This window comes from Antechinus flavipes, chromosome 1 (assembly GCF_016432865.1).
Source record: "Antechinus flavipes isolate AdamAnt ecotype Samford, QLD, Australia chromosome 1, AdamAnt_v2, whole genome shotgun sequence".
Classification (NCBI taxonomy): domain Eukaryota; kingdom Metazoa; phylum Chordata; class Mammalia; order Dasyuromorphia; family Dasyuridae; genus Antechinus; species Antechinus flavipes.
This window is the reverse complement of record NC_067398.1, coordinates 345,499,625-345,643,803: the sequence shown is the minus strand read 5'-3', so window position 1 is coordinate 345,643,803 and position 144,179 is coordinate 345,499,625.

Here is a 144,179-nt window from a genome sequence, read left to right as displayed (position 1 = left end):
GCTTCAAGACATTATGCTCAAAACGCATTTTGCCTAATTTTTGGAAATATATCCTACCTGGGGTCCCCAAGAGATTGTTTCTGTGTTAAACTCCCCTTCCATGGGAAAACCTAGGTTCAGATATCCACAGAAAAATGTAGGTCAGTACTCAGAAAGGCCTTCCAGATCCCCCGGGGTTCTATGCACACTTTTGCACATTCCTTTGGGGATACTACCCTAGGCCTAACCAACTTCCCAAGCAATTGGGCACATAAAGGCCTAAAGTTGGAAGGGATTAGAAAGATCTAGTCCAATACACTCATTTTACTTTTCAGGAAGATGAGGCCCAGAGAGATAACAATGATTTGATCACCAAAGTAGTAAATTAAAGAGTTAGGATTTTAATCCAAGTCTTCTGGCTTTGGCATCCTGAAGTCTCAAAGGGCAAATGAGTCTTACAACAATAAGCAGACCTGAAAGGATTCAAAACATTTATGAAGAACAGAAGCAAAAGGTTTCAGTTCCCAATGTCATTGCCAGACAAAGGAAACAAGGTAACTACATAAGGGGAGAGGCCTTCTCCCTGGGCAAGGATAGAAGGGTCTGCCCCTTTTGAGAACTGTCCCACAAATTTAAGGATGAATAATCGGCATCATCACCTGTCCTGGAATTAACTTGACTGTAGCACTCACAGTACTCCAGCGGGCCTGGCACTAAATAAGCATTATATAAAATGTTTATTTCTCTCCCCTTCCTCTCCATCTCAATTCCCAAACCTGCACTACAGGCCTTGGGCCTGTGGAAGAGTGGCAAACACTCTTGGTAATAGTTGTGAAGAGAAAGCAAAAATGAAATTTTTAAAAAGGCAATCAAAACCTTCTAAAAGAAGGCTCTGGACCCCCCACTGGCCTTTTACTTATATGCCATAAACCAAACTGAGCAGAGATCTTAATGATAAAATTGTATATTACCATAAGGCTTGAAAGTTCACAAAGCACTCTGTGCAATTATCTCATTTGATCTTACCAACAAGTCTTAAGGTAGGAGCTATCATTATTTCCGTTTTTATGAATGAAAAAAAATTGAGCCTCAGAGAACTGAACTCACTTGCTGGTTATTACACGGCAAGTGAGTACCTCAGACAAGATTTCGACTCAAGATTCCCTACTCTTGAGTCCAGCATTATCTCCTACTCAACCTTTCTGGTCCAAACTTAGAATAAGAAAACAATTCTTTTAACAATATGCTTATACATCCCAGTTCAAAGCAAGCTTTTTAGCAGAATCACAAATCACATCCCTGCCATGAGGTGACAGGTTTTAAAGGGAAAATTCAAGGGCTTTATGCAAGAGATGGATTTCAGAAAAGAAAACAAAAATCAAATGTTTGTAAAGTGAATGCTTTTCCTGCTAGCTTCCATTATGATCTGTTTTCTGATTTCTCTTTCCTGAGGTCTCTCCTAATATTTTGACTGATAAGTCCCCTCCCTTCTTCCTTCCCTCTCTCTCTCCCTCCTTCTCATTCTCTCTTCCTCTCCCTTTCCCTCTTTCTCTCTCTCTCTCTCTCTCCCCCTCCTCCTCTTTCTCCCCGCCTCTCCCTCTCTGTTTCCGTCTCTTCCTCGATCTTCCCTCCCTCTTCCCCTCTCTTCCCTCCCTCTTCCCCACCTCATAGTCCAATGACTATGTCTTATAGTCACTGGTCCGATCATTTTGGAGAATAATTTGTAATGCCAAAGAGCTATACAACTGTGCATAATTTTTGACCCAGCAATACCACCACTAGGTCTGTAACCCAAAGAGATGGGGGGAAAGAAAAAGGATTGATGTGTACAAAAACATTTATAGCAACTCTTTTTGTGATGGCAAAGAAGTGAAAATCAAGGGGATGTTCATCAACTGGGAAATGGCTAAATGTGGCTTATAACTATGATGGAGTATAGCTGTGCAATAAGAAATGATGAAGGGGGGTGGTTTCAGAAAAACATGGCAAAACCTATATGAACTGATGCAAAATGAAGGGAGAAGAACTGGGAGAGCATTGTAGACAGTAAGAATAATGCAGTGATGATGATCAACTGTGAAAGACTTGGCTACTCTGATCAATACAATAATCTAAGACAATTCTATAAAAACTGATGATGAAAAAGTGCTAACTCCAGAAAGAGAGCTGATGGACTCAGTGCAAAAGGTGATATCTGAGAGTTATTTAAGATTCAGAGTCTTAGTAAGTACCACTGAGGTATCGCTGCCATAGAATTGTATTTTGGGAAATATGGCTAATATAAAAATGTGTTTTGCATGGCATTACATATATAATTGATATCCTATTACTTGATTTCTCTGTAAGTAGGGGAGGGCATGTGAGGGAGGGAGAGAACTTGAAAATAAAATTTTAAAAAGAATGTTAAAAATAAATAATAGCTTTGGGGTTTTTTAAGGAAAGAAGGGGGGGTACATCTATTGCCTATATTTTGATTTCAACAAAACTATGAATCCATATGACATTCTCATTAGCAAGTTAAAGAGATATGATCTGGACAATATTTTCATCAGAAGGGGCTGAGTTCACAACAGACTGCAGAAGTAATTAGTAGTTCAGTCAAAGAAAAGAAATGAATATTCTTAAAATGATGTCTAGCAGGGATTAATCTTAAACCTAAGTATATTTAGTATATTGTATCAATAATTTGGGTAATGCAATTGAAATTATTGTTACTCTTGTTGAGAGTCTATAAACACCATCAATGAGAGTGAATTATTAAAAGAAAAGAACGGAATCAAAATTTTTTCAACCAGCCAAAGAAATTATTTCACAGCAACAGGATGAATTTAATGGGAGGGACTGCAGCTGCAATTGCATACTTTGGAATGACAAGTAAACTACACAGACATAAGACAGATCTGGTGAGACCTACAACAGAAAAAGACCTGGGGATCATAGTAGACCATGAATTAACTATGGATCAGGCAAGCTATGCTGATAGTAAAAAAGCCAACATGTTGCTGGGGTAAATTAGCATTAGAAGGAAGATGACATGAAAAGGAAATCATCCCCCAACTGTATGCAACTTGGCAGTAATCAGACTCTTATTAAAATGTTATGTCCAGTTTAAGGCCCTATATCTTAAAGGGATATAGAGACTCTGGAAAGGCTCCAAAGAAGAACAAAAATGATTAAAGAGAAAGAAAATAGAACCTATAAGAAAAGGTTAAAGGATTGAAGGTTGTTTAGTCTAGAGAAAAAGTGGCTTTAAGCAACTTAACAGTCTTCAAGTGCTTGAAAGGTTATTATAAGGAAGACACTGAGCAGATGTCTTTATCTCCATAGAGTATAGAATAGGAAATAGATGAAAAATGCAGGAGAGATTTCAATCAGATATAAGGAAGAACTTCCTTATAAGGTGATATCTGAGAGTTATTTAAGATTCAGAGTCTTAGTAAGTACCACTGTGGTATCTCTGCCATAGAATTCCATCATCTCTGTAAGTATTGGTTATATTTCTTTAGGGAGTTAGACTTGAGAAATCCTTGAATTCAGTCCAAATAAGATAATTCATGTAAAGTAATTTACAAATCTTAAAACTCTATTTAAATGATATGTTATTCTGCTCAATGATTCCAGACTTAGAATCAAAACTTCTGCAATGATTGTTCAAGTTTTATTGACTTTGGTATGTTCATTATAAAAAAGTACTTACTATATATCTCATTAGATTCCTTAACTCTTATTTAATTAGGGTAATCCATGGCTATGAATATTCAAATGAAAGATCCTTGAATAGTAGAGAATATTTAATTTATTGATTCATATCATCCTATGTACACTCACCAAGTACCTAATACATTGGTTTGTGTGTGATGCACATAGCATTGGTATTTCAAAAGTGCCAAACGGCAGCTACTGTGCTGCTACAGTGGATACAAAGAGAAAAAAACAATCCCTGCCCTCAAGGAGCTTACATTCTATCAGGGAAAACAATATATAAGTAAATGCAAAACATAGGCCAAGTAAGTACAAAGAAATCGCAGTATTAGATGAAATTAAAATTTTTAAAATACCTTAAAGTATCATAGGAACATATAATTTTGAGTCATAAAAGAGTTTTCTCTAGTTATCCAGATTAAGCCCTTCATTTGACAGAGGAAGTTAAATGACCTGTCAGGGTAACACAGGCACTAAGTGACAGCAGCAGAATTGAAACTCAAGTCTTTTGCCTCCAAAGGCCACTAGAGCTTTTTCTACTATACCGCACTATGTTTGAGCATTCTGAAAGAAAAAACTATAAAAAGCAAACCATTAAGCATGAAAATGTCGCAAGCCCCAGGAGGGATGTCTTCCAACATGCCTTTACCAGGAGTGGGTGGGAAGGGAATTCACCTGCTTTCTCACAACTTTGTATCTTATACTAGTGATCTCATATTCCTGCAATGTAATCGCCCCTGCCCAGCATAGATCCTTCCCCATTCCCCAAGCTTACACTTCTCAGAAGCCTTAGTTTCCCTCAAAGATCATCGCAAATGACATGCTTTTCCTAATTCCCAGAATCATTGTTTTTGCCCTCCTCCAAGATGGCTTTTTGGAAAGGTATAGTTTTAAAAATAATAAAAATAATGTTTTATTTTGTGTAAAAACAACTTTTAATGTTATTTAAGATTTTTTTAGTTTTTTTGTAAATATTTGCCAGTGTTGTATATTCATCAGTAATGGAGATAGCACCCTCCTCCAAGATGGTTTTTCTTTTTGTTTTCATATCCCTACATATGATAGGTGACTAATAAATGCTTGTTAATTAAGCAAGTTGGATTTCAGTAGAACAAGGTACAGTGAAGCACTGGAATTTATTACACAAAACAAAAGTTGGACAATCAGGCTGAATGTCTATACTAAGATTTTTTTAAAATAAATTTTGTGAGCAAATCTATGGGCACAATTGGGCACGAACCATAGTTACCTAAGAACCATGGGTTTACAGAAGTTCAGTAGTGGATGAGTCTCTAAAAAACTAAGCCTTTTCTCCAACCCCTTATTCACATGACTTGTCCAGAATCTCCTCTCTCCCTCCTTCAAGCAAATGGTTTCCAATCATTCATTTCAGTGTTAAAATCTATGGTCTTAATTCCATCTATCTTTTTGATTCTTATGATAAAGGCATATCAATGATCAATGTCAGTTATCTTTAGATCATTGACAGGATTATTGTATTATTATATATATATATCAATAACAGGATATTCAGAAGAAAGTAAAAGACATTAAATGGGTTGCAATAAAATAATGAACCGTACACAAAGAGAAAAACTTTTGGACCAAACAGCTAAAGAATAGATATCCTTTCACTGAAATCATTTACTGATTCTATAAACAGAGAGAGGTATAATTATACAAGTGTTTACTAACAGATCCAAACTTTATATAGCTATAAAAGGTTAGATGTGGGATGGAGAGGAGGAGTAAGAAGAGAGGAAGAGAGCGGAAATTCCCAGGAAAAATTGACACAGTTACATCCAAGACCAACATAGCTACCTATGTAAATACAATAGACAACAGTAGCATTTAGCTAAGCACAAGAAGAAGCCTCAAGATTTAGATGCAGACCACAGATATTACTTCAAATGGTCCCTAAATTAAACAATGAAAACATTTTAACAATATGTGGGTATCCTGTATGGGGAGAGTGTTGACCACTGGCATTTGAGCCTAAATCAAACATCATACCCACTTAGCAACCTCTGTTCCTTTGAGGTTTTCTTTCCCTAAATTTATTGCCTATTTTAGATCCTGGTGGCCATTATATATCAACTGCGATGGCATTTGCTCTCCTATCTTAGTGAATTCAGTGCATAGTTCACAGTCTCTTATGTTCTTTTTTTCCACCTCAATTCCTGACTTTAACATACATGTTCATGTTCCTCCAACACCTTCCAAGCACCTAGATGGTTGATAGAACACCAGATCTTAAGTCAAGAAGACTCATCTCTCTGGGTTCAAATCTGGCCTCAGACTCTTACTAGCTGGGTGACCTTGGCCAGTCACCTAACCCTGTTTGCTTCAGTTTCCTCAACTGTAAAATGATCTGGAAAGGGAAACAGATAACCACTCCAATATCTTTGCCAAGAAAACCCCAAATGGGATCATGAAGAATCAGACACAACAAAAGCAACTGAATAAAAACATTTAACTTCCCAGTTCTTCAATCTATTCAACTCGATTGACCTAGTTTTCCCCTCCACCTTAGCTATACCCAACAATGGTGATACCCTTGCTATATAGAAGAGTTCTACTTTTATGTTCATGAATGCCAAAATTCTGTTATCTTAACATCTTTTATCATTCTAACTTTCCCTAGGCCTAAACGCATTTCTCAACAAGACCTCCAATCCCTCTATTCCTGTACTAGCCAAAAACATTACCCTTGCTTTGGCAACACTCTTCAATCTCAATCTCTTTGTGAGCATCTCTACATTACTCTCTGTTCTTGAACTTCTTGTTTCTTTATCTTACTACCAAACATATCTTTCCCTAACCTTGTATTACTCTCTATTCTCCACCTGGCCACCTTCCTCATTGCTACTGGTGTGCTGCTGAATGGAGCTAAAGGAAATCATATAATTGTACTGGCTGGGTTCACTACAAGTATACATCATCTAATCTCAGCCAGACTGTTGCTACAATGAGGAACTTTTTCTGCTCCTTCTTAATCAATTCTCTATTCTCTTTAACACAGCAGTTGTTAGAAACGGCTTTTCTCAGACTTCTCATAGCATCCCTTTCTCCTCCCTCAACCTCTCACCTATCTAAGTGAGAACCTTGCCTCATACCTTACTGAAAAAAGTATGGCCATTCTCCTGAGCACCTTCTATTTATCTCATATCCCCCTGATATGATCAACAATTATCTTCTTTTATTCTAATCTTGGATGAGGTAATGGCCTTTAACCAAGTCAAGACCAACCCATCTATGTGAATCCTTGATATCATTACCTCCTGTGTTTTCTAGCTTTCCCTCCCCCCCAACATCACCTTTCTTTCCCTCTCTCCTTTTCCCTTCCTCCCTCTCCTTCCCTCCCCGCCCTCTTCCCCTCCCCTCCCCCCCCCCCCCCCCCGCAGATCTCTCTCATCTTCAATTTCTCTTCATCCATGTTTTTTCCCTACTGCCTACAAATATCTTTAAATCTCTCCCATCTTTAAAAATACCCTCACTAGTTCCTACAATTTTATTCTCTATCTCTTCTTACTTTATCAGATAATTTAGAAAAAGCCACCTATACTCAGTGCTTATATTTACTTTTCTCTCATTCTCTTTGAAACTCCCTGCAACCTGTCTTCCAATTTCATCACTCAACTGAAACTGCTATCTAAGGTTACAGATGATCTCATAAGTGCCAAATGGCCTTTTCTCAAACCTAATGCTTCCCTTGACCTTTCTGCAGCACTTAGCACCACTGATCAACTTCATCAGCTAGGTATTCTCTCCTTTCTGTGCTTGGTTGATATCCCTCTATTTTGGTTCTTCTACCTGTCTGGCTACTTCTTCACAATCTTCTTTGCTAGATTTTCATATATGTAATAGCTGTGGTTGTCCCCTAAGGCTCTGAACTGGACTTCTTCCTTCTTCTTCCACTTACTTGGTAACTCCATTAGCTCCCTTGAAGTTCAATTATCATTTCTATGTTAATGACTCTTAGATCTATCTATCTAGCCCTACTCTCTTGAGCTCCAGACCTGAATCACCAACTGCCTATTATACATTTTGAATTAGATATCAAACTCAACATATCTAAAATAGACTTCATTATTTTCTCCCTGCTGCTTTCTTTCTTTCTTTTTTCTTTTTGGGGGCAATTGAGGTTAAATGTCTTGCCCAGGTTCACAGCTAGTAAATGTCTGAGACCAAATTTAAACTCAATAACTCCTTACTAGTGCTTTATCCACTGTGCTGCCTGGTTGCCCTAATTCCATCTCTTTTCTGAACTTTCCCATTACTATCAATTAAAACTTCATCCTTCTAAGAAACCAGGCTCTTAGCAACAATGGAAACCTTGACTACTTAACCTCACTCACAATACGTATCTTTGCAATTGTCAGATCTTATTATTCTTTCTACATTTCTTACACATCCCCTTCTCTCCACTAATTCCACTCACATAGCTATGGCCTTACTTCAGGCTCCCAAGATTTCTTACCCAGTTAACTGTAATAGCTTCCCATTGTTTAGAACTGAGGTCTTTTGGTCAAGTTGTTAAAAGGCTTCCCCTTGTTTAGAACTGAGGTCTATTGGTCAAGTTGTTAAGAGGCAAGTTGCTAAGGATGATGACAAGCAAGAAAGTAGTTAAGTGAAGTCATTGAGACAGTTAAGAGAATTATTTAGAGGTAAGTGACAGCAACAATGATGAAAAGAGAGGAGTTTAAAAGGATTTGATGGACTTAATTTACTAAATATCTGTGAGGGATGACGGTGGGAAAATGGTTTAGGAATCCCCAGAACTATAAAGCAAGAATAATCACATTCATGAGGAATGGTAGCTGGACTGAGGAGGGTTTGACTAGCCTCGAGGCTGGAATCTTTAAAGAGATTTTAAATATATTTCTTCTCAGAAATGGGGAACCAAGGCTGAGGAAAACTGCACATAAAGCCAGACTTTGGGATATATTTGTGGAACTTAAAAAAAAATCTCTTTTTAAAAATAATTTTAAGAAATAGCGCTCTTAATTTGGAACTATACTCAAAAAGTTATCAAACTGTGCATACCCTTTGATCCAGCAGTGTTTCTACTGGGCTTATACCCCAAAGAAATATTAAAGAAGGGAAAGGGACCTGTATGTGCCAAAATGCTTGTGGCAGCCCTGTTTGTAGTGGCTAGAAGCTGGAAAATGAATGGATGACCATCAATTGGAGATTGGTTGAGTAAATTGTGGTATATGAATGTTATGGAATATTATTGTTCTATAAGGAATGACCAGCAGGATGAATACAGAGAAGACTGGCGAGACTTACATGAACTGATGCTGAGTGAAATGAGCAGAACCAGGAGATCATTATACACTTTGACAATGATATTGTATGAGGATATATTCTGATGGAAGTGGATCTCTTCGATAAAGAGAGCTAATTCAGTTTCAGTTGATCAAAAATGGACAGAAGCAGCTATACCCAAAGAAAGAATACTGGGAAATGAATATAAACTGCTTGCATTTTTGTTTTTCTTCCCGGGATATTTATACCTTCTAAATTCAATTCTTCCTGTGCAACAAGAAAACTGTTCAGTTCTGCACACATATATTGTATCTAGGATATACTGTAACCTATTCAACATGTAAAGGACTGCTTGCCATCTGAGGTAGGGGGTGGAGGGAGGTAGGGGAAAAATTGGAACAGAAGTGAATGCAAGGGATAATGCTGTAAAAAATTACCCTGGCATGGGTTCCAGCAATAAAAAGTTATTAAAAAAGAAAGAAAGAAAGAAATAGCACTCTTGGAGAAATGTAATATAAAAACTAAAGATATCAATAAAAAATTTACACAATATGCTAGTTCAATTAAAATATTTTGAAGTCACCAAGTCTCATACTGATTGGCTAAATATGAGGAAAGAAAGTACCATTGTAAGAAGAAAGAAAGAAATGTGAGGCCCAAGTGATTATGATAATGAATAGGCTAGAAAACATTTATTAAATGATATTTGCAATTTGGGAACTGATTCATCCCACTCAGAAGAATACAGTGGTTTTCTACCTACTCCCTTACCCCCACTTAACTCACCTGAGGTTCACCTGATGAGAATCAACTCTATTGAGAGCTGACAGAGTGAGGAATGCTCAATAAGAAACTTATTTTTGGAAACAAAAAGTATTTCAGATCATCTATTTCACTATTTATCTGGTCTAACAATGTTAGTTGCAAAAACTGCAAACCTCAAGGACAAATCCATGCATTCCTGAATATGGCATAAATCACATTAACACAAACCAGAAGATCCAAAGGAAAAAAAGGGGGTGATTCCTTCCATCTCCCATTAATCAGAATAGCCTGACTAACATCTGCTTCCATTTCCACCTTCTTGTTGTCAAAATATGGGGTGAATTAGAAAGCTTGCAACTGAACTGGTCATCTCTGTGGGAGTGCAAAGGAAGAAGGCTCCAAATATAGAGAATGACTGTCCTTCATTAGGCTAATTAGAGGCACTCGCCTGATGGGACTCAGCCAAAAATGGATGGAAGTTAGGAAGGAGGTGATCTAATCCCACTTTAGAATTAGATGCAGAAATGACTTCTTTTTCTTGGATTTTCAGTCGCCAAAATGTTCACAAACCTATAGAGAAGGAGGGCCTCAACCAAAAGGACTACACAGCCGACCACAATTGACAACTTTCCCATTTGGAATCTTCATTTCCTTCTAGCTCAAACATAAAAGTTTAATATGGGTTTTAAGACCACCCAAACATTTCTACTTTTGTCCTTTTCTCTCATTTTACCCTCCTTCATATTCTTCACTGCATCTATGGGCCTTTTTGCAGGTCATTGTTTCTAAGGCTTTTCCTTTCATTTCTGAGACTTCTCTTAGTTGATTAATCTCACACAAGTGGAAGGACATTTTCATTTGATAATTTCCATTCTTGCCATTATTTGTCTCTATATAAAATAATTTCACCTCCTATTCAGCAAATTATCAAAGGTGACAAAAGAAGGGGGGGAAATCAATGCTGGGGGCATTGTGGAAAGACAGATTCAATAACAGACTCTTGGTCGAGCTTTGAAGTGATCCAACAATTCTGGAAAATAATTGTGTCTTAGAGATAATGATCCCTTGGCTGATGAGAAAGCCAACCCAACCAGAGACTTTCAGAAAGCTGGGGAATATTGCTTGAACTTGGCATCTTTACCACCACCATTACGGTCACACGTGTACACTCCTCCCTCCTCAGTCCCCCCCCTTCCGCCCCCACATACACACACAGGCTGTCAAGTTATGGCTTTGTTGCTCTTTTGGGAAAAATCTAAGACTGACTCAAATTAGGAGAGAGAGGGTAGATTTGATTTTTGTTGTTCCTCCTTTATTTTCAAAGAGCACCAATGGGATGATGTCTTGACTTGCATGTGAATCAGATTTAAGTGAGGTGGATTTGTAGAAAGTTATCAGCCTAGCTTTCTCTTCTAGAGTCATCAAAATCCAGTGGCAAGATAAAAGTCAGAATAACTGGCAATGGCTCAGAATTCAGTAGATGACTTTGTTGCCTTCAATGTCTGATGAAGAGTCACAGTGGCTGCTTCTGCCACCTTTGTGGCCTTTGGAACAAAATGTTCTTATCTGCGCATTCCATCAGAAGTCTTGCCATGCCCTCCGTCCCTCCCCCTGTTTTTCTCTCCCCCCTCCTTTCTAAAAGACCGCCTCCCTATTCCATCCAGACTGGGAACAGAATGACTGCTCATTGATCCCACAGTTGACCAGCATGGAAGTTCAGGCCTGCTTCAATTCCACCTTGGGCCAGTTTGCCCCACCTTAGGCAGCCTTCTGTCACCCACTCCCCAGGGTTTGGCACAAACCTGCACTTGGCTTTAGCATAAGCACCATGTCCAGCCCCTTTCCCACTCCTGCTCAGTCTCCCCGCCCCCAATCAGCGTCACTCATTCAGCAACCCCGGGCGGGACGGCCAGTGCGGAACAGCGTCTCCCTTTCACCTTTCCGAACCCAGCGCGGCTGATGCTTTAACAAGGCGGTGACTAGGTGGCCTCCCTCCGCCGCTCCATGGATCCTCCCAGGGAACATCTTTGCCCTTGCGAAGGGACCTGATGGGGGAGAATCTCGGGGGCCCTGCATCCTACAATGCAAATGTTGCTTCCCATATACAAATTTTAAAAACGACAAAAAGCCTGTAGCTTCCAACTGCCTCCTTTCAAGCAGACCCAGCTCCATATTGAAGTGATTTGTGTATTTGCTGCTCCCCCTTCAATGTCCTTTCTGTATTAGCCAGAGCCTCCTTCCTCATTCCAAGTATGGCTTCATTTATATCAGCCCCCATTGGTGCTGGTTGTGCTCTGCCGCCGATGGTTACACAGTGTCCTGCAGCCCCTGAGAAGCTGTCCAACCGTGGGCTTTGGTCAGCTCTAGGGTGTGTGTGTGTGTGTGTGTGTGTGTGTGTGTGTGTGCATGCCCACCCCCCCACACGCATGCTTGCCCACCTATGCCCACGCACTTCATCCGGGCTGGACACGTGCATGATGTTTTATCCAGGAGTTTAAAAAATCGGCCTTGCCTCCACTTCTCCAGTGACTTCCATTGCCATCGTGCAGCAGGATTAGACAGGTCCCGGGCCATTGCTGCCCATGTGGCTTCACTTACAAAGCCCCTGGGCATCGTTCCCCAGGCAGGATCCAACTCCGAAGGCAGGTTTGTCCACCCTTCTCCTGGCGGCTCAGCCTTCTAGCACCCCTGCGGGCAGAGGATCTACTTTGGAGGCAGCCAATTCAACAAGACAGTTCCTCTCAGGCAACAGACTGGGTTTTAAAGGTGCAAACTAAGAATCTACTTAAAGCTTCTGTGTGCTGACACAGGCCGGATTTGGGCTACTTAGGGTTTCCTGACCCAAATACTCCACACCCACCAAACAGTGCTATATAATTTGAATTTTAAAAAATTATTCAACTGAATCCAACAATAGAAATGTTCTCAGACACTTGAAGAATTGCATAAAATCAGTCCCAAGGAAAACATCTTCACAGTTAAAGGTTCTGATAAAGGCCTCATTCCCAAAATATATAGAGAACTGACTCAAATTTATAAGAAATCAAGCCATTCTCCAATTGATAAATGGTCAAAGGATATGAACAGACAATTTTCAGAGGATGAAATTGAAACTATTACCACTCATATGAAAGAGTGTTCCAAATCATTATTGATCAGAGAAATGCAAATTAAGACAACTCTGAGATACCATTACACACCTGTCAGATTGGCTAAGATGACAGGAAAAAATAATGATGAATGTTGAAGGGGATGCGGGAAAACGGGGACACTGATGCATTGTTGGTGGAGTTGTGAATGAATCCAACCATTCTGGAGAGCAATCTGGAATTATGCCCAAAAAGTTATCAAACTGTGCATACCCTTTGATCCAGAAGTGCTACTTCTGGGCTTATACCCCAAAGAGATACTAAAGAAGGGAAAGGGACCTGTATGTGCCAAAATGTTTGTAGCAGCCCTGTTTGTAGTGGCTAGAAACTGGAAAATGAATGGATGCCCATCAATTGAAGAATGGCTGGGTAAGTTGTGGTATATGAATGTTATGGAATATTATTGTTCTGTAAGAAATGACCAGCAGGATGAATACAGAGAGGCTTGGAGAGACTTACATGAACTGATGCTAAGTGAAATGAGCAGAACCAGGAGATCATTATACACTTCGACAACGATATTGTATGAGGATGTATTCCGATGGAAGTGGATTTCTTAGACAAAGAGACCTAACTGAGATTCAATTGATAAATGATGGACAGAAGCAGCTACACCTAAAGAAAGAACACTGGAAAACGAATGTGAACTATCTGCATTTTTGTTTTTCTTCCCGGGTTATTTTTACCTTCTGAATCCAATTCTCCCTGTGCAACAAGAGAACTGTTCAGTTCTGCAAACATATATTGTATCTAGGATATACTGCAACATATCTATCATATATAGGACTGCTTGCCATCTAGGGGAGGGGGTGGAGGGAGGAGAAAAATCAGAACAGAAATGAGTGCAAGGGATAATGTTGTAAAAAAATTACCCTGGCATGGATTCTGTCAATATAAAGTTATTATTAAATAAAATAAAATAAAATATTAAAAAAAATCAGTCCCAAGGAAATATGTCATTTTTTTTTAAATTCCAAATTACTGAATGCTTAAAAGTCCAGTAGAGGATGGAAGTGAAGGAAATGCCAGTTGGTTTTTAAAGAGTCTATTTATTTAACAAGCATTTACTAAGTGCCTACTATGTGTCAAATACAGTGCTGGGATTACAAACACAAAGATTTTTTAAAAACCTTCCCTTTGGGATACCTAGGTAACAGAGTGGATAGAGTACTGCCCTGGAGTCAGGAGATGCTGAGTTCAGATGTGACCTCAGACACTAGCTGAACAAGTCATTTTACTCCAATTGCCTTCATCCCCATCCCCCCCCCCCAAAGACCCTCCCCTAAGTAAGGTTCATTCTACTGAGAGTTAGACAACATACCAGAGTAATATGGAAATATAGTTTTCATGACTTCACATATATAATTGACATCCTATTGCTTGCCTTCTCAAAAGGTAGAAGAGAGGTAGAGGAGAGGATGGGAAGAAGTGAGAGAATTTGGAATGAAAATGTTTAAAAATTTTTTACATATAATTGGGAAATAGTTAATGAAAAAAGTAAAAATGTATTTTAAAATAAGAAGATCAAATCTCTTTCTGGATTCTGGATAGAAGGCAGGAACAACTAAGGAGATTAGCACACTCTTCCTCTGGTGAGGTGGCCTTGCTTTGAAGAATGCCAGAGATTCAGGTGAAAAGGAAATTCTTTCCAAGCACAGGACATGGAAGTAAGAGATAGAATCTCATGCCCACGGAACGAGACAGAGCAGACTTGTTTGGGTGAAACATCAGCTGAATAAAAGACACCAATATGCAATAAGTTTGGAAGATTCCTAATGTTTATGTATGTTGTACCCCTAACATATGATCATGTTATAACATGGTGTCGTAAATTCTATTTTATGAAAATATAATCCCTGAGAGGTAAGTATGGCTTTCCTGTGAAGAGGATTTATGATAGACACAGGGAGAGAAGAGATACTTTGGGGTAGCCTCTCCTGTAGGGCAGCTTGGTCAAGGGACATGAGGAGAAAACTTTTCATTATGTGCAAGGTCTATCTCCCTCAGTAGGCCATGACTCCAGACTTTGGCCAATCCCACCAGTCTTCAGGGAAACTCAGGGCATATTTAAGATTCTGCTCAAACTTCTTGTTAAAAGAGTAAAGTCAAAGTCTCTGACCAGGGAGGGCCAAGACCCATCCCAGACAAGTTGGTCTTGAGAGTACCTTCCTACCTCCAACCCTGCAACTTTAGGGGCCACAGGAAAAAAAGAGCTGGAGGGGAAAGGGAGAAATAGAAGGAAGGGACCAATAGTCAAATTTAGGAAAGGGTTTGTCAAGAAGTGTTTGATTTGTTCTACTTGTCTGAGAACAGGACTAAGACCAAAAAGTAGAAATGACATGGATTTCTGCTTGGGGCAAGAAAAGAACTTTCTCACAATAAAAGTTGTCCAACAGTGAAATATGCTGCCTCAGAAGACAAAGTTCCTCTTCAGGAGATTTGATGACCATTTGGGGATGTTGTGGAGGGAATCCCTGTTCCAATATAGACCATTTATCTCTCTGGAGATTCAAAGCTCTGGACCTTTCAGAGTACTAGCTGTCTGATTTCAACTCCAAGATACAAAATGCCCCTCCCAGGATAAGCTCTTATCATTCTAATCTCAACAGCATGCTGCTAACTCAAACTTTAACTGACACCATCTTCCTCAGCTTCTTTTTCTATCTGTTTGGGGGGCTAGAAGACTGAAGTATAAAGTTTTCTTTGATGGAAGGCAGAAACTGGAATTTGGTTCACTCCATTCTGAATCTGCTGCATTATCTGGCTTCTACTCCATGAAACTAAATACCCCCTTATCCCTTCATGGCCCCCAACCCCCACCCCTACTTTCCTGCCACTTTTTGTGTGTTGTATTCCACAATTAGATTATAAACTCCTTAAGGGCAAGGACTGTCTTTTTTAATTATTATTAATTGTATCCCCCAGGCTGGCACTTAGCCCAATGTCTGGCACATAATTTTCTGTTCAGTTGTCCAACTCTTTGTGATACCATCTAGAGTTTTCTTGGCAAAGTTACTGAAGTGATTTGCCATTTCCATTTCCAGTTCATTTTACAGGTGAGGAAACTGAGACAAATCGGGTTAAGTGACTTTCCCAGAGTCACACAACTAAAAAGTTTCTGAAGCCAGATTTGAACTCAGGAAATGTGTTTTCTGCTACCAGGCCCAGCACTCTATCCACTATACCAACTAGCTGCCTTCATCCATCATCCCACTCAAATGAAAATGAAATTTATGAATCTATTTTTACTATAAAGAAAAGTTATATGAACACCAAAAATGCTGATGTCAATGCTAATTTGTAACCACCAGTGATGGATTGAGAGAAAACATAAAGGAGGATAACAAAAGGTATGTGAGAAGTGTTAAAAAGGAAGAGAAGACCAAGAAAGGAGTAGTAGGAGAAAACATCAATGAGTGGCAAGAAAATAGCATTGGATTAATCAAGGCAGGAGATAAGGATCAAATGAGAAGCTGACATAGGCTGTATGCCTTGTAAAGTCACCAGTTGAAAAAGATTTCTGGATGTATAAGCAGGATGATTGTGGAGCCCCTGAATAATGAGTTTCCTTTAACCAAGGTGATGAGATTTACTACAAATAACTGAAAAACAGCCCCTAAGAAGCCTGATTTACACATTGATACCTATTCAGTTGGGCTTCAGAGGCTTAAGGGCTATGGTTGACAGGCTTAGGTGAAATAGACCCCTTTAACTGAACTGAAAGGAAAAGGCTCGTCATAAAACTATTCATTAAAAATGAGCAAAAGGTAACATTAAAATCCTCTCTCTCTACTGTCTATAAGAATGAAATGTAAAAGAACTCATTTCTTCTTAAGTTGTTCTTTTACAGTGTTTGTTTGTTTTCTTCCTTTGGCTTCCTGATCAGAATAAAGATAAAATGTGAGGGAGATTTTACTCTACTCCACCTAGACCAAAAAATGTATGGTGAGTGTTGGGTAAAGTCTGAGAAAGGAGTAAGTGAATCTCCAATTCCTACTAAGTTCTCTTTCCTGCTTTCTTTTCTGATCAAGAGGAGGAGAAAAGGTGATTTCTCCTCGCCCTTACTGCCTTCTTATTTAGAAGGCAGATCCTTTAGCCCAGACATTTCTTGAAAACCTTGGAAGAATTCCACTGGGAGCAACCAGTTTCTCCCAGTAGTAGAAAATAAGAAAAAAAACATTACTGATCTCAGCCTGAGGATACTACCTGGAGAACTATTCAGAGAGGGACTTGTATCCTCATGAAGGAGGGGCTTGAGACAGCTAGGTATTTTTTTAATCTGAACACATAAACAAAATGAAATGAAAACGAAAGAAATCAGGCTTTTAAAACTAGACAAATCTGGTTATGTTATATGTCTGCAAGTTACACACCTATTTGTAATTTGGATCTCAAAGGTTATAGATCATTTCATATTTAAAAAATTCCTCAAGTTGCAATAAAGCAGTGGGGTCACCCAGCCGTCTCCTTATGCCAGGATTCTTTGTAAGCCATTCTAGCTTCACAGACTTTGGCTGGGTTTGATATAAACAATTGATATAAATAAATCAGATGCACATGTGCATACCAGACATTGCCTCTCCAACACCTGTCACTCCCAAGCAGACTTATCGGTCTGGAAGATTGTAATGTTACCTTTTGCTCATTTTTCATGAATATTTTTATGACAAGTCTTTTCCTTTCAGTGCAGTTAAAGCGTCTGTTTCACCTTTCAATATCAAGCACATAAAAAAGTGATTCTTTCCCAATATTATACACTCTAGGGAGACAGCATGATGTAATAATCTTAGGCTGAGAAGTTTTGAGTATGAGTCTTAGATATACCACTAACAGGCTGACGTGGGCAAGTCCTTTCACTATTCCTCCACTTGGTTTCCTCACTTAGGAAATGGGAAAAAGAATACTTGTTCTGCCTAGTTCACATCATTGATATTAACTTCAAGTGGTCATCATTTCTTTCTGTATTATGAAATACTTAAAGATTTTTCTAAAGAGATACCATTTTGTCTCTGGAGAAAAATGTACTAAGCATGGATAGGCAGCCCTCTGTTTCTGTAACATTATAGTTGAAAGCAGGTGCTGCCAGTATTTGGGTTACAAGTGTGATTTTGAATATTAGGAACTCGTTTTGTAACCAAGGGTTCTTGACAGGAAATAGTTGGCAGCCTGTATGCACTTGACTTGAAACCCTCATATTAAGCATGAGTCTAAAATATCCAAAAATAAAACTGCAACTCTTAGGCCAGCTAGAAAAACAAAACAAAACAAAAAAAAAAAAAAAAAACACCCTTCAAGGCCATTTCTTGAAGTATATCCCATGAAGAAAAAAAGGTAGAAGAGAGGAAAAGAAATCATTTGGCCCGAGAACTTTAGCAAACACAGTTAAGTGTTTTCCATTGTGTAACTGATCTTGAAAAGAATTGCTCAAAGATGAAGAGGGCATCTTATATCATTCTGTCTCCTCAAGGCTATGGAAGCATACCTTAGCCATTTTTCATGACAGACTGAAGTCCAGTATTTATAAAGAATAATTTCACTTTTTGGCTTGAAATTTTGCTATCCCATGGAGCCAAAGGACTTCCCAACCCATTAGATATTTGAAGGCTTTTATAGTGGTTCCAAGCAGAGACCCCCAGCTGAAAAGCTCAGGCAGAGGATGGAATTGAGCCTGGGGCAAAGCAGAGTTCAAAATACTAACTCCCATATTCCTTACTGTAAATCTGTAGCATCTTTTAACCATGTTAATTTCGGGGGGAGGAGGAGAGAGTGTGAGATAGCATACTGGATTTGGTCTCAGAACAAATTGTCCCTCTGACAATTTGTAGTTGTGTGAACATGGGTGAGCCACTCTAAATCTATGATCTAAATCTGATTCTAGCTCTAAATATATGATCCTATGAAATCCAAAGATTCCTTTAAAATACACATGCACACACACATAGTAACTTCACAGTGAAAAAGAAACACACAAACAAAATATCAACAACAAACTACAATTTTTTCCTAATCCTTGTGATCACAAATTTTATCTTAACAAAAAGAAACACACAAACAAAATATCAACAACAAACTACAATTTTTTCCTAATCCTTGTGATCACAAATTTTATCTTAACAGAGTTGTGACCATTGTATGCACACAATTCTCTATTCTCCTTGGTTCACTAAGGTACTATTCCCATCGGAAGGGGACACAGGGTTGTTAGATGTTGGTTGTTACTGTTGCTTTAATTATAAAGCAATTCTGCATTTCCTGAATCTGCCCAGTCTCCCTGCATGGACGCAGCCCTCAAGTTTTTTCTAAGTACATAAATGGTCTTAAAGAATGATTGGACACAAAATCCATACCTTTGCTACCACCCTAGTGATAAGCCTTTGCCAACTTAGCTAGATTGGTGCTCTTACAATAGAAACACAGGGCAGTCCAGCATTGGGGCCACATCTGAAATCTTCCAGGCCTGGTAGGATCCTCACTTCTTCTGGGCCTTAGAGTCACCACTACACTACAAGAAGGAATCAGAGGCAGACCTTGGTGGACTTGTGAACAGCACAAAAAATAATCCTCAAGAATCTCAAATAAACAATTATCTTTTTCCTCCATGATTATTTATGCAAAATGGAAATCTATGAGAGAGGCGGAATGACCTAATTTAAAAAGCACTGAATTTGGAAATAGAAAACCTGGATTCTAGGTACTCTGTCTGCCATTCACTAACTATAATTTGCCAAATCACATACTCCATCACTTTCCTCATTTTCAAAATGAGGGTAAGAATATTTGTAATACCTACCTTATAATACCTGTTAAATGCCTCTCAACTTTCCTATGGAAATTTTTTTGCTTTTGCTTTTTTTGTTTTCCTGAGGCAATTGGGGTTAAGTGATTTGCCCAGGATCACACAGCTAGGAAGTGTTAAGTGTCTGAGGCCGTATTTTAACTCAGGTCCTTCTGACTTTGGGGCTGGTGCTCTATCCACTGTGCCAGCTAGCTGCCCTATGGAAATTTTTTAAGTGCCTACTGTATGCACATCCCTGACATAGGGAACTATGGTATTCCAAAATTAGGAGAGGGGTGGTGGCAAAGTAATAGTTTAAACCAGGGATAATGAAGATGTGTAATGAGGAAAGAGTGAATGGAACAAAAGTGAGAGACTTGCTCTACTTCAGGAGTTTTTAGGATTCATAATAAGATTTCAGATAGTCTGTGGACTTGGATGGGGAAAAAATTTTGCATTTTTATTTTCACAGCCTTGAATTGAAATTCAGCATTTCCTTCCATTTTGAGAATTTTTTTTTCCTGAAAAGGGGTTCATAGCCTTCATCAGATTGCCCAGAGAATTCATGGCATACAAACAACAAGCTAAAGACTTCTGCTTTTGAGGAAAGCACTTGCAAATTATAAAGAACTTTTCAAACATGAACCAAGATAAATCTAAGTAGCCATCATAAGTCTTAAACTGTGGGTCTCCACCTCATATGGGCTCTTGCAACTGAATGTGAGGGTCATGAAGTTATGATTTATTATTAGTAAATGTTTTATTTGTATACTTATTCTATATATGTATATTCCCAGGGTCACATAAAAATTTCTCTGGTGAAAAGGGCTTGTGAATAGAAAAAGTTTAAGAAGCCCTGGATGATCACTGGGTGGTCTAAAATTCTATAATACTGATTATTTGTCCTTCTTAATCACAAGATACTATTCCATTGATAATACTATTTTTTGGTTGTTATTAGCTCTTCTGGTTCACCTAGGTTGTCAGAATTGGGGTATGGAGAGAAAACAAATAAATCTAACTTTCCCCCTAAGGATTAGCATATTGATATCTCACTTTTGTGTTTCAAAAACAACCTCCAGGTGTTTTGGCTTTGAGGGAAGAAGAAGAGAGCACATAGATCAGATTTAAATAAAAAGAAGAGAAGAAAGTCATTTTTCCCAGAGACTGTGGAAATTTTCAGCAATGCTGATTCCTAAGAAAAAAAGCAAAAAGAGGAGCCTTTCAAACCACTGGGGTACTTTGCTCCCAAACAACGGTGGAACTGGAACTCGATGTGGCATTTTGTCAAAAAATACAAAGAAACTTCTGTGAGCAATTCCAAAGGGCCCCTCTCACAGGACTCTTTAAAAATTGCTGAAATTCCATTTATGAGACTCCTAAGTCCCAAGCTGAAACAGGTTATTGCTTTCTGGAGTTGCAACCTGCCTACCCAGCACTCCCCTCCCCAACTTCTGCTTTCCCACTCATCCCTCCAAAAAGAGACTGAGTTGGAAGAAGAAGATGGAGATTTGGATTATACTCCCTTCAGATCCCACTAAACCCAATTTTTCGAACCACTTTACATACGATTTCTCTTGTGATTCAACTCAGGCCTGTAAAATCTCTAAGACACTGGCAAATTTCAAATCATAGGGCCTTCCTTTGGTCTCCTGAGTAGCTAGGGAACATAGGAAAGTCCAAAACCAGAGACACAGCAAGAAAATCACCAATCTATAAGGGAGACTTTGAGGAGACACCCACTGAGGTCCTTTAGCATGAATTAAAGCAATGAGTTAACCAATAAATATTTATTGAATGTTAATTCTGTGCAAGGTGTTATGCTAGGTGCCTAAGAGGATATAAAGAAGAACATATGATCCTTCCCATATGGATTTTACAGTAGAAACAGGTCTATACCCTTATTGGTCCTCAATCTGCTCATCTGTAAAATGAGTATAATAATATCTGTTGTCCTCTCTTCATCATAGGATTCTAGATCTACAGTGAGAAAGAACCTCAGAGACTATTGTGTATAGTCTCCCATTTTACAGATGAAAACACTGGAACCTGAAGAGGTTAAATAGTTTGTCTAAAGTAGACAGGTAGATATATCACAATGGGATTTGAATCCAGGTCCTTTAACTGCGAAGTTGGTATTCATGTCACTGCTTTTTAACTTGTACCATTCTTAATAGGGGAGGCAATAAGAGATGTACAAGCAGGAGATTGGACAGAGCATTGAATGCCAAACTAATAAGTCTAGATTCCCTTTCCCCCCCGAAATTTAATTTATTTCATTTTAGTAATTTAGTTTATTTTTATATTAAGAACAAATAACCCAGATCTAAACCGAATTAGATTCATAAAAATTAAGAATGATTTCTTTTCTTTGCTCAAATTCCCAGCAAAGACCTTTCATGAATGCTAGTGGTGAAAGGGATTGCCCTTGACAAAGATAACATCAGACCCTAGGAGTTGAACTGAAGCCATTTCTGCTTTGTTTGTGCGGTTCTGATAACTCAGGAGCCAGACATTTAATCACTTTCTCTCCAGCTAACTTCACTCTCCCCTGCACTACTCAACCTTTCCCACCAGTTCACATTTCTTCCCTTCCCATGATCATTCCTTGCACCATTAAATTTAGCAATTTTGACCCCATATTCCTTCCTAGGTAATTACTGTTAAACTGTATCTATCACTTTGACTGACTCCATCTTCTGACCTTACATTAGAACTCCTCCTTATTATAAACCAATGAACCATGTTATAGAAAAACCTGACCAGGAACCAACAAGATCAAGAAATTGTTGTTAGGAAAAGTGAATCAAGAAAAAAACAAACAAGCACATTTTGGATCAACAGAGCCAGGAAGACCAGGACTAGTGACAGCAATGATGTTAAACCAAGAACATTAATATTCTGTTACTCTATTGCCTTCCATTCATATATACATTTTTAAAGCACCTTTACATATATAATTTCATTTGATATTCACAGCAATCTTTTAAAACAGGTTGGACTGTTCATCACCTCCATTTTACACATGAGAAAACAGAGACCTGGAGAAATTGGCTGACCCAAGGTCACCATAACTAGTCAGTGACAGCACAGGACTAAATATCCAGGTTCCTCATTCCTGTTTCAGTGTTTGTTCCATAATAGCAGAGATGTGTGAGAGGCAGTATTGTTACTGAATTAGGCATTAGCTGGACTCCATCCAGAAGCCTGTTTACTGCCCAATCATTTTGCTACAGGAAGGATATAATTTTTATTAGAGAAAAGAGCAAGCCCAGACAACAATGACCATATCCAGTCTCAAGGATCTGAATAATGGAGAAGGATGAAGGATGCTTCAGTTCCCACTGGGAGATAGAATGGATAGAGTGACTACAATGTGTTTTCAAAATTATCAAAGGAACTGCAAAACCTTGGAAAGGATATTAAGAAAAAAGACTTGAAAAAAGGATGCTAATTGTTCTGTTAAAGTTTTTATTATACTTTTAGAGAAATCATACTCCATTTTTCCTCACTGCAACTGAAATTCTTTGCTGCCACCCATTTTCACTCATGTTCATCATTAACAAGCATCAAGTTTTAAAGCAGTGATGTCAAATACATCTCTAAAGTGCCCCCAAGAATCAGATGTTATTAAAAAGTATTTAATACATACATATATATATATATATATATACACACACACACATACATATATATGTATTTATAAAATAAAAATATAATGGAAAATCATGTTGTTAAGTCATTTTTTTTTCAGTTATGTCTAACTCTTTGTGACTTCATTTGGGTTTTCTTGGCAAAGATACTGAAGTGATTTGCCATTTCCTTTTCCAGTTCATTTGACAAATGAAGAAATTGAGGCAAATAAGGTTACATGACTTGCACAGGCACATAGTTAGTGTCTTAGACCAGATTTCAACTCTGGAAAACGAGTCTTCTTGATTCCCAACCCAGTGTCTTCTCCACTGTGCTACCTGTTTGCCACAATAGAACACAGATAATGTGAATATGTAGCTTTCTAAGTTAGTATGCAGGCCCTTATGTATGTTTAGTGGTCTTATTTCTATTTGCATTTGATACCACTGTTTTTAGTAACATAAAAGTATTACATTCTTTGGAGATAATTACCCAACCCAAAGAATTTTATAGCCATTTTATAGTCCAGGAAGCTGAAATCTTGCCCCAGAAACATGAATACATCCAGGCAATCCTAAACTTCCCCAAACAAATTAAATGTGAATCAATCTATGGCCCAACTTCAAACCAACTATAGAATTATCAGAATCATCACCCTAGAATGGGGTTAGGATTAGTTCTTCAGCTCCAAATAAATCTGATTTTCTTTAGACTTTCAATATCAGGGAGGTCAGAAGTCAAATACATCATAAGATCATACACTCAGAGCTGGAAGAACTCTTAGAGACTATCTAGTCCCATCTTATCATTCTACAGATAAGGAAATTGAGGTCTTCCTGAGTCCAAGGTCACCTCTCTATCCACTGTATCACATGGTCTCCCCTAGAAACTTCTATCTAGAGGAGACTACTATATTTGGAAATGAAATAGAGACATCAATGAAAGAAAAAAATGTCAATACAACTGTTTTTAAAAGGAAAAACCTTTAAGAATTAAAAAAAAAAAAAAAAAAAGAAAATTGTGAATTCTTTTTTTCATGTCTTGTTAATCTAGATCAGAGGTCCCCAGCCATTGAAATGAAAAGTCCTTTAAAACAGGATTGTCTTATTTTTTTGTACATCCCCAATGTCTGAGGAGGCAGCATGGTATGGTAGATAAGAGTACTGGCCTTGGAATTAGGACAACAAGGCTCTGAAATAAAAGCTATTTCTAAAAGTAAGAAAAACTATTTAAAATGATGTTCTGTTTACAGCAGCCTTTTTAAAGTTTGGAAAATACTTGCAAGTGATTTCCAGATCAAGGAGAGAGATTTTTTTCCTTTACTTCTTTAGTTTAGTTGAATTTAGTTTATGTCTTTGCTTATAGGATATAAGCCAAGATTGCATTATTAAGGTTATTAAGTCAAGCCTTGTTTATTTTTCCTAAAGTAAGAAACCTTCAGGATAAAACCTTGTTCCTTAAGCACCTGGATGATCATGCTTTTATTTCTAGCCTTAGCAAGAAACCAAAGACTTATTATATTTTCACTCTATAACATCACCAATTATCTCCTGAAATCAATTTTCTTGCCTTAACCATATTTTCCTTCTGCAAGCACACTTGGAACTTAAGGGGAAAATGCCTCTTTTTTTTTTTGCCTCCTTTGATTCCCCAGACTAAAATAATGGATGACCACTGAAGGAAACAATCCATCCTACTATGTGATCAGAACTCTGGGATCTGTCATCTTCAAGTGAACTATGGTGATGAATTAGCAAGCTCCAACCCTGAAAACACAGCAATTCTCCCAATCAGGGGGTGGGGAAGGAGTAAAGGAGTATAGAGAGAAAGAAGAGAGCTCAGAAGTTATGACTTTTCCTGTTTATATGGAATTAACAAACAATGCAGGAGATGCTAAGGCCTTTCCAGCCACCACCTACAGCAAAGCCTTCAGACTTATCTTGAGATCTTATTTTAAGTCTTTAAAGCTTTGTGCTAAAACTGGGGAGGCCAGAAACAGATAATAAAGATAATACTAATCACTGACTCTAATGGAGGAGGGGTAGAGACAAGCCTCTCTCCAATCTTCCTGGAAATGCTGGAGAATGGTTAGCAGGACCATGCAGATGTGTAAAGCTTTGTATTCATCAACTTCATCATTTAATATAATTCTGTAATCTTCCATTCTACAGGGTATCCCAAAGGTTTTGGGAAAGTTGTAAGCTTTGGCACTTTAAAACTGCACCAAGACACTCTGTATTTAGGGACGACAATTTACTTAATCATTCAGAGCTCTTAATTTTCAGTAACACTGACCTAACCAAATCCATCATCTAATGGAGTGGGAAAAGTTCCACTCCCTGAGGGTGCTATAGGTCAGGTCTTCTTAAACTTTTTCCACTCATGACCCCTTTTTGCCAGAGAAATTTTTATGTGACCTTGGATTTTATAAATATGTAAAATTGGTATAAAAACCAAATATTTACTGAGAATAAGTCATAATTTCACAACCTCCCCCTCCCCCTATTCAGTTATGAGATCCCAAATGGGCTTGTGATCCACAGTTGAAGAGGCTTTGATATGGATACAGGTAGTGAATGAATCAGTTTGGCATGTATTTTCCCATAAAAACATTGCTGTAAAGGAATAGGTTGGATAGGGAACTGGGTCAGTCCAAATAAACATTCTCAATCCATAGGTCATAGCCTCAGAGATTAGCAAAGACAGAATTCATCTGCTTTACCCTTCTCATTTTAAAATCGAGGAACCTTGGGTCTATAGAAGTTTAGCATTCAGCACATTTCAATTCAGTTCAACAAATATTCACATACAATACATGAAGCACTGGGGAGGAGGGGCAGAAAAATCAAAAGTAAATTTGTATATGATTTAATAAGTTATAATAGTGTATACAAATAAACCAGTATAATCTCACTGCATTTGAGCTAAAAATTGCTAGGAGACATCTGAGAAGAGGAAAAAGCTATAGTAGTGATAGTTTGTCCTTCTTCTTGAAGAGAACCATGACATCAGGGAGGTGACGCCATGATATGCAAGTGAATTGAATTTAAATGAGGGCTGTACAAGGTCACCTGCTTCTTTCCCTTCAGAGTCATCTGAGTCCAGTGGCCAGATAGAGATCAGGACGACTGGAAATGGCCCTGGGTGCAATGGGAGACCTTGCCCTTTCCAAGATAAGATCTTTAATAGGGCTCAGTTTGTCTGAGGCAATGCCTGCTCTATGATTAAGACTAGGTAAGAAATGAGACAAAAAAAATTGTCTTTTTTTTACTTATTTAAAAATTTTCATCTAGGAGGGGAAGACCTTTGTGCATTTGAGCTAAAAAAGAACTAGAAAAGTTCTGAGAAGGGGAAAGTGCATTTTGGAATTGGAGGAGGAATCTGGGAAGGCTTCGCAGAGCCTGGGGACAGTATGTGAATGTGGCTTTGAAAGGTGGCTAAGATTAGGTATGTGCTGAGTTAGGGAAGGGGTGGGAGGGGTCTGATTCAGGGAGGGGAAGTGGGAGAATTCCAGTTTTAGAACAACAGGGGATGTCAAGTGCCAAAGCCCAGAGGTAATAAAGTATAGAATATATCAGAAGAGCAAGTTATCAGATTTGCCTGGAGCTTCAAGCAGGGAACAAGCTAGGAAATAACAGGAATAAAATAGGAAGGTTAATTTGGAATATATTATGATGGAAAAGTACTATATCCCAGCACTTTATTCTGCAGGAAATATGGGAGTATTGAAGGAATATTTCTGAGAGATAGTGATATCATCATACCTATACACTATAAACCTGTACCTAGCTTATGGCCAGCTAGGTGGTTCTATAGTCTACAGAGTGCTGGGCCAGAAGGCAGGAAGATTCATCTTCCTGAGTTCAAATCTAGCTTCAGACAGTAGCTGTGTGATTCTGGGCAAGTCACTTAACCCTGTTAGCTTCTGTTACTCCTCTGTAAAAGGAGCTGGAGAAGGAAATAGCAAATCTCTCCCATTGCCCAGAAAATCTCAAATGGAATTCTGAAGAGTTAGACACTAGTTGATTAAACAATAACTACTACTATTCATTAAAGAAATAGTCTTGAAATATTTAAGGGCAGAAAGAAAAGAAGAAACATAGACCTGTTTTTCTTTTTCCTTGTTATAGTGGCATCCACAAAATATTCAACACTAGAGAAAATTAAAAGTAGTGGATTTAGAAATTATCCAAAGTGTTCACTCAACTGTTTCCCCATAGATAATTTTTAAATGGCTGCAACAACAGTTGCAGTTGCAACAACAATAATAACAGCAATAGACAAACTCTCATTTCTTTTTCTAGCTCAATCAAGCCTTACTTCTCCATGAGAATAGTGCCATAGAAAATAATTAAATACTGCCCTCCAGAGGCCATTGGGAATTCAACTGCCTTCTGAGACTTGAATTGTCCAGAGAAAAATTCTTCAAGTTTATATCCCCCAGGGCAACCTGTAAGAAACCTACCGGGTGGTCTGTTCCTCCATACAGATTGGAAAGTTAAGACTAAAAGACTTGACAGCTGTTAGAATCTTACCCAGGAGATGAATCTTCAATAGATCTGATCAAGTTGGTACTTTTGGCTATTGTCTATTACAGATGTCAAATAGGTGGGCTTCTCTTCAGAACTTGGATGAGGCATTAGGAATGTGGTCAGATACCACAAGACTGGTGTAAATGTAAAGATGAAGAAAAGAGACTCAAAATGAAGACCTTCACATGCTAAGGCAGGGATTTTTGCATCATGATTTCTTTGGCAATCTAATGAAACATAAGGACCCCCTTGCAGAATAATGTTTTTAAATGAATAAAATACAGAAAATTTCAAAGGAAATAAATTAAAATTTAGTTTTCAGAATATTAAAAAACCCCAACAAACTCACAGACCCCAAGTTAAGAATATTTTATCAAAGGGATTTGATTTCACTGACATAAAATACTGTAGGCAATGACTGCCTGAAAAAGATAAAAGATAATGTCTGTGAGAAGTAGGTGTTGTTATTGCCATTATGGAGTTACCTACATAGAACAATTAGGAATAGCACTTTCTGGGTGAAGAGAATCAGCTGAAGCTGTTTGATTCCTCTGTCAGTATATTCATTAAAGAACAAACCTGATTTCTTCCTCCTTAACTCATCATAACCTTATTTGCTAAAACTTCCCTGTTTGGCTCTCGGGGGAAAAAAAGTTGCAGAACCAGATGCATCAGGTTTTTCAGGTCCCTGAACATTAACCTCTGATGGAGGTTTGCTCACTGACTGCTGATTTTCATGAGCCAGCCAAGCTTTTATTGAGGCTTTGGTTCCCAGGACTGTGCCAGATATTTAAAAGGGAAACAGGGACAGTGGATGTCTATATAAATACTCAAAGAGCTCTCAGATGAGACTGATGCACTGGAAACAAAGACTAAATAATTCGGGGAAGTAAGCAAAGGTCCAAAATGGGGAACAAATTATAAGTGCTATATAAAATACTACATTCACAAATTGGAACTTGAAGGCTGGTATTAGGGCAGCCACGTGTCATGACAGATTGGTATGGGGAAAGGGAGAAAGCTGAAGGAAAAGTAGGAATGAAATAAGAAAAATTATTATTAATAACTAATGATTTAAAGAGGATTAAGTTCCCCCCTTTTTTCTATTTTTAAAACGTCAGTCTCTGAAGATCAAGCTAAATTTCTCCTCTATCCTACCCAACCCAATCTCTAATCTCAGGTGAATTCCATTCAATCAAGTTTGGTGGAGATAGATCCTTTTGTTTATATAGCCAAAGCTGCAGATGGTCTAAATGGCTGTCTTTTTATTAATAACATGTTGGCCTAATTAATAAGATGATTAAATTACCCAGAAACTGTGTCTCTTGAACCTTTTTAGTCACCACAAAAGTTATCCTGAGACTTAGGGGAAAGGAACAGTTCTCTCTCTCTGGAACACAGGGATATTATTTGAAGAATAATCACAGATAAAGTTGATTAGATCTTACCATCAGTTCAGTGACACCGTAGGAAAATCACTTCCTATTTCCAGGTTTCAAATTTCTTCTCTGTTTAATAGAGGATTGGACAAAGTGAATTCTAATTTCCCTTCTTGTTCTAAGATTTGGTGACCACAAAGGGCACTGGAAACTACACAGAGAATCAAAGATCTTAAAAATCTCACTGAATTTAATCTCTTTATTTTTACAGATAAGGAAAAGGGTTAATTTGGTTAGGTGATTTGACTAAGATTGTTAATCATTTCAGTCCTGTCCCATTCTGTGGCCCCATTTGGGGTTTTCTTGTCAAAGATATTGAAGTGGTTTGACATTTTCTCTCCTTATCATTTTACAGATGAGGAAACTAATGCAAATAGGCTTAAGTGACAAGCCCAAGGTCTCATAGCTAATAAGTATCTGAAGCAGGATTAGAACTCATATCTATTTTTTAAAAAAATCCTGTGTCTGTCTTGATTCCATATCTAGCCTTCTGTCCACTACAGCAGTGATTCTCAAAGTATGGTCCAGGGAATCCTGGTAGTCTCTGAAACCTTTCCAGAGGGTCTATATATTTAAAATTAGTTTTTGGGCAGATCCTCAATAATTTTTAATAGTATAAAGACAGTGAGAAAAAAAATTGAGAACCACTGCATTAACCCACATTGCCACTTGATTCTATGTTCAACAGGGGAGCCAATGATGCTGTTTTTTGAAAGCCGGATTAATAAGAGGAAATCCACTTATACTCACTAATAGGTGGAGGTGACAGACAAAAAGAGAAGTTAAATCCAAGAAATAGTCCTAGGGAATGAAAAAAACTATGGATTACAACTGAATAAAGGGAAGGGGAGAGGGGGGCTTTCTTCAAATTGATACATATATGAAGTACAAGGAATAAAAGTGCCTTTAACTTCTGAATGCAAATCAAAATTCACCTGGAAAATATGAAAGTCCTTCCTAAATATTTGAGGTCCCTTAAATTGCAGAAACATATAATCAAACACACTGGCTTTCGCACAATGATCTACTCCCTCCCTGATGATTTATTTTTTCACATTGTCTCTGAGGCTTGTCTGGAGGAAAAGGTATATCCTTCAGATAAAGGTGTCTGCTAACTTCAACTTCACTCTGTCCCATGTCTTATTTAAGCCCTGAGGCTCACTTCTTGCTTCTGGTCAGAGAAATATAATGCCTTGATCCTTTTTATTAACCTTGCTCCTTTTAAAGAGTCTAGAGAGAGCTTCCAGCAGTCCTATGAAACCAATTCTGTTTTTCTAGGGCTCTAGGGCACACAAACTGTGAACATTTTATAAGCACAGTAGGAGAAGGAAATCCAAATGACAGATATAAAAAGCCACAACAGCTGAAGTCCTGGAGCCCCAAACAATACTTTGCAAAGACGTCCCTCTTTGGACCCAATCAGTCAAGCTATGCATCCTAATCCAGAACCCCTTCTTTTGGGGAACAGCTTCTTGCCTCAAGTAGGAGAAAGGACATTTTAGCAATAGAAAATCTGAGTTTAATTGATGGTTCTGTTCCTTGCTAGTAGAGCAAACTGGGACAAGTCATTTTCCTCATCTGTTGAGTTATGGGGTTAGACTTGACCATTTAAATCTGTTCCAGCTCAAATCCTAGAGGTCCTAGCTCTGACACTTGTTATCTGTGTGACTCTGGGCAAATCACTTAACCTCTATTTGCCTTTGTCCACAGAAGAAGGAAATGGCAAACAACATCAATATCTTTGCCAAGAAAATCCCATTTACAGCACTGATGTGTTATGGTCCACAGGGTCATGAAGAAGCAGACATACCAAACTATCAAATGGCAATAACAGTTCCTGACTTCAGGGCCAGAGCTCTATTCACTGCATCGCTTTGGCTGCTTCATAGGATCATTTGATTAGAGCTATGAAGAAAATCAGTTTTAGGAGTTTATTTAGGAGGCCACTGGAATTCATTGAATGGGGGGAGAGGACTGATGTGGCTAGACATAAGCCACTTGGGTGACAGTATAAAGGAGGGTTTGGAGTGAAGAACAACTTAAGCCCCACCATCACCCAAAACTTTCACTTCTAAGAGCTTAAACATTGAAGTTCCCTTCTTCAATTTAATATCCTGCCCTATTTCTCCCATTGCCTCATTCTGCTTCCATTTTCCCAAGCCAGCATTCTTCTTCTGTTCTCATTTGTCATTTTCCAGAGTCTTCACTTCACACAACTACTTGAGGGCATTTAACATTCAGTCATGGATACACTTCAGTACATTTTTATTCAGCTAAATGTTCAGAAAAAGCTAGAAGCACCAAAAAAAGGACAGAGGCTGCTAGTTAAGTGAAAGAGAACAAAGTAGTGCGGGGACACAGCACTATTAAAGTAATAATAATTCTTAGAAGTTTGTGTTCAACATTTTGTATGGTGACTTTTCCCAGTTTAATACAAAGCAGAAAATGGTATTAACTTTACATATCATGCATGAAGAAAAAAATGTATTTTATATCTTTGAAAAGTGAAGGAATTAAGTGGATTGTCCCTTTTTTTCCAGTTTGCCATTACTGAAGTGAAGGTTATGCCAGCTTTCTAGTCTTGCCTCAAAGTATGTCACTTTATTCTTGTAATTTGCCAACTCAACTAGGCTACTATTTGTTTCTCAACTGCAATAAGCAGACTCCCACCTTCATATACTCCTGCAGGTTGTCTCCATTCCCAGAATGTATGCATAGGATTGTAATTTTAGAGCTAGAAGTAAGCTTTGAGATCATCTGGTCCAATAATATATTTAAGATGGGGACACTGAGACTCAGAGATGTTAGGGGACCAGGTCATTATCACCTAGATGATAGAGCCAGACCTAGAAGCTGTGTGTTCTGACTCCTTATCTCCTTTTTAGAGAATCTTTCTCTTTTTTTCCAGACTCAGTTCTTTCCCTTCCTCTCTCTCCCCTCCCTTCCCTCTCTCTCTCTTCCTCCCCTCTTTCTCTCCCCTTTCATCTCTTTGGTATTTTAATAATGATTTAAACAAATTTTTGAGTTCCAACTTTTCTCCCTCTCTTGCCTTCCTCAAATCCCCACTCCCCAAAATGGTAAGCAATTTGATATAAATTATATATTTGCATAAAACATTTCCACATTCATCATGTAAAAGAGCTGCTATAAATGTTTTTGCATAAGTAGATCCTTCTCTCTTTTTCTCTGTATCTCTCTTCTCGCTTTTTTGCCTCCCTCTCTCCCTCCCTCTTCCTCCCTTCTTTCTTTTACTCTCTCCTTCCCCCTCACTTTCTCTATCCCCCTCTCTGTCCCTTCTTTCTTCTCCCTTTCTTCTTTTCTCTCCTTCCTTCTCTGTCTCTTCTCCTTTTCTCCTCTTCTCCTTTTCTTTGATCTTCTTGTTCTTTTCCTTCTCTTTCTCCTTCTTCTTCCTCCTCTCCTCATCCTCTAGCACACTCCAGTCTGACTTCTCCTTTGCTTCTGTAATATACCTTTGCACTATGGGTCATAGTTTAAAGCTAAAAGGGACCCTCAAAGTGATCATGTCCAACCCCCTCATTTTATAGATGACAAATTTGAGGCCCAGAATGCTTGAGTGTTAGATACATGATTAAAGGGTGTTTGATGTGGGATTTGAAATCAAGTATTCTTGATTCTAACTTCTTGAATACTATGTCATCTAAAAAAAAATCTTTGTATCCCCAGTTTCTAGCACAGTACTTTGTACAGTTATAGGCATTTTAATATGTTTGTTGAACTGAGTTAATAGGTAATCGAATGTGATTTAGTTTTAGTTGCCTAGATAGTTCTTCAAATGACACATTCAGGGCTCCCTGCTTAGCTTTCACAAAGTACCACTGTCTGGCACTCCTAATATCAACTATGTTCATGGGGAACAGGAGGTCCCTAAAAAACGTTGGTTCTTTCTTCATTCTCTTTACTGTGACTTGAGTGAAGCCTGACAATGCCAGAGCTCGCCTTACTGTGCCCTAGGGGGAGATGTCATTTTACATTTGCAAGGCAGAAAGCTATGTGGCAGAAAAAAAAAATAACTAGTTCACAGATGCTTGCTTGAAGATACTGTGGAGGTCATTTGGTACAGGGGTTCTGAAACATTTTTTTTCATCCTGGACCCCTTTAGCAGCCTGGTAAAGCCAATGGATATTTCCTAAATACAATTTTTTAATTCATAAAATAAAATACATAAGAAAAATACAAAGGGAACCAACTTTATTGAAAAACAGTTATCAAAATGTTTTTATTTTTTAAAAGTTCATTGGTCTTGAATAAAGAACTACTGACTCTAGCTCTCCTGCCTTATTTAACAGATGAGGAAACTGAAACCCAGAGTGGTCAAATAAATTTTTCAAGGTATTAAATATGAAAATATGAATATAAATGGCTCAAAGGAGCATAGATTTGTCTGGCCCAAAGATCTCAAATTACAGATGAACAAACTGAAGTCCAAAATGGTTGTGTCCAAAGTCATAAAAGTTAAGTATCAGAAGAAAAAAATTGAATATAGGTCCTCTAATTCCTAAATACAGCAGTCTTTCCACTAAATTATGTTTCTTCTCTAGCACTAGTGTCCATATGGAACTATCTTCATCCTAAATACAGCACTCTCCACTAAATTATGTTTCTTCTCTAGCACTAGTCTCCAAATGGAGCCATCTTCATCTTCCCTCCCTTCTCCCCTCCCATCATTTCTTTTGGTGTGCAATGACATTTCCAAACCACACAATTCATGCTTCATATCTGTCCTTAGTACAAAAGGAGCCCTTTAGTCAAGATGTAAGTCTCTCCTCACCCCCACCCCCCACCACTGCTCTCTAGCAATTGCTAAAACACAGCTTTAGGCTTTGGACTTTTCATTACCAACAAATCACACACCTTAGAGGAGAAAGAGACTGAGTTATGCACATGTCTAAAACACACTCCTAAAACATAAAACTTTGGCTATTTCATAGGGCAAAAGGGAGGAGAGTAGGGAGGCAAGAATGAAGAATGTGGCATGAAAGTTAGTTGTAAATATCTAGAGAAACTAATAATTTATTATTAGGAGCACATGGAATCATTGGGGGTTGGTGGAACTTGTATCAGAAAGTTATTTTTAAATGAATTTAAGCAATCTATGGAACTAAAGCAATAAGGCATCATTCTAGGCACTAGGAGACATGCAATGTTTAGAAAAGATATGTCTCTATCTTTATGGAGCCTACAGACTAAGAGGAGGACAAGAGTAAATACAATTATGATATACAATGTGATAAAATATTGTGTGGGAACCAAAGAGAAAATTTGTTATTGGGTAGATCAAGATGAAATCTTCAAGAAAAATGAGAAGGGATTGAAAAAGAGAGAAAAGTATAGGTATAGAGTAGACATTGAGGAAAATGCTAGTAACCCTCAGCAGATTTGAGAGATTAAGTACTCCAGTTTGAATGAATGGGAATCATACAAGATAAGATTTGAAAGATAAATTTATGCCAACTTGTATAGGGAAGTGAAAAACAAGAGTCTGACTTTTAATTTTGGAGGGCAATAGGGAGCCACTGGAGAATTGTGACCAGAGAAGTAATATGATTTAGCAATATACAGGAAGTCCTCAAAAGTGGTAAATCATCAGAAGGAAGATGAGTTTGGCAGCAACTCTTTGAAAACTATTGCAGCAGATGAATGAGAGCTTGTACTTGGGGTGGTAGCAATGGGAATCCAAAAGGAGAAGATAGATATAAGAGATACTGTAGGAATATACAGGAAGTTCTCAAGAATCTTCATCAGAAGGTCACCAATTATGGTAAGCAGATAAGAATAACATCGACTTAAAAGAGGAAAGGTATCTAAAGATTGGAATATAAGAATAGCTATGGCAGTAGGGAGCAAGAGCAAATCAATATCCCCTAATCCTTTGAGTCTAAGAAAACACTTAGAAAAGACACAGGCAACCAATGGATTATCTTGCAATGCATATGGTATCCTTGGGAACAGTCAGGTTTCAGATCAAGTGAGCTGGTAAAAGACATGTTGTGTTAAGAGACAGGTCAATTTTCCGAGAGCCTCCACAGCTATGGATCACAGCATCTGAAGGAGTTGCAGGGCCGCTTTTGCTGACACAGGTGTGTGGACTCGGAATGAGATAAATTAGAGGCAGAGGGAAGAGGAGGGAGATCAGACAATGCAACTGCCTTTCAATCTCCTTGTATCATCCTCTCACAAGAGGAAATCCATTCTAGGTTGGACCTCTAGCAGCCCCTGTATTCCAACAATATTTGTTCAAAAGTTCAAAGATTATATGAAATGGATGGGTAAAAAAAGCCAGAATTTCAAAGAAACTTCTGAGATTCTCTCTAATATGCAAATTTGTATTTTGCTTTACATCTTCTGCTCTTACACATTTTTTCTTCTCTATTTTTTCTCTCTTCTCTTTCTTTTGCTATTTCTCCCCTGCCCAGGCCTAAAGTCTGTTAGAGGGAGAAAAAAAAAAAAAACCTTTCTCTTGTATGTCTTTCTTGGATAATCTATAGACAAATGGTTAACTTTTGTGAAGGTTCTTTAAGGGAACCTCTATGCATTTTAAAATCAGGAAGCATTTCCTATGTGGCAGGTGTTGAGGATACAGCATTCTTGCCTACAAGCAGCTTACAATTAAAGAAGGAAGACAACATGTAGGTATATAAGTATGTGGGTGTATATTATATACACATATAACATAAGCTAGCTTCAGGAAGAACTGCAGTTCAGTGTTAGGAGTTGGGGTGGGGGAGAATCTCAGGAAAAACTTCATATAGAAAGTGATATCTGAGCTGAGACTTGAAAAGAACTAAGGGATTCCAAGAGGCAGAACTGAAAAGCATGGGAGATGGTGGTGGGAGATGGAGCACCCTGTGTGAGGAACAATAAGGAAGCCAGTATAGTTGGATTTCAGAGTATTCAGAGGAATTCAAGGAAAAAAGGGAATAAATTGCAAAGGACTTTACATGTCAAACAGTGGAGTTTATATTTGATTTTAGGGGTAACAGTGAGCCATTGAATAGAAAGATGATAGGGTGAGAGCTGCATTTTTAGGAAAATTACTTTGTTAGCTTTATAATGAGAGACTGAAATGTAATGGTAGAAAATAGCATTGGATGGGTTCTAGGAAAATTAATTTCTAATAAGATAAGTTATATGTTTTTATTTACTCATCTGTTAACAATAGTAATAATAAGAAGGTCAGATAATAGGATGAATGTTGAAGATGGGACTATATTTTTTTTTGGGGGGGGGGTTCTGTCCTGTGTGCCTAGCACTGGCACAAAAACAGTTTCTCAATAGATGCTTGCTTAAAGGATGGATGAAAGAATGGGTGCTCTCTAAAAACCCTTCAATAATTTCCCAAACAATAAATGAATTAGATAGAATTGGTGAAAGGATTGGTGAAAATAAAACTAGCAAAACCAATCCTAGAAAAGAGAAGTTGATATATCTCTATTTGGGGATGTCAGGAAGTTGTCTGGGATGCAGTCCAGCTTGAAATCAAGAGTAAGACACGAAGAACCAGACAGGAAGGACCTTGCTTCCTCAGTGAATAGAAGAGGGTAGGCTCTGGCTTGGGCTGTAGGTGGAGGCAGGAAGAGCAATCAGATTTCTCGGGGAGCCAGACAGGGGAGGACCTGGCCTGGGGAGGGTTAGATTTGAAGGATTGGCCACAAAGGCATCCAGGAGTTCGAAATTTCTCAGTGAAACTTATCAAGTAAGGAGAACTCTATCATCAGTAAGTGATTGATGTCTTATGTAGACAGACTAAACTAATTTCAGGCAGCCCCCATTTAAAAAGCATAATCAGAGAATCAGAAAAGAACTTTAGAGCAATGAACACTGGATTAAATATAAACTTAAGAGTCTAAGGAAAACTTTTATAGATCCATGCAGTGTCTAAGAAATTTGAACTTAGTGCAGTTTCAGTGTTTAAGACACCTCCCTTGGTTCATGTCTATATGCTCATTTATTGAGAAACTGGTCATACCAAAGGTCAAAAAAACAGTCTTAAATGAAATCAAATCCCATTTAACCTGCAAAACCCTTCTCGCCAAGTCTAAAGCCTGTAAAAACAATCAGAGTCTCCATGGTGAAAACACAAAGGTTTTAGTTATGAAAATGTGCCCCAAAGGAAGTGACAAGAGTACATGAGTCTGAAAGGCAGAGAAAGTCAGACCATGTCTATCGGACTGTGGGGTAGAATCCTATCCACACTCCTGTGGGAAAATACGAAATGATCACTGCCTCAGCATCTATGATCCTAAGCTGGACATATATCAGAATACAAGCTTCTTGAGGTCAGGGACTGTCTTGTTTTTTTTCCTTTGTAGTGCCAGTAGTAAGGACAGTCTCCAGCACATAGTGTTGTTCAGTTGTTTAAATCATGTCCAGCTCTTTGTGACCTCTTTGGGCATTTTCTTGGCAAAAATATTGGATGGTATTAAGTGATCACAAGGTTAAGTGACTTGCCCAGGGTCACACATTTGAACTTAGTCTTCCTGACTCTAGACCTGGCACTATGGTACCACCTAGGTGTTCCCTGGCATACAATAAATACTTAAACAATTCTTCATTTATTCATTCAAGACACTTTATAGCTTCTGGCCTCTTTGAGGGAATCAATTTATACCCCTCTGAATTGTAAATGTTTTGTCTTTACTGTAACTCAAAGTCCTTGAGAGTCTGTATTGAATTTTATATCCTTGTGAAAATTTTAAATTAAATGTCAAACAGAGGAGTTTATATTTAATACTAGAAACAAATGATTTAAACTCATATCCACTAAACCTTTGAAGAGAGATCCCATTTAGAGATAACTTTTAGTGAGGGAACCTGTTTAATTGTTTAAAGCTTGGTTTTGATCTGCATTATGCAAAAGTCAGAAAGGTCTGGCTTTTTTCAAAAGCATATTGGTAGGACCCTCTTGGTAAAGGAAGCAGTTCTTGGTGATGAAAAAATGAAAAGGCTGAAGCATATAGAACTTAGCCCCTAGGTGAAGAAATTTGAGAACAGACTGCAAGACTTATAGAGAAGATAGCTTGGAGCTGGGGGACCTACAGAGGGAAAAGAGTGTAAGAAGTGCTCATCCAAGAATACTTAAGTCACTAAGTGGTGGAAGAATTGTACTATTAACCCACCTGTACTCAGCTAAATGCTAGAATCAGTGAAAATGGATAGAACTGCCACCAGTGAAAGAAAGGCAACATAGAAAATGTGCTTTGAATGAATAAGTATTTTAAAAAATTTACAGGATCCTAGGATCACAGATTTTGAGTTGCAAGAGATCTTAGGGTCTTTCTCATTCTGATGAGTAAACTGAGACCCAGAAACATGATATAATTCGCCTAAGGTTATGTGGATATTCAGTGACAATTGTTTGAATCTTTGATATCACATATTTCCCCTAGTATATTTATAGAAAGTATCCTTAACATCACATATAATTGTCAAAATAAATAGTTTTGATTTTCATTTTTTAAAATACAGTATATTAAGGTAGAATTTTTAGTTTTTTTCATATCTACATGATTGAAATGAATGTAACCACAATGCCTTGGGACAGCTACCACAACTACCAGCAGACAGCCAGACAGGCATTAAAAAACCTCTCTGGGACTTTCCTTCTAACCTCAATCCCTTTAAAGTGATTGGAAATCACATCATCTCTCTTAATCTCCTTCTTAACCAGAGCTTCAGCCTTTCCTTCTTAACAAGCTATTGCCTTCCACATCTATCTCGAGATTGATATTCCTGAATGAATAGAAGAAGTAACTGCTTATTTATTGTGAAGATGGAACTGCCTCATTGTATTAACAGAGGACCTGAAAACACTCATGTTACAAATTCCTATGAGTTAAGACACAGTGTTTCTATGAGGACCCATGTTAAAATGAAGGGGTACAGCTTGGAAGAGGCAAGATTTTAAAACTATTTTCACTCACTAATATTTTAGTATGAGTTATTTTATTGGATGAGCTAGAACCGAGGAGTGAGTAAAATGGAACATAGGACTTACAAGTTTTGATTAGGAAGTAGAGAAAGAAGGGAAGGAAACAACAAAGTCATAGACTTCTGCCAGGGAGCATGTCCAAACAGGGCACTGAATTGGGAAAGGTCTTTGATATTCAGGAAGAAGCATAAAAGCCCCAAGCCCTAAGAGGGCAGAGAGGGTGCAAAAGATTAAATTTTGTCACTTCACAATCTTGCTGAGTGTTTGCCTTGCCAGATGATGTGAGTGAGGTGCAGTGATGAAAGGATTCTACAATTACTGTGGGTGGAAATTATCTTTATTATTACCACATTTTCAAAGTATGTGTGATTTTGCAAAACTGCAAGATAAGGCTTGGCTGGTCACTGGCCTGGGGTCAAACAGCTCATGGGCCTGAGAACAAGAGGAGGCAGATAGAGCTGGCAGCCGGACCAGGCCAGACCAGGCCAGACCATGATGGGATGCCCAAGATGGGGGATGAGTTTTGAAAAATGGAAACAAAAGGGAATCACCCCTGAGTGTGGCTCCAAGAAAAGAAAAATCTCCTGAGCTTTAAAGTTGTACAACTCAGTTGAACTCAGATCTAAGCTAGGCTAAGCCACTAAGAGGTAAAAAGATCACTTGTGTGTCAAGGAAGAACTAAGTCTTTTTTTTGTGACTGGAGAGTATGCTAGGCTATCGGTTTACACATGTTCCTCGGCCAGAGTGCAAAGACAGAAATTCTTAAAATGATATCAACTGATTACATCACATGGTATCTAGGTGAATAGATACTGAACACGAAATCAGGAAAAGTCTGCTTACGGTATCTGTGTGACCCTAAGTGAGTCACTAGTGGCCTAGCTGTACCGGACCTAAAACTGTATTATCAAAACCATGTGGTACTGGTTAAGAAATAGGGTGGTGGATCAGTGAAGTAGGTTAGGTAAACAAGACACAATAATCAATGACTAATCATCTAGTAAAGGACTCCAGCTTCTGAAATAAGACCTAAAACTGTATTATTGGTACTGGTTAAGAAATAGAATGGTGGATCAGTGGAGCAGGTTAGGTAAACAAGACAATGATTATAGTCATCTAGTGTTTGATAAACCAAAGGACTTGAGCTTTGGCAAAAACTGCTGGGAAAACTGGAAAAAAGTATGGCAGAAACTAGACATTGACAACACCTAACACCCTATACCAGGATAAGGTCGAAATGGGTTTCTGATTTAGACACAAAGGGTGATATTATAAGCAAATTAGGAAAACAAGGCATATCTGCCCCTCAGATCTGTAAAGAAGGGAAGAATTTATGGCCAAAGAAGAACTAGAGAACGTTCTAAAATGCAAAATGAATAATTTTGCTTACATTAAATTAAAAAGGTTTGGCACAAACAAAGCCGATGCTGCCAAGATTAAACGAGAATCAGAAAGTTGGGAAAGCTTTACAGCACCTTCTCCCCCTGCAATTTCAAAAGAAAAAAATTCACAGCCTCTTGAGTTCTGGAAGTCACCAGCCCGGGTCACCAGCAGGATTGAGAGGCTGCAAAAATTAGGATTATTCTTGCTGTACTTGCCTTCAACCACAAGATGGCAGGAGATAGCCCTTCTCTGGACCAGCCAGACCTGAATGGGCAACAAAGACCTGGGGAAGATCAGGACTGAGGGAGGAAGGCTTGGGTTGGGACTTGTACTCATTCAGGAACAGTGGATGGATCCCAGTGTCACTGAAGGTACTTTTGTGAGAGTTTGATCTACTCTCCGAGTTGTTTGTTTCAGTTCAAAGTTTTCCTAGCTCTTGAGTTATTCTTTGGGATTTGGGGCAAGTCCCTTCACCATTCCAGCCTCAGTTTCCCCATCTGTAATACAAGGATACAGTGAAAATCATGTGATCGAACGGAAAGTGCACTAGACTGGGGAAAGAAAGCCTGAGTTCTAGTGGCAATTCTATCACTAACTGGCTGTGGGACATCAGCTCCATCACCTAGTGTTGCTGTCTGTGCTTAATCACAAAATGAGGGAATGGGAATAGGTCCAATCGAGTTCTGAGAAATAAGATAATCTGAAAGTGGTTTGAAAATATATAGTACTTTCTGCAGTAATGCCCCATTTATCTGATAAGTGAAAGAGGTGTTCTATACACAGTATATTCCAGATGGTAAGATTCTTAATGATGCCTGAATTTAGTTCATGGTTTTTCTAAATTGCCGAAGTTTGGCCAAATTTAGAGAGAATTTTGAGCTCCAAATTCTCTATCTCCTTCCCCTTTCCTTTGAGAAGGTAAGCAATTTTGATATGGATTCCTGTATTTACTTTTTTATATTATTTATATAAATGTATATTGCACATATTGTTTGAATGGACTATTCATAATTTAAGTGCTAATTTTATTAAAAATTTAACCACTTCTTATGGAAAACATTTCAAATGTATTTTATCATTCCCTAATGGACTATAGTGCACTGAACTTAATTTGTCTTAAGAAACAGGCATTCCTAGGATACAGCAATACTTGTCACTACTTCTGGCACTGTTTCCTAGCCCTCTCTCAAAATGGTTTCTCATATGCAAAAATTCATGAAGAATTAAAATTTTCCAGGAGAAACAGAAATTCAAAATTGTTTTAATTTTTAAAAAAACTAGTATAAGTCAGTAAATTTGGGCTGAAAAATAGCTCTATTCCTGAAATATAAAATTGGATGTGCTTTGTGTTCAATCTAGTTTCTTCATTTTCTTCTCATTTATTTCTGAGTTCGCAGAAGTATTTTCAGGGTATATATTCTCAGGGTATGGGGTTGCATGATCATCATTATCTAACTTCATTCTTATATAAAAGTATCTAGTCAAAGTTTACTTTCTGAGAAGCAAACTTAATCCTATTCAACAAGGAGCCTTTTAGTTGGGGGAAAAAGTTGTTTGGTTTTTGTCCTGAATTTTGGTGCCAGCCTGGAACAAGCTGTCCTCACATGGTTCAGCTGATGTTTGCTTATAAAATGCCCTACCCAGCTGGAGTGCCATCCTACAAAGTGCTCCTTGTATGGACAAATAGAGAACACCCTCCTCATTCAGTCTCCCCTTTGCAAATCGACCTAGTTTCAAAGCCAAAAACAAAAAAAAAACACCTCAATCCACAGCAAGTCCATCTTCACCTCAACCTTGGCCAGGAGCACCAGAAGACCACAAACAGAAAACTTTCCTCTGAATCATGGGCCAGGTATGCAAACTGAGTCTTGTGTCCAAGCATCAGAATGCACCTTGACATTCAGTACAGACTGCTGGGAGCATTGTGGGGATTTCTGCAGAAAACTTTGAGCTATGCTCATCAGAGCGGCCATACCAGCTCATGATGGCTAAGCCTCCTGGACCTTTCACTCCATCCCAGGTCACAATCCAGAGCAAAGTGAAGACTCTGGAACTAACCTGAGAAAAAAAGGGCAATAGCAAGAATGGTGAACTCAGTAGAATCAGACCCAGTTATATCTCAATTAAAATTTGTCATGGTACTAATTTTCTTATTTCTATTTAAGGCATTACCATCTTTTTTTAAAATCATTAAAGCTTTTTATTTTCAAAACATATGCATAGATAATTTTCAACATACATCTTTGCAAAATCTTGTGTTCCAAAATTTTCCCTCCCTTCCCCTCACTCTTTCCTCTAGACAGCATGTAATCCAATATGTTAAATTTGTGCAGTTCTTCTATACATATTTCCACAATTATCATGCTACACAAGAAAAATCAAATCACAAGGGGAAAAAAATTAGAAAGAAAACAAAAAGCAAGCAAACAACAATTAAAAAAAAAAAAAAAAGAAAATGCTATCTTGTGATCCACACTCAGTCCCTATGATCCTCTCTCTGGGTGCAGATGGCTCACTCCATCATAAGATCATTGGAACTGAAGGCACTACCATCTTTCCAGACAACCACAACAATATAGTAAGTTGTCAACTACCTTACACTAACCATATCTCTCCCCTTCTCTCTATTCACACAGCTACCACATTAGTCCAGGCCAATATCACCCTTCATCTGCACTATTAATATCTGATATTATACATATTATGTAAAACATGAATGTATATGACATATAAAATTATATGTGATGCAATGGACTCAGTCTTCTAATTGATCTTCCTGGCAAATCTCTGCCATTTCTAATTCATCCTCCACTCAGTTGCCAGCAATTTTCCCAAATGGTACAGTGGATAGAGTACCAGTCTTGAAGTCAGGAGGACCGGAGTTCAAATTCAGCCTCAAGGACTTAACACCTATTAGCTGTGTGATCTTGGGCAAGTTACTTAACTCCAATTGCCTTGCCAAAAAAAAAAAGGTTTTAAAAAAAGAATAGATTTTATTATCCCACTCCTTTCCACAAAAACTATAGTAGCTCCCTATTGCTTCTAGAATTAAATTGCATATTGCTCCAACTTACCTTTCCAGGCTTATTAAATATGACTATTCTTTATGACCTTGATAGTTGGGTTAAAAAAAAACCAGGTCTATTACTGTTTCTTGTATATAATATTCCATTTCCTATCAGCTTCCTTGAATAGGCTGTCCCCCATGCCTAGAACGCACTCACCTAAGACTGAATTTCTAACTTCTTTCAAAGCTCAGCATAAGCATTGCCTCTCAAATGGGGTCTTTCTTGATGTCTCCAGCCACTAGTGCTTCTTCCTGCCCCTTCAAATTACCCTGTATTTACTTTTTAAAAAAATATTATTATTTTATTAAATTTTTCACAATTAAGAGTTAAAAAAATTTAGTGATATTTCAGAAAATTTTGAGATCCAAATTTTCTTTTTCTCTCTCTCCCCTCTGAGAAGGAAAACAATGTGATATATATTCTTATTTTTACTTTTTATATAATTTGTATGTGTACATGTTGATAGAACGAAAGTTCCATGAGGGCAGAGCTATCTCATTTTGGCTTCTAACAGAGATCCTCAGTGCCTGGTATACTGATCTCAATACTGCTTATTGATAACTGATGATGATGCTTATCATCATTATTTTTATTTTTATTAATAGACAGCATTTATAAAGAGTTTTATATATTTTATAAAGCTCTTTATATATTATCTCATTTGAGACCCACAACAATCCTATGAGCTCAAACTTTTAAGTATTATTTTCCCTTACTTTGTAGAAAAGGAAACAAGTTCAGAGAAATTCAATGCCTTGTCCACATTCAGTAAAGATGATCAGAGAGTACATATGGCATTATGGTACATGGGGAGCTGCCTAATATAAAAGCACTGGGATATAGGAGGTGAAAAATCAAGTTTAGTGAATGACTATTATGCCAATTTAATTGGAAAGAAGAATATATGAAGAGGAATAATAGAAATTAAACATTATGAGGAAATTGTGAACCAGTCTGTATAAAAAAACAGACTGAATGTGGATTTTATCCCAGAATCAAGAGGGACTTGGGCCAGTGACAGAGCCAAATCTTTATCTTCCAAATATCAATTTGGCAACTATGTGGAGAATAAATTGTAGAGTGGAAAGACTGAAAGAGAGTAGGGAAAATAAATGGCATTTCCCCAAGTAAGGAAGAAGACTTGAAATAAGTAGTGACCCAGAAATACTACTACGAGACCTTTGGCCCAAAGACATCAAAAAAAAAAAAAAAAAAAAAAGGACCCATAGTTACAAAAATATTTATAGCAGTTACTTTTTGTGGCAAAGCACTGGATATTGAAAGGATGCTCATTCATTTGGGAATGACTGAGCAAGTTGTGGTATGAAATTTTTTTATTAAAGCTTTTTATTTTCAAAATATATGCATGGATAATTCTCAACATTCATCCTTGTAAAACCTTGTGTTCCAAATTTTTTCCCCTCCCCCTCACCTTCTCCCCTAGATGACAAATAATCTAATAGAAGTTAAACATATTTAACTTAACTTTTATTTATGGATGATAAATTTGGTGATGAAAAAATGAAAAGGCTGAAGCATATAGAACTTAGCCCCTAGGTGAAGAAATTTGAGAACAGACTGCAAGACTTATAGAGAAGATAGCTTGGAGGTGGGGGACCTACAGAGGGAAAAGAGTGTAAGAAGTGCTCATTCGAGTACAAGATAAATAAAATAAATATTTAATTCATTTCTATACATATTTCCATAATTATCATGCTACACAAGAAAATCAGATCAAAAAGGGAAAAAATGAAAAAGAAAACAAAATGCAAGCAAACAACAATAAAAAGTGAAAATATGTTGTGATCTACCCTCAGTTCTATGGTATGTAATTGTGATGGAATAATATTGTGCTATAAGAAATGATAAGCAGGATGCTCTCAGAAAAACCTGGGAAGACCTATATGAACTAAAGTAAAGTGAACTGAGCAGAATCAGGAGAACACTGTACACAGTAACAGCAGTATTATGATGATTCACTGGGACTTAGCAATTCTGATCAAGAAAATGATTTAAGATTAATTTTAAAGGACTCATGATGAAAAATATTATCCATCTCCAGAGGGAGAACTGATGAACTCAGTAGATTGAAACATACTTTTTTCACTATCTTTATTTTCCTTACTTTTTTTTTTTTTTTGGCAACATGACTACTACAGAAATGTTATTGTCCTTCATTCTCAAAGAGGGCCATGACGTCAGGGAGCTGATGCCATGATATGTGAGTGAATTGGATTTAAGCGAGGGAGGCTGTGCAAGGTCACTTGCCTCAGTTTCTCCTCCAGAACCATATGGATCAAGGGGCCAGATATAACTCCCATTTCATCCAGGGCCATCTCTAGTCATCTTGATTGAATATGGAAATAGGTTTTGTATGACTTCACATGTATAATAATATCACAGAAGAGACCTTGAAGCCTATAAAATTGAACCCCTTCACTTTACAGATAAGGAAACTGAGGCAGGCAGCGCTTAAGTCAGGGGCAATAACTAGAGAGTGTCTGAAGCAGGATTTTAACTCTGGTCTCCTTGATTCTAAGTCTATCAATCTCTCCACTGGGATCCCTACTGAGCACATTATATGTTTAGGACTTCTGCCATAAGCTGACTTCCAGCACATATTCTATACAAGCAAAGCTCACGCTCGTTGACACAACATCTAATAAGCTAAACAGCTGCTCACCTGGCCCCAGTGACATCGACTCCCACCATGAGCTGCCCATTCAGGGAGAGGATCTCGTCCCTCAGTCTCACTTTCCCGCACTTCCCAGCCGGGCTGTTCTTCTTGAGCTCGGTCACCCAGATGCAGCCCACGTCCAGCACCGGACCCTGGCGCGTCTTGCGCTTCTTCCCACCGCGCCGTCTTTCACCATAGTCTCCAAAAACAGGGATGTTCCCAAAACTGAGTCCCACAGTGTCCATGTCCCCCATCTCTTTCGTCAGGTACACAGTGCAGATCTCCATCTCCAGGGGGCTCTGGTCCAGCACAAGTGTGCTTTCGTCCACAGCGAAGTTCAGCTGGATGTATTCTCGGAGCTTCTGGATGGCCGCCTGGCAGAGCCGGTGCTCGGGCCCTCCCTGGGCCTCCTGCAGGTTGCTGCGCAGCCACTGGAGCAGGAGAGGGAGATGCAGCCCCGCGTTGTCCTGGGTGATGGGCATGGCGCTCACCCCAGGCTGCCACCATCATGAGCAGAAGTACTGGCAAGGGGCCGGGGCAGGCCTAAGCCTCGGGGACTTCCTGGCCGTCATCGGCTCGGCCCGTGTCCATGCTCGGACGGGCAGGAGAGCACGGGGGTAGCCCCCGCAATGTGGAGCCGCTGTTGGCCTTGGCAAGGCGAGCACAGGACACGTTTAGCAAAACACTGGAACAATTGCCACAGAGCACTCAACAAGAGGAGGAAGGAAGTGTCAAACAAGTTCTTGCTTGGATGGTTTAACAGCTGCCCAGAAGGGAACTACGTGGAAATTAGGTATTCCACCAGAAGTGACATCACCTCATGACCCATGCTTATTCACACCTGTGAGGGGAAAAAAGAAAAACAGGTAGAAAACATCTCTATTAAAAATGAGGGATACTCTTGCTGGACCATGTAAAATAAACATTCAGAGTTCTATAAATGCTTTCCTCACAAAAGGTCTGAGTGAGCAGTGCAAATATCATTATTTATGACCATTTTGCATAAAGGGAAACTGAGACTCAGAGAGGTCAGATTCCTCCCATAGCTGACAAGTGCCTAAATATGTCATCTTCTTCTTCTTCTTCTTCTTTTTTTTTTTTGCTGAGGCAATTGGAGTTCAGTGACTTGCCAGGGTCACACAGCTAGGAAGTGTTAAGTGTCTAAGGCTGGATTTGAACTCAGGTCCTCTTGACTTCAGGACCAGTGCTCTGTCCACTGAGCAGCCCCTTAAGTAGGATCTTAAACCATGCTCTGCTAACCACCAGTCCAGTGTTCTCTCTCACACAAGGAAGAATTTTCTTTTTGCAGACAGATAACAAGAAGGAAGGACACAGCACCCTCAGCTGGTCTCTGATCTCCTCAATTCCCTGAATATATTTTCCTCATCCAAAGGCTATTTTTTCTCTAAAGACTACTTAGATTAAATGCAGACAGGATGATCATTCCCAGCATCCTCCATACTCGTTCCACAACACACACCATCACTCCTGTACATACACTTGCAGCTGGAAGAAATCTTATTGGTCTTCCAATCCAATTCCTTCATTTCACAGATGAGGAACCTAAAACCCCAAATCACTTTTGGAGTAACTGAAAAATCCAGAATCTGATGCTAGTTCTAGCTAGGTGAGGCAGTGGGTAGAACACTGGGCTTGGAGTCAAGATGAACCATGATCAGATTCCATCTCAGACACTTATTGGGTATATGATCTGGTCAATCAATTAATCTCTCCTAGCCTCAGTTTCCTCAACAATAAAATGGAGATAATATCAAATAATATATATAAAAGCACTTTGCAAATCCTAAAATGCTATATTTTTTATTTGTGATGGGCAGACAATTCTTTGTGACCCTGTTTGGAATTTTCTTGGTAAAGATACTGGAACGATTTGCCATTTCCATCTTCAACCCATATGAAAGATGAGGAAACTGAGGCAAAGAGTTACATGATTTGCCCAGAGTCACAGAGCTAACAAGTTGTGAGAATGATGGGGGCTGTTGTGGAATGAGCATGGGGGATGCTGGGAATAGTCATCCCTTCTGCATTTAATTTAAGTAGCCTTTAGACTAAAAATAGCCTTTGAATGAAGGAAAATACATTCAGGGAATTGAGGAGATCAGGGACCAGTTGAGGGTGCTGTGTCCTTCCTAATAATTATCATGAACCCTCTATTTTAACCAAATCCATTTTCTTGCTATTCCATGAACAACACTTCATCTCTAAGATATGGCTGTCCTGCATGCTCAGAATGCTCTCTCTCCTCATCCCTGCCTACTGGCTTCCATTAAAAACATTTCCCAATCCCTCTTAATTCTAGTATTTCCTGTTTATTCTACAAATAATTTGTATATATTAGTTGACTCATCTTCCTCCCCTTCACCCCCTTAAACTGTGAGCTCCTTGAGGTAGATTGTCTTTTGCTTTCTTTTATATTCCCAGCACTTAGCCCATAGTAGTATTTAATAAATGTCCACTGACTGACTGTCTTTCCTAAATGATATTGCATCTCTGGCTTTAATCCTTATGCCTCTCCCGTGCCTAAAATACTTTCTCTTCTTTCCCTCACATCTTGGAATTCCTCATGCCTTTCAGGGCTCAGCTCAGGTACCAACAAGCTCCCCTACCCTCTATCTCATGATACCTTTTCTTGTCCTTTTCTAATTATTTATACTCACTCCACATCTCTGCTTCCATATTATATGTTCATCTTTGTATTTGCCCCATCCTACCTCCACCCAGTCCTTGAAGACCACATTTTTGTCTTTGTATATAAAACCCAGTTTAGCTCTATCTTTCTGAAATCCAATTACCTGCAAGTCAAGACCTCACTCTCCTGGTGTCATTGGTCCTCTTTGAGGACAAAGAACGATCAATAACAATATAACCAAGTACTTTGCAACATTTCAATGTGAATAAACATTTAGTACAAAATGATTATACAATCATCACATATAATTATTCATTATACTAATTATTGCATATAACTTATTATGTTATATATTAATTATGTGTAATGTACATAATGATATGTGTCTGGCACATAGAAAGGGGCTTAATAAATGCCTGATTGATGAATAAATGAATGAATGAATGAATGAGCTTCTCTCCCCTAAAATTTCAAATATGCACAACCAGTCAATCAATGACATGGTAATATTTCTAGGTGCCCATGACAATTGGGAGTCTTATAATTTCTTTGCCCAAAATCAATGGCTCTTCCCATTCTCAGATTCTATTGTGAGTCAATCTAAGTAAGGAATATCAGATCATCTGTGTCTATTATAATGATTGAGGGTAATTAAATGCATAAGCATCCCCACCTCCATGTACCAAATATCCTGAAGATAACTATTCTTTTCCAAGTTAACACGCAAGGAAAGAATGGAGCATTCTGAGCATTGAAGACTTGGGCCCAGAAAGTCCTTGTTCCAAAGAGAAATACGAACATGGCAGTCTCCTGAATAAATCAATCAGTGAAAATTCTCTCAGGCTGTACATACCTGCCTACAATCAGAGGTTTTCAACAACAGGGAACTAGCAGGGAACATTCCTATGTGAGATGCTATGGGAGTGGAGTTTCTTTGCCCGTCACATGTGATTCTCAAATTAGATTTCCCTCCAAGAAAGCTTCAAACAGGCAAATTATTCTGAGTTCCTTGATACTGACAAGCTTCTCATCCAAAATCTAAGTTTACATTGGGAAGAAATGTCGAACTTAACAGCCTTCTTTACTCTTCCCCTGCCAAGGGACTGGACTACCCTCAGCTGGACACACAGGCCTCCAGGCAAGGACAAGCTAGTCCCTATGACCAACAGTTGGCAGTGAGTATTCAAACTTTCCTGGGCTGAAACAGGCCCTGTATCAGATACTCTGCTAATGGGGTCTTAGCTACTCTAAGCTATTCTAAATGCCTATTCTTTAATCTGGTCTTAACTTCCTGGATTCTAAATCTTTTTTCCCTTCTGTGTATTATTCCCTTTTTGGCTGGGGTCAGAATTTCCAATTGGAGGAGGAGGAGGAGGTAGGAAAGCCTTGTCAATAAATACTAATGAGGCATATGAAGAAATGTGACAGAGGGTTGGGACTTCCTACAGTACTTCTTGAGTGACTGGTGAACTGGGGCCAAAACTGGGGGGAAAAGCTGAAACTAAACTCAAGATGAGTCAGCCTGAGATAGTCAGATGTGTCCCAGAGGTGTGCTAGCAATATTTAAGAACGAAATCTTTAGGTGTGAGGGGGGAAATCATGTACCTTTTTCATTGAATTTGCCTTTTTTATATTTTCTACATAACTTTCTAAAGACTAAGCAATTAACAAAACAACAAATCAAGCCCTGATTTGTAGCATTTATCAATTTCCAAGACATAAATGCTTACATTGAAAATAAAATAATCAACTTGTTTTACGATGGCCTTAGGCTCCTCCTTGGTATAGAAATCTGCTATGAAAGAGGAAAGGTCTCAGATGGGAACCAGCACTAGTGGAAAAAGTGACAGGAAGGGAAGGGCCGGGCTGAAGATGGGCCCCTCTAGTAGAATTAGTTATTTCCCAGAGGTCTTTTTCTCGGGCCCCTCCATTCACTTTAAGAAACATCTATTAAGCATCTTAGATTTTGCTCTGAGGAAGATAAACAATTTAGCTAAGGCCCGAGCCCACCAGGAGCTTTGAGTCTAGAAGGCAAGTAACTATGGGTACAATCTGATTTAAGTGCATTGGAGCAGTACAAATTCCTGATTTCCAGGCAATTCTGCATTATGGGAAGCATTCATGTCTTAGAAATACATCTGAGGCCTCATATAGCCTGTCCTAGTCTCAAAGGGGTTTAGCTATTGATGGTAGGCCTAGGAGGCAGAGAAGCTTAATGTCTATCTTCAGGATAGATAACTGAACCTGTGATTTCATTGGTGTAGGTCAAGGAAATTCCCTGTACCAATGCAAGGATTAGAGCCAGGGATTGAAGACAGGACTTTCCAGTTCTTTAGTCATTATACCACAGTGTTTCTCTGTGTAAGTCACACACATAGATGGAAAAACAAATTCAGAAGAATACAAAGATATCAGAAATCAACATTTCAGTCAATATCATTTTTTGAGAGTTTATAATATTCAAATTTGGAGCCTGAGTATCAGGTTCAAGTTTTAGCTAGTTCTGTCACTAGCTGTTTACCCCTAGGCCATTTATCTAATTTCTTTGGGCAGCTTTTCTCATCTCTAGAATGAGAACTGGACTAGCTAACCTTTAAGGTTCCTTTTGGCTTAGATATTTGTGATTTTGTGTGACTAGGGAGATGTGACACTTCTTATTTTCATCAAATTTGTAATGAGAATAACAGAGAGGACCAAATTCTGCTGGAGTAGACCATGAGCCCTAGAGAAATCTTTTGAGAATTGTTGACACTGCCTCCTTTCACCGATTCACCTCCCGGGGTTGGGCAGATTATTGAACCATAGCGGGAAGAGTTTTACAATTTTCTTCTGATTACAGGGGTAGCAAAAGCATTCAAAAGACTGTTGTATGAATTTGGGAAATAATATAAATTTAATTTATTCTCAGAAATTAGATGGATGAGGCTTTTTGAATTAAGTTTCTTCGTAAGGAGTGCCAAGAGACCCTCCAACCAGGACATACTGTAAGGGAACATCATACTATTATCTTTTCCATTCTGATCTCTCCCCTAGCCTGCTCCATGAAGGGAGGGAGCATTCTAATCTCCCCACAAAGAGTTGAAAAATCAGTGTTAGAGATCAAAAGACAAAGGTTTAAATCACCCTTATTTTACAGATGAAATGAAGTGACTTGCCCAAGCCCACAAAGATTGTATCGAAGGCAAGATTTGAATCTCGGACTACTAGATTTCTAGTCAGGATTCCTTTCATTCTGTCACACTTCTTTCCTTCTCACTTATATTGCCCAGTGGTCTTTTCTCTGAGAGAGACAGGAATGGGGGTGAGAGGTAGAGTGGGTAGGGGAAAGAGGAAAGATAGAAGAAAGAGAAAGATAGAGGGCAGAGAAACTGAAAAAGGGACAGAAAGAAAGGGGGAGAGAGAAAAAAGAGAGGGGGGAAAGGAAAGAAGAAGAGGAAGAGGAAGAAGAGGAAAATGAAGAAGAAGAAGAAGAAGAAGAAGAAGAGAAAGAGGAAGAGGGAAAGGAATAGGAGGAAAGAGAAGAAGGAAGAGGGAAGGGAGGAGAGAGGGGGAGAGGGAGGGGAGGAGGAGAAAGAGGGAAAGGAAGGAGAGGAAGAAGGGGGAGGGGAGAGACTTATCCGTCAAAATATTAGGAAAGATAACAGGAAAGAGAAATCAGAAACCAGGTCATAATGGAAACTAACAGGAAAAGCACTCACTTTACAAACATTTGATATGTGTGTGTGTGTGTGTGTGTGTGTGTGTGAAAGAGAGAGAGAGAGAGAGAAGAAAGAGAAAAGAGAAGAAGAAAGGAGAGGAAGGCGAGAAAGGGAAAGGAAGGGAAGAAAGAAAGAGGAGGAGGAGGAGGAGGAGGAGGAAGAGGAGGAGGAGGAGGATAAAAGGAGAGAGATGATCTTGGGGGAAAGAGTAGAACCTAACCATTATTTGAGAAGGAATATCCCTTAAAAAACTGGAAACTACAAGGATGGTTTATGAAAGTTTTCTGCAAAGAATTCAATTGACAGAATAAAGTTAGGAATTGGGAGAACAGACTTGAAGATTTTATTCAAAAATATGAAGTGACTAAATTCAGACAGAATCAATGGCTAGAAGAGTTTGCTAGAATACCATTAGACTCCAAACCCTATTTATCATAGAGCCATTGACTGTTACAGCTAGAAGGAATCCCAGCAGCCCCTCTAGTCCAAGTACTCCATACCAAAGAAGAAATCATGAGCCCAGAGTGGTGAAGAGCCTTCCCTCACGTCACACAGCTAGCTTGTTACAGAACAAGAAGTAGAATCCAGTCCCTTGGATTTTGGATTTTAACCCCATGTTAATTCCAGTGTAATACAATTCTCGGTTTTTTGATCTGAAAAAATGAGTAAGTGTGGATTTGGATCAATGGTTAGAACTGGAAAGGATCTTAGATTTAGTCCAATTCTCCTATTTTATACATAAAGAAAACGAGGTCTAAAGAGTCTGTTCTGCTTTGTTGGCAGTGGGTTTCCCTATGTTTCCCAGGCCACTCACTGCTGATGCTGATGCCTCTGATCTGGTCTAATTCCTCCTGCTTGGGCAATCTGCAGTCCCTCCATATTTAGGGGTTTGACGTGTTGGTGCCAGATTTTGTACAATCGTCCAATCGACTTTAGCCTTCTACCTCTAGAGTCCCACATTCAAGCAATCCACCAACCTCAGCCTCCCTTCTTGGTAGGTATTACAGGTGTGTGCCATCTTACCCAACCCTACACAGAGGTCAAGTAGTTTGCCCACATGACAGAGCTAGTAAATGGCAGACCTCCTCCTTTGACTCCAGAACTAGTGTTCTGTCCACTGTTCCACACTAGCCCCATCCCTTCGGATGCCATTCGCCTCCTGGGCATTGGAGCTGAGCAAGCTAGTCGGGGTTACCATCACCTGCCCCCCTCCTACAGCAGTACTGTTGTCCTCATGCACATTTTAAACTGCAGGAGAGATGAGACAAACCTCCCTATCAGACTTTGACAATCTGCCCAGAGAAAGGAGGAGGGAGGCCCTGGGGCTAGTGCACATTCCTGCACATCGAACCACAGAGGAGCTATTATGGTAGAGAATAAGAAACGATCCTGTAAAAACAGTCTTATTGCACCCACACAACAAGTGGGTTAAACCCAAGGTTCCTGCAACTGGGGAGGAGTTTATATTAAGTGCCGATTGGCAATCAGATGTTCTGATGGGGCTCCAGAGCTTTTCCCAATTTGGCAAAGCTCTCGCTCCCATGTGCTATGGCCTACTTCCCGTTCCTCACCCCAGAGTACTGCTGGGAGTCTGAGACTTGCCTGCCTGGTGCAGAGAAGCCTCAGAGGAAACCAAAGGTGCAAAAGAGCAGGAAGGATTGGCCCAGGGGGCCTCCCTGTAGAGCTTCCACTTTTCCCAGGCCCCAACTGTGGGAAAGACCTCAGACAATGGTCATTCTGAAGGCAAGGAAAGGAAAATCCATGGGAAGACATGAAGTAGGAGTCCTCATTTGCTCTCCCAGGCAGGAAATCAGAATTAGGATGGGAAACAAACGGACACTGCAAAATAAATCATGTTCTACAGGGGACGGAATAATATAAGAAGAAGAGAACTGTCTCTGGAATAGAGTGGGAGCTGGACAACCCCCTGGACTCAGTTTCTTCCTCTGGAAAATAAGGAGAGGCTTAGACTAGTTGATGTCTAGATGAAGTCCTTTTCAACTCTAAGTCAATAAGGTCATGCAATTTTTATCATAGATTTTAAGCTGGAAGCAACTTCAGAGATTATATAATTGAGTTCTTAACCTTTTTTTGTGTCTGGACATCTTTTGTAGTCTGGTGAAACCTGTGGAAACATTATATGCAAACCCTATAAAACCTACAATTCTCAGAATAATGGTTTTTAATGCACAGAATATATAGGATGGGGAAGCTAGGTGGTACACTGGATAGATTACTGACTTTGGAATCTTCAATATTTGAGTTCAAATCTGACACTCCTAGCTGTGTAACCCTGGGTAATTCATTGTGCGTGTGTGTGTATGTGTGTGTGTGTGTGTATCTATATCTATATCTATATCTATATATATATATATATATGATAGATGTAGACATGATAGATAAATATAGATATAGATCTTTATATGTTATATATATGATAGATAAATATATAGATATTTATATAGATATTTATATGTATATGTATGATTATAAAGGAATATAATAAAAAAATTTTTAACAAGTTCAAGAATCCTACATTACGGTTTTCTGATCTAATCTGTGTCATTTTAGAGATAAAGGAACTAAGGCTGAGAAGTTAAGTGACATGAGATGAAACAGGTCACAAGCATCTGAACCAGAAGTTGAACCTGGGATCTCTGCTTCCAAACCAGCCTTCATTTCTCTATGTTATGCTATTTTGTGACACAAGCTTAAGCTGACTAGAAGGTTAAAGGAAATTATTTTTCTCCCTGCTTCCATTTCCCTCATTAGCTATTCACAATTGAAGATAAGAAAAGAAAACTAGAAGAAAATAGGGGAAGACAAAGAGATGGGATAGAGCAGAGGCAAGTTAAGTAATTAAAATGCAATTGTTGTTGTTTAGTAATTTTAGTTGCATCTGACTCTCTGTGACCCTCTTTGGGGTTTTTGTGTCAAAGATACTGGAATGGTTTGCCATTTCCTTCTCAGACTCATTTTACAAATGAGGAAATTCAGGCAAACAAGATGAAGTCACACATTAGGAAGGGATTGAGGACAGATTTGAAGTCAGGTGAATCTGACTTCAGGCCTGGGACTCTATCCACTGGTTCCCAAAATATAACTGGGAAGTATTTAATAAAATAAAAATATAGATAATAGAAAAAAGATAATGCTAACAGGTGATTTTTAAGTCAATATGGTACCAGAGGGAAGCTGATATTTGGTTTAGTGGTCACATTTCTACTTGAGGTTGACATCACTGGGATGTAGGACAAGGAAAAATGCAAGTTTTCATAGGAAAGGTGCAAGATTGACAATAGGAGGATTTGGGGTGCATCTACTCTCAGCTCTGCTCACATGTGGCTGTGTGAACCACAGAAAATAATGATTCTGGGCCTCAGATTCTTGTTCTATAAAATGGTAAAGTTAATGAAGTGATCAGCTTAGAAAACCCAGAGAACCTGACCTTGACTTCCACCTCTGACATTTAATTTTAATATATATATAGCATTTTTTATCACTTTAAAACGTTCAAAGCCCTTTAAAATATTATTTCAAACGAGATAGCATGCTATCATTGTCCTCATTTTACAGCTGAGGAAACTGAGGCAGCCAGAGATGAAGTGATTTGGCCAGGCTCATGTAGCCAGTAATGTCTTATACTGTACCGCCTGCTTTTCATTAACCAGGTATTCAAGCTAGACAAGTCATTTGGAATCTCTCCATGTGCTTTGAGCAACTCTGTAGGACTTGTTTCTAACAAACATCTGCTAATTCAGTGGAGGGAATTAGCACATCAACACAATCACGGCTCCTTTGCCAGTTCCAGCTCTAAACTCTATGCTCAGCCCAATTTCAGGGGCTGAGGAATAATGCATAAGACTAAGCCACTTAGTCCTGACCTCAGGTAGCTTACAGTCTAGCCAAGGAGAGAAACTCAGGCGTATAATTAAGTAATTAGGTGCATAAGATTGTAGTGGGATAATAATAGCAGTCATCTCTAGGATGGGGCTTTCCCGAGTTGTGAATTGTTTTCCATATACTACTATCTCACAACAGCCCTGGAGATGGTGATTTCATCAGTGTGGGTAGCTCCCAGGCGGAGACACTCCCTTTCCCCAGACAGATCAGCAAATGTCACCCTGGACACAGCCTCAGTCTTGAAGTCAGGAGGACCTGAGTTCTAATCAAATCAACAAATTTCCTAGAACTTACAGTCTCGGGGAATAGGGGTAATTTGCACAGGATCAAAGAGTCAGTGTTATCTGGATTAAAGTCAGGATTTGAATCCAGGCCTTCTGCTCCGAACTGTCCTGAGGTGGTTTGGACCAGGAATAGTAGCAAAGGAACAGATCTAAAACAAAACAAAAATAAATACAACATGATGGGGTTGGAATGAACACTATCTCTGCTTCTTCCTAGGTCTAATATTCTATGTAATGGTAGAAGAGGGACTGGGACAGGCAGAGCACGGCCTACCCACTCAGATGGTGGTTACAAATTAAAACCAGTAAAACAAGTAAAGTCCGCCCAGTTCGGATTTGCTGTTGTTCAGTCGTTTTTCAATCACATCCCACTCTGCCCCTATTCTCAGAGACAAAAACTGGTTTGCCATTTTTTCTTCAGCTTGTTTTACAGATAAGAAAACTGAGGCAGACAGCGATGGAGTAATTTGGCCAGGCTCATAGAGCCAGAAAGTGGCTTATTGAAGGGTGAAGTTACCCAGGTTACATAACTACTAAGTGTCTGAACCCAAATTTGAACTCAGGTTGATGATTCTGCCTGATAGAACTTTGTGCACTGTGGCGCCCCCTAGCTGCTCTACCATAGGGGCAGTTACTGGGTAATGCTGGCCCTCTTATGGATCACTGAGCTCTGGATGATGATTCCTCCTGAGTCAGACCCGGTACTCTATGCACCATGGCGCCCCCTATGCTCTAACACTGGGGCAGTTATTGGGTAATGCTTGCCCTCTGATGGATCACTGAGCTCGGGGAAATGCTTCCTCCTGAGTCCCAGTGCTCTGTGCACCATGGCGCCCCCTATGCTCTCACACTGGGGCAGTTATTGGGTAATGCTTGCCCTCTGATGGATCACTGAGCTCGGGGAAATGCTTCCTCCTGAGTCCCAGTGCTCTGTGCACCATGGCGCCCCCTATGCTCTCACACTGGGGCAGTTATTGGGTAATGCTTGCCCTCTGATGGATCACTGAGCTCGGGGAAATGCTTCCTCCTGAGTCCCAGTGCTCTGTGCACCATGGCGCCCCCTATGCTCTAACACTGGGGCAGTTACTGGGTAATGCTTGCCCTCTGATGGATCACTGAGCTCGGGGAAATGCTTCCTCCTGAGTCCCAGTGCTCTGTGCACCATGGCGCCCCCTATGCTCTAACACTGGGGCAGTTATTGGGTAATGCTTGCCCTCTGATGGATCACTGAGCTCGGGGAAATGCTTCCTCCTGAGTCCCAGTGCTCTGTGCACCATGGCGCCCCCTATGCTCTAACACTGGGGCAGTTATTGGTAATGCTTGCCCTCTGATGGATCACTGAGCTCGGGGAAATGCTTCCTCCTGAGTCCCAGTGCTCTGTGCACCATGGCGCCCCCTATGCTCTAACACTGGGGCAGTTATTGGGTAATGCTTGCCCTCTGATGGATCACTGAACTCAGGAATCATGAGAATTAACAAAATGACTAACCCACACCACCCACCGAGTTCCATTTAAGCCCTTCCAAAGTCTATTTCCCATTAGCCTCCTCCAGGACGGTTAGTCTGCAGCTCAGTTCTTGCTTCCCCTGCCGCTCATAGCGAGTGAGTAGATAGTGCCAAGTCAGACTTTGAGCTGGAGCACTGTTCTCAACTAGAAATTTCATCTCCCCCAGAGAGGAGGTGATTAAAAACTTGGCAAGACCCATTAGAGCGTGACTAACCTCTGCTCCCCATGCCCTCCGCTCCCCAGCAGGCAAGAGCAGGTTGCAGCCTCCCTGTTTGCTGAGCACTGACTTTACATCTCTTTTCTGCTGCAGCAGAAACTTTTCTGCCCGTGCCTTCTGTTAGTAAACAATTCTCATAAGCAGGGAAGAGGGGACTGAAGGAGACCTTCAGCGCCATTTCTTGCTTATTTCCCAAACAAGGCAAACCACTGATAAATCGTTACCCCAATTGCTTGCCCAAAAAGAATCAACGCGGGGCAGTGGATAGAGCACCAGCCCTGGAGTCAAGAGAACCGGAGTTCAAATCTGGTCTCAGACACGAAACACTTCCTGGCTGTGTGTGACCTTGGAAAAGTCACTTAACCCCAACTGCCTGGGGGGTGGGGGTGGGAAATCAAGGGTGTCTAGTTATCCTAATGGAACATGGAGGAATGGGGTTGGGAGGGAATGTCACTGTACCCTCATATTTCAGAGGAGGAAAAGATAGCATCCTCACTCCCTGGTCCCTTTCCCACCCTCATCCCAAACCCCTCAAAGAACTGCATATCTTTTCCAAACTAGGGAAGAATATCTTTACTGGATCCATGTGGAAACAATCAAAAGTCTCTTCTCAACTTGAAATCTCACCTCAACTGGTGTGTATAAGGGATTTTAAAAATTGGTAAGCAAAAAGGTTGTATAATATTGGGTATAGAGAGCTAGTTCTGGTCTGGAAAACCTGGATTCGAAGCTTAACTTTGACACATACCAATGGTACAGACTCTGGAGAGTCACTTAATTTTTCAGTGTCTCCTCAAAAAAACATTTAATTTGTCAAGTTGTAGAGTAAATATCAGGGCAGCTAGGTAGTTCAGTGGATAGAGTGCCAGGCCTAGGGTAGACCTGAATTTAGATGCAGCCTCAGACACTTATTAGGTATGTGATCCTCAGCAAGTCATTTCTGCTTGCCTCAGTGTCCTCATCTGGAAAATAAGCTGGAGAAGGAAATGGTGAAGAAAACCCCCAAAGTCATGAAGAGCTGGACACAACCTGAACAACTAAACAACAAAGAATAGGTGTTAATCTGTGTCAACACAAGGAATTTCTTATACCAATGAAATCAGAGGGCCAGTGGGGGAAAAGTTAACAAGCAGACTGGACGTGAGAGCAAAGATTTCAGGATGGGGGTTGGGGACTCAAGTCTATGAACCATCTGCTCCAGGCTCAGTCAGGGGCAGCTCTGACTTACAGATGGCCAACCTCTTTCCAAGGATGATTAATAGTGGGCCCAGAAAGCAGTACAAAATGGGGCAAAAAGCAAAGTCCCTCAGGATCATCGGATGTCATCAGCCCTGCTCACTTTCCCCCATCTTTCTTACCCTTTGCTCTCTTGGAGTCTCACTCCCGAGTCCTATGGTACCTAATGGTCCCTTCCCAGCCAGACATTTTCCTGGGACAGAACTTTTAAGGCTATTTCTGTCTTGAGGTCATGAACACCACCTGCCAACCTGCATTCCTCACAGAGTTTTTGTCAGGATTAAAGGAGGCAATGATGAATGTAGGTAGCCTTTGACGTCTAAATGCAATGCATCAAACAAATGAAAGGTGTTATTAATAGGACTGAGAGAAAGCTTAATTGCACCTGACTCTGTATTAGGTACTTCATAAAGCTCTGGTCCCAGGCCCTCTAAAAATCTGCAGCATAAGATAATTGCCTTCACTTACAAGGAATATAAATGTCTATGGCCCCTGAACCACAGATGCCTGTAACAGGTGGTATGGCTCAATGGATAGAGAATCAGAAAAACCTGGGCTCTGATGCATTCATCCTAACAGCTCTTACTATCAGAGTTTTTCCCTCAGTAGTTAGTGCTCTTGAGATTATTGAAAATTAGATGCCTACATTCTATTGCTTTTTTTCCTTGCTTACCTAGTCAGTTTCAATAATCTTCTTTAGTATTTTTAATCAGTGCTAAATATATATATAGGTATACATCTAGATCTATATAAGTTTTTTTTTAGCAAAGCAATTGGGGTTAAGTGACTTGCCCAGAATTACACAGTTAGTGTCAAGTATCGGAGATCATATTTGAAGTCAGGTCTTACTGACTCCAGATAGTGCTCTATCCACTATGCTACCTAGATGCGTCAATGACAAATAATTTTAACAATTATTTTATATTGCAGTTTGAGATCCAGTAATGCTAAATACCTTTTTTTCTGATTTACCTCTTGTTTACAGTGTACCTATTTGGTTAGTACATAGTACATAATTAATACATTGCATTGTTATCTTTTTCACTAGAACTCTTTTGAGAGCAGGGAACATGTTTTTGCTTTTTTTCTCTATTCTTACACAGTACTTAATATGTAATAAGTTCTTAATAAATGCTTATTCATGATAATGTTTTACTTTTCCATTATTTATCTTTATAATCTAGACCTTTTGTTTCATCAAAAAGGTAATTATTTTATTAGTTCTACAAGTAACATTGGCATTTTGATGGATATAGCATGAAAATATGTAAATATAGATAATATAATGATATCTATATTAGACTGGCCTGACCATTATTTCAGTCTTATTTCTATGTATATAAATATCTCAAAAGTCTGAATTAAGTTTTAAGTTTTATTATTGTGTTGTTCAGTTATATCTGACTGTATCCCCATTTGGGGTTTTCTTAGCAAAGATACTGGAATGGTTAACTATTTCCTTCTCCAGCTTTACAGATGAGGAAACTGAGGGAAATAGTATTAAGTGACTTGCTCAGGTTCACACAGCTGGTAAGGGTGAGAGGCCAGATTTGAACTCAGGTATTTCTGATTCCAGATCCGGTACTTTATCTGCTGCAACACTTAGCTACTCCTTTTAAACTTTAATCTCTATTTACATCCTGATATTTCAGCTATTATAATTTTAAATTGCCTTCAGACTTTTGGGACCCCCTGTATGTGTATTTATATAAGTTCTGAGTGTGATTAGATAAATTTCCAGATAATTTATCCATTTACATAATTCATTTGGGTGGAATTTCTCTGTTATTTCCATCTGATTCTTATTAATACAACATTGAAATGTTAATAGTTTTATGATTTATTTTGTATTCTACCATTGTACTGATAAAATCAAAGTTCAGATCAAATCTGAAGAGAATTTTGCCTAAGCTTTTGTTTTGCTAAATTTCTTAGCTGAGATTGAAATGGGGATTTATAAATAAGCCATCATGTCACCTACAGAGAAGAATAATTTTGTTTCTTCTCTGCCACTGTTCATACTTTAATTTTTCTTTTGTCTTGTTCTAGTAGCTAGCTTTTCTAGAATCATGTCAAGTGATAAATTTTTCAGCCACAGTGACATTCTAGATTGTCAAAGATATTGAAGTGTTAAAGTTAGGTATAGATGTGAGATGATGAAGAGAGATAGTCTCAGGTGGATAAAATTCACCTTCATTTTTCCCAGATAATGATCAGAACAATCATGTTGTGAGAAGAGCAGTGGATTTTGTATCAGAAAGACCTCAGTTTAAATCCTATCTAAGAAACTTATATTTGTGTGACACTGGGCAAGTAACTTTATCTGTCTCTAAGTCTCAATTTCCTTATCTGTAAAATTAAGAATTTGGACAGGATGATCCCAATGATCCTTTCTACTTATAAATTTTTATCAGTTTAATAAGTAGAAGGACAACATGATTTTTACTCCTGAAACCACAAAATTTCTGCCATTCTCCAGAGCCACCAAAAAAGGCATGTGGTGTTGGAATAGCTTTGGACTTTATTCTCTGGAAAACATGCAAAAAAAAAAAAAAAAAAAAAAAGAGGGTCCTATCAGCCTTCCTGATCTGGGACACCCTAGAGGCACTGCCCATGAATCTTAGCCTGACCCCTATATAGCCTGCATTCTTCTGAATTTCAATCAGTTTTTGAGCTTTTTCTGCCTCCTTCTTCAGTCTAATGACCCTCATGGGGCACTGAGCTGATCCTGGGCTTAGCTCTGTGCTTATGGCTTCTGATCCCAATGTTTGCTGCTGATGCCGCTTATTTGATCAGTGCCCTTTCCACTGATTCAGGAGTTTCCATGGATCTCTGTAATCCAAATAAATCCCAGGGAAATGAATTAAGCTTTCTGGAAAGAGCTCTGGATCCTAATTCTGAGCCACTGCCATGAACAGAAAGGATCTCCTTTTTTTCCTCTTTGCCCTCATCTTGGAGACCTCAAAGGAACTGTAGTGGGGAGAGACTTACACTCCTCATGTGAACCATATGTAACTAGAAGCTAGAATCAGTGACAAAATAGCAAAGTTAAAACTAGAGGATGCTGAGGGGAAGCACAACTATATCACTGGTCAACTATTAACATCATAAACAAAACCAAAGGAAATGAGATGGAGAAATAGCTAGAGTAGGACTTATTGCCCACCTCCATCTCCATGACTAGGGTGATCCCTTGGGCTGAACCATGAGCATATAAATTCATCCTCCTCCAACATCAATTCCAAATAAATCATTTTTCATTTTCCGAATGGAAGATTTTCATTTCAGCTGTGGGTAATAACTTATACAAGCTAGAGCTGCACTGTTTGTGGGACTATCACAGGAACTGATGCTATAGAGAAGGCTTCTTTTTATATTTCAAGATGGTACAGTCTCAAGAGTGCTGGCCTTAGGGTATAAGAATCACAGTTTAACTCCTCAGTCTGATCCAAGACATCCATGTGACACTGAGTAAGTCACTGGTTTTGGGGGGGATCAAAATCATATGAACCTAAATCTTCTTGAACAAGGCCTTACATAAAAATTGATCTCAAGAGTGAATAGTATTGCCATATCAGTCTAGTGCACTTGGCTATTGACAGTATCATTAGTTTTGTTTAATTCAAGTGAAAAAAAATGTTATTAAGTGATGAAGGAGGGCTGGGGGCCACAGTCAGGAGACCTGGACTAAAGTCCTGGATGGGCCACTCTCCAGCTGTGGGAGCTGGGGCAAGTTACTTCAAGTCCTTGGGATGAGCCAGGTCAGCTGAAATTATTCTGGGTGTGTCTGAAGTTCTCTAACTTGGGGCAGGGCAGGAATAATAAAACTGACAGGTGATGGTAATGAATATGCAGGAATAGGTCAAGAAGGGAGGGGGGAAATTAAGTCTGGCACACAGGTGTCAAACAGGTTACTCAGAGCAAAGCTGGGGGGAAGGGAAACAATTTGTTCAGACAATCTGTTAGCATGGAAAAGGTGAGGTTCAAGTAGAAATATGGGTCTAGGATCCCTGGTTAAAATAGGCAAACCAGGTAGTGGAGAGAAGAGGCTGTGTTCAGGAACCCAAGGCTGGGTTGGGCAAAAAAAGGTTAGATGGGTGAGGAATCTAGACTCAGGGGTCCTCAAACTACGGCCCTCGAGCCAGATGGGGCAACTGAGGACAATTATCCCCCTCACCCAGGGCTATGAGGTTTCTTTATTTAAAGGCCCACAAAACAAAGTTTTTGTTTTCACTATAGTCCGGCCCTCCAACAGTCTGAGGGACAGTGAACTGGCTCCCTATTTTAAAAGTTTGAGGACTCCTGAAGATGAAAAGATGCTGGGATACTAAGAGAGGCAAGAGAATAAAGGTTAGGATCTCTTCTAGAAAATTCTGTGAAGGGAGGTTTCTACTAAGAAACCCAAGAGGCCTTTCAGGTAACTTGTTGGTTAATAGGTAGGTTAGAGGGAGAGGGAGATTGGATTAACAGGAGAGGATGAGAGAGGGAAATGAGAAGAGGAAGAAGTGGGGAGAAGAGAGGAGAAGGAAATGGGGAGAAGAAGAAATGGGGAAGAGAGAAGGAAATGGGGAGAAGAGGAAGAAAGGGGTAAAAGGGAGAGGGAAAGGGAAGGAGGAGGGTGGGGGGAAATCTCTGGACATGTGAGATAGCTTGGCTCCACTAAGCCATAGCTTTGGCTTTTCTACCAAAACAGATCAAAATTCCTCTAGGCTTATTAAATACAGATCAAACTTCTCTATCCTTATTAGATAGCCGAAAGGAGATCCATGTCTACGAATTTGTGTGAACAAATTTTCATGAGAAATCGCATGGCATAATGGACTTGCACTGTGTGGACCTTCTACCTTTGTGAGCACCTGTGTGATTCTGTGAATTACTTCCCCTCCAGGAGCCTGTTTCGATATCTGTGAAATGAGAAGTGGGGGGAGAGTTAAGCCAGAGTGGGAATGTGACCTCGAGCCTTACAAAGAACGTAAACAATTTTGAGTAAATATAAATAGCACAAGAAACTCCAACTATCTCATGGGGAAACTTGCACGTGACCCTGGACCTTCTGTGTTCTGTTTCTTTATGATACCTAGCCTGGGGTTGGTGCAGGGATCACCTATTCTGGGGCTATACTGGACGCTGGCCTCTTGTGAGTAAACTCTCTTAAACAACCCATTAAATTAACCCTAATTAACTCTAATAAAACTTCTTAATAACCAAGCTGATAGGAGCCTTTCTTTCTTTGGAATCTCAGTATTCTCTTGGAGGGTGTGCCATCCTACAGTTGGCATAATTAGGGCAGGATAATCTGCTCTAAGGGAGAAAGTTAAAGAAGATCATTGCAGTCCCTTATTACTCTAAATTTAAGAACCTTATGACTTGGCTAGGCTGGTCTTAACCACATACTCTGTGTCTCTGACTTATTCTTGAAGCCTTTTTAGCTTCAAAAAAGTTAAAGTGCTGCAGGACCTTGCTTTCCACTGACATTGCTTTCAGAAACCCAGGGTCATTAACATACTTTTAGTGGAAGAATATTAATAATAATAGTACTTTAACCTTTCCAGAATGCTTTACATAGGCTATTTCACTACAGCCTCACCCTATGAGGCAGATACTATTATTATTTACATTTTATAAATGAAGAAACAGACTGAGAAAGATAAAATCCAAGATCACACAGCTAGTGAACATCTAAGGCAGATTTTGAACTAAAGCTTACTTTAAACAAGCCATTCCTCCCAATTCAAAAATCTTCAGAAGCTCTCCATTCACTACCCATAAAATAAAGTTCAAATTCTTGAATTTGACCACAAAAGTCCTTTACAAAATAGCAAAAAAACTTAAAAAAAAAAAAGAAGAAGAAGAAGAAGAAGAAGCAAAAATACAGGTTGAATAGTTTAATCAGGCAAGGCAAATAATATTTGGATCAAAACCAATAGAATGAAAATGATTAGTAAGGAATTGAAACCCACAATAAGTGAAGAGATGATAAATGAACACACTCTCCCTAAGTTTAAATCACTAACTTTGAACAAAATGGATCCTGTAGTAATATACCTGTAATGATTAAATCACATCCCATAAAAGACAAAGAGAAAAGTTGTTTTTTAAAAACCAATGCCAATACTACAATCTTTACCTTAAGGTTGTTCTTTGGTTCATGAGATAGTGTGTGGCAAAGAGCTTTGCAAATTTTAAAGCACAATACAAATTCTATGATTATTATAATTGAAAATCTGATGGGTCTGAACCTTCAGCTTTTGTCAAAGACCTTTGGAAGATCGTTAAGAAAGCAAGGAGTAGGTTTCCAGGACTAGGGAAGGACAAATGGCCCAATTTTCAAAAAGAAAAAAAAAAAAAAAAAAGTGAAGGTTGTAAACTATAGGTCAAGTAGCTTAACTTGAATTCCTGCCAAAATTCTAGAACGTAGTATTAAAAACCAACAGCATGGATTCATTAAGAACAGGTCATACCAGACTCACCTCATTTCCTCAGTTTGTTTTTTGATAGAAGGATACTGGACTGGTAGATCAGCAAAACACTATAGAGATGGTTTCCTTAGATTTCAACAAAGCATTTAACAGCCACTCATGCTATTCTTATGGACAAGGTGGGGGGAAATGGGCTGGATAATAAGAGGATTTAGAACTGGTTGAATGACCAGACTCAAGAAAGACATTAATGGTTTCATGTCAACTTGTGGAGAAATCTCTAGTGGAATGTCCCAAGGATCACTCAGTTCAGCCAACAAGCATTTATTATGTGCTCTGTGCCAAGTATTAAGTACTGGAAATGCAAATATAAGCAAAAAATAAAACAGGTTCTACCCCATGATACTTTAATGGGTAAGACAATACATAAAGGGAAGATGAAAAGAAGAGGAGGAAGGTATTCAGGAATGGGGACATCATGGAGAAGTCCAAACTATTTCAGCTTGCTGGGAAATAATGGCTAACTTGGATGATCTCTTTGAATGGAGTTATCACAATCAGAGGGACGGACTCTAGGGGCAGAGGATATTCAATATTTTATCAATGATTGGATAAAGGCAAAGTGGCAGGCTAATCAAATTTTAACTGACGCAAAGCCAGGAAAAATAACTCATTGAGGACAGTCATGATTCAAAAAGATTTTCAGAAAAAAATCTTATATATATACTCACTTATATATATACTTATATATACTCACTTCTCAATTTAATATGGTTATGGATTACATTATGATCAAAAGATCATATATTTAGAGCTAGAAAGAACCTCAAAGGTTACTAATCCAACCCCCTCGTTTTACAGATGAGGAAACTAAAGCTTTGATAAGTTATGACATGCCTAAAACAACTGACACAGTAAATATCAAAAATAGGATTTAAATATCTCTCCCAGACTCCAAACCCATTATTTTATCCACTGTATCCTGCTGCTTCGCTTAGAGTCATAGTGTGTAGACCAAGAAAGGTGTACCCTACCCTGTTGAGACTAAATCTACCAGGATGGTGCTGTATAAAAATCAGTTGGAAAAAACTAAAAATTTTATCCTGAAGGGAAGGCGATTTAGGGAAGGCATGATAACTCTCTTCAAGTATTCTGACAGACTAAAATTTGAAGGAGCGATTGATTAGACTCAGGGCAGGGAAGAATTAGAAGCAATGGATGGAAGTTGTGAAGAGACAAATTTCAGCTGGTTATCAGAAGTATCTAATAATTAGAGCTATTCCAGAGTCCGATGGGTTGGGCTGCCTTGAGGAAGGGGCCCTCTCCCCCCTCACTGGAGGCATTCAAACAAAGCCTAACTGGTCACTTGTCAGGTATGTTTTATCAAAGATTCTTGTTCGACTATTGCTTCAGTTAAATGGCTTACATCTGAAGTCTCTTCCAACTCTAAGACTATGGACTCCTTGTAAAAGGTATATTACATTTCTTAGGCAGCTAGGTGGTACAGTGGATAGAGTACTGGACGTAGAGTCAGGAAGACCCAATTCCAAATCTAACCTTATGCACTTAGTAGTTGTGTAACCTTGGGCAAATCATTTAATTCCTGTTTACCTCAGTTTTTCCATCTATAAAATGGAGATGATAATAGCAATAACATAATAATAATAATTAAAGCAATAACAACCTTCTAGGGTTGTTATAAAGATCAAATGATAATATAGTACTTAGCACAGAGTCTGGCACAAAGTAGGTGCTATACATATATAGGTTAGCCAGTATTGTTATTTTTATTATTACCACTATCATCACCACCACTATCACTACTACCATCACTACAACCACTACTATCACTACTATTACTACTATCTGGCTGCTAAATCCATTACTAAATTGAAATTGTTCTCTGCAAAGTTACCAAGGATCTCTTAACTACTACATCCAGTGGCCTTCCCTCAGTTTCGCCTTCTTAGACCTTTCTGAAGCCTTTTGATGCTGTTGACCACCTCCTAGATTTCCTGTCTTATGGCTCTTTCCCGGACCCCATTGCCAGAACTTCCACCATTGCCACCCTAATTGTAGTTGGCCCACAAAGTTGTCCTGAGCGCTTATCAGACTCAAAACCTTTTCCTCATAAATTACCCAACTCCATGATTAGCTGACCAAGCCGATAAAATCATCACTATAGAGATGACTCTGCCAAATCTACATATCTAGTTCTTTCCCAAACTTTGCTCTGCTTTGTCATTGCCTGGACAGATCCTCAGTCACCTTAAACTCACCATGCCCCAGATGGAACTCTCTTATCTCCCCCATATCTCCCCTCTTCCCAACTTCTGATTTCTCTTCAAGGCACAGCTATGTCTCCAGTCTTTCAGATACACGTAAGAGTCATCTTTGACTCTTCCTCAGCAACTAGGAGAGCCAGGTGGTAAGAGTGAATAGAGTCATGAAGGCCTGAGTTCAAATTCAGCCTTAGTCACTTACTAATTATATGACCCTAAACAAGTTACAACTGCTGCCTGCCTCAGTTTCCTCATCCATAAAATATGGATAACCAGAGTACCTACATCACATGGTTGTTTATAAAGTTCAAATAAGATAATATATGTAAGGTACTTGGCAAAACCAAAAACACTACAAAAATGCTATTCTTCTTTCCTCAGCTCACTACATCCAATCAACTGTCAACAATCTGTTCATAATTTTTCATGCATACCTTCCCCCAGGCAACCATTCTGAATCAGACCTGTATCACCTCTCACCTGAACTCTTGGTGGAGAATGATGTTAATTGGTCTCTCTGACTCCAGTTTTCCCCTTCCAATCTATTCTTCACACAGCTTTGAAAGTAATCTTCCTAAGGCAAACATCCAACCATGACATTCCCTTATTAAAAAAAAAAAAATTCTTCTCAGCCTTTAATTTACTTTTTTGGCCATATTTTATTTTATTCTCCTTCATGCATTCTTGGTTATGGCTAAACTGGATGCCTTGATGTACCTCAAACTTGGAATGCCATCTTTTCTCCATGTATTTCCACAAATCATTCCCCATACTTCATCTCCATCTTTCAACAATGTGACATGACAGCCAAAAAAGCTAGTGTAATTTTAAGCTCTTAATAAAGGCATGGTGTCCAGAAGAGTAGAGGTGATAGTTCCACTGTATTTTGTCCTGGTCAGGCAATATCGAGAGCAGTGATTCTCAAAATATGATCTGGAGACCCTCAGGGGTCTAGGACTCTTTTAGAGGGCCGGTGAGGTTAAAACTATTCATAATAATCCTAATTCTAAGATGTTTCTATAGCTAACATAGCAAATATCAAGAGATATAAACAACAGAAACAAAAGCTCTTTGGGATCCTAGATCATTTTTTTAGAGCATAAAAGGGGTCTGGGCTGCTCGTTGGTAAAGGAGATAGAGCACTGGACTTAGAGTCAGGAAGGCTCATCTTTCTGAGTTCAAATGTGACCTCAGACACTTATTTGTTGTGTGATCCTGGGCAAATCATTTAACCCTGTTTGCCTCAGTTTCCTCATTTGTAAAATGAGTTGGGGAAGGAAATGGCAGATCATTCTGGTGTCTCTGCCAAGAAACACCCAAATGAAGTCATGAAGAGTCGGACATGATTGAAATGACTGAACAACAATAAAAAGGGGTCGGTTCAGAGATCAAAAAGTTTAGAACAGCTGATAGTATTGTATTCTAAACACATTATCTGGACAATTATTTGGATCTTATATGGACAATCTATAGAATGTTCACAAAAGAGTGGCTAGGATGATCAGAACCTTCAAAAGTATAAAGAATTGAAGATGCTTAATTTAGAGAATATTTGAAGAGGAGGTGGGAGAAGGGAATGACAACAGCTATCTTCAAGTATTTGAAAAATTGCTGTGTGTAAGAGGAATTAATTTGTTGTTCTCGTCCCCTCTATCCCTCTCCCTCTCCCTCTCCTGCACTCTAAGTCCTAGTAGCAATGGATCACCCATCCCTACTTTTACACTCTTTCCAACTAGAGAACTAGATATATTGATTAATTGATTGATGTAAGAATATATTTCCTAACAATGAGAGCAATCTCCAAGTGGAATAAACTCTGTTAGGAGATGATAGGATCTTTCTCTCTGGAAATCTTTAAGTGACTTGTCCAGGATGTTGCACATTCCTATTCAGATTTATGTATACACTCAATTCTTTCAACTCTGAGGTCCTCTCTAACTCTGAAGTTCTCTTATTCCATTGTACCTTTCCATTGAAATATCATGCTCTCTCCTGTCACATCAGCCAAAACAGACCATCCATACCACACTGTTCTGCCATTACAACTTTCTTCAAACCATTTCTTCTACATGGAAGAAATTTCTCACTCTGGACTTTTTTTAAAGGATGTGTTCAAATGTCACCTTTTCATGAAACCTTCCAGAGCCTGGTCCCACTCCCATCCTCCGTCAGAAGAGATTTCTTTCTCCTCTGAATTCATAAGACAGCGAGTTCTTTGAGAATTGAGACCATTTTTAACCTTTCTTTATATTTCCAGTGTTTAGTTCAGAATCTGACATATAAAATGCTTGCAGCCTGACATGCATTTTTAAAAATAAAATAATAGCCTTTTATTTTTCAAAATACATGCAAAAATAGTTTTCAACATTTTCCTTTGAAAAACCTTGTATTATTTGAAACTATGCCCAAAGGGCTATCAAACTGTGCATACTCTTTGATCTAGCAGTATCTCTACTGAGCCTGTATCCCAAAGAAATCATAAAAAAAGGAAAAGGATTCACATGTGCAAAAATGTCTGTAGAAGCCATTTTCGTAGTGGCAAGAAACTAGAAACTGAGTGGACGCCAGCTGAGAATGAATGAATAAGTTATGATAAACGAATATTATGGAATATTATTGTTCCATAAGAAATGATCAGCAGGATGATTTCAGAGAGGTTTGGAGAGATTTACATGAACTGATACTAAGTCAAATGCACAGCAATAGCAAGATTATGCGATGATCAATTCTGATGGACGTGGTTCTTTTCAACAGTGAGATGATTCAGAAGTTCCAATGATCTTGTGATGAAGAGAGCCATTTGCACCCAGAGAGAGGACTATGGAGACTGAGTGTGGATCACAACTTGGTATTTTCACTTTTTTATTGTTGTTTGCTTGCATTTTGTTTTCTTTCTCATTTTTTCTTTTTGATCTGATTTTTCTTGTGCCATATGATAAGTTGGAGATAGGTATAGAAGAATTTTTATATATATTGGATTACTTGCTATCTAGGGGAGAAGATGGAGGGAAGGGAAGGAAGAAAGAAATTTGGATCACAAGATTTTTGCAAAGGTGAATGTTAAAATTATCTATGCATATGTTTTAAAAATAAAAAGTTTTTATTAAAAAAAAGAAAAACCTTGTATTCCAAATTTTTCTCCCTCCCTCCCCACCTCTTCCTTCCCTAGACAGATCCAATATAGGTTAAATATGTGTAGTTCTTCTAAACAAATTTCCACATTTGTCTTGCTGCTCAAGAAAAATAATAAGAGGAAAAAACATGAGAAAAAATAAGCAGACAAAAAATAACAACAAAAAGATGAAAATATGCTTTTATTCATATTCAATCTTTATAGTTCTCTCTCTGGATGTGAATGGATATTTCAATCACAAATCTATTGGAATTACTTTCAATCACCTCATTGTTTAAAATAGGAAAGGCCATCACAGTTGATTATATAACATTGTTGTTACTGTGTACAATGTTCTCTTGGTTCTACTCATTTCCCTTAGCATCAGTTCATCTAAGTCTTTACAGATTTTTCTGAAATCAGCCTGTTCATAATTTCTTATAGAGCAATAATATTCCTTTACATTCATGTACCATAACTTACTCAGCCATTCCCCAACTGATGTGCATCCACTCAGTTTCCAGTTCCTTGCCACTACAAACATTTTTGCAAACGTGAGTCCTTTTCCCTTTTTTTGATCTCTTTAAGATATAGACCCAGTAGAGACACAGATGGATCAAAGAATATGCACAATTTGATAGCCCTTTGGGCATAGTTCCAAATTGCTCTCCAAATTGGTTTGATCATTTCACAGCTTCACCAACAAGGCAATAGTGTCCCAATTTTCTCAAATCCCCTCCAATATTTATCATTATCTTTTCCTGTCATCTTAGCCAATCTGAGAGGTATGAAATAGTACCTCAGAGTTGTCTTAATTTGCATTTCTCTAATCAATAATGATTTAGAGCATTTTTCACATGACTAGAAATGGTTTTAATTTCTTCATCTGAAAATTGTCTGTTCATATCTTGTGACCATTTCTCAGTTGGGGAATGGTTTGACATGCCTTTCTTACAAAATATACATATCACAGAATTTAGAACCAGTGGAGCTTTAGACATTATTAATTGTCATGCCTTTATATTACGGATAAGGAATCTGACTAACCCAAAGTGACATCAGTAGTTCTATTGTTTATATGTGTAAGAGGAAAATGGCTATACTCATAGCTAGAGCAAGATACAGACAGCATAAGGCCATTGATGATGCTGGCTAGAGAACCAGTAGTGGCTTGATAGATGGAGGATGCATAGCCTCCCACTCTAACCCTTCATCCATAAGCTTGAAGATCAGTGAGAGGTACTTGGGAAAGACCCACTGCAGTCAGAGGGTCATGCCTGTCCCCTTGCCCTACTAACCAATAGGTTTATCAAGTAGTGCCCTTTGAATGAACAGTACCCCTTTCCAAAGCTGAGATTTCAATGACACACTATCAAGGGCCTGATTCTGTGATCCTGCTTGCCCATGCATTTGTGAGTGTCATCAAAGTCTCTATGGCTCTCTCTAATTCAATTGCAAGTTAATTAATTGCCTGTAGCCCATTCTGTTTTCCAGGATGAAGGTTGATCTATACTAAGACAGTGAACTTCCAGGATTGGTTTCTCTCTCAGCACCATATTTCAGTTAGAAGAATAAAGAGAAAATAAATGGACAAGCATGTGCAAGGAGCTCAAGACTGAACTGAATGGAATAAGCAGTCTATGTTAGATTCAATAAATATGTCTACTTTTATTATGCATTTACTAATCTAATTAAATTGCTTAAATCATGACCTCAAGGGAAGGTAAAAAGCATGAAGTGACATAAAAGAATGGGAAAAGAAGGAGGTAAGGAACTCAATTAGGTGGGCACTAAGCCAAAGACTTTGGGACACACATTCCTAGAAAGAATCATGAATTTAACAGTGAAATAGCAGTGGCAAAGTGCTGGTTGAATTATAGCTGTATGCCCCTGGGAATTTGACTGTTTCCAGGAACCATAGGGCCATACCTAACTCACGTCATTTCCTCTACTATATTGTCCCTCACTTTATGTCAGGGGCAATGGTCTATTTATCTTTGTAAACCAGCTAGTATAGAGCCATGTATATAGCAGATACTCAGTAAAGTTTTGTTAACTGAGTAAATGTTTACAAGTACTACATTTGTTATGGACAGTCCTTAGCTAACTCTTTTTTTGTTGTTTTTTTGATAATTAAATTTCACACTGAAAGCTTATCCTCTTGCATTCTCTTTTCCTACCTTTACCATTCTTTTTTTAGTACTTTGCTATCTGGTAACCATAGGAATAGAGAAGCTGGGTCACAGGTGTCCTTGAGTGTTATTTCAGCTCAATGAAACTACTAATTTTTCAGAGACAAAACCCTGCATCAATCAACCAACCAATCAGCTAAAGGGAGACTGAAGGGCTCCTTTTCATTTTCTCATAATTAGCTGAACAAAGAAACTTGAATAGAGCTGGGTACATGTATAAGGCCACCATTAATATGGGGACTGGAAATTGCTATTCTCATCTTCATAAGAAAATAAGACAGGAGGTTTCTTTTCTTGAAAGAGAAGACCAAAGAAACAAAAGTTTCAGTCCTTGAGAAGATAGTGTTCACCAAATATTTATAAGGTCATCAGTGCTACTTTTACCACCAGCCTGGGACCCTTAGAGATCAGGGAATGAGATTAGAAGTTTTCTCTTTCTATTTTCATCTCCCTTGTTAGCTTACTCTTGGAGAAAGGAAAAAGAGACTTCATCACTGCTAATTACAGAAAAATAAATATTGAATGAGACAGAAGAGAAAAAGAAGCAACTGATTTTGTTGACTTCTCATAAAAAGAACAGATCCTTGATCTCCAGTAATAGTTAATGTAATGGCCACCTTTCTCTGGGAGCAAATCAGTAGGGAAGACAACACAAAGCACCTGGGGGAAGCTGGAATCACTTAATTTGTTGATTTTGACTTTCCATTGCCACTGTCATGATACCGAAAATTCCTAAATATTGCTTGTTTGCTCTTTCTCTTGCCCTGTCCCCATCTCTTTCCTTCTCTTTCTTCCTCTCTCTATCCTCTGCCTCTGTCTGTCTCTGCCTCTATTTGAATGTGTTTCTGTCTCCCTCCCTCCTCGTGTGTCTAGTTCTCTGTCTCTAATCTTGTCTTCCTCTCCCTACCCTCTATCTTGCCCCCCTTCACTCCTTCCCTCTCTCAATGACATTAGCTCCCACAGGGTACAATGACCACTTCTGTATAGATGTCACTCAAATTTAATACTCTCAAGTTCATCTCTAATTGCCCACTGTACTGTACTCAGTTGTTGGTAGCTCAGACTTAGTATATACAAAATGGACTTACCTTTCCTACCAAAAACTGTCTCTTTTCCCCAAACTCCTGTTTCTGTTTATGGCACTATCATCCTGCCAGTCACCTCCAAAGCATCCTTTACTCATTCTTCTCCCTCCATATCTGATCAGCTGCCACATCCTGTTGATTCTCTCTCTAAAATATTTTCTCCGTTTTCACTCCCACTGTCCTGCCTTTATCCCACCCTTTTAGCCTGTTATAATAGCTTCCCAGATCAACTTCCTGCCTCTAGTCACTATGATAGCTTTCACAACACAGGCCTGAGTAATGAATCACTCAACTCACACTGAAAACCTCCACCAGTTAGCCCCCCAAATAAATTATATTCTTTAGCCTAACATTCAAAGCTTTGCACAGATTGTTCTTTTCTTCTCTTTCTAGCTTTCTTTCATAGCATTTCTCCCTCTGCTTCATGTACCCAAATAACCATCTTCATTGGATTATTCTGGTCTGTTTTCATCTTGCCTTTTTAACACCATATACTATTGCTCCTATCATCCCACTATCTGCATTGAATGGATCCTCATTTCCTTTCTCAATCTGCCTGCTGAAATAATTTGTTTCTTTTAAAGTCCCCAATTGCAATCTTATCTCCTGGATGCTTCTTTTTTTGAAACTAACTAGAAATGAGCTTTTCCTTCTCCAACTTTTCCTGACACTCCAAAAAGGCCTCTACTTTGAACCTATTGTCCCATATGTATTATAATCATTTGGATACATGCCTTCCTTCCTCTATTAGAGATAAACTTCTTGAGGGCAAGAACAATATCTAGTTTTATCTTTGGGTTTCAGCTCTTAGTGCCTTGAACATTGTTGGAATCCTATGAGATGCGGTTCCTATCTTCCTGAGCTCTCAATGGGGAGCCTGCTTGATGGTCTTGTAGCCAGAGGGTTTAGGGATGGGTTTAACACCTGAATGAATTCTGGAATCTGTTACTAATTCACACTGGACATAACACTCCCTGCTTTCCTTTGGTCCTTATCCCATCCACACCCACTAAGTCAATCTGGTTATTAAGATTTTGCCCCTTTGCCAGGTACATAACTAGATTTCCTGCCCTACCCTGCTCATGTTGATTCCAAATGCCACTGTCTGAGGAATAATTGGGAGGTCCCTCTTGCCTGCTGGGTGAGAGCCCTAGCTCTTGTGCAATCCTCCTTCCCACCCCCAGAAGGGACAATGAAGTGCCAAGATATCATCAGACTTCCCACAGCTTAGCCTCCTGCCAGGTAATTAAAATTATACTTTCAACTGAGACTAGTGGCAAATGAGCTACTTTTTTCCAAATAGCATAGACTTTACCTCTAGTGCATTGATGATTTACCAGCTAGTTAGGGCCAAGATATTACTCAAGCTAATATAGTGGGAGCTGAGTCTCCACAGCCAGTTCTATTGTGTGGCCCTCATAATCCAGGCTCTCTCTCTCCCCCTCTCTTGGCAGATCCCACTCAACTAAGAAAACATGGATCTGATTAGGAATCTCTGTTCGGTCCAAACGGTTGCAGTTTCCTTCTTATGGAACAGACAGAAGCAGAGCTGAGTCTGCATCAGCTGCTTAGCAAGCCCAAGGGTTGTGAGTGACAACCGTGGAACTGAGCTGACTGGGCCAACTAGAAGGCATTGCAAGAAGAAAATTGCTTCTATTAAACCAAATCCATCCTTGGTTGATTGGCTAGAGAATCAGTTCCAGTCCTCCACTGTCCTTTCCTTGACCACATTACTTTGTCATTTGCAGCTACATTTTTCTATTATCACCACCTAATAAAAAGGGGTTTGTTTTGTCCCCCCACAAATTCCCCCAGGGCACAAAGAGCATTCACAGCATAAAGAGCAGCGGAAGATAATCTAGCAGGTTGCTTTTATTATTTCACCTCCTGGGCACTGAGCCTTGAACCTGAACCCACTAAAGGTAACAATTTTGACTTGCAAGAACAAGATTTAGTCTGAATGCCTTAGAAAACTGGAGACAAAGAGGGAGAAGGCGCTGAATACATTGCAACTATCTACAGCTATTTTTGTGTTAGTTTTGGAGCGGGGTAGAGCACTGGAGTTTTGATTCGTGAGAACCAAATGTCTTCCCCCTTTATGTTTTTCTTAGTATGAAGGAATTCTAAGTTGCTCCCTCCAGCTTAGTGGGGTGGGGTGGGGGTGGTCTGAAAGCAGGGGACTGGAGAACTTGCTTCTTGGGAATGAAAGACAGAGATCAGGGGTGCTGTCCACATCACAGTCTATAGGGGGGATAAGTCAGCACGGATCAGAGGAGAAGAAAAGAATGAAGCTGTCCTTTGAATGAAGCCAGAACGACTTGCTGTGCATCAGCTGCTATAAAGAGAAGAACCAGACCTTGTGAATAATTCAACAAACAGTTAATTCGCATCTATTATATGCTAGGAGCTAGGGATATAGAACCAAAATAAGGCAGTCCTAATCTCTAGAGGATTATCTTTTAATGGTGGCAATGATTTAGCACATAGGGAGATAAGTAAATACAAAGTAAATTTGGGGGAGAGCAAACACTAATGCTCAGTGAGGAAATCCAGCTGTGGGAGGTGGTAGTCTTGAGCCTTGGAAGAAGCTGGGAGGGATTCTAAATGGTGGAGATGAGGAGGGAGAGATTCCAAATGGAGGGGCAACCTGTGCAAAGAGAAGAGAGAACATGGCATGTTTGAGGAAGAGCCATTAAGCACTCTGGTCGGCTAAGATCAAATGAGGAACAGACAAGCATCTGGACAGAGAGTGCAAGAAAGGGAACAACGTGAAATGAGTATATAGAGGGAAAAGTCAAATTGTAAAATTCTCTAAATGCCATAGTGAATTGAAGTGTTTATTTTATCCTCAGGGTAATAGGGAGCCACTAAAGGTTTTTTTTTTGTTTGTTTGTTTTTTGTTTTTTTTTTTTTTTGAGTAGGGGAATAACACTATTACTTTGATTTAGGAATATTAATTTGGCAGCCGCCTAGAGGACAGACTAGAGAGAATAAAGACTTGAGAGAGAGATGTCAGTTAGGAGGGTACTACAACAGTCGAGGGAAGAGTGAAAAACCCCTGAATTAGAGTAATGTCTGAGAGAGCAGAGAGGAGGAGGATTGTGAATGATGTTGTTGTGGCAGAATGGCAATACATGGCAATTGATTAGATATGAGGAAAAAAGGAAAGGGAAAAGTCAAAGATAGTTCCCAGACTGAACTAGTTGTTGAAGCATAGAGAAGGTAGGGGCAGTTCAGGCCTCTGGACTTAACCAATGGCACATAGCCTCATACCATATGGAGCCATCAGTTGAAAAAGGTACATAGGTGTGTGTGTGTGTGTGTGTTATTAGGGCTTCCCTTTAGTGTGATGAAATTGAAAATCTCTTTGAGAGCCTTGAATAGGACATCCCAATTAGAACTGGGAGAAGAAGAAGAGCAAAGAAACTTGACCAATCACTTTCAAACTAACCTGTCCATTCAGAAGGATGGGGGTTAGCATAGTACAATATAGTAAAAGACTAGCTCTCAAGTCAGAGGATCAGAGTTCAAATCTCACCTCTGACACTTGGCTAATTGGGTGACCACTTAACTTCCATGAGTCTCAGTTTCCTTATTTGTAAATTTTGAGGATTTGGATAGCCTTTTCCAAGGTCCTTTTCAGCTCCAGATTGAAAATATCATTACAGAGCAAATACAGTCAGCATTGTTGACCACTTCTCTGGTCTGGTTGCCGGTAGAACTGGTTATTTGTGAAGTTGCAACAAACCTTCAAGGTAAGTGAAATTTTGTCTGCCAATCCCACAAAAATTACAAGCAGTTTCTATAAGCAGCCATTCTGACACATTTTCTACCTCTCACTCCATCACATCCATAACAAGGAATTTCAGTTCTTGGGAGAAAAGGGAAAGCCTAAAGCATAATTTCTCCTATTAAGTAAACTGGAGGTAATGGGAATTGAAGAAGTAGAGGAATTGAGATGTCAGCGTGGATTGGCATGAAAAAAAAAAAAAAGAAGCCCATGACTTGGAAACTATTGGGGGCAGAAGGAAGGTCATTGATAGGTCTGTAAATGACAACAGTAAGAATCTGGATAGAATAAAATAAATTTTTAAAGTAGAGAGATGGTATATGAAAGTGGTAATGAGGAGCAAGCAATATGAATTACTGAATAAAAAAATATTCCTTAAGCACTTAATATTTATCAAGCACAATGCTAAACACTGGAGATACAAATATAAAAGCAAAGATAATCCCTGCCCTCAAAAAGTTTACATTCTAATAGAAGAAAGTAATACATTTAGGGAAGTAATAGCTAGGAAGGAACACTTTGGTTCTAAATGATACAATGTGCCAGTTCTTCTTCTTGGGATTGTATGTCAGTAGAGAGAGAAAGAGCAATAGAGCTAGGATATCTTTAGGAGGAAGCAAGGTTTCATTGATAGAATATGAGAAGGAATCAAGGATGAAGAGGAATTTGTTAACAATTTAGGGAATCTTTACCAGAGTGCAAAGGAGAATAGAAAGTAAATAGAATCTATGTAAGGCTGAACTGGATAAGGATGAAATTGTAGAGAGAAGAAGCAGAGGAAAGGATTTCTAAAGGCCAAGAGATGGATGGCAAGGAGGTACAAGAATGATAATGCAATTGTAGAGGAAGTCACTTGTTGGTTGGTGGGACTGGTTAGCAATTTTAGGCAGCACAGAACATTCTTGGATCATATAGACTTGTGATCAACTGAAAGCTTCAGATCATCTTCACAGTAACCATTCCCAATGGTTTTCCCTATCTTGTACTTATGCAATTGATTTTTAAATTCTGAGTCAGTGCTATTTAAAAGCTATTGACTGAGTCAGCAGCTCCTAAAGTCATTGAAGTTACTTTGATTCTAGTTACTCTTTAAGTACATGAGCTACTTGTCACAGCCTCTTCTCCCCCACCCCTCTCCAAAAAAAAAATCCACAAACCTATACCAGCAATGGTAACTATCACCATCCCCACTGTACCACATGGGGAATAAAAGTAGAAGATACTGCCCCACACTCCAGCCAGTTTTGCTCTTTTCAGTTGTCCTGTTGTAAACAAACTTTAGCTCCTATAAAACAGAGCCCATGATTAGGAAACTTATTAGTGAGTGTTAATGGACTAAAGTATTACCTCTCCAACAACAACAACACAAAAATTTGCATTTTAATTGTCTTCTGGAAGCACACTTAGAAGCAGAATGGAAATTTTAATTGCCACTATAGCATGGAAGGGACATGGGTAGGGATGGGAGCAAGTGGTACTTTCAGCAGCCTTTCAAATCATGGTGTAGGTCTGCTTATGCCACTGAGTTTCAGGTTGGTCACATTAGAAAGGTAATTTATGTTGTCAGAACTCCCAAGGGATCCAGGATGGGTCAAAGAATCCAACAGTTGTAAGGACTCAGGTACAGAAACCTACAAGAATCTATAACCTGCCCTTTTCTGTCCAACTGTGATCCAAATTAATTTCTCTTCAATGAATTGACCTCCCAAGTATACTTGTGAGTAGGGACAACCCACAGTTTAAATGGGGGATACTGCTGGGGGAAATAAACTGATTTTATTTTTATTTTTATTTTAAAATGATAGGGAATGTATTTTCTAAGATCTCAAGGAACTCCAGACAGGATTACTCCAAACTGAACACAAATCACTAAATCAGGTAAATATGAGCAAACCCTTGGAACACAAGAAGCCAAATCTTGCTAGGTGGGTTTGCTGTACCATGGGCCTCTTCCCTCAGGACATTTAAAATGAGGTAGCAAAGTACAAAGTGTTCCAAAAGTCATAGGGCAGTTTTAAGCTCTAATAGCTTAAAACTGCACTAAGACTTTTGTGACAGCCTGTGTAATGGAAAAAAGGTAAATGGAAATGGAATCCGAGACTGTGACTTCAAATCCCAGCTCGAGTACTGTGTAACCTTGAGCAAAAGACTTTGTCACTGTGAGCCTCAGTTTCCTCATCTATAAAAAGAGTCAAATCAGATGTTACTTAGGAACACCTCCAGCTCTAGCTCCTATGACAGATAAACAGATGAATGCATAGAGACAAATGTATAGACAGATGATTGAAATAGATTTCTTGGTAGATTATAGAAAGGTGGATATCTAGATAAGTGGACAATAAAATGAGTGAATGGACATTTATTAATCACTTGCTACATATTCAGAACTGTTAAACACTTGCTATGTATTCAGAGAGTAATACAAATACAGGCAAGCAAAATGGCTCCTGTCCTGAAGCAGCTTGGATAAAAATTCTAGGGGAAATGGGGAGGGCATCAAATACCAGAACCTCATACTATCTCCTAAAAACTGTCTGGCCTCAGAAACTGCAATAAAAAGAATATCATCTGACCTTTTTATTTTTTTCCAACAAGACACAGCAGGCTCCAAACGTGACCTACTTTTCTGGCTCTCCTCTATGCACAAGAATTGACTAAGATTCTCACTGACGTGCTTTTTTTTTGTTTTTTTTTTTTCAGAGGAGAAGAATTTTCATCAGCTGGTCAGAGCCTCTAAGCCATGTCAAAAGAACCAGTAAGGACAGATGTGATGTAGACCCAATAGGTCTGGATGCTTCAAGAATCAAACTTGACTTCCAATCTCATCAGGGACTTTTAATTGAGCTCCTGAAAAAAACCAATAAAAGCCCAATTCAGGCCCTTATGTTGTGCCAGCATTTAATTGAAAGGTTTTTAGTAGCAGCAACAGCAACTGAAAACAAAATATTATTGATTAGCTGGGCAAAACAAAAATTCCTTTTCCAAAGCTTGAGGCCCTCGAGAAGGTGCCTTCCTGGGGCACAGCTCCTGCCCCAGAACTCAGGCAGTTTTAAAACCTTACTTTGGCATTTAACAAACTCTGCATCTGACATTAAAAATTAATTGACTTCTTCCAATCCTGCAAAGACTCAGAACACAACAAAGCTTTAAAGTGTCAGGAGACAGGGATTAAAAATATAAGAGACAAGTACCCAGCTTAGGAGAAACCAAGCAGAATTTTTTTTTTAAATTAGCAACCTATTGATTTTTTTTTTCTTCTATTTTTACCTCAGAGGTAATGCAGCTTAAGATCACTAATCTGCTGGGGGGGGTTTCCTTACATCAGTGCTCCAAATTACAATTCCTAATTGAAAAACATTACTTTCTTAATTTAAAAAGTACTAGAATGTCCCAGAACCCTGGCATCCCAATTCAGATTCCTAGGTTGTTTGTTCATTTCCCACAAGATGAAACATCACAGTCATGTTTTATCCTGGGTTTTCTGGATAAATTGTGGCCTCATGCTATTGCAATCCCTCCTTTCCAGTACTATCCAGGACAGTTTGACATTATGCCAGACATGGTCTTTCTGAAAATACTTCTTTAACAAGAGGATATGTGACTTGAAAGTTTAGAGATACTCAGGGAATTAAGACTTTTTCCCCCTGATTTAAATTTGTGATTTCACTGTGTAGGTAGGGATTCCCCAAGTATAAAAAAAAAAAAAAATCCCTCTACCAAAATATACCAGCAATTGTTCAGTAATTTAGTTTTAAAGAACTGATTGGAGTATCAAGAAGTTAAGTGATAAATTGCCCAGAGTCACATAAGCCAATGGTTTGTTAGGGTTGGAACTCAGGTGTGAGGTTCTGCACCTGGCTCTGAATACACAACACCCCAGAGCCTCATAGCTCTTAGGCATAGGAATGACCAAGTATGTTTGCTATTCTGGAAATTAGGATCTGTTGCCTAAGGTACACTTCACTGGGCTCAAAATGAATGCTGACTCCATTATTCCAGAAGGTCCAGCCTACCAACTGCAGAAGTAAGCTCAATAAGGAAAGGTGTGCTCTGACAATGACTGGGTGAGTTCTATTCTAACTGGCCAGCTACTCACCTTTGGAGCCTCCCCTACAGCATTTGAAAATGTGTTTGATGCTATTTGTCCTGGGTGTAGCGGAAGAAAACATAAAATTTTGTTATGGGTGTTTTGGGTTTTTTTTGTTGTTCAGTCACTTCAATCAGGTCTGAATCTTCATGACCCAATTTTGGGATTTGTTGGCAAAAATATTGGAGTGCTTTGCCATTTCCTTATGGAAAAGTTCTGGCTGTTAACTGTCTGCATTCCCAAAGATAGGAACATTTTAAACATGTAGGATCAATAGATCATAGATTTAGAAGCTATCTATTCAATCCCTTCATTTTACAAATGAAGAAAATGTGGCTCAGAGAGATAGTGACTAGTTCAGCATCACACAGATGAGGGTTAGAGGTGAGCATTGCATCCAGACAGAGTCAGAGGGGCAAAATCCAATGCTGTACTAGTTAAGTTACAATCATGCAATTCTATAAAATCTTTTACAAAAGATTTTATAAGCCAAAAATAAATTATAATTATATTCATATAGAATACATATGTTAGGTAATTATAATCTTATAATTATACTCATATCTATAGTAGCATGAATAAAAATGATAGAAGATAAAACCACTGGAAAATTTTTAGCACCTAGTTAGTACAATCATGCAGTTCTATAATATCTTTCTAGGCTAAACATAAATTATAATTATGTTCATATAGAATACATATTGGAAAGAGGGACTTCACTTTGTTCAATCAGGTCAGCATGAGATAGAGAAGAATTGGGAGACAGAAAGGTAGAGGAAGTATATTTCAGAAACACTAAAATATACCCAACTTATACATGGTAGGCAGAATCCTGATCAGAGCATTCTGAACATGGAACTGTCATTCAAAGGGACTCCTTCAAAACTCAGGCCTATCCCTCACTGGCCCTTTCCCAGTATCTTTTGCAAGGGGCAGGACTAGTTAAATAAGATCCCACCAAGTGAGATTGTAGGGGAGCCCAGGAGTCAGATGGCTTAAATCAGCAAAAACTCTAGCACTGACCATAATCCCACTGATGTCTCTAGGCCTGAGGGAAGGACTCCTACTCCTTCCTAGAATATAAATCTCTTTTCTACATCTCTTCTGCATGTCTATTCTTCTCAAAGGGAACAATTTCCCTACTCTCACTTTTTAGGGAGAGAAAAGAAAGGAGGAGAAGAAAAAGAGACAAAAGTGATGAAAACCAAGTCAGATTTTGTACTCCAATTTTAACCCAAATTACAATCTCCAAAATTTAAAATTTAAAGGATCCCCTAAGCAGCAGCTAGATGGCAACAGCCCTGACATCTGGAGAAGCTGAGTTCAAATCCAGCCTTAGACACCTAATTAGCTAACTATGTGACCCTGAGCAAGACTTATCCCCCCAATTATCTTTTCCCATTCCAAAAAAAAAAAAAAAAAAAAAGGCAACCAAGGAGAAATTTGGATGAAAACCTGGAGAAGCTTATATGAACTGAAGGTAATCAAAGTCAACAGAACCAAGATAATGATATGCACACTGACCACAATCAGGTAAACAAAAGCAATACTAAAAGAAATCTTAATACAGATTAAATGTATTGGTACAAACTTTTTTTTTTTAATGGGGAAAAAAACACCATAAGAAAAACAGAGATCCTCTCCACACTTAGCTGAGATGACCCTTAGACAACAAACAATCCACCTTTTAAGACATCTAGGTGGCACTGAACTATTAGAGAGAGAAAGACCTAAATTCAAATTCTGCCTCCAGATATTTCCCAGCTGTGTGGCTGTGGTTGAGCCACTTAACTAATCTCAGCCTCAGTTTCCTCATCTGTAAAATGAGAATAAATAATAATATCTACCTCATAAGTTGCTGCTGAGTATCAAATGAGAGTGCATGTAAAGCACTTTGCAAACCTTACAATGCTATAGAAATATGATGATGATTAATGATAATGGATGATGCTCATCGTGGCTGGTACTTGAAGCTTTTCCAAATGAACAGAACTTTCCAGGGCAAGTACTTCAGATACTCAGGGTCACCAATATACTGGGTGAAACCCGTGGAAAATGATTACAATGTCAACTCCCAGGCTCAGGATCTGAAAAATGGAACTGAAAAAGTGTTAAGAGATTGGACAGAAGGAACCACTTAAGAGAGAAAGAACCTACCAACATGTCCGAGCACTCAATTCCATAAAGAGCTCAGTCATTTCAGGGCTTTGCAATGGGGATACTTCCTGAAGGCCGAGAATCAGACCAGCCTCAGATGGGAAAGTGGAACAGTAGGCTTTGACCCAGATTCAAAGCAGATTTAATGCTTGCTGTTAAGCGGAAAGAAGGCAATGACCAGCAACAGAGCCTCTGGGGGAGGGGAGCAGCCCCCACTGTCTGGTGCCAAAACACAGCTAACATTCTGCCCAAAGGCCTGGGACCCCCCTCCTCACAAAGGTTCTTTGTGATAATACAAAGCCTCGCATGAGGAAGAAAAAGCACTAAATGGCAAAGCTAAAGAACAGAGAGAGCAAGAAAACAAGATGGCAGGAGGGTAATTACAGCAGTAGGGGATTCCAAAATAAGAAATGGAGAATCCCAAAGAAGGAAAAGAGGGGTTCCCCCATGCAGTTTCCTTGCCTGGATTCTCTTTCATAAAAGCAAGTTATCTTACCAACAATTCTTAGCAAAAAAAAAAAAAAAAAAGAAAGAAAGAAACAATTGTCTTGCCCACCTTTAAACACCAACACATACCAAGCTGAGCAGACATCGTAATTGTAATTTATAATTCTCTGTCTCTAGGAAGGAAAGTGACCTGGAAGGTGCCAAACCAATGACCCAGTAGAGTCTTCTGGAGCCTTATTTTCTCTTTTCCAGATCCCTAATGAGCTTTTAAAAAGGGATTATTGAATTCCAAGTATGATCATATAACTTAAATTCTCATTCATTCATTTAACCAGAATGAATTAAATGCCTGTCTCTTTCAGGGGCTGCGCTTGGAATTGGCAATACAAAGACAAAAACAATATAGTTCCTGCCCTCGAGGTTCTTACATTTGAAATGTATAGAGGGAACATAGGAATATGAATATATATATATATATATATATATACATATACACACACACACACACTCACACACATACATATATATAACAGGACTTACATGTATACAGATAAGCAAATTTAAAATATTCATGTTAATTAAATATAAGGTGGTGGGAGGCAGCTTGGTAAAGGGAATAGCCTCAGAGCCAATACCTGGGTTCTAAGTCTTCCCTGCTCTGAGACTTCCTGAGGGAGCCTGGATAGGTCACAATGCCTCAGTGCTTTAGGCAATACCTAAAGACTGTCATGTACAGAGAAAATGCTGACCTACATTAGTAGAGGAAATTTCCTCACGAGGGAGTATTGTATTCCGATGAAATCATAGGTTAGCTCCAAGTTCTATTCCTAAATACAAAGGAATAGGGAGGGGGATAATGAAGCCTCTAGTGACTGAGAAACAGGATTGGACTTATATAAAAGGTGGCATATGAACTGAACTTTGAAGGAAACCAGGGATTCTAAGAGGTAAAAGAGTAGAGGGAATATAATCAAAACAAAGCGAATATACAACTTGTATAAGGATGAGAAATGAAATGTTGAAAACAAAGTATCAAGGAGGCCCATCTAGCTAAAATGCAGAATACATTATTTGTAAGGAGAGAACATGACCCTGTACTTCAAGGTTTATTTCCAATTTGGAGGATCTAAAAGTCTGGGATGGATCAAACAATGAAGAGCAAAGCAACCATGAATAGCAAGGAAATTATTAGAGTCTTCCTGGTTCCAGAAAACCATAATCTTGAATTACCCAAATCATTTTCACATTTAGGAAAAGGAAAGTTAATTGGTTTTCAATGTTCTTTTCTCCTCAAAGTGTCCTATGCTGTAATGCTCAAATGAGATAAAGTACATAAAGCATTTTGCAAACTTGATAGGATGACATGTCAGTTTTTATCGTTGTTATTGTTCTTACAAACATCATTAAAATGAATATAAAAAAGAATCTTCCCCAAAGTTTTCCCTTTAGGAACAAAGGCAGATATATTCTCTCTCCAGTACAGCTTGTTAACATTTTCTCATATGTAATGGTTGAGTTTTTGGTTGGATTTTCCTTGACACACAAAAAAATAATAAGACAAGGTCTCCTAATAATAGAGGTCATGACCTACACTGGATATTGGGTGATATGCTTGATCCTGCCTGGGAGTAAATATTCCCTTCAGGAAGGAGCTCAACTTTCTCTGACAGTCTGATAGAAGAACATTTTGACAAGGGTGAAATTACTAGCTGAAGGGGCCCTGGGTCATTGTGCTAAGGCTTTCAAGGACTCATTCTGACACTGAGATCCAACATCCATCCAGGAACCCCCTAGTCCCAAAGGACCCAATCAGCAATCATTGCTCTAGCAAACCAACAGTCTTCCTTCTGAAGAAAAGGACTTTTCCTATTTCTAATAATTCCTTGAGCATTAAAAAAAAAAAAGAATTACATTCCTAATTTCTTGCTCCACTGAACACCACCTTGATTTCAAGCCCAATTATTGTTTCCTCTGCACTAAAATGGAGAAAGAGGGAGGGGTAGTAGAGATAGAGGAGAGAAGGTTGAAAATTCTAGTAAATATAAGGCCAAGCTTGAGTGAATGTGAGAAATACTCCAAATGAAAAAGACACAGGAGCCAGGGACCCAAGCCACTTTCCCAACTCAAGACTCTGCTCCTGAGACTTAGGGTTGCTGTTTCATCCCAGCAGATGACTGCACAAGCACTGTACTCCTTTCTACAGAAGATGCTGAGCTCATCTGAGCTGGTGGGCAGCAGTCTTGGGTACAGAAGCATCACTAAAAGAAAGAAAAAAAGGCTGGTCTGGCTCAAGAAATTCAGGTTTGGTTTCTCACACAGGGGAAAAGGAGAACCTGGCAGCCAGAATAATCAAAAAGCAAGAAAACAGTAAAATATCTTCTAATTTATGGTACAAAATGTAACAAAGCAGGTTAACAGATGGTGAGATCTTTCATGAGAGTCTCTCTTGTTAACATGAAAATTCAGATTAATCCGATCTTAAACACATAGATCATAAAACCTGAGATCTGGGGTTTGAAGGGACCTTGGAATTCAAACCTCTCATTTTATAAGGGAAGGAGTTGAAGACCAGAAAAGTTAATTGATTTGTTCAAGATCACACAATGGATGGATGGATGGATGGAAGGAAGGAAGAGAGAGAGGAAGGAAGGAAGGAAGGAGGGGAGGAAGGAAGGAAGGGAGGGAGGAAGGAGGGGAGGAAGGAAGGAAGGAGGGGAGGAGAGAAGAAAGGAGGGAGAGAGGGAGAAAGGAAGGAAGGAAGGGAGGAAGGAAGGAAGGAAGGAAGGAAGGAAGGAAGGAAGGAAGGGAGGAAGGAAGGAAGGAAGGAAGGAGAGGAGAAAGGAAGGAAGGAGGGAAGGAAGGAAGGAAGGAAGAAAGGAGGGGAGAAAGGAAGGAAGGAAGGAAGGAGGGAAGGAAGGAAGGAAGGAAGAAAGGAGGGGAGAAAGGAAGGAAGGAAGGAAGGAGGGAAGGAAGGAAGGAAGGAAGAAAGGAGGGGAGAAAGGAAGGAAGGAAGGAAGGAGGGAAGGAAGGAAGAGAGGAAGGAAGGAAGGAAGGAAGGAAGGAAGGAGGGGAGGAAGGAAGGAAGAAAGGAGGGGAGAAAGGAAGGAAGGAAGGAAGGAAGGAAGGAAGAAGGAAGGGAAAGAAAGAAGGGGAAGAAGGGAAGGAAAGAAGAAAAAGAAGGAAGGGAGGGAAGAAAGCAAGGGAGGGGAAGGAAGAAAAGAAGAAAAAGAAGGAAGGGAGGGAAGGAGGGAGGAAGAAAGGAAGGGAGAAAGGGAAGGAGGGAAAAAGGAAGGAAGGGAGGGAGAGAGAGAGAAGGAGAGAGGGAGGGGAGGGAGCAATTTTTTTTTTTAGCACCTATTATGTGTCAGACACTGTGCTAAACTCTTTGCAAATACAATCTCATTTGATGCTCACAATTTTGGGGAGATAAGTGTTATTACTGTCTTCATATTACAGTTGCAGAAATTGAAGCAGACCAGGGTTGGTGACTTGCCCAGGGCCACACAGTCAATCTGTATCTGAAGTTGGATTGGAATTCAGGTCTTTCTGACTCCAGATTCAGGGCTTTCTCCACTATGCCATCTAGCTGCCTTTGAGGCAGCGATCAAACTCAAGTCATCTCGATTCAATCCAGTCAGGGCTCTCTATCTAGTACACCACACTGCCTCGTGAGAATGCATGCATTAGTCAAACGTACTCTAAGTATCCCCTTTTGAGAATTTTTTTAAAAAGAGAGTTCCCTGTTATGTGACAGGCATTGAGAAGCTCTGGCTTATTACTAATGGATCAAAGTGCTCTGAATCAACTGCTTGACATTCCACACTCATCTGTTTGTTCCACAGTTGAACATCATAAAAGAATATTGAGCTATTCTGAAGGAAGAAAATCCAGGACACAGAGGAAGGAAAGTGTATGGATATCATTTAGAGAAAGATTCTTGGAAGTAGAAACAGGAATGTTGTCATCTAGACACACAATAGATTCCCTAGAAAAAAAAAAGGAATCAATCTTGGCACTGTGCTACAAACTGGTTCCATAAATACAAAAATAAAAAATTAAACAGCCGTTGCCCTGAAAGATCTTATATATCATACTCCTAAGCCTTTCTCCCACCTTTCCTTTTTCAGCTTCCTTTTGTGAACTGTCTTTCCCCCATTAAATTATAAGCTCCTAGCACTTAGCACAATTTCTGCCACATAGTAGATTCTTAATAAATATTTATTAACTGAGGAGAGACATGTATGTATGTGTGTACACACACACACACACACACACACACACACACACATATATAAAATATAGGGCTAGAGAATGGATTTGTGATTTCATTAGTACATGGAATTCCCAGAGGAAACTCCATCTACAGATGCAAGTGATATCTTCTCTGAAGCTTATAGTGTTAGAGGATTGTTTAGGGCACTGGAAAGTTAAATGATTTGCTTCAGATCATATAAACAGGTTTTGTCAGAGGTGAGTTTTGAACCATGTTACTAGCTTTGAGAGGCTGCTCTTTATCCAGTATGCATGCTGCTTTTCTATATAAAACATGATATATATTTGTATATGGTATTAAAAACAAGATAGTTTTTGGGTGGAGATTGCAGAGTTAGTCAGGGAAAGAATTTTGTATAGGAGGTGGAAATCAAGATAAAGAAAAAATGAGAAATTTGGAAAACCCAAATTAACTTTGCATAGGGGCATGATATTATAATAAAAACAAACAATAGCTTGTGTTATAGTACTTTAAGATTTACAAGCACTTTGCATGTTATCAATTATCCCCACAACAACCTATTGAAGTTATCTCCATTCAGCAGTTGAGAAAATGATGGCTTTAAAAAGTTAAATGACTTATCTAAGATCAACAGCTATAACAAGGAACTGAAACAGAAAATGAACATTCTTAACTCCCTGTCCAACATTCTATTTACTGAGCCACAATTATCTGGATATTTGTAAGAATTCTCATTCTGCCAAAAGCAGAATAGCTAAAAATTTCTTCTCATGCTTTAATGATAATTTCCTTCTTCCAAAGATTGAAGAATCATTAAAGGAAGCTATTGGTCTATATTTGATTCTCACCAACAAGAAAGAACAGGCTACTGAGCCAGAAGTTTGGGGGGTCTTGGAGATAAGAGGCAACTCCTTCTTGGAATCCATGGGAGAGGAAAGGAAAGCCAAATAAGCTTTTTCACACATGACCCTTAGATTTTAAGAAAACAGATTTCAAAGGTTTCTAAAAAAGGAGAGATAGATAGCATCCCCTGAACTAAAATTCTACATAAGAGGTAAGAGGTGAGTCTCAGAAAGATGGGAAGGAAGCTCTCAAGAATGAAATTCTGAAGATAAATAAAGGAAAGGTGAGCATACTGTATCTCCTTTTGAGAATTTTTTCTCAAATCAAAAATCAAACCAAATCAAAAGATCATTGTGAATATATAGGGGATCATCAACCAACTTGGATTTTTAAAAGAATGTTTTAAACAGAAGATTTCAATCTTAAACAGATTTGCTTTGCAATGGAGGATAAATACACAGAGTATGTCCCTATAAAAATAGTGTCAAGACTTCTAAACTATATAATGAGATGTGGGGGTTAAGGAGGCAAAGTTAAGGATAATTTAATTAACAGTTGATCCAAACCCAACCTAAAATACTACATTCAACTTCATTTCCTATTATTCTTACCTGAAACAGACTGGTCTCTATTCTTTTTAAATACCATATAACAACTTTGACTCGTGTCAAAGCTTTTATGTATTGTAACCTGGCAATTCATCATATCAAAAGGACATAAAGTTTGAAAGTTTTCATCTTGTGGTGTGACATATTTGATTATAACTTTACTTACAGACTTTTTGATTGAAATCATACCACTTTCACAATGTAACGCACTCTAGGATCCACTTAGGCTAGAATTGCTGTATATATCTTATCTCCTGATTGTAGACTGTAGGCTCATGAGGATAGAGACTGTCCTATGTGTGTATAATGTGTGTGTGTGTGTGTGTGTGTGTGTGTGTGTATCTTGGTATCTTCCTTAGCAACTGTAAAATGCCTTGCACATAATAGATGATCATTAAGTGATTTGTGATTTATTTGTGATTAATTTGTACCTGTAGGAGGGCTGTTTGGTGCAGTGGCTAGACTTCTGGGCAAGTCCACAAGACTTAGATTTGAATCCACTCTTTGACTTATGCTAAATGTTTGATCATGGGCACATCTTTGAAATAAAGGTTCTTCATTTATAAGATGAAATTGATAATGTTTGTGGAATACTGTGCACAAAGTGTTTTACACATTTCTAAGCATCAATTGTCAATTATTATTTGCTGAGGCTGTTTTCTCCTCCTGTACTCCTTTCATCCTTCCATTCCATCTATTTAAATCCTACCAGTCCTTCAAGTTCTAGGTTGAATATCAGCTCACCTGTGAAGCTTTCCTATTAACTCCAGCTAATGTTGACTTTCCTTTCCTAAACTATCCCTAGCATTAACTAGCTGTATCTCACATTTCATTACTAGAATACATTCATATTAGCACATAATTATATGCTGCTTTCTCCCATTAGATTGACCTTCCTAGCAAAATTGTGAACTATTATATTAGGGCAGGGACTAGATCTCAGGAGACACCATGTCCCTCGTGAAATGAACTTAAATATAGCAAAGCTACACAAGAAGAGCCCTAGTATACAGTAAGAATTATGAGCCCAAAGGTACCCCCTATTGCAATCACAAGCTCTATAGAGCCCATCCTCTTGCCTGTTTTCCCCTTGATTGCCTCTTAACCAATGAATTTCTTGAATACACTTGCAAGAGACCTGTCTCCAACGTCGGGGGGCGGGGGGGGGGGGGGGGGGGGGAAAGAATGAGACTAAATGAAAACTTTACCCAGCATGCATCGAAAGTTCACTCCTTCCCTTTTCCCATTTGGAAGCCTCCCTCCCTGCTTGCAACAGCCTCCCTAAATAGCAGAGTGTTTGTGCAATAACAGCTGTTAAAACTCATTGCCTTTGAAACCCGCTGTGGTTATGAGCAGGGTGGTCACAATACACTTTGATTCTGTAGCAACTAGTTCATGCTGTTCTCTGACAACCCAGGAATAACAACAATAGAAATGATACAGTAAGAAGGTGGGAGAGTAGGTGGGAACAGCATACATAGAGAGAAAATAACGGCTGATAATTATAAGTGCTGGTTTGGGGGCTCACAGCTTCTGGGCTGTCAGCAGCATACTAATGGAGTTTCCAACAGGGAATTCTAGAAGATACTAGAGGCAGATGTGACGGTCCTGAGAAAGGTGAGAACACAAAAGTGAGGAGGTGGGAGAAGAGGAGGAGAGGGGAGAAAGGAGAAAGAGTTAAAAAAAAAAAAAAAAAAAAAAACCAAGAAGCACCTGGAACACTGTGTACAGAGGGAGGAGTAGGGGAAAGGGAGGGGTTTAGACTTTGTCAGAGGGACTAATGTTCTTGTGAAGCAGGGCAATGCAGCAAAGGGGGTGATAATGCTTATTCCTGTGTCATGTACTACCCTGGGCTTGTTTCCTCATCTGTGAAATGGGAGCATTGGACTAGATGTTTTAAACAGAGGATTTCAATCCTAAACAGATTTGCTTTGTAATGAAGAATAAATACACAGAGTATGTCCCTATAAAAATAGTGTCAAGACTTCTAAACTATATAATGAGATGTGGAGGTTAAGAAGGAAAAGTTAAGGACAGTTTAATTGTTGATCGAAACCCAACATAAAATATTATATTCAACTTCCTTTCCCATTATTCTTACCTCAAACAGGCTGGTCTTCATTCTTCTTAAATACTATATAACAACTTTGACTCCTATTTTATTTAGGATCTTTCTGGAGCAGTAGATAGAATGCTAGTCCTGGAGTCACAAAGACTCAACTTCCCGGGTTCAAATCTGGTTTCAGACATTGGCTGTCACTTAACTCACTGCTGCAATTTCAGACCTGGATGGAAAATAACATCACAACTTCTACTCTTTGAATTCAGATGGGCTTGTTGATAACTCATCTATACAGACCTGTTTTGTTGTTCAGTTATTGTTCAGTTGTGTCTGACTCTTTGTAACCTCAAATTGGGGTTTTCTTGGCAAAGATACTGGAGTGGTTTGCCGTGTCCTTCTCCAGCTCATTTTACAGATGAGGAAACTGAAAAAGGATAAATGACTTGCCCAGGGTCACACTCATTTCCTTCTCCAGCTCATTTTACAGATGAGACAAAAAGGGTTAAGTGACTTGCCCAAGGTCAAGTGTCTGAGACTTGATTTGAATTCAAGAAGAGTTTTCTTGACTCCTGGTCCAATGCCTCATCCACTGCACTTTGTCACTGCCTTAGACCTTTCACATAGCTCCATTTTGGTTTGGTTTCACTGCCATAGGGAACTTCCAGGGAGGGAACTTCCTACACCAGTGCAGACTGGTACTTGCTTTTTAGCTTGTAGCCTTAGAAAGTTGTCTGAGATATTAAGCGGTTCCTGTGCTGAAGGTACTTCTGATAACTCAACATGTCAATACCTGCTACAATGCCTACTATTTGTACAGTAATGTGGAGTCAGGTGGAAGGAATGAGTCAAAGCAGAGGAGGATCAGGTGAAGGAGTCTGTGTTACTCATCAGCCGGGCAAAGTTTTTGTAAAAGTTTCTCAACAGAAAAAATTCAGTTTTTTTTTTTTTTTAATTGCAAAAGCAAGTTGAGAGACTTGGGCAATCTAGATGGCTCAGTTCATCAAACCATGAAAGATTCATCTTCCTGAGTTCAAATCTGGCCTCCAACACTTACTATCTATGTGACCCTAGGCAAGTCATATAACTGTTTGCCTCAGTTTCCTTATCTGTAAAATGACCTGGAGAAGGAAATGTGAAACCACCAAGAAAATCCCAAATGGGGTCGAAAAGTTAGACACATCTGAAAAAAAACTAAACAAAAAAGTTCAGACTTAGTCAAAAGAGGGAAAAAAACTCACTTTCTGCCTCTCTCTCCTTCCATCCTCAAAGACATCCTATATACAACTGCTACATGTCTCCTATTTTATTTTTGTCCTAGTTAAAAACATAACTGGAAATAAACAGAATCATTGCAGCATGACGATACAAAGTGCCAATAAATGCAGATCCAGCTGTTGACCTGAGTTTAATGTAATGAGGCAAGATTTCCTAAATGCTTTTAATGGCCATCACGTCCAAATGTCATTAAGGAAGAAGACAGGCAGAACTGACCACAGATGCATTCAAAGGCAAAGGCAACTGTAAATGTTATGTCAGAATCAGAGCATTTAGATACTCATTGTAGACCATGGAGAGCATGTGATGCTGTGATTTACAAACTTTTGGCCTCAAGACCCCTTTTCACTCAATTTTTTTTGGTGGTTGTTTTTTAGTTTGTGAGACAATCAGGGTTAAGTGTCAAGTATCTGAGATCAGTTTTGAACTCAGATCCTCTTGATTCCAAGGCCATCTAGCTGCCCCTACCCCTTTTCACTCTTAAAAATTTATCAAGAAACCCAAAGAATTTTTATTTATATGGATTATGTCTATTGATGCTCACCATGTTAGAAATGAAAACTGACACATTTTAAAATATTTTTAAATAACAATAATAAACAATATAAATAAAAATATTTATGTGTTAACATAAATAACAGAGTTTTGTGAAAAATCATTATATTTTTTCAAAACAAAGACACTTAATGAGAAAAGCAGCATTGTTTTTCATATTTTTGCCAATAGCTGGCTTAACAGAAGGCCATAGGATTCTTCTATCTGTTTCTGCATTCAAACTGTTGGATATAGTGTGCTGGTTGAAGTTTATGAATAAAATACAGACTCACACAGACATGTAGGTGGAAAAGTAAGAGTAATTTAAGAGGTGAAAATGAAAATAAGAAAATAGCTTTAATCTCTTAAACCCCCTAAAGAGTATCCCAGGAGTACTTGAACTATATTTTGAGAACCACTGACTAAAACAACTCCTTCATTTTACACACAAACATTGAGGCTCAGAGTAAAATGACTTGACCAATGTCATTTGAATGCTAATACTGATCAGCAGCTAGGCAGTTCTTACTCTCACAAGATGGGATCAGACCGATGTTTTCATGTCAAATAGGCGGTTTGTCTCCTCTTTATTTATGGGTAAGTTTCTTTTCTCTTTCTGATGAGGAACCTGGTACCCTCCTCTAGCCCCAGGGGAAGGACTGTCTACCCAAATGTGCAGAGGGCTAAACTAGCTCTGGATGGGGGTTAGGACATAGCTTGTAGCAACAGAAGCAATAAACAAAGGCTGTAGACTTAGAATAGCAAATGAGGGAAAGACATAATAAGAGAACAATCTCTCAGATATCTAGTTTCTCACCTCACTACCCTTTGTAATCTAGAAGAGCTGGCCTATGGAGAGAAAAGCATCATAGCCTGGGTGAGAGCTCAAAAAACCATATGACTACAATCAACTCTGTGTCACTAAATCCACATCTCTTTCTCTAAGACCATCACAACTAATACCTAGGAGGGGGCCTCATGCAGAGATTTGTACTAATGGGGCTCTCAAATGAGTTATAGAGCCCATTAAAAAATGAGACCCTTTTCCTAATGTCCCTGAGCTGTCATTTAGCAGCAGACCATCCAGAGACATAACTTTCTGGTGAGTTCTGACTGACAACTTAGCCAGCTAGTGATAGGAATTATGATTCAATACACACACACACATACACACACACACACACACACACACACACACACACACAAACACACACTGACTGCTGCCTTTATGTCCCTTTTGACTCAGATAGTACTTAGGGAAGTGGCAGGGGTTGGGGGGAACATGGTTTTAATTATCATCAGGCAAATGAGTTCATATAGAAGACAGTGTGATAGGAGAAAAGGAAAGTATTGGAATTAAGGAATCTGTGAAAAGTAATTTCACTTTTCCTTTTCATCAAATTTGTCATCTATTAAATAGAGAGATTCAGGTCTCTTTCAGCTATAAAAATCAATAAATGAAGGATAAGGGTGATCAAAAGTATAGGTGGTACAATGCAAAGGACAGGCAAAATTCTGTTTTCCTTTAGCATCTTTTTTCCCTTAAATTTATTTTATTTTCAATTTATATTGAATTTTAATTTACATTCTTTCCATAACATAGTATAATTAAAAAAAGATGACTGCAATGAAACTGTAAATCTGCCATATAAAACTTGCAATTCCCTCCAAATATACAATAAAATTATTGTGAATTTTTTTCTTTTTTTCTTTCCTCTACCCCCTCATTTTAGAGATGGCTAGCATGTGTGTGTGTGTGTGTGTGTGTGTGTGTGTGTGTGTGTGTGTATAATATATATAATTATTCTATACAGACTTCTATTTATTAGCGCTTTCTCTAAATGCAGAAGCATCTCTCTCTTCATATGTCCTTTATGTTTAATTTGTGTATTTATAATAGTCAAAATGATTTTGTCATTCTTAAAACAGTATTGCTATTACTGTACACAATGGTCTCTTAGTTCTCCAGCATTCTCTCCATGCTTCTCTTCTTGTTCCTCCAAAACACACATACACATACATTTCTCCCTTTGGCTCTTGCTTAAATATCCCAGTATCTTTACGTTGGGTCCCTGCCTATTTAGGTTCCCAGCACTATTTACTGTATACTTGGATACAAGTCTACCCAAGCTTTGTACTTTCCAATAAACAATAATCCTGCCTATTTTCAGGATCTACACATCTGTGTCATCACCAACCATCAAGCAGATTAGACTCCTCTGAACTCTGTCACAACTACACAATGACACAAAATTTTGTTCATAGAATTCGTGATAAGGGACAGTTGGCCGGAGTCAAGGGAATGACCCTCCCAAGATCCCACCTGCCTCAGAGTCTATGCAAAAGAACTCAATTGTAGTTCAACAACCACTTATTTATTATAAGCTTGTGATACAAAACCAGAAAGAAAGAAACCAAGAGAAAGGACAGGACAGAACAGGAAAAAGGACGGGCAGGACAGGAAAAAGGACAGGGCAGGACAGGAAAAAGATTAGGATAGGGAAGGGAAGGGAGAGGGAAAAGGAAAGGGAAGGGAAGAAAAGGAGGAAGGGGAAAAGGGAAAGGAAAGGGGGAGGAAGGGGAAAGATAAAGGTAAAGGAAGGAGGTTAGTTCCTGTCTTCAAAGGGCTTCCATTCTCTTTAAGGATCACAAACTGAAGGCAACAGAAATCTTGAGTGCAGCAGGAACAAAGACCAGAAGCAAAGAATCTGATTAGCCAGAGGCACTGGGCAATAAATGCTCTGGGCAAGGGGGGTGGTCACATCTGGAATGCATTAAGAAGGCAGACAGAAGCTGGAACAATGAACATCATTAAAAAATTAAAAAAAAAAAAAAGTTAAAGGCATCCTCAGAAACAGAAGAGATCTACAGAATACACATGCTAGCCTGAGAGGCCATTCTAAAATTCCTCCCCCCGACTCAGGATACAAAGCAAGCATAAAAATAAAAAACCCTGGGCTAATAACTGCTTCCTATAAAGAAGAGAGAGGGAGAGAGACAGAGAGGGACAGAGACACAGAGAGAGCCAGCTGCTAGATGGTGCCATAGTGCAGACTACTGCTAGAGTCAGAAAGACTGCTTTTACAAGTTCAAAACTGACCTCAGACACTACTAGCTGTGTGACTCTGGGCAAGGCACTTTACCCTGTTTATCTTAGTTTCCTCGTCTATCAAATAAACTTGAGAAAGAGATCATAAACTCCTCCAGTGTCTTTGCCAAGAAATTCTCAAATGGGGTCAGAAAGAATCAGATTAAACTGAAAGTAATGGAACAGCAACAAATGAAGGGGAGAGAAAGAACTAGATAGGAATTGATCTAGTAGGGAGGTAAAGATTAGGAGCCAGACCAAGGAAAAAGTTGGAAATCTCTCGCTGGGGTTGAACAATGCTTCAATTTAATAAACAATTCAACTCAAGAAATATTCATTGAATGACTACCTACAATGCACTACCCTAGTTATTGGAGAATCAAAAATATATAAAATGGTCCTTGCTTTCCAGGAATTTGCAGTTCACTAGAGATAATAAGAAAGGCATGCAGCTAACTGTTAAAACTTTTGCTCTCATTAAGTACATACAAGAGGGCCAGCAGCAGAAAAACATTAGAAGGAGAAAATGCTTGTAGGTTGGCCAAGTCAGGAATCAGTGCTTGGAATGAAAGAGAGGATTTCAAAAGAGACATCTATTTGAAGGGAAGCAAGTCTAGGTATGTGTCGGAGAGGGAAGCAAGAGAAGACAGGATGAAATCAGTGAACACATGAAAAATCTACTTCTCCTTTTCTTAGAGAAGAGCTTCTTAATTTTTGTGTGTGTTATAGTCTCCTTGTAGTAGTCCGGTGAAGCCCTTGGACCCCTTTCTCAGATTAATATTCGTAAAAACAAATAATAAAATACATGGAATTACAAAAGAAAATACTTTGAAATACAAGGATCAAAATATTTGCCTTTAAAAAGTTCATATGCCCCAAGTTAAGAACCCCTGTATTTTAAAAGTATTATTTTCCCTTCACCACATTAAGCATCCGAAACTGTAACATCAGTTACAGAGCTATCTTATCCTCATATAATCTCTGCTATTGATTTATATTTACCCAAACAGAAGATATCCCTTCCTCATGAAAAAGATAAAAACCTATAAAATTCATTTTTAAACATGCTTTTTAATTTAGTTTTTTTCCTAACACAATTACTTCAACTTTGGTGTCTCATCTATCATACACACACTCATATCTCCTAGATTCCAACATAAAATGTTCCTAATTTTTCACTTGCTCATATACTGGCTGTGGGCCTATATTCCCAAGAAACCACAATGGAAATTTATGTGAAAATGAAGGGAAAGTCTATGCTTGTTATTATGGTAAATTTCCCAAGCTCCTTATTATATGTGATATAGAACCCTTCTTCAGCCTCTCTTTCTTCATCCTTAAACCACTTTGTTGTTGAGTCATTTTTTATTGCTATTATTATCTCCATTTTATAGTTGAGGCTGCTGTTCAGTCATTTCAAATGTGTCTAATACTTCATGACCCCATTTGAGGTTTTCTTGGCAAAAACACTGGAGTGATTTGCCATATCCTTCTCCAGTCCTTTTTTTTTCCCCTGAGGCAATTGGGATTAAGTGACTTGCCCAGGGCCATACAGCTAGGAAGTGTTAAATGTCTGAGGTCACATTTGAACTCGGGTCCTCTTGAGTTCACTTCACTTCACCATCTAGCTGCCCCTCTCCAATCCTTTTTTACAGATGAGGAAATTAAGTAAATAGAGTTAAGTGACTTGCCCAGCATTACATAGCTAATAAATATCTAAAGCTGGATTTGAACTCAGGAAGATGAATCTTCTGGAGTCTACTCTGCCACCTAATTGACCTCTTAAACCTCTAGCTTTCAGTAAATTGTGAAATAAATTGTTTACTTTATGGTGTCCCCAACTTCCCATTAAACATTCAGGGACACCCATGTAAGTACTTACCTTAATCCAGTCCTTGCACACACACACACACACACACACAATTGCCTCCTACTCTTGACTCTTACACTAACTCTACTACTACCATCATCAAAACATACTTCTCAGAAGCAGCATAATTGAGAATGGACAGACTTCTAGATTCAAATCACTCCTGTGACATTTATAAACTGTGTTACCTTAAGTTTCAATTTATCGCTAAAATGATATAGAATCATTAGAGATATATCCATAAAATGATATATAAAATAAAGATAATATTTGTGGGTCTGCTAGATAGTGCAGTGAATAGAGTGCTAGGTTTGGAATCAAAAAAACTCATCTCCCCAAGTTCAAATCTGACTTCAGATCTAGCTGTGTGATCCTGAAAAAGCCACTTCACCCTATTTGCCTCAGTTTCTTCATCTGTCAAATGAACTGGAGAAGAAAATGGCAAACCATTCCAGTATCTTTAACAAAAATCCCAAATGGGGCCAAAGAGCCAAACATGACTGGAACAACTGGACAAAAACATGTGCTAAGCACTTTACAAACATCAGCTCTTGTAATCCTCAAAATAACCCTGAAAGGTAGGTGCTAATATTATCTCCATTTTATAGGTGAGATTGTTGTTCAGTCATTTCAATTTTGTCTGATCTTCATGACCCACTTTGGGGTTTTCTTGGTAAAGATATTGGGGTGATTTGCCATTTTCTTCTCTGGCTCCTTTTACAGATGAGGAAACGGAGGCAGGCAGGATTAAGTGACATATCAGGCCACACAGTTAGTAAGTGTCTGAGGACAGATTTGCATTCCCAAGGATGAGTCTTATTTTTCTGACTCCAGGCCCAGAGCTCTGCCCACTAGCTGCTTACTCTTATGCATCAATTTCATTATTGCATGCTTGCCCTGGTTCTGGACCATGGGCAGCGCTCTCGAGCTTTCCCAGTCACCAGTGGAGTGAATCAGGGCTGTGTGCTTGCTCCCATGCTTTTTGAGCATGATGTTTTCAGCTATGTCCTCAAATACTTTCAGTAATGACGAACATGGCCTCAAAGTCAGCTTCTGCACTGAGGATAAATTCTGCTAGAAGGCTGAAAAGGCTAGGAGCCAAAACTAAAGGGGAGTAGTGTTGATGCAGGATTTTTTTTGCAGATGATTGTGCAATTCAGCCTCCGAAGCTGAGATGCAACAAAGTATGAATTGATTCTCCACTGCTTGTGCTAATTTTGGCCTAACAATACCAAGAAAACACAGGTGTTCCAACAGCCAGCATCACACCATTTATATGCAGAACCATCAGTTACAGCAAATAGAGAAGTTTTAAATGCTGTGAAAAAGTTCTCTTACCTTGACAGTACACTTTCCAGGGATGTTCACACTGATAATGAGATTGACACACGTTGCCAGGGCTAGCTCAGTGTTGGGAAGGCTCCGAAGGAAACTGTGGGAAAGGAGAGGTATTAGATTAACTACCAAACTGAAAGTCCACAGAACCTTTGTGCTGACCTCATTGTTGTATACCTGAACAGTATACAAGCACCATGCCAGGAAACTGAATGGCTTCTATTTGAATCATCTTAGGGAGATTCTGCAGATCACCTGGCAGGATAAGGTAGCAGATACTGAGGTCGTTTCTCAAACTAAACTGCCAAGTCTTCCAATTCTACTGCAGAAAGCATAACAATTCTGTTGGGCTGACCGCATTGTTCAAATGCCAAATGTACACTTGTCAAAAAGACTGTTTTATGGAGAACTCATATATGGCAAGAGCTTATAATGTGGTCAGAAAAAGCGATACAAGCATCCCCAAGGTCTCTAATTTTATGACAAGGGTACCTTCATCAGAGAAGGTGCTGTGCTTTATGAGTAAAGCAGAATTTAATTAGCTCAGAAAAAATTCAAGAAGTGCAGGGAGAAGCCACACCAAATGTTCACAGAGATTATTTGTCCCACCTGTTGCAAAGAGTTTTGAGTGCAAATTGGTCTAATCAGCCACAGTTGGATACACTGTAACTTGCTTTTAACAATAACCAATCAGTTCAGAAAATTAAGCTAAATAAAGGGAAAGTGACTTTACCAGGATCATATAGTTATTAAGTATCAGAGTATTTCCAGCCTTCCTGATTCCAGATTCATTGTATCATCTCAATGCTTTGAAGAAGTAGAAGTAAGGAAGGAATGCATTCCAGGCATAGGAAATAGAGTCTGCAAAGGTATGAAGATGAGGGATGGACTTCAAAGTACAAAGAAGAGCAGATAGAACAGTGTGCCTGGATCAGAGTATGTAGAAAGCAATAATGTATCCTTAAACTGGAAAATAGGCTGGTGCCAGATTACATGTTCTAAATCTGAAGAACAGTCATTTGAAAGCTATTTGTTTTGTTTGAGAAAGCAGGAAAAAAGGAAAGAGGGGGAAGGTAGTCAAATGGGACAGAAAGATGGAGGAAGAAGAAAAGAAACAAAAATCTTATGTTCTAAATTGCTTCTAAAAGGTTAACAAAGAGTGCTTTGTCGTCTCATTTTTTCTTTCTGTTTAATTTTAAACCAAAAGGCTGTTGGGTTTTTTGGGTTGGTGCTTTTTTTTTTTTTTTTTGAAAGAGTCTGGGAGCAAAACTGGATGGGATTATATAATATAGAGGGTACTTCACTGCACAAAATTCACCTGATAGCATAATGGTCAAAGGTCTGAAGTGGTTGATTTCTAGTCGCACTTGAATCAGGCAAGTGGAGACAGTCAAAACACTCACCATTGTGTCGAAAACAAGGCAAGAGAATTTAATCTTCTAATATAAGTGCCCTCAAGAGGTTCTTTTAAAAAGGGGGGCAATTCACAGGCGGGTTAACTTCTAACATGCTCAAACTTAAGATCCTCTGCTGTTGTTGTTTGTTTGTTTTTCAAAAATACCAGAATAATTCATGCAAACATCAACTCCAGATAGTTCAAATACCTTTACCTCAGATTTAACATTTCTGGTCCTACCCACAAAACATCCTGTCACATGATACTTTTTCCTACTCTTCAAACACAAATAAAAAGCCAATTAAAGGGAGTGGTCAATGTAAAGGCAGTTCAGAAACCAGTATACATGGGTTGTTGCCTGTAAGAGACCAGCCACAAGACCACAAAGGAAAAAACTACTTTGGTTTGTCCAAAGGGTGTATCCTGGGAAACCTACAAAAAGAAAGCACTAGGCAATTGGTTTGACTATAGGCTTCTATTAACTGGTCTTTAAGCAGGGCTGTCTCTAATTTGCTGGCAGAAGACACCACATCATATAATACCAGCATTCTACCATGGGATGCAAAGCCATGCTTTTTATAACACCAAGTACAGAGATTCTGCTGAACAAGCCCTCTCTTATCCAAGTCAAATCCAGCCTACTGTATAACATATGCAGATTGATATTTTTACTGATTTTTTGAAATATACCAAATGCTGTTGAAGGAGGTCAGTGTACTTCCACAGATATATGAGATTAGATGATGCCACAGAAGGGCTTAATTTTATTCTCTAATAAGCATAACACTACTGTGGCCAATTCATTATCAGCTACAGTAAGAAGGAATAAGAAGATTCAAAAATTGAAATAGTCTCGATTCATTTCGGGCACTATATTCAATTTTGACTCTTATCAAACCTCTCACCCAGTATTACTAGCTGAGATTTTCAGATGATTTTACACTTTTATAAAACATTCATATACATGGTCTTGTTTAAGTCACATAAAACAACAATGTAAGATAAGTAGAGAAGGAATTTTTACCCAAGAGAATGTAAACTCCTTGACCCAGCATCTGACACAGAGCCTTGCAAATTATAGACCCTTAATAATAATTATTTCTCTTTGTTAAAAAAAGGAAACTGAAATTCTGAAACATGACAGGGATGAGCCCAAAGTCCCATTGGGAGAATGTGGCAGAGCTCAAATCTGCCAACACCCAGATCAGTGCTCTTTCTACTACAACTCCACTGCCTTCACAAGGAGTTGACCAGATCTGCTGTTCTTTATCTTCCATAAAAGCAGTGAGGTAGTACAGTGGATGGAGTATCAGACCAGGAGTCAGGAAGATTTGAGTTCAAATGCAGCCTTAGACATTCATTAGTGATATGACTGAGTAAGTCACTGTCTATGTCTATTTATTTAAGATTTCTGATCTTCTTGTTCCTCTTGCTGTAGCAAGTGTTCATGGTAGTGTTGGGCTTATTAGAAAATAAAATTAAACTCCTCTGTGCCTCGTCTGCCTGAATTTTCTTAACTAAAATGGGGATAATAACAGAACCTGCTTCATTCAGTTGTTTTGAAGATCAAATGAGATAATATCTAGCCCAGAGCCTTTCACTTAGTAGTTGTTTAATAAATGCTTATTTCTTTTTTCTTTTCTTTGCCTTCTTTCCAATGGATTTGAAAATAAACCAGAAAATGAACCAAATACAAAGAGAGAAGAGGGGGAAAGAACTAATCAGAGAATAAGTAATCACATTTATCCGTATCAATATTTTTTAAGGAATTCTGTTTAACCTTATACAATTGTGCTAAATAGTAAAGCAAAAAGAACACTGACTTTGGAGTCAAAAGACCTAGGTTCAAATCTCAGCCTTGTGACCTAACTCCACGTGATCTTATGCAAGTTCTAATCCCTAAAACCCTCAGTTTTGCCACCTGCAAAATTAGAAGGTGATGATCTCTAAACCTAAACTAAGTCCAGCCCTCAGCCTAAAACATAAGAGCCTGAATAATTGAAAGTGTGACTAAGTCACTCCTTGGAAAAGGGAAATTTGCCCATCCATTCTCTAGGTGGCAGGTGAGGATTTCAAACATCTCATCATTAGGGCTTGGGGTCCTAGATGGGGAGGATGAGAATCCAGCTCCCTGCCAGCTGCCACCTTCGAAGGGGTGTCTGAAGATTGATGAGTTACTGGTTGTCAAGCACTTGAGTAGTTGGGATGAAAGGCACTACATTAAGCCTGGCATCATTATTATTAAACCTACAATTTTAAACCAATTATGCTTCCCTGAAAACTACAGCCTCCATTTCAACTGTGTCTGGAGGAAAATAAAAAAGCCTGTTCTGCTGAGCTCAGATGGAGTAAACTGCAGAACCACTGGGACTGGGCCCAAGAGAACTCAAGCAGGAATTAGCCTCCATGAGAGCAACAACAGAACAGGAAGGAGATGTGGAAATAAATCAACAAGAAAAAGAACCTAAACTTATTCTGTCAAGGACCTATGACTTCATCGGGGGTAAGTACTTGGCTCTTCTGAGGCACATCTCAACCACACCATGCTTGTGGTGACCAAGTCTGGGGATTTTGTGGACTGTATGCTCAAAAAGAGACACAGAAGCAAGGATTCACAGTTGAAAAGGGTCTTAGAAGACCACTAAATCCAACCCCATTATTTTATAGATGAAGAAATTGAGATAAAGAGAAGTGAAATTTGCCCTGAGTCACATAGTTGTTGTGCATCAAAGCTGTGCAGTGAAGAGAGCACCAGGTCTGGAAACAAGAAGACCTGAAGCCCAAATACAACCTCAGACATTTGCGAGCTGTATGACCCTGAGAAAATCATTCTTCTCTGTTTGCCCAGTTTCCTCATTTGTAAAATGAGTTGGAGAAGGAAATAGCAAACCACTCCTGTTATCTCTGTCAAGGCTCTAAATGGGGTTTTGAAAAATTGGGCACAATTGAACAATAACACATAGCTAATAAATTCCTGAGGTTGAATCAAGATCCTCCAAGTCTGAGTTCAGCACTCTAACCACTATATTGGGTTGCTTTTGATGACAACCCCTCCAAATTTAATGAGATCATGCTTCAGGGCACAATCACGTGGCTCGTATTTGACTCTCCATTCCAGGTGAGTAGGACAAACTCGTGTTTGTGTTCTACTAGCATAGCCCAGAGTAATCTTCACATCACAGTGAAGCATTGGAGTTGGTATTTTAGAGGAGAAAACAAGCAAAAGCATAACTATAAATGCTCCTCTTTTAATAAATATATTCTATAGCTTCTTGGAAATTTCAAAATAAATTTGAGTCTTTTCCCATTAGGGAGAAAATCTTAAGAGAAAGAGCTCCTTGGAAATTCTCAAGATCCTAGGAGATAAGAATTGGAAGAGGCCTTACCCATCATTTAGTCAAACCCTATCTTTTTACAAATGAGGAAAGTGAGATGAAAGAGTTGTGAAGTAACTTGTCAAAGATCACTTAATAATTGGCAGAGTATGAATTCCAACTTTTAGATCTCCTATAGGATGGAAGGGCATTGAATACAAGCTTTGCCTAGTACACAATTTCACCTAGAGCCATCTCTGAGGTTAATGGTTGCTGGGTAAGGTCTGAAAAACTTTCAGACTGGTAGTGATAAAGATGTATAATATTCATAATATACTGCTGATACCAGGTGTTTCAAAGTAAAAGGATATTTGACACTGCAGAAACTAAAATCCACAGATAATCGGAAAGCCATATTTCAGTCTTTAGTTTCGGCCTCCTCCCTCAACAAACCTGTTATTAGAGCTGCTAAGAAGAAGCAAAATGGAGAGACTGGAATTTCATCTCCTTTTAGTTTCTCCCACTCACTATCTTTGCTTCCCGCACAGGGAAATGACTTTCCGCAGAGAAGTAACCAGAAGGCATATAGACGACAGAAGAATCTCAAAATCACAGACTCACATAACTAAAAGGAACACTAGAGGTCATCCAGTCCAAATCCCTCATTTCATTGATGAGGAGAGGGACTGAAAGGTCATTTGCCCAAGCTCACAAAAGTAATAAATGACAGAGCCAAGATAGACTCTAAATGTCCCTTCCAACTTTAATAATATGATGCTAATGTGATACCCTGACTTCCAATCGTTTTTTCTTTCCACAGTATCAGTCCAAGGACTTGAATAATCTGTAATGACTAGATAAAGCATTAAATCAATAAGAAATTAGTCTCAGACCCCAGCATAAAGATTGGATGGAAATAATGCAAATATGTAAGAATAAGAGCTATTTCCTAACAGAAAAGTAGTCAAAAGATATAAACAGGCAATTTTTAAAGGAATAAATGCAAGCTACAAGAAGCAGGTGAAAAAATGTTCCTTTCCATCAAAAATAACAGAAATGCAACTTAAATCAGATTTAAAGTTCTACCTTATTATCATCATATTTTTGAAGATGACAAAGAAAATAGCAGTTGCTAAGGAGGGTTGTCTCAAGACAATCAACTAATGCTTGTTGTTGATTGATTTTTCTATCCTATCTCACTTTTTGTGATCCCATTTTGGATTTTCTTGGTAAAGATACTTCTCCAGCTCATGTGACAAATAAGGAAACTGAGACAAAAAGGATTAAATAATCTGTCCAGGGTCACATAGCTAATAAGAATCTGAGGCTGGATTTGAACTAAGTCTTCCTAAATCCAAGCCCAGTGCACTATATACTGTCCCACCTAGCTGCAAGACTTCACTAATAAGAAACTCTCTGCTGTGTTATCTTCCTCTTCCTTTTCTTCAGGTCATGACATTTCTCAATTATATAAATTATTTGTTAATGAAGAGCTTTCTGTTTAAGTAGTGTTTATTTTCTTATAAGCATTTCAAAAAAGGATAAAAGAAATCCAACCAAAGGAAGAATACTTTATCATTTGATTTTCTTAATTCCCTTGTCCCATTTTACAGAGATAAAAACAGAAGCTCAAAGTCACTTACCCAGAGTAATATGACTGGTAAATGTCAAGAGTAACTATTTGCGCTTTTACAAAGTGCTTCTCTCATAGATACATGAGTAAAAAGAAACCAAGAAACTAAACATTTATTGGATGCCTTCTCTACATGAGTCACTGTGCTAGAGGCTGCTAGAAAAGCAAGAGACTATTAAGATTTAATATTCTTAATATTTAGAGGCATAACTAGGGTAGGGCAATCCTCAGTTTGTCCTCAGGCAACAGACACTGAAAGCACCTGCAGCCTATCAGCACCAGAGAAACACAGAGTTTAGCATCTAATTAGCATGAATTAATCAAAAGAGAAAGCTACCAAAAGCTCCATTTCCTCACCCCAGATAAGTTTCTACCTGATCTTATTCCCTACCACCCCTGTTCTATCCAAAGAGCTGCTCTTGATTTGAGGATACTTTTCTGGCCAATTATGGTTTGTGTTGTGCTGGGCTCAAATATCATAAATTAGAGCTTTGGACTAAACCCTATCTTCATATTGCTTTTAGTTAAATTGGGAAGATGATATCAGCCCACACCATATTCTTAGAGAATGACAAGAGATGATAGAGATGGTACCAACACACACCATGTTCTTAAAGAATGATAGATGATAGATAATGAACTATGTGATACAAACTATGCAAATTCTGAAGTTCCTAGACCAGACAGAGCCTGTCCAACCAGCTCCTGAATTACAGAATAAGGACACAGAATAAGACAGACCCTCACCCAACCCAACTTAGGAAATGGCAAACCACTTTAGTATATTTGCCAAGAAAGCCCCAAATGGAGTCACAAGTCAAATATAACTGGAACAACTGAATAACAACTCCCAACCCAAACCACCCTACTGGACAAAATAAATACATATTTATTTTGCAATGAACAAAAAGCAAAAAAGCCCCCTTTGGTTCTTTTTTCCCCCTTGACAGCCCATGATTTAAATCAATGTCACCAAGGCCAAATCTCATCCATGACATATATAATCTCATCTGACCAAGATGCTAAGTTAGGAGGACTTCTACTTCCTGGGACTAAAAGACAAATGTCATAACAGCCCTCCCCTAACTTACCACAAGTGTGTTTCTTGGCCAAAGCCCAGAATTCTTCATCTTTCTCTTCAAAAATGACAATTGACTCAATGTCAATTGAGTATACTATTAGAATGCATTTGAAGGTTGCTGAAGTCCTCTCGCATCAAGACAGCTAGCTCCCCTGCCGTTCTATTTACAGCCATATATTTATTACTCGTACTGATGTCAGGGAAAAAGAGAACCAGCAGAGTGGTTTTCTGCTACTCATGATAATTAACTTGGTTTTGCAGATTGAGTTTCCCTACTTGTTTATACTCAGATGTGGGCACAGCAAACTCAACAATTCAAAACATCTCTAAAAACTTAGCCAGGATTTAATACTGCCCTTTGGTAAAGAAACAATCTTCTTTAATTCTCAATAAAAGATATATCTATTCTGTCTACTGAATGACTCATTAACAAAAGCCACAAAAAATAAGAGTGATCAATCGGTCTCCATCTTTAGCAGAGATAGACAAAGAAGATATAAATTAAATTTGTAGCAGATTGTACAGTAGGGGAAAAAGAAGGAAGCACTTCTCACCTCCATGGAATGTGAGGCACTCGAAGGAGTTACAGGGGGATGGAGGATGGCACCTGTGTTTCCAGAGACCAATAAAAATAAATCATGCAAACTTTAAGCAGTTTCTACCATTTCCTTTAAGAAGACTTCTCTCACTAGGGAGAGAAATAGGTCTCTTTCCCAGGGCCCACCTCATCTGTCTGGAATGATTGTGGTGAAGCCCTCTCGCAATCAAAAGGGTTGGGCTTTCTGGGCTCTTGCCCTGATTTTGTCATTAGCTTTGTTGTTTTATTTTGGTTGAAGAAATCACTTTACTACCTCTGAACCTCGGTTTGTTTCCTCAATTTCCCCAATATTGTTCCCCAATATGATAAATGAACTAAATATTCTTTTGATTCAGACATTCTATCATTCTCTATCTCTCCAGGTCTTCATAGGGCTACCAAAATAATGCTGCTAAAGGGGTGACCATGTCACTCTCCTGCTCATCAGCATTCACTGGCTCCCAATTACCTCCAAGATAAAATACAAAATTTTTAATATGATATTTAAAACCTTCTACCATCTGGCTCCCACCCACCTTTCAAGGTTTATTTTACATTATTCCTCAGCCCACATTCTATGTTCCAGCCAAAATGACCTATTTGCTAATCCTCAGACTCTGCATAATATCTCCCTTCACAGTGTTTTGGCACAGTCTCCCACGCCTGGAATGCTCCCCGTCTTCACCTCTGTTTTGTGGAAGCTTTGAGAGCATTCAAAGATTAGTTCATGGGTTTTCCTGATCTCCTTCCTGTTAGCTCTTCTTTTTGAATAGTCATGTATACATTTGCCAATTCTCATGTTACATTCATGGGATTTGATGATTTAGAAAAAGAGGGCACCCTGTATATTTGGCTACCAACTCTCCCAATTAGCTGGGGAAGTCTTCCTGGAGGAGGTGGATTTTTTCCAAATTACTTGACTGAAAAAAAGCTTGATGAGCTAGAAATATGGGCTAGAGATCTCCATCTATAATTTAAGTTTGGAGAAAAGCTCAGAAGCAACGTGTGACAATGCTACATTTGGAGCATAAGAATCTCGGTTTAAATATGTGTGACCTTGTGTGACCTTGAACAATCATTAAAATCTAGGGCTCAGTTTCTACATGTATAAAATGAGGGAATTGGACTACATGACCTCTGAAGTTCCTTGTAACTCTAGATTTACAGATCTTATAAAGGAGAAAAACGAGAAGAGGAAGAAGAGATTGTACAAATTTGCCAGAAAAGACTAGTTTGGGATAGGAAATAAAAGCCCAATTCAGTTTCTCTTTTTTTTGCTTATGATCTCACAAGTGAACTGTGTTCTAAGTACCTTGGATAGGAGCTAAAAGTAGTAATGATGTCCCAGCTTTGCTGAGCTCTCAACTTCTACAATGAAAGCATTTGTACCACATTCACACTCCCTTAAACATTTCACTAAAACACCCCGTAAAAAAGTCAAGCTAAGTGAAGGTATTCTTAGACCCCAATTAAATCGTTGTTTCTATATTAAAAAATGGGTGGGGAAGACAGGAAGATTTTAAAACATAGCTCTTCCCTTGCCCCAATTAATGAGGGGAAAATGCCATATTTTGCCCACATGAGCAAAGTCATAACCAGCCCAGACTGTGCCCAGAGCCAAGCCAGCTGAGCAAGGGTAGAGAAGACACATCAATACAGAAAAGTGTGCACTGGTGGGTAGGGAAAGAAGCATAGGCAACAAAGTGAAGAAGCCTCTACCCCCTGGATGCCAGAGTAGTAGAAGAAGGTAGCTACCCAGAGAAGGGCCAGTTGTCTACGGCCTGAGCAATCAGCAAACTCAGAGAGACAAGGAAAAAGGAACAACAGCGATTGTGGAGGATTGTGGAAACACATCTGCCGATGAAGGAATATTTCTCCCCATATGTCTGGGCTCTTTGATGACTGCAAAGCTAGAGTCAAGGCTCCTTCTGGAATCTGTTTAAGGAGCCAGACCACAGCAGTACCACACCTAAAACTATATTATAAAGTAGCAAAAACCATTTGGTACTGGCTAAGAAATAGAGTGATGGATCAGTGGGATAGGTTAGGTATAAAATATAATAGTCAATGACTATGGTAATCTAGTGTTTAACAAACCCAAAGTTTTCAGTTTCTGAGATAAGAACTCAATATTTCACAAAAGTTGCTGAGAAATTTGGAGAATAGCATAGTGGAAACTAGGCATTGACTGTAAAAATATAAGGTTAGAATTCATTCGTGATTTAGACATAAAGGATGAAGAGATAAACAAATTAGTAGCACATAGGATAGTCCACCTGTTGGATCTGTGAAAAAGGGAGGAATTTATGGCCAAACAAGGACTAGAGAACATTATGTAATACAAAATGGATAATTTTGATTGCATTAAATTAAAAAGGTTTTATACAAAGATAGTCAATGTAGCCAAGATTAGAAGGGAAGAAGAAAGCTGGAGGGGCGGGGGGGAGGAGAAGAAGGGGGGAATTTTATAGCTAGTATTTTTGATAAAGACTCATTTCTAAAATATATAGAGAACAGAGCCAAATTTATAAGAATACAATTCATTCCTCAATTAATGGTTAATGGATACGAACGATTTTCTGATGAAGAAATTAAAGCCATTTTTAGTCATATGAAAAAATGTTCTAAATCACTATTGATTAAAAAATGCAAATTAAGATAACTAAGAGGTATCACCTCAAACCTCGATGGGCTAAGAAGAAGGAAAAGATAAAGATAAATGTTGGAGGGAATGTGGGAAAACTGGAACACTAATACATTGTTAGTGGAGTTGTGAATGATCCAACCCCTAGAGAGCAATTTGGAATTGTGGCCAAAGGGCTATAGAAATGTGCATACCCTTTAATCCAGAAGTCTTCCTAATGGGTCTATCCCAATGAGATCATAAAAAAGGAAAAGGTCCCACATGTGCAAAAATGTTTGTGGCAGCTTTTTTTGTAGTGGCAAGGAACTGGAAATTGAATGGATGCCCATCAGTTGGAGAATGGCTGAACAAGTTATGGTATATGAAGGTAATGGAATATTATTATTCTATAAAAATGATGAGCAGGCTGATTTCAGAAAAGCCTGAAAGAACCTACATGAACTGATGCTGAGTGATGTGAGTAGAAAAGGAGAATATTGTACACAATAACAGCAAGATTATGTGATGATCAACTTTGATGGATTTGGCTTTTCTCAACAATGCAGTGAGTCAAAGCAATTCCCATAGACTTGGGATGGAAAATGCCAATCACATCCAGAGAGAGAACTATGGAGACTGAATATGGATTGAAACAGTATTTTCACCTTTTTGTTGGTTTACTTTTTTTTTTTCCTCATGCTGTTTTTCCCTTTTGGTCTGATTTTTCTTGCACAACATGACAAATATGGAAATATATTTAAAAGGATAAACACATATCTGACCTAAATCAGATTGCTTGGGGGGCAGGGAGAAATTTTACAAAATTTTACAAAAATTAATGTTGAAGATTATTTTTATTTGTATTTGGAAAAATAAAATACTATTGAGGGAGGAAAAAAAAAGGATCCAGGACAACTTTGTCATGTTTCTTCCCAGCAGTACTCTAATCTTTTTCTCTAGCATGCTTAGATGCTAGATTTCTTTATCTCACCCTTCTACTTTTCAGCAACCTTTTTATGAATTATATTCCCTTGTTAGAATAAAAGCTCCTTGAGGGCAGGGACTGTCTTTCATGTTTATATATGTGCTCAGCACTGTTTGGTACACATGGAATACCTAATCAATGCTAGTTGACTGACATGACCACGGTTGTGATGGTTCTGTTGATAAGGATTCTCTACTAAAGGAAGAAAGCAACTCAGACATTAGTAAGAAGAAAAATAATAACTTGTTCAAGTACTCATTATGATCAAAGCCTCTGGAGCATAAAATTACAAATTTAAAGCCGGGAGGGCTTAGAAAGCATTAAATTCATTTTATAGATAAGGAAACTGAAGAGATAAAGTGACATGTTTGCAGTCACACAGTTAATTATGAGGTAGGAAATGATCATTCCTCTATCCTCTATACTAATGGTTCTCAAAGTGATATCCGAGGGTGCTGGGGATCACTAGGATTCCTTCAGGGAGTCTGTGAGGTCAAAGCCATTTTAAGATCTTTTTATTTTTAGTATAGTAAATATTGATAGGTATAACTTACATACACAAAAACTCTTTGGAGTCCTCAATAATTTTCAAGAGCATAAAGAGGTTCTGAGACCAAAAAGTTTGAAAACCACTGACCTATACCAAGCTGCATCCTTTTTAGGGAACCTGGCTTTAGAACCTGTCTCTGATACTTCAGACTTCTATCATTTTGGACAAGTCACTTAATCGCTATGTGCCTCAGTTTATTCATATGTAAAATGAGAAATTTGAACTAGATAATCTCTAAGGTCCTTTTCAATTTTAGATCTATGATGCCATGATCCTAATAAATGGAAAATTATCCCTTTAGCTACACTACATACAGGGCTTGGAAATATTTCCCCTTGACTGGTAAGGAAGCAGAAGACCTGGTTTTAATTTAATATTCTTCCAAAAAGGCCAGTAAACAGGAGCAAAGAATCCTAACCAACTTTTAAAAGAATCTGGCAATTTAACCATTACCCTTAAAACCTAAAAAGAGTTTTCCACCAGTGTTTATTAGAAAAGGAGCCCATCTCACAGCAGGTTTGAAGCAATAACCCATAGCCCTTGGAAGGCCAAGTTTTACAGTCCCATTAGTGGTAAGAAACAAACATTTCTGAGCATCTCTTTGAGAGCCCTGTTTCCTCAGAATATCCTCCAGACAGTGCAGCTCTGAGGGATTCTGGGTCCAAGCCTTCCTAAAGCAGCCACCACATAATTAAGCTGATGTTGTTACCACTTAGAAAACGAACATGATTTTTAAAAACAGAAGGCTAATGAGGGATTCAGTGATAGAACAACTGTAAATATGAAATCATCTGAACCAATCAGCTCCTTCTGGATAGGTTTATTTTCTCCTCTTGTCCCAATCATGGAGAGGTTCAGGGTTAGTGATGTCAGAATATTCCTTTTTTTTTTCCTTTTCCATTTTTGCCCAGTACTGTGATTCCTCAGAATCACAGATATTTGGAGATTAGATGTTAAAGATCATCTCATCCAAGCTATTCACTATTTCTCCTTGACCTAAGGAGAGAAAGAAGGAAAGGGAGGGAGGAAGAGAAGAAAAAAAGGAGTGGAAGGAAGGAGAAAGACTGGGATAAAGAGGAAGGGAGAGGGAAATATAATTATAGATAGGAGAATTAATTGATACAAAAGAAAGGAACTAGATTTAGAGAATTTGGGTTTAGAGTCTAACTAGCTGCAGCATCTAAGGCAAGTCATTTCACTTTTGTGTAGTCTCAGTCCTCCATCTGCAAAATGGGATTTCTACACTCTTTATTCCACTTGACTGTTGTCACGAATGGATAAGTCTGGAAACATGTGAGTTATCCTTTGCCTTTATCTACAAGTCTGTTTTGTGGCCCCAAAATGATTGTTGCCATAAGTTTAAGAGTGGTACAATGGATAGAATGCTGGGCCTGGAGTCAGAAAGACTCATCTTCATGAGTTCAAATCCAACTTATTAATAACATGGAATTTACTAATTGTATGAGTCTGGGCAAGTCACTTAATTCTGTTTGCCTCAGTTTCCTCATCTGTAAAATGAAATGGAGAAGGAAATGGCAAACCACCCCAATATCACTATCAAGAAAACCTCAAATGGGGGTATGAAGAGTTGGACATAACTGACAAACAAAAGATCAACAACAATAACACAATCCTAAATGTTTAGGATACAGTGAAAAGAACAAGGGAAAGGCAAGTAGGAAAGACTGTTTGGGAGCCCAATTTTACTGGGACTGGACCCTTAGCTAGATTTTTATCTCCAATGGAAGAATGCCTTTTAAAGTTTGGGAAATGGGAAAGATCCCAAACTCCAAATTCACCATCAGGGTGATGGATTAGCACAAGCATCATCTTTGGTGTTTTGTTCAATAGCTTAAATGTTCACTTCAATTCATTTGCCCAGGAGATTTTCAGGAACTAGGTTACATAGAATCCTTTGTCAATGACCTTGACACAGTAAAAGCACATCTTGGAAAAATCTCCACAATATAAGACCTCATTGATACGCTGATTGTAGAGAATCAGAGATTAGAATAGAGAGAATCTACAAATCATCAGAATTAGGTCTAAAACCTTCATTTTACAAGAGAGATAACAGGTTCTGAGATAAAAAGTGGCTTGCTCAAAGTCACAGTTACCTGCAAAACTGGTATTAGAACGAGTCTTCACTTTCAGTACAGGGCTCTTCTCTATATTCTTGCTGCCTTGCCTTCTTTTTAGTATTATATGGGACCAGTGTTATGCATGAAATGGGCCTTGATGTAGGCAACAAGCTTATGGCTAATGCCCAGGATTAACTTAGTTCTATTTTGGTAGGATAGTTGGTCAATAAACATTTACTGAGCGCCTACTACATTCTATGCTCTGTGCTAAGGAAAAACAGGCAAAGGATAATCTTTGCTCTTAAAGAGCTCCTATCTACTTGGGGAAACAACAGCAGCAGCAGCAGCAGAGTTTTGGGTTTCCATGCCAGAGTTTTCCTTCTAAATCCTACAATATAAACACATACACATATATAGGTATACATATATGTGTGTATATATAGATGTGTTGTATACATATACAAATATATATACATATAAACACACATGCATATATATATAACATATACATCATAAAATATCCCCTTACTCTTTATCAATTGCAAAGTAAGTAGTGAAGTTCTCATTCTTCAAATTCCCTAGGGCAAGAAACAGGCTACCAGGGTATGATAGATTATCCAATATCTCTGTGAGGTAAGCAACAACAGTATTATTATTCCCATTTTACAATCAGGAAACTGAGGCTGAGAAAGGTTAAATGTCTAATCTAAAATACCACAGAAACTAAGTAACGAACCCTAGTCTCCTGACTGTACTCCTAGATAGAGTACAATACAGAAGCACAGGAACTGACATCAGAGGAACTGGGATTCAAATTTTGATTTTACTATTTATTTCTGGTCAACTTTAGGCAGGTTACTTCTTTCATCTGAACCTCTTTTCCTCCATCTATTAAAAAATAAAATTAGACTTGACTTCTAAGATCCTTCTACCTCTGAGCCTATAGTTTATTGATTTATTTATTTTGACAAATATTTATTAAATGTTATAATATGTCTGGAGCTAAAACTTCAAAGGCAGAGGTCTTCCAGAATCTAAAAAGAGAAAAAGATGTACATCCTGCTTTGGGCTCTTGTTTAATTCCATGAATACATTTCATGACCATTTAAAACCAAGACCTGAAGCACAGCATTCCTCCGGAGCTGGCACTCCAACAACTCTACGCTGTGTAGCCAAAGCAACCCACCAGTTGTCTATCGGAGTATTTTCAGAAAGTATGGCCCCAGACCTTAAAGGGAATCAGTCCTATGATTAGATAGTCTCCAAACAGGCTTGGCTAAGAACAAGTCAGTCTAGAATCACCTCCACCCCTCCTTACACTGAGACCTAAATCCAAAAAGAAACCCCAAACATATAAGAACAACATTTAAATCACAAGCTAGCCATGTACATGATCGTCTGTGTAAAAAATGGTTTTGTGTACATGCACCCCGTTAGGGAAAAAGACCTCTTCCTGTCATTTTTCATCCAATAAGATATTTCTTATGTCTAGGTCTGGCCTTTCACTATCTCAGGAAGCCTTTACTCTAGTATAGTCTCGTGCCATGGAAAGAACACTGGTTGGGGGTGCGGGGGGCAAATTCTACCTACATGAGTTCCTATTTCATCAAAAACAATTAAACAATTCTCTGATAAATCCACGTAATCTGAAATACACGATGATAGTCCCCATTTACAAAGCCTTGAGATTTTACAAAGTGCTTTTTTTTTGCCTAACAACTCTGTGACACAATTACTATAAGTTATAAGATTATTCAGTTAGGAGCAAGGTCAGTCCAACTCCATCATTTTACAAATGATCTCACTGAGGCTTGGAGACTATTATTATCTTTGTCCTACATATGTGAAAACTTAGAATGCCCAATGGCTAGCCTAAGGATACATAAGGGAGCAGGGTAGCACAGACTGGAATGCAAATCTGGCCTTAGACACTTATTGTGTGATCCTGGCCAAGTCAGTTTAGTCATCTATAAAATGAACTGGAGAAGGAAATGGCAAGCCACTCCAGTATCTTCACCAAGAAAACCCTAAATGGGGTCACAAAGAATCAGATAGAATAAAATGACAAGAAAGGATATACAACTAATCTATGTTGGAACCAGGATTCAAATATAGATTTCAAGGCTCTTACCACATTGTCTCTGCCATCCTAGATGTTATTATTTTTCAATCTTCCTCACATTGAAAAGAAATGAACACAATTCATTTTTCATGATTCAAAATTATTTTTATCTTGCTTTTTATGGATAATCAGTGCCTTTCACTTGACATCTCCTACCTTGCTATCCACCTTCTGACCAGTTCCCATTCATTAGCACTTCCTTTGGAAGGTGGGAAATAAAAAGCAGTGAAAATCAGAGAGTCGACTTCACATCCCTTTCTTAGCAACTCTGAAAAATGGCTTGGGGATAGGGAGGTGGGGAGGGGGAAGCAAAGTAAAACAACTGCTGAAGTCAATGAATCATCCCCGCCTATTCTTGTCTCCAATTAGAATATGTCACTGAGAGTTTGGTTTAAAACGATTTACACACACCTGGACTATATATAATTTCTGAATTTGCTTCCTAGCATAGCCTTTTACTTTTCCAACAGGCAAACCTAGCCCATTAATCACCTTGGCATAGTAGAAATACAACTGGCTTAAGTTTAGGAATCAGGACAAGCCAGGGTTCTCATTCCCTCTCCATTAACTAGCAGCATGGCTTTTCGCCATTTCTGAATCTATTCTTTCATAGGATCATAGACCGAGAATTAGAATAATATAGAGGAAAGAAAGCTGGCCTGAGAGTCAGGAAGACTTGCCTTCAGCTCCTATCTCTGACACATCTGGCTGTGTGACCCTGTGCAAGTCACTTAACCCTATTTATCTCAGTTTCCTCATCCTGAAAATGAGCTGGAAAAGAAAATGGCAAACTACTCTAGTATCTTTGCCAAGAAAAGCCCAAATGGGGTTACAAAGGGTCAGACACAGCTGAAAAATTACTAACAGGTAATTCTCTAGAACTAAAAATTGCAGAGAAATCCATATTAGTAGAAGAGGTTCCCCACCAGTAACTCCCTAAATCAATGAATCACATATCTGATTTTAAAAATGGATGCAGTGAGGTGATTCAGGCCAGTTGCAATGGTCTTGTGATAGAAAGAGCCATGTGCACCCAGAGAAGGGACTGTGGGGACTGAGTGTGGATCACAACATAGTATTTTTACTTTTTATTGTTGTTTGCTTGCTTTTTGTTTTCTTTCTCATTTTTTTTCCCTTTTTGATCTGATTGTTCTTGTGCAGCATAATTGTGAAAATATATATAGAAGAACTGCATGTGTTTAATATATATTGGATTACTTGTTTAGAGAGAAAAATTTGGAACACAAGGTTTTGCAAGGGTGAATATTGAAAACTATCTATGCATGTGTTTTGAAAACAAAAAGCTTTATATAAAAAATAGATGGAGATCTGGAAAAGACTTTAGATGAAGTCCAGAAAAAAATAATCAAAAAACAATTAGTAGATACTTCATGTATACCAGGCATTGAGACTTAGCCAGCTTTACAGGGTGAGCAAAGCCAGGATTTGAATTCAAGCCTTCAGCTCTTAGCTCTAAAACCCTATCTACTATCCCACACTATGCAGTTGTTTTTCCACTCCTATTCAAATTCAGTTCCTTCCTATCAAATCTTATTATCATCCTCTCCAAAATATAACCATACAAACTCCAAGCCTCCCTTTGGGTTTTTTAATTCCTCTGTGTGTTTAAAAAAAAAAAAGAGGGGTTCAATGAAATGACCTACACATTTTCTTTCCAATGCTGCATGATTTTTTTCTCAAAGGAAAGAATGCCAGGAAGAGCAGCTATAAGAGCTAGGAAGCTTAAGAGCTGTCTGTGCACTTTAGCAAGGGATTGTATTTGTTTTGATTGATGATAGTTTAGGGGAAGCACAATGGACTAATGGAAAGCTCACTAGATTCAGAATAGGAGGGCCTGAGTTCAGATCTTGCCTTTGTCTCTTACCAACTGTGTTATTGCTTGAACCATTAGGCAAACAGAGCATCAAGCTTGGAATCAGGATTCTTCCTGAATTCAAATCTAACTCCAGACATTTACTAGCTATGTGGTCTTGGCTTAATTCCATTGGCTTCAGATTTCCTCATCTGTAGGATGAACTGGAGAAGGAAATGGTAGAGCACTCCAGTATCCAAGAAAACTCCAAAATGGGGTTGCAAAGAATTGGACATGATCAAAAATGGAGGACCACAAAGATCTTGAGACAAGTGCACACTACAAACCAGGCACTATGCTAAGTGCTAGGGATAGAAACAAAAGGAAATTCAGGCACAGTCTTCAAGGAGTTTACAATCTAATGGGGAAGACAATACATAAAAGGAAGTAGAAGAAACAGGGAGGATTAGCTGTGAAGGGCATAGTGAGGGGAAAAGAAGAGAATTAGCAATGATACCCAAAGAGGAAAAAAGGCATTAACACACCAACCTAAAAACTTTTCTTAATTTCCTTAAAATGGATGTTCTTCAAGGAACCAACAAATGAGGGGAAGGGGCTACAAAGGTGTGATGGGCTTCTTGGATGGGAAGGCTGCTGAGATTATGATGGAGAATTAAGAGTCAGGAATAAAACCTATGGAGGAATGAAAGCATTCCACATAGCCAAACTTAAAATGCAATGAGTCATTTAACTTCTCTGGGCCTCAGTTTCCCTGTCTGTAAAGTGAGGGATTTGGACTGGATGACCTATGAGGTCCCATCCACCTCCAGAAATATGATCTTATGACATGTCTGGATGGTTCATTTTTTGGAATGATTTATTGGAGTGAAACAGGGTTATCTAGTTAAACATTAAAGTAAAGCAAAGCTTACCACTCCAGCAATGCTTGCATCCAATTAAGCCTACTCAGCAGTAGTTAGCAAGTGTCCCTGGGGCCCACACACTATGCTGGGCTCCCTGACCTACAAACCAGCATTCAAAGAATAGTCCAAGTATAGACAACAGCAAGAGCCATTGGAAGGGCAAAGAAAGTTTATTAACCAATTTAAGGAAATCTATTTACATTTACCCACATAGTCTTCTCATGCATACCACTCTGTGTTCCACTAAAGCATATTTTCCATATCATTATAAATTGAAAATCCATATTGGGATCTGTGGGCCTGACCTCACTCCTCTGGTTGCTTGTGATCTTCTCAGACTCAAAGGAAATCAATGAGAAGAAGATCTTTGTAGCTCTAACAAAGTAAACAGAAGAAGTCTGGCTAATCTCTTAGTCAAACTTTGTAACAGCTAATGGAGTCTTGATAAATTCATTCATGCATTTATGTTATTTATTCATTTAACAAATGTTTATTAAATGCCTTCTGGGAAAGAGTGGCATAAAATAAAAAGAATACTAGACAAGGAATCACGGAGACAGGGATTCTGGTCCCATTTCTAGATGTAGCTAGATGGCACAGTGGATAGAGCACCAGCCCTGGAGAAGGGAAAACCCAGGTTCAAATTTGAACACAAACACTTACCAGCAATGTGACCCTGGCCAAGTCACTTAACCCTGTTTGCCTCAGTTTCCTCCTCTGTAAAATGAGCTAGAGAAGGAAATGGCAAACCACTTCTGTATCTCTGCCAAAAAAATCCCAAATGGGGTCATGAAGAATTGAATATGACTGAAAAATTACTAAACAACAATAACAACCTTTTGGGTAAAAGAACTCACTTTTCAGAACTCAGTCTCTTCATATTACAATAACAACTTCCATTCCTGGTAAAAATCTGTGTTGTATTATTAGAGTGATGATTTTTTGAACACTTAGGGACATGATAAGCTCTAATAAGCAACACAGGTTCTTCAAGGACAAATCATTCCAGACTAACCTCACTTTCTATTTTAAGATGGTTAATGGTGGGTCAGGGTTGCAATGTGACCTAGCTGGATTTCACTGAGACATTTGGCAAAGGATCTTGTGATGTATTTGTGGACATGATACAAAGATAGGGTCTAGATGACAGCATGGTTGGGTGGATTTGAAACAGACTGAATGATTAGACCCAAAAGAACACTGTTAATCAGGAGAGAACTTCTTCGTATAGTACCTGCAGGGATTTGGCCATTGATCTTGTCTAGCATTTTTTAAAGTCAAATACCCAGATAATGAAATAGACAGCATATTTATCAAATGTATGAATGAGATGAAGCTACTTAGGATAATTAATATATTAAATAACATAATAGAAATTTTTTTTAAATCTCAAAAAACTAAATAATGTTTTGGCAGGTATACTACCAGGTATTTTATATTGTCTGGAATTATTTTAATTGGAGTATTTATTTTTTTTACTATCTAGGGTTACATCTAATTTTATATTTTTGTGGAGATTGGGAAGAAAAAAAAGAAATCTACATGTAATTTTATTGTGCATTTGAAGAAATAGCAAGTTGAATATAGTAAGTTTGCAGTTTCATGTGCAATTATCTTTTTTATTATTATATTATTATACTAAGTTATAGAAATGGTTGTTTTATTCCATAAGTTAAAAATAAAATTTAATAATGAAATTTTTAAAAAGAAAAACCTAAACTATGGGGCTAATCCAATAAAGTAAAATTTGATAGGAATAAGTCTAAAGTATTATATATTGTTATTTTTTTTAAATCTACTGCATAAGTTACCCGATGAGGAAGGTATAATTTGTGCCAAATTGTATCAAAATGTCAAAATGGAGTTTTTGCAGACTATGAACTCAATATGAGTCAACAGGAAAGCTTTTTTTTGCCTTATGTATCCCAGAATCAGGATACTGTTGCACTTTCCAGACATTTCCAAATAATGCTGCCTGAACTCTAGCCATGTTCATTCATCTCCTCCCATTGGTATTCAGACACTACCCCTGGGACCCAGGGCTTCTTATGTGAGTTTTTGTTTCCTTCTGCCAGAACCAGACCACCACACCACATCCCAGGTGTTCCAAACTGGATTGCTAAGTGTGCATACATCACTCTGCCTTCAAGCTCCCCTTCAGATATTGTCTTCTCATATTAGAATGTAAACTCCTTGAGGTCACTCAGGGGCTACTGCTTATTTGTATTTTGTATCCCTGGAGCTTAGCACAGTGCCTGGCATATGGTGATTGCTAAATAAATTTTTTTTCATTCATTCATTCACCTGGGGAAAAAAAAAGCTAATTTAATAAAGTATAGTGTGAAAAAGGAGGAAGGTGATAATTGAGGCTCACAGAATCCTTGAATTTAGAACGGAAAGACACCATAGAGATCAACTAGGCCAGCACCCTCATTTTACAGATAAGAAAACAGGGTCAAAAATATAAGGTAACATGTTTAACATATATTGGATTACTTGCCATCTAAAGGAGAGGTGGGGAAAAGAGAGGAAGGAGAAAAAATTGGAGCACGAGGTTTTGCAAAGGTGAATGTTGGAAACTATGCATGTGTTTTGGAAATAAAAAGGCTTTATAAAAATAAAAGTCATACCTAGGGAGCAATAGAAATGCAAATTGGGAATCAGACAGAAACAGTTATAACTATTCACAAGTAATCATAACAGTATTCTATTCAACTTTTCACAAATTATTTCATGTGCATTTTTACAGGTTTATCAATGACAAATAAATTGTGTCATTTTATTTTGATTCATCTAATAATGAATATCTACTAAATGCCAAGAAAAAATAATAAGGTGACTGGCTAATGGGTAGTGAGCAGCAAAGCCAAATTCTTACTCTGCCCTCTTACCTCTTGCTTTGGGTTTCCCAAGCATCCTTCAAAACTTCAAGTCCTGCCTTTTGCAGGAGGATCTAACTGATCTTGAGAGAGGAAATCACTGCTAACTGTTTAGATCCTATTACTATGTCTTTATCTTGTATATATCTATTTATTAACTTGTTTCCTTAGTAGAAAGTGAACTCCTTGGAGGCAGGAATTGGGTTTTTATCTTCCTTTGTATCCCAGTACTTAGCACAGTGCCTGATACACAAGAACCACTTAAAATTTAGTGTCAACTGATGGACTGCCTACACTTTGTCCTTGTTAGACCACATCAAGAGTGCTCTATTTTGTTCTGCATGAGACAGTCAATAAAGAACTTCACAAGCTAGAAAAAGAACAGAGGAAGCAACTCAAATGGTGAGGGGACTCAGAATCATGTCATATGAGAGCCCAGGGAAGAAATGGGAGACTTTAGGCTCAAGAATAGAAGATAAATAGAATGTGTCTCTTGAAGATAGTTCCCAGAGAGGACAGAACCAGAAGCAAAGGATAGAAAATGCAAAGAGGCTGGTCTCAACCTGATATTAAGGAAAACTTAACTCATGATTCCAAAAATGGAATGGGCTGCCTGAAGGACAGAGATAGTATGGGATCCCCTTCAATAGAGAACTCCAAATAGAGACTAGATTAGGGACATTGTAGAAAGAATTCCCAGTCAGGTACTTTCCAAACATGATAATCAATGACACTACTCAGTCAACAACCAATAAACACTTTTTAAACTCTAATTGCAAGTAGGCACTGTGATAAGCTCTGGGGATACAAATTAAAATAAAAAGAAATATAAATGCCCCCAAGGAGCTTCTATTCTAATGGGGGAAGATATCATAAAAAAAGGAAATTAAAAAGGGAGGGAGAGAATGATGTACCTGTGCAGGACCAGGGTGGCTAAATATGGCAAATAGAGAATGGCTGATGGGTAGCTTGACCTCTTTCCCAAAATGGACATTCCAGGAAGAATTTACCAATGGGAATTGCTCGCAGGATCTGAGGCAGGACACAGCTAATCTCCAGTATCCAGCATTAACTAACCTTCTGTGATTCTATTATGGTAAGATACTTTTGTTGTTATTTTTAGTCATTTCAGTCATGTCTGAGTCTTTGTGGTCCCTTTTGGGGGGGGTTTCTTAGCAGAGATACTTGAGTAGTTTGCCATTTCTTTCTTCATCTTATTTTACAAATAAGAAAGCTAAGGCAAACAGGGTTAAGTGACTATGTTCAAATCTGAACTCATGAAGATGAGTCTTTCTGATTCCAAACCTACTGTTCTATCCACTGAATCCCCTAGCTGCCCATGTGTGACATGCTATGAGATGAATTAGATAAGGTCTCAGTCCTCAAGAATTTTGTAGAAGTCATAGCATGTAAACACAAATAACTAGAGAAAGAGGCAATATTGGGGATGGAAGGCATAAGCAAAATGCTAGAGAAAAGGGTATCAGTTAATCTACTTAGTTGCCAAGGGCCAGGATTAGGTGATCTTGGTAAAATGCTTACTAGTTGTGTGAGTCTCTTCCAGATGGCATAACAAGGCAAGACTTCACAGAAATGGTAGCCTGAAATCTGGGCTTTGAAAAATGAATAAAATGCTCAGAATTTGGGGGCTGGACATTGCAATCCTAAGAAAAATCCCTGAAGCAAAAAGATACAAAACCTATTCAGAACATGGTGAGCAGATCAATTTAATTGGAGTAAAGGGGGATATGGCTGGAAAGCCAAAGTGAGGTTAGAACTCCTAATAGGAAAACTCTCCACCAATGCAGCGTGGCAATTCATCTGCAACTTACAGTCTTGGGAGTTATCCAAGAATATTGAGTAGTAATGTTAAGTGATTTACCCATGTTCATGTGCCTAGTCTGTGTTCAGTCTAGAAGGTCTCTCTAACTACAAGGTCAGAATCACTGACATGTTTTATGACATATGTATATTCATGATAAATTTAATCTATGATCTGGTTTTCCAAAAAAATTAAGTAGACCAGTTGAGCTCATAGCTTAAAAGAACCCTGTAGTGAGCATATTATATTCCCATCTGTATTTTGAATTTAGATTTTTATGTTTTCTTAAAATGGGGGCATATCTGCATTTGAAGTCCCCTTTTGAGTCACTTCTCAACTCTTTCCAGAAAGTCTAAGTTAAGGCCTTTCTGGTTTTAGGATATGTTAGATGGAAATATGGTCCAGAAGCCAGGGTCTAAAGCACCATTGACACTGACATGAAGGGAGGAAAAGGGGGCCCAGATTGGCAAGCATTCCAGCAGAACAGGCCATCTTCTGCCAAAAATATCCTGTCATTTTAATTGTCCTGGAAACCTTCCTATTCTATAAAAATGTGATTCGAAAGTCTGAAGCCCCTGCCTCTCTCCCTCCTCCTAAAGATTCTTCCATTTGATGAATACCAACTGCTTTTAGGACACTGTTGAACTGTGAAACTATTAAATCAAGGAGACTTTTCCTGAAGTCTCCCCCACACTAATATCATTACAGTCTCCAACACTGCCAACAACCTTTCCAGGCATTTTAGAAATGGCCAGAAACCAATCTTTAGACAGCCAATGCTTAGGATCTGGACTGTACTCGGGTGGCCAAGGTAATGGCAGCAGCACCCAGCTCTGGGCACCCTGCCCAAAGCCAGGGGTGCCAAACACATTCTACTATCTCTTTCCAGGCTGCCTCCCAGATGGGGCTGTGACCACTGGCAGAAACAGCCTTGGCAAAGGCAGCAAGGGCATAGGCACAATGCTGCACCTACTGGAGGTTACTGAACTCCCACATTGTGGGTGAGCAGAAATCAGATGTTAATTAACCAACAACTAATTCTTTTCAAATATTTGAAAGAGGGAATCGGTATTTTCTGTAGGAACATCTGCTGAACCAACAAAATAATGAAGGACTTTCTAATAATAGTAACTGTCCCAAAATGAAACTGAATTTTTGAAAGTCTGAGTTCCCTGTGACTAGGAGAAAAAAAATTGTTACCAGCTTTTTAGGGATGCTTTAACAAATAGTTCATTTTGGAAAGCATTAAAGGATATTCAAAGTGCTTTCCTCACAATAACCATTTATTTTTCATTTAGCTGCATTCCTTTGGACCTTCCTATTATGTCCCATTATATTTTCCTTTCCTTCCCTTCTAGCTTCTTTATCTTTTCCTATTAAATTGTAAGCTCCTTGGGAGTCTTGCTGTTTTATGTTTGTATCCCCAGCTCTTAACCCCACACTAATATTTAATAAATGTCTATTGATCAAATTTGTTGAGATAGGTAGAATAAGTGATATTAATCCAGTTTTATAAATGAGAGTAAAATGATTAATTACAATTACCCACACAGCTAAGTAAATAAACATCAAAAACATATTTGAAATCAAGACTGTAAGCTCCTGAAGAGTAGGTGGACTGTTTCATTGTTTTTTCTTTATATTCTCACCACCTGGCATAGAGTAGGTGCTTAATAAATGCTTCCTGATTGTTTTGACAACAAACCTAATGTTTTTTCCACACTGTACTGTGTAAAAAAGGAATTTCTCAAGTGGAGAGGAGGTTGGACTGGATGATTGCCAAAGTCTCTTTCAATTCTAACATTTTATGATTCCAATAAATGATTTCTCCATCAACCTAAAAAATGATGGTAATGTGCATATAATGGAATGCTTATGACTATATTTTAAGGAACAATGTATAGGAAGAATTCGTAGAAAAGGGGAGAAACTCATACAAATGGTTATAAGTGAAGATACTAGAATGAACAGACTAATCGATAATAACAAATGGTTATAAGTGAAGACACTAGAATGAACAGACTACAATAATGTAAATAAATACAGAATTCATATCAACTGTAATGGTCATTATTGATCTCAGATGACTCTTTTCTATTAAAAAATGTTAACCATTTTTTCCCTGTTGGTCTAAATTTTCTTTCACATCATGGCAAATATGAAAATATGTTTTAAATGATTATACGTGTATAATCTATATCAAACTGCTTGCTGTCTTGGGGAGGGAGGAGATAAAGAATGGAGGGGAAATAATTGAATTCAAAATCTTACAAAAATGAATATTGAAAACTATCCTTACATGAAACTGGAAAAATAAAATATTGAGAAAAAAGAAATGTTAATCATAAATATAAAGTGAATAATACAAATTAGTTGTAGAGAGAATTTATAGTCTATGAATATAATGTATAATTATATGAGGACAATATAAACTCTATCTATGATCCTATGCATTATAATAAAACAATATAAAATATAGAAATATCCTATGTTGCTGTCAGTCATCCTGAAAAAACCACAGGTTTCATATATCACTTGGGGAAGGGAGGGGAAGAAAGAGAATGGAGAAGAGAGAGAGAGGGAAGGAGAGAAGACAGGATGAAGCACATGAATGACCTCTGTTAGCTATGCAGTTAGCTAATTTCCCTCAATAGGAACTCAAGACACCCTCAGCTAAGAAAAGCAACAAACCATAAACCTCTTCAGTAAATCCATTTGTGATAAAATCTTTTCTACCAGGACAGTTTCCAAGTAGGAAAAAACTAAAAATGCAAATTCTGTGAATCACAACTGTTAAATAGCCATTTGTCAAACAGGGGAAAATATTAATGCAAGCACCCAAACAAAAAATCATTAAATGTTTTTCCTGGATCCACAAATTAATGAAAGGAATTTGCTTTGACCTCAGTGTGATATACTCTTCCCATCCCATTCCTTCTACCAAGACACAACAAGAGAAAAGAGAAGAGTCAAAATAAAATGTGTTTTCTTTCAATAGAAACCACATTCAGATCTGCAGTGGTAACTATCCCTCACTTCAGTGTATAACCCTTGACAGATTTCCCCTTAATCGAACAGTCTGAGGGAAGAATGCATCATCTTATTCCTACTGCCCACCCATCCCCTCTCCCCTTTAGGTTAGGAGAAAGAAAATATATGTAAGATCCCACGGAAGGCAAAGTACTCCTCGTTTCATGTTATTGTTTGGGCCTGAGACTCATTCCAAGGCCTGTCTTTGGAAATCATTGGATCACTTAGATAGCCATTGTGAAGAAATCATACCCACTCAGGCTCTACCAGACAAAAAGTCCTCCCAGAAAGGAGTTGTTCAGAGTGGCTATTTCCTCATTGACTAAGTGGCCCTCTCCGGCAGCCCTTGGAAGAACTGTCCTGTTGGCTACCCAGCTAAACTGGAGGACTTTCCAGTCTCCTTTTACAATGCTTCTGGGAGTCTCCAAGGAGCCTCAGAGGCCAGGGGTGTGCCTCAGCACAGCAATGACACAGAGGCAAGATGCGCCCCATCCAATCAATCCAAAAGCCACTGTGGTACCTAAAATAAGAACCTAATAAGGGGATTGGCGTGGGGAGGAAGGAACAAAATCAAGATGGAAGAGCGGTGGGAAGCCATGCAGCAATTCCTCCAAACAGATCTAGAAAATGCACCAGACTGAATCCTGATAGAGAAATCCATAAAAAGTCTCAGTCATTTCTCCAGGCCAAGTCACCATAGGGAGATACATAGCACCTCGACAGATACTGGGTCAGGCAAGGGCATGCAGAACATGAAGCTCTTCAGGAACAGAGAAAGGCTGTAAACTGGAACCCGAAGAGAATTCCAGATCTTAACTATTTGAACTTCGACTAGAGAAAAAAAAGGCCCAGATATCAAGAAATCATAAAAGAAAACAGAAAGACTTTTAAGGTAAAGTAGAAACAGATAGAATCTGCTAGTGACTTCCTAAAAGAAACCTTAAAATGAAAGCTTCCAGGAAAACAGCCAAAATCTAGAATTTCTATGGATGCATCCATAAGGAAAACAACTAAGGAAACTAAAACTAACTAACAAAACTAAGGAAAACAAATTGTAAAGATATGCAGAAATATTTCTAGCTCTTTTTGAAGTCATAAAGAATGTGACTATAAGGGGGCACCATTTAACAAATTAACAATGAACAAACAAGATTGATATAGAAATACGATGGAATATAATTGTACTAAACTCTTATCAACCAAATAGCTTATCAAGATTCCAGATAATAATGATGAAACATGCTCCCGACTTTCCAATAGAGAAATTAATGGCTCAGAAGGCAGAATAAAACTAATATTATTTTAGGACATGGCCAATGTGGAAATTTGTTTTAATTGATTATATGTGCAATGGATTTTGTTTTTCTTGTGTTCTCATTTTTGAGGAGGATATGTAGAAAGGGAAGGGCTAGAAAATGAGAGGGCAGATCTTGGCTGATTTTTTAAAATATATTTTAAAAAGAAGAAAAGAAAAAAGAAAGAAAACTTGGAGATTCTGATGAATGCAATGACTAACCAATAATTCCCAAGGACTCATAATGAAATATGCTGCTTATTTCCTAACAAAGTAATGATGCAGCCAGAACACAGATTGAGAGATTTTTTCAATATGGAGAATGAGAAATTTTGTTTTGTTTGATTATATATGTTTGTAAAGCTTATGTGTTTCTTACTTTCACAGTAAGAGTTGCTCTTTCAGTGGGACAGGGAAGAAGGAGAAAAAAAGAGCTAATCTTTGTTTGAAAATAAAATATTTTAAAAGAATTTAAATAATCCTTAAATAAAATAATATTATTTTTAAAATAGAATATTTTAAATATTAAAAAATATAACATTTAAAAATAAAACCCTAACAAGGGTTATTGTTTAATTGATTTGTCCAAATATGTAATTTCATCAGTGTAGGAAATTCCCAATATGGAAAAACCCTGAACTACACACACACATCAGCAATTCAATTTAGTATTAAAGAGAGGTCTGGGATACTCAAAGTCAGGTGATTTGCCTGTGGTCTTGCAGCTGATATGTGTCAAAGACAAAGCTTGAATCTAGATCTTCCTTACTCCAAAACTAGCCCTCTATCCCCTATATCCCACTACCCAGACTAGGAGAGCAGTAGGAGGCACCTTGATGCTTGGTGAATAGATCATAATGGGTAATTGATTGACTGAATCAACTCAAAGCATCCTCAGTGAATATCTTTAAGGAACACTCTTTTCTTATGTTTAGAAGAATTGCACATGTTTAACCTATATTGGTGATCCATTAACTGCTGAATGATCTACAAGTATTTCACTTTATTTCAATATCAAACCTAAACCACCAGGAGAATAGCCTTTGAAAAATTAATCAAACTTTTATGGAGGGACCATCATGTGAAAGACATTATGACAGGTCCTGGGATTAAAAAGACAATTGACTTTGTCTTCAAAGAGCTTACAAGCTAGTTAGAGAGGCAGAATACAAACATAAATGCATGTTATTGCCTTTCCTGACCAAAGGTAGCTCCTGACTTCTTATAGACAACTTCAGACTTTCCTATAGTCACGACCATCATCAAATGGCATTAGCTCAGTCTCTATACACTCCATGCACTACATGTTTAGTTAGCAAGTTCATCCGCTTGAGCCAAAAAGCTCCTTGAAGCATATGTGAATGGTAGAAGCTACCCCTTCTAGGTAGGAAGCTAGAAGCTATGTGGTAAAAGGCAAATTTCCTAGGAATTAACAGCCTTGATCCCTTATAGAGAGTGGTGCTACAATGGCTAGTAGCCAGGAGCGATTGATTCTTCTCTATAATCCTAATAGAAGAATAATCAGCATATTTTCATATGTGCCAATTATGTTACTCATTATATCCCACCTGCAGATAAGTATTTCTTTCAGTGTTATAATAGAAGCAATTCTATTCAGACTGGAGAGTTCCTACCAGGTAGATAAAGCTAGTTTTTCCCTTAAAAAGTCAATGAAATTAGAAGCCCTGGAGACTTATTTAATTCAGAATCAAACCTTTGAAAAACTATCAGCTTGCTGGTCATTTAAGGCATAAAATCAGTCAATAGATATTTATTGAACACCTATTATGTGCCTGGCTAAACACCTGAGTTCAAATCTGACCTCAAATTCTTATAAGCCATGTGAACCTGAGCAAGTCATTTAACTCTGATTGCTTCAGTTTCCTCATCTATGAAATGAGCTAGAGAAGGGAATGGTAAAACTATTCCAGTATCTTTGCCAAGAAAATCCCCAATGGGGTTACAAAGAGTTGGATAGGATTGCTTGAAGAAAACAAAAGTAAGTACGTACACACACACACACACACACACACACACACACACACACACAATGCTCTGGAATACAAAAAGAGCCAAAACACAGTTCTTGCCTTTAAGAAAATCACAATCTAATGGAAAAAGTAGCTGGGAACATGAAAGCTTCTGTGCTCTTCAGATGTCCTGCTTACCTGTAGATCAAACTGCCTTACGTGACTACTCCAAGGTCATAGAGGTAATATGTAGCAGATTCAAACACATGTCTTTTGACTCCAAATCCAATATTTTTTTCCACTGAGTGCTAATCTCTAAGCAGCAAAGATGGGGGGAAGACAAATAAAATTATTGCTATCTGGTTCATCTTGGAGTCACAGTTCATGCTGTTTTATAGCCTACACACCAATGTGTCCCAGAATAAAAGTATGACAGATGTTATCAGACCCACGTCCTGACTGAATTATACTAGCTGAGCTCCCTCCCGATTACTAGTTCCTTGAGGAGAGTACCTGGAGATGGGCACCCAATACTTAACACCAAACACATTTACTAAAGGATAACACTCATGGTGCTGGTCCACGAGCCATTGTTCACCCCGAATTTCTTACACAGAGTATAACCAGGCAGCCTGAAGAATGAATCTCACACCTCCACATTTGGGTTAGAAATGAACAACCAGAGGCTTTTCTTAGTACGTGTAGGAAGATGTAATTGTGGGTCACCCTGGTGTTTTGCATGACTTGGCAGAGATCATGTCAGTCTATTTTTAAATCTGCCACTGAAGAAAGAGAAACTCCAGCTTTGATAGCATTTTTTGCTGGGGGTTCCTCTTATGATTCTAAAAGGGTGGATAGAATATACCCCATAACACACATCATGGGTTAGCAGAGAGGACACTGGCTCTGAATTAAAGGGCTTCAGTTCAAAGATTGTGTATCTATGAATCTTGATATTTAGGGAAATGGAGACCCATTACTATTCCCCGTGATTTTGGGGAAAGCCATATTACCCTCCTCAAGCCTCAGTTTCCTCACCTGGAAAAAAAAATTAAATGAGATGACCTCTCAAGTTCTTTGAAACTCAAGATCTACAATCTTATTTCATTGTTTAGTTGTTCTTCAGTCAAGTTTGACTCTTTGTGACTCCATTTGGCATTTTCTTGATAAAGATAACTGCGACTGATTTATCATTTCCTTTTCCAGCTCATTTGACAGATGAGGAAACAGAGGCAAACAGGATCCAAAGTCACAGCTACTAAGTGTCTAAAGCCATTTTTGAGCTCAGGAAAGTGAGTCTTCCTGACTTCAGTCCTAGCACTCTTGCCCTTGAACTACCTAGTCACTTCATGATCTTATATGGAATAATAATTGAAACCAGACTTGTCCTATTCAGGTAGCATAGATTACTGTTAACTGTCTAACAGAAATGACTCAAGGGCCACTGAAAAGATTGTTCCCTTCCCCCTAAAAATCCCCAGAAGTCTAAAGTCCCCTTAGCCCTGCCACTAGCCACGAATGAAGTCAATAGATATTGAGTACACGCTTTCATTCAATAATCATATTTATTAAGCACATTATCCACTAGGTGACAGGGACACAAAGATAAAACCAAAATGTCCCCTGTCCTTGAGTAGCTTATATTTTCCTGTGCCCTGATACTGTGATAGTATTCAGTCCTTTCTTCCAGTTTAAAGTCTTGTATTTCCATGTAGCTACTGTGAAAAGGTAGATGTGCTACCACGTGGGACCATTATCCTGTAGAAAGAAGGGCTCAAAGGGAATGGGACCCAGGAAAGGCTCATTCCAAACACTGCCAGTCCGTAAAGTACTCACCTTCAGGAACCTATAGAAATGTCACTTTGCCCCAGCACGTAAACGCCACATAGCATAACGCCATCTGGCTTCCTTCACTGTGTGGACTGACTCCATGCTAAACCCCAATCTGGCTTCACTTTTTGCAACACAGGTTTTCAATACACATTCTGTTTCTATTTTCCCATTTGTCTAATCTGGCAGACATGACATGTTTACTGTCTGGAAAATGAAGGTCTATGCCTAGATTAAGAACTCAGCCACATAAAAGATTAACCTCCCCAACCTTTTTCTTTTTCCTGACTCAGATTTAAAATGAATTCCTCCTCACTGGATTTGTGGACTAATCAGAGCAAGACCATTCCAAATAGACCGTTGTATTCCATCCTCCAGGCCAGGGTGTGTGTGGTATACACACATAACTGTATTTTCTTCCCCATCTCTGGCATCTACAAACCAATATAGTTTGTGCTTCCTTGACCCAGGATGAGAAAGGTGAAGGCAAAAGAAAACCTAATGATATTATTCCATTAGCTGACACATAGGGTGTCCCAAAAGTCTTTAATAGCTTTAAACTGCCCTAAGATTGTTTTAGAGGCCCTGTGAGGGATATTAAAATATGTGAGTTCATATTAAATTTTTTTCTAATAGCTCTTTATTTTTCAAAATACATGCAAAAATAGTTTTCAACATTCACCCTTGCAAAATCTTGTGTTCCAGATTTTCCCCCTCCCCCAGACAGCAAATAATCCAATATAGATTAAACACATGCAATTCTTCCAAACATATTTCCCTATTTATCATGCTGCACAAGAAAAATCAGATCAAAAAAGAAAAAAACAAACAAACAACAAAAAGGTGAAAATATGACGCTGTGATCCACATTCAGTCCCTATAGTACTCTCTCTGGATGCAGATGCTTTCTCCATCACAAGTCTATTGGAATTCTGTCCTAAGATTTTTGAGATAACCTGTATAAGTACATGGGATGCAACCTAGTTCTGTAAGTAATAAATACTATGGGGTATCAAAGGAGGAAGAAAGAGCAGGAGGAAGTAGGATGGATTGGGTACATTTTCATGAAGAAAGCAATACAAGCTGCTCCTTGAAGGATAGGAGGATTTCAACCAAAATGAAGTGGAGAGCATTAAATCTTAGTAAAGGAAGCAGCTAGTTGGCTCAATAGTTCAGTATGTACCTGGAGTCAGAAAGACCTGATTTCAAATCCAGCATCAGACACTTACTAGCTGTGTGACTCTGGGCAAGTCACTTAACCTGTGTTTGATTTAATAAGATAAAGAAATGGCAAACCACTCTAGTATCTTGGCCAAGAAAACCCCATGGCCATTATTGGCATGTTATGGCCCATGAAGTCACAAAAAGTCATACATGATTGAAAAACAAAAAAGGAAGTAAGTAAAGTTATCTTGGAAGTGGGAAGACATAAGACATGATCCAGGAATAGAAAGTAATGTCTTGGACTCGGCACTCTGCAAGCCACATCTGGGTTAACTTATTCCTTCATCCTACTCTTTTCTTAGCCCCAGCCCCCATCTCCAATCCCAGGTATTCTTTTTTTTTTTCTAGTACAAACACTATTGGAGGTCAGAATAAAGCCATTCAAATAATTTACAACTGCTGGGTTTGTCATTCTTATCCTAGCACAAGAATCAGCAGTAAGATCCAGCATGAGTGATCTCACCAACCGAATGCTGGTTAGGGACTCCTGCCTCTACCTGCTGCTTTAATTCTCATTCTTTTCATTTTTCTGGGGCTTCACACCCAGCAGTAACAAAATATCCTATCAAGCAGACCAGAATTGGCACCCAAATACACTTTCACTAACTCACATTAACTAACAATCTATGCCTCCACATAGTTATGCCACTAATTATTCTCTCTGTCTCTGTCTCTCTCATTCTACTGTTGAACTCAAGTATAACAATAACATTGCACCTATATTCATACGATCTTAGGATCATAGATTTAGACCTGGAAGACACCTTAGAGGTCACTGAATTCAGCTTTCTAGTTTTATAGATGAAGAAATTACAACATGGTTAGAATGGCATATGCAACATGATCTGAAAAATGACTCTTCCTCCATGCTTAAAATATCATTCCTTTATACTAAACACTTTTCTTTCCCTGTGGTCCTTTTAGAACACAAATAGCCATGGGAGGGGTAACACATCAAATCCCTAATATAACAATGTGAGTGAACTTCTCATTTGGAATTTTAAGAGAGCTACAGGAACCAAAAAAAAAAAAAAAAAAACCTGGGCACTGGTGGAGGATGCTGAAGATCGAAGAAAGAACAAAGAAAGGAGTCATGACTGGATCAAAGAAAAATTCTGTTCGCTTCCTAATTGGGACTAGATCTCACAGAGATTTCTTATTATCTGGGTCATTCAGCTTGGGGAATTACAGAGCATTTAAAATGGTAAAGAATTTTAGGTGATTAAGCTAAATTCTGGGTGGCCAAATTTTTTGGGAATGTTGGACTCATATCCTTGCTATTCCTGTTTTGGGATGCCCTGAAAAGTGAATGGTATCCAGCTGCATGGAGTTATCCAGTGGACTGGAATTTTGTGAAGTGCTCAAAAAGGAATTGGGAAGCTTCCCTCCTCCTTTAAACCTGCATCTCTTCAACTACAGGCATCCAGGAGTTCCCACTCAAAGTTCTGCCAAAATTTTTTTTTTAATTTTATTTTATTTAATAATAACTTTGTATTGACAGAATCCATGCCAGGATAATTTTTACACGACATTATCCCTTGCAATCACTTATGTTTCGTTTTTCCCCTCCCTCCCTCCTCCCCCCCCCCAAGTTCTGCCAAAATTGTGATTTGGAGCAAGTCACCTAAGCTATTTGTGTTCATTCCTCTTTCTCTCTAAAGATAGTTTGATGGAGAATAGCTGAACACATTGTAGTACATAAATGTAATAGGACATCCTTTCATTACAAGGAGTAACAACTATGAGACTTCAGAGAGAGATGTTAAGACTTGTGTGAAGTGATGGGGAATGAAGTAATAAGTTACACAAATAATTCCCATAGGTACACCGAAAAGAAGCTGAATTCTGAGTGATTGTAATGATCACATTAGTCCTAAAGAATAGATGAAGAAGAGTACCTGTCTCTCCCTTCAAGAGAAAAGTGAGGGTCTACAATGGTGGAATGTTTCACCTACTGTTACAAGTGGTTCAAGCATCAGCTGTTGGCTTTGTTTAATTGCTTTTCTTTGTGACAAATGAGAAAGCTTATGGGAAGGAATAGGGAATATATTCAAAATGGCTGTGAAATAAATACAAGGAATTTATTATCTCATCAGTGTGGGGAGGCACTCCCTCCATCAATACAAGTGGCAAACCCCTTCATCCTGTATGCTCTTGGACATATCATCTCCATATAGATTCCGCTCAGTGCTTTGGCAAACTGCTCCTTCTAGAGATTTAAAATAGCAACTAATAGAATCTTTCTATGGCAGAAACCAAATGGGAGATGATTTAAAGGGAGGAGTGGAAATCACACAGATCTCTCAAGGGAAACATGGTATCCTATAAACCTTAACCTAATGTTATTAATATGAGTAAATATTCAATAACCATTCATTAAAAGCCCTTTTCTTCCAAGCAATTTAACACTTTATGAAGATTAAGTGGTTAATTACCACAACATCCAATAGAAAATGGGGGCTATGATGTCTGATTTATAGCACAAAGTTGAAATCCAGGTAGGGAAAGCAAGACTATACTTGGAGAGAAAGGAGTACAAGTCAGTCTTCACTGAGACAAGCACGGTTGAAAAAAAAAATGTGTTTGTGTGTACTCAAGCAAAGTAGTCCAAGAAAGAGGAAGGGACTTATCTCAAACCAAGGTGTTAAAAGTGTTCAAGGCTCAAGGTTCCCTAGATAATAGATAGAGAGCTAGGATTTGAGTTCAGAGTCTCTGACTCTCAGTCCACTGAGCTTTCCACTATGCCCTGTTGCCTTCTGACTTATCACAAGCAGAAAGAGACTGCTAGTGATCCAGAATAGTCAATGATTAGGGATGTTCTGATTAATTAGTTATCCAGTTAACTGAGTATTTCCAGATGGACCATACTCAGATGACCAATGTTCAAAGAATGATACAGTAAATCCACTTTAAAGTAAAACGATTAGAAAATAACTGGTGTAGGATATAATGTAACCTATTCAACATGTAAAGGATTGCTTGCCATCTGGGGGAGGGGGTGGAGGGAGGGAGGGGAAAAATCGGAACAGAAGTGAATGCAAGGGATAATGTTGTAAAAAAAATCAATAAAAAGTTATTTAAAAAAAAAGAAAATAACTGGTGTTCTTTCATGAAATCTTACAGGACTTAGAAGACTTCACACTAAAAATCCATCATTGCTTGAACTGCCAAAAAAACTCATTAGAATCATTTGGATTATTGTGAATTCTGGAGTACTCTGGAAAATCAGAGAATCACTGAACTAAAAAGGATTATGAAAAATCTTTATTAAAGGCCATTTTTTGTTGTTGTTGAGTCTTTTAAATCTCTCTGTGACCCTATTTGGGGTTTTCTTGGCAAAGATAGGCGTGGTTCACCATATTTTTTCTCCAGCTCATTTTACAAATGAGGAAACTGAGGGGTTAAGCGATTTCCTCAGGGTCACACACTATTAAAGAAGCTAAACCATTGAAGGTGTTCATCTCAAGTATATTTATCTTCAGGGAAGGAAAAAAGCCTATCTGACAAGAATGGTTATAATGATCTGTTCTGAATGGAAGACAAGACAGAAAAGGAAGCAGCACTGCAAAGGCTGCCCAACAATAAAATGTAGCAAGGCAACATGACATGGTTGATAGGGTTACTGGACCGGGATTCAGGAGCATCTGGGTTCCAATCCTACCTAGAACATATTAAGTGATCATGAATAAGTCACTGAATCTAATCCTAGATCAGCTTCCAGGTGAAAGGAATTCCTTTGCCAATTAAATCACAGGTCCCTGACAAATTGAGGAAACAACATTAGTGACAATATTAAAATTGAGCTTGTTCTTCCTACCCACACTACCTCTCACCCAAGTTTCCATAAAGGTTATTTTGTACTTGTCAAAAAAACCAGAGAGAAGATGTGTGCCCCTTTTAGCCTCAAATTTCTGCAAAAGTTGCCCTGCCCACACACATGAATCTAAACATAGCAATAAAGTGACCCACAGAAGGTAAGTTTAATTATAGTTCCATCTTTGAATTTGGCCTAAACCTCATTGTCAAGATTGAAATTCCACATTATACATAAGGAATTTTAAACATTTGAGAGATCATTACATAAATGTTGATATTAATATTAATGAGATTCATTAATGGCCTAGGAGGCAGCATCCCATAGAGCAAGTCTTTTTCCACTTAAAATTCTTTTTTGCCCGATAAATTTTTACATGACACCAGGTATATGGGTATGTATAATAGGTATATAAATCAAATATTTACCAATAATAAATCATAATTTTGTGACTCCCACTTTCAATTATGAGATCCCCCACATGGGGTCATGACCCACAGTTTAAAAAGCTAGGATATAGTGGATAGAGAAGTGGGTCTCAGAGCCAGAAAGAATGAATAGAATCTCTATCCTTAGCATAATAAAAGAGCTTTGTGACCTTTGTCAAGTTCTTTAACCTTTAATGCTGGAGGTTTAAATTGCAGAAAAAGTGTCAGCTTGCATAAGTAGAGGGAATTCATCAATAAGGGGTTCCCAAAACTAAAGAAGCCCAGGTCTAGTTCCCTATCTCAATTAGCATAAGTAGCTCATACTTATATAGTGACAGATGCTTTATAAAATATACCATCTTATTTGATCCCTTAAAGGAAAGTAAGTGTAATTATTATCCCCATTTTACAGATGAGGAACCTGAGATTCAGAGAGATTAAAAGACTTGCCCAGAGATACACAGCCTAAGCATGGCAAAGCAAGGATGCAAACTTCCAGGACATCACATTTTGTCACTAAATATGAATCTTCCACACCACAAGGAAGAAAGGAGTCTCCTCTGGGAGGTAGAGAAGCTGACCTAGAAATGTTGAATGGTCTGTCCAAAAACAAAAACAGAAAAAGTTCCTGCTCTCCTAGAGATTATAATTACAATTAGAAGAATAAGACAAAATCAACAATAGCTATAATACACAGTATTCTGTGCATACAGCCATATCATATAATAGAGGAAGATGAAGTAGAAGGTCTCTTTCAGTTCTAAATCCTATGATATTACAAATGGGATATTAGATATGATTTATTATCAGTATATGGTCAACTATGAAGGACTCAGCTTTCCTCAACAACACAATGATATCACCCAGACAAGTACAAAGGGCTCACAAAGGAAAATGCTATCCACATGCAGATAAAGAACTGATGGATTCCAAATGTGATAGAAGCATACTTATGTCACTTTATTGTTTTTCATGGTTCTTTTTTCCTTTTGATCTGTTTCTTTTTTCAAAACTATGACTGAAATGGAAATATGTTTTACAGGCAAACATATGGAAAGATAGATGGAGGGATAAGTGAATGGATAGATGGATGGATGGACAGACAGATAAATAATTTAGATGGATGGATGGATGGATAGATAGATAATTTAGATGGATGGATGATGGATGGATGATGAATGGATGCATGAATAGATAATTTGGATGGATGGATGGATGGATGGATAGATAGATAATTTGGCTGGATGGATGGATGGATGATGGATGGATGGATGGATAGATAATTTGGATGGATGGATGAAATTGCCCAGACCATGTGATATACCATACCAAACTCTGGAACAAAAAACTTCACTGGCAAGGTCTCCCTGGAGCCAATTCAGTCCCAGGTGGGGGGAGAGGCCCGGGAGTGGATGAAGCCAGAAAATGGAGAAAGACTGGTCCAGGCTGGTGATTCTAGAGGCTGGAAGTAATCTGATTACAGAACCAGCATTCCCTCTTGGCTCTGGCAAAGAGCAGTGGGTGTTTACTACATCCATCCAGAAGAGCCAAGGGGCTTGATTACACAAGGGGTAGCAAGGCTGACTCAGCCTCCTACACCACTTTCTCTAAACATAATTAACTCTTGAGTTGTTCAGTCACATGTAGCAAATCAAAATTGAATGGCTTTAAAACATTGGAATCCTTCTGCCAGCTAGACTTAGCTTAGCAGTGCCCGGGAGTGCCTCACTGAATGGGACTCCCTACTGATTGCCTGTGAGCTGCCAATTCAGCATGACATGGTCAGACAGAACATTAAAACCCGAATATGGGCTTGATGGTACTGCTTCTTCCGAGCTGGGAAAGCTCTGGGAATTGTTAGAGTAGATATTATCCAAGTTCTTCTACTATAGCAAAAGAAGTAACATGGTGTAGTAGAAAAAAAAGCCCTAGAATTGGGAGACCAAAAAATAAATAAATAAATACCAGATTCAAGGACCAGCTAACCACCTACTTGTTGTTCGGTTGTTTTTCAGTTGTATGTAACTCTTCAGGATCCCATTTGGGTTTTTCTTGGCAAAGTTACTGGAGTGGTTTGCCATTTCCTTCTCCAGCTCATTTTACAGATGAGCAAAGTGAGGCAAACAGGGTTGAATGACTTGTTCAGGATAACAGTTTCTGAGGTCAGATTGGAACTTAGGAAGATGACTCTTCATGATTCCAGAACCAGTACTCTATCCCTTTTACCACCTAGCTACCCAAGCTATACAGTAGCTATGTGATTTGGGGTTCAGTTATTTTTATGATCCTCAATTTTTTCATCTTTATGTTGTCCATGGTAGTAATAGTTTATAGTTATACAGTGTCTTACTAAGTACTTTATAATAATCCTGTGAAGTTGGTATCAATATAGCCCTATTTTACAGATTTGAAAACCAAGGAACAAACAGGCCAAGTGACTTCCTTAAGTGATGAAATATCAGAACTGGGCCTCAAAATCAGGCCAAATTATTTTTCTTTACATCATATTACTTTTTATAATAATATTACATTGCCTCCTATTGTGAAGCTCAAATCAGAAAATGTAAAGTTGTTCATAACTGGAAAGCACCTACATAAATTTAAGTTACCATTACTTTTTCTATTAAATAGGCAAATGTGGTTTCTTAAGAACCAAAAGTTAATCACTGATATCACAATTTACAAAAGTTCCAACTAGTGCCTGGTTTTAAAAGGGAAAAAAATACAATGGGCATGGTTTTGTTTTCTTCCCCAGAGACTAAGTTCCTTGAATTAGCTGTTACAGGGTTTATATATCTAATCTTCAGGCTCATGAATGGAGATCTTGTTGCCTCTGATCAGCAATAAGCGCACCCAGTCAGTCTTGCTGCTCATCAAGTTTGCCTTGTCTCTTCTCTCATCCTACAGACAACTGGAAAATTACAAAGATACAATGGAAATCACAGATTGTGAGCCAGAAGGAGCCTTAAAGATTCAGAGAACTTGAATGCAAAAATTCTGGGTTGCTGACTTTAGGCAAGACATTTCTGCCTCAGTTTCCTTAGATGTAAAATGTAAAATGTGTGTAAATGAGTGGGAGAGAAATTAACCTAAGCTCCTCATGAGCTCTTCATTCTATAGATGGCACTGGGCTGGTGCTCAGCCTTTTCACCACAAGTCAAGGAAGCCACGTCCCCATGTGCAGGCAAGATGTGAGGTCCTTCCCCTCTCCCCTGCCTAGATAAGAAGCCTCCTTGTTCAAATGAAACTGAGAGTCACCTTAAGTACAAGGATATGTAAGCCTGAATTACCTGAGTCTGGAGTGAGGAAGAACTGAGTTCAAATGTATCTATAAGTTAGACACTAACTTATGACACGAATTCAGACATGCTAGTTGTATGATCCTGGGCAAGTCATTCAAATTCTACTTGCCTCAGTTTACTCAATGGTAAGATCATAAGACCTTTCTCATAGAGTTGTTGTGAAGCTCAAATGAGATAATATTTGTAATAGCAATGTAAAGAGAGCTACAAAATGGTGGAGTTGGAATAGGTGTCCTCAGAGGTCCTTCTAATAGCCAAATCTATGATCTTACAACTTACAAAATCATTGCAAGCCTCCTGGTCCCAACACTAGCACATAGGAGTAGCAGTAAGCATCCTGGCACAGTTAACACATGTAACTCACTGTACAAGAAAATCATCAAATAATTAAAAAGTTGCACAGCTGAGAACAAAAGAAAACCCAGAAGGAAGCAAAGAAAAGCTGGGTAGCTTTGAAAACTATGTGTAGTATTTCTCACATAAGTTTTCTTGAAATGGAGATTTATTGTTTTATACTGAATCCTCCCTTATGTTCTGCTGTATATGTGGAAATGTGTTTTTTCTTTCTCTCATTTTGTGTTTAAGAAGGAAGAGAGGGAAGAAGGAATGGAAGAAGGGAGGAAGGAAGGAAGGAAGAAGTGCATCAAATGGGGTTAGCTGATTCATGTCTGGGAATAGTCAACAAAGTCCAGTCTTGGAGAAGATGAATGATCAGATTCCATACAGCCTGAAAATAGGCTGACTTGGAGTTAAATACAAGAGGCAAAAAAAGAAGAACAGTATCACTGGCCTTCCCTATCCCACTGACAACCCTGGCTTCTGAGAGCTGCAGGTAAGTGGCATATCTTAGTGAGTGCCTCAGAGATTATGCATTTTCTCACTTTACTGAGTACTATTAGAAAGAATTGTTCAGAATTTTTTGCATTAAATAATTTTGCTAATTGATAGATTCTACATCTATACACATTTATGGTTATAAATTAACATTTGCAATCTGCATTTGTTTTTTTTTTCCTATGTATTCTTGATTTCCTCCAGATATCCACCAAAGGGACAGATTCTACAAGCCCTTAAATTCAGGACTCTGGAAGAGATACAAGTCACCCCTACACCTTAATCCCTATAGCAGATAACAACTTCCTCAGAAAACTAAAATTAAAAAACAGTTAAAAAGAGGAAAGAAATCTATCCATTTAATAGCTTTCACAGCAGCAACTTCAATGTTATCTTCCATTGAAAACTTCTTTGCCCCAGTCCACTAACTCCTTCAAAACACACACACACACACACACACACACACACACACACACTTGACCTCATTATGGAGGCTCATAAATATCAACTTTGGAAAAACTCAGGATAGAAAGAGAAACAGACTGAGTTCCTCAAGTACAAGACAAAGGAAAGACTTTTTTCTCTGATCTCAATTTGAACTCAAAATTGTCCTTTGACCATTGACCTGGCAGACAACTTTACAAATATAGGACTGGTACTTAAAAATCCCTGCCTCCTTTACCACAAATAAGGCTGAACTAGAATTTCTCCCTACCCCAAACCCCAATTGGAGTGAAGGGTACATGACCAAGGACAAAATAATCTCTACAGCCAGAGAATGGTCCCAAAAAAGGGATAAGGGTCGGGCTCTGAATGCAGCTGTGCTCAGCCACGTGGCACACCCAGAAGGCTCCCTCATTTCCCCTAAACAGTTTGATGGTTAAGCTCAGATCCCATAAGTGTAGGATAGGCAATGTGGGTCCATGAACTGAGTTTGTCCTCATTCCGCCCCTTTCCTGTGCCGACATTTTTAGTTTCTTCATTTGAATAGGTCATTCTCTAGACAGAGTAGAACAAGGAGGAAGGCAAGGAAAAGCCAAGAATTTTTACAATCTGATATAAATGACATAGTAAAAGCTCTGTAATTGGGACTTAGAATCAGGGAGCTGGTCTAAATGACTTTTAAGGTCACTCCTAGGTCTGAAATTATACATGTGGTGATAATTCAGACTCACAAGGCAAAAAAAAAAAAAAAAAAATTAGCTTCGCATTATCCATGAGGGGGAAAAAAAAAAAGAATTTGCTAAATAAATTGTAGGTGCACCTTGCTTTAAATAAACTCAATGTCTATTCAAATTTATCATCCATTACTCCTCAGTACAAATACTCAAGAGTAATCAGGCAGGTCTCTTCAAGGTCTTCCCAGAAATGCCACGTTCTAGTGTTCTAGTGACTCTCCAAACACACACACTCACAC